The 141,872-nt window shown below is 55.4% G+C and overlaps 1 long non-coding RNA gene and 5 gene segments (V, D, J or C); all 6 read left to right on the plus strand.

Moving 5' to 3' along the window:
• Positions 1-4,282: 4,282 nt before the first annotated feature.
• Positions 4,283-13,238, plus strand: LOC147348824 (immunoglobulin heavy constant delta-like). The segment is given in 8 exon segments: positions 4,283-4,355; positions 5,168-5,491; positions 5,632-5,721; positions 7,121-7,186; positions 7,434-7,757; positions 7,862-8,182; positions 12,572-12,714; positions 12,930-13,238. Coding segments are annotated over 8 exon segments (1,350 nt in total).
• A 32,893-nt stretch (positions 13,239-46,131) lies between these two features.
• Positions 46,132-48,683, plus strand: LOC147348825 (immunoglobulin heavy constant gamma 1-like). The segment is given in 2 exon segments: positions 46,132-47,440; positions 47,604-48,683. Coding segments are annotated over 2 exon segments (330 nt in total).
• A 27,220-nt stretch (positions 48,684-75,903) lies between these two features.
• LOC147348826 (uncharacterized) lies at positions 75,904-81,229 on the plus strand. The gene is made up of 2 exons (XR_015149330.1): positions 75,904-76,079; positions 80,054-81,229. It is a non-coding gene; the product is annotated as an uncharacterized LOC147348826 (long non-coding RNA).
• A 16,053-nt stretch (positions 81,230-97,282) lies between these two features.
• LOC147348827 (immunoglobulin heavy constant gamma 2-like) lies at positions 97,283-101,936 on the plus strand. The segment is given in 7 exon segments: positions 97,283-97,313; positions 97,399-97,689; positions 98,021-98,059; positions 98,197-98,517; positions 98,732-99,052; positions 100,607-100,740; positions 100,907-101,936. Coding segments are annotated over 7 exon segments (1,221 nt in total).
• Positions 101,937-119,233: 17,297 nt separating this feature from the next.
• On the plus strand, positions 119,234-120,933 carry LOC147348828 (immunoglobulin heavy constant epsilon-like). The segment is given in 4 exon segments: positions 119,234-119,573; positions 119,692-120,015; positions 120,103-120,426; positions 120,499-120,933. Coding segments are annotated over 4 exon segments (1,329 nt in total).
• A 12,508-nt stretch (positions 120,934-133,441) lies between these two features.
• LOC147348829 (Ig alpha-1 chain C region-like) lies at positions 133,442-136,633 on the plus strand. The segment is given in 4 exon segments: positions 133,442-134,588; positions 135,169-135,474; positions 135,657-135,995; positions 136,184-136,633. Coding segments are annotated over 3 exon segments (852 nt in total).
• The last annotated feature ends 5,239 nt before the right edge of the window (positions 136,634-141,872 follow it).

A 141,872-nucleotide genomic window follows, 5' to 3' on the forward strand; every position in this document is an offset into this window, starting at 1 on the left:
CTCGGGAGAAGGGCCGGTGTGTGTGCAGCCACATCGTGCCCTGAGGGAGCGGGAGACCTCACCTGCAGGCCAGAAGACGGTGCCTGGAGGGTGAAAGGAAGTCTCAGGTGAAGCTGCAGGGAGGTGTAGGACTGGAGAGGCACGGAGGAAAGGCCTGGAAAGAGGGGGCAGCTGGCAGCGGGGCAGGGGACAGGGGCATTAGCCCTCGGAGATAGGCTGCGGGGGTCCAGGTGGGGGCCGACAGGGGCGGCGGCACGCTCGAACCCAGGGAGGTCAGGTTAGCTGTGACAGCAACGGCCAGCATAGGGTGGGCGGTGGGATGGGAGAGGAGACCCTGGGGGCCAGGGGAGGGAGCTGGGTGAGGGTGATCTGGCTCTCCAGGGAGGCAATTTCAGGGGCTGGAAGGAGACTGGGGCTTCCCAGGACGCCTCTTGTGGGGCCACCAGGGGCCTGACAGTGACTGTCCAAGGGAGTGGAGTGGACCTGGTCCCAGAGAAGGCCGCCTCCCAGCAGTAGGCTCCTGGAAGGCAGTTCTGGTTAAACGGTGTCCTTTGCGGCCCAACCCATCAGGCGGGGGAACGTTGGGTGGGGGGCTCCAAGGCAGGCAGGGTGCCTCCAGTAGGGGAGGGGGGCGGCTGCACGCACGCCGAGGGACTCAGGCCAGGACCTGTGGGCTTGTCTGAGGGCCATGACGACAAAGAACCACAGGCCAGGCATGAACAACAGGAGCTGGCTCTCTCCCAGCGTGAGGGAGGGCCCAGGGCCGAGGTATCAGCAGGGCTGGCTCCTTCTGGGGCTCCACGGGGAGTCTGTTCTCTGCTCCTGGTGGCTCTCAGCACCTGTAGGAATGTATTTCATTCAGAGCCTATCAACTGCTCACTTATATTCATTTTCAAAGTCGATGTTTAAGAAATTAATTTGTCTCAGGTGCATTTTATCAATGCATTCGTACGCTCTTTAATGAGTTACTCCTTCAAGGTAGTTAAGCTGAGACCGTGCGCACGCCGTGTGCACTGTGAGTGTGCTCACAATCGTAGCTGGCCGGCTCCCTCCCGGCGATGAAGCAGCTTTCTCAGTGCGGCTCCCTCACTGCAGAATGTTCAGGGCCGCCTTTCAGGTACCCATCTCAGGACAGACTTGGGTGAAACGGGGGCATTCGTCGTGAGTTACTCTGCTACACTACTAGCTGGGGGACTGAGAGGATGCCCGGTGGGGTGGCAGTCAGCGGGGCCTGGGACCGTCTGGAGGGACAGTCTCTGCTCTGAGTCCCCAGGCTGGCCGAGGCTGGGGGCTCTCCTGGGACTGCCCACACCTGGGGACGTGTGGGCCTGGCCTCTGCCGCCAGGCCAGTGGGCAGGTCACGAGTTAGCACAGCAAAGGGATTCAGAGGAATCCGCCCAGGTCAGAGAGCCCACGGGACATGCCAGGGACCAGGCACTGGGCTGTGAGAGGCAGGAGCCGGTGCAGCCAGACTCGCTGTCCCAGGACATCTGCACAACCCCCCTCAACTTAACATCTGTTTACGTCTTCATAAGCCCAACGTAAGTTGAAAGTGGTTTGAAATTCCATTTAATGTGCTTCGCAGGCCAAACACCAGGGCTTATCTTCACCTGCCTTAAAAGGCTCAGAACACTTACATTAACTGACACTTGAGTAAAATCATCTAACTCAAGCCGTGTTGTTGCTCCATTGCTCAGTCGTGTCCAGATTTTTGTGACCGATGGACTATAGCACAGCAGGTTTTCTTGTCCATCACCAACTCCCAGGGCTTGCTCAAACTCATGTCCATTTAGCCGGTGATGCCATCCAACCATCTAATCCTCCGTCGTCCCCTTCGCCTCCTGACCTCAATCTTTCCCAGCATCAGGCTCTTTTCAAATGAGTCAGCTCTTCACATCAGGGGGCCAAAATATTGGAGCTTCAGCATCAGTCCTTCCAGTGAATATTCAGGACTGATTTCCTTTAGGGATTGACTGGTTGGATCTCCTTGCAGTCCAAGGGACTCAAGAGTCTTCTCCAACACCACAGTTCAAAAGCATCAATTTTTCAGCACTCAGCTTTCTTCACAGTCCAACTCTCACATCCATACATGACCACTGGAAAAACCATAGCCTTGACTAGATGGACCTTAGTTGGCAAAGTAACGTCTCTGCTTTTCAATATGCTATCTAGGTTGGTCATAACTTTTCTTCCAAGGAGTAAGCATCTTTTATTTCATGGCTGCACTCACTATCTGCAGTGATTTTGGAGCCCAAAAAAATAAAGTCTGACACTGTTTCCCCATCTATTTCCCATGAAGTGGTGGAACCACATGCCATGATCTTCGTTTTCTGAATGTTGAGCTTTAAGCCAACTTGTTCACTGTCCACTTTCACTTTCCTCAAGAGGCTTTTTAGTTCTTCTTCACTTTCTGCCATAAGGGTGGTGTCATCTGCATATCTGAGGCTATTGATATTTCTCCTGGCAATCTTGATTCCAGCTTGTGCTTCTTCCAGCCAGCGTTTCTCATGATGTACTCTGCATATAAGTTAAACAAGCAGGGTGACAATCTACAGCCTTGCTCTTTAGTTCCTCTTTGCATTCTGCCATTGGAGTGGTATCATCTGCATATCTGAGTTGTCAATATTTCTCCTGGCAGTCTAGGTTCCAGTTTGTGATTTATCCAGCTGGGAATTTCATATGATGTACTCTGCATATAAGCTAAATAAGCAGGGTGACAATATATAGCCCTGACGTCCTCCTTTCCTGGTTTTGAACCCGTTCATTGTTCCATGGCCAGTTCTAACAGCTGCTTTTTGACCCGCATGCAGGTTTCTCAGGAGGCAGGTAAGGTGTCTGTCATCCCATCTCTTGAAGAACTTTCCACAGTTTCTTGTGATTCACAGGCAATGGTTTTTATGTAGTCAGTGAAGCAGAAGTCGATGTTTTTCTGAAATTCTTTTGCTTTTTTTCTCTGATCCAGTGGATGTTGGCAGTTTGATCTCTGGTTCCTCTGCCCTTTCTAAAGTCAGCTTATACATCTGGAAGTTCTCAAGCCTATTTTATTAATGGAAAGTGCAGATCGTCTGGTATAATTTACTGAATAATGAACACACACACACACACAAAAAAAAAAAAACCAGAGGGGTTGTCAGGGCCCAGGGTGGCCGTGAGTGTGAGTTGCTCACCCTCCTGAGCACCGGAGGTCTCGGCTGCAGCCGCGGCACTGCCCAGCTTCCACAGCAGAGGACAGACTGCATATCGCAGGTGGGAAAGATCGAAATTCGAAATTCAAAGTGCAGTTTCTCCTGAATATGTGTTGCTTCCACAGCATCATAAAGTCAAAGAGTAAAACATTGAGTCATGAATCAGGGACCTTCTGTATGAGGTGATTTTGTTTTTACACCAAGGGGAATCAGAGGTCTATTTGTCTGAATTCCTCAAGTGACCACTGCCCAGCCCGCTCAGCTTGACTTTCCCTAAAGACTGTTTCTAGGAGAAAGCAGCCAGGGCTGCTCCCCTTCCCTACTGTCTGGATGGCTCAGGGACTTCACACCCACAGGGACCACATCCTGCGTCCACACTTAGGTGTTCAACGCAGCTTTGGGGTTCAGATGGTTGCTGTGTGCTAGAGAGTATCCTCTTTCTCAGCAGAACTTTGTGATAAAGACAGAATTGGGAGCAGGTTCAGATACGATGCATTTCCTGTGGTTTTTAATGAGGACATTGGCCAGAGAGCAGTTAGTCACCAGGACTCTTTTAGACTCAGGGCAGGATCTCAGGCCCACGGCACGTGCCCAGGCAGCCAGGCCCCAGGAACATGTGCCCAGGCTCTCCTCTCCCAGAGAAGCAGCGCTGCCCACTCAGCAGAGACAGGGCCTCTGTCTGAGGGTGGCAAGCGTGCCTCGGCCTGTGAGATGCACTGCTGCTGCTGCTAAGTCGCTTCAGTCGTGTCCAACTCTGTGCGACCCCATAGACGGCATCTCACCAGGCTCCCCCGTCCCTGGGATTCTCCAGGCAAGAACACTGGAGTGGGGTGCCATTGCCTTCTCCAATGCATGAAAGTGAAAAGTGTAAGTGAAGTCGCTCAGTCGTGTCCGACCCTTAGCGACCCCATGGACTGCAGCCCACCAGGCTCCTCCGCCCATGGGAATTTCCCTGGCCAGAGCACTGGAGTGGGCGCCATCGCCTTCTCCAGTGAGACACACTGGGGAAACTGAAGTGGCCAGCAAGCTTTTCACCCAGAGTGGAGGGTGGTGGTGACTGATGGCTGGGAGAAGGGCCAGCTGGGCCTGGTGTGGGGATGGAGGCGTCAGGCACCCAGCGGAAGGGGCGAGCAGGCTCCCAGGAGGAGAAGCAGGAAGAGGCTGGGAGGGGTGAGCCCAGCTGGGCAGCGTCCACAGACCAGGGGCTTTAGCCAAGGCCACGGGTCCAGGATCTGACCCTTTCTCGTCAGGACCACTGGGCTTTCAGGTCTGTGAGGGCAGCCCTGGGCCGCCCACAGCAGGCTTGAGCTGCGCTGAGCTGTGCTGAGCTGGACTGAGCTGGGCTGGGCCAACTGGGTGAGCTGGGCTGAGCCGGGTTAAGCTGAGCTGAGTTGGGTTGATCGGGGCTGAGTTGAACTGGGCTGAGCCAGGTTGAGCCAGGCTGGGCTGAGCTGGGCTGAGCTGGGTTGAGCTGAGCTGAGCTGGGCTGAACTGGGTTAAGCTACGCTGAGTTGGTTGATTGCTGCTGAGCTGAACTAGGCTGGCCTGGTTTGAGCTGGGCTGTGCTGGGCTGAGTTGGATTATCCATGGGGGGCTGAGACAGGTCCGGCAGAAGTGAACTGCCTGGGCTTGACGTGAGTAAGCTGACGAGATGCTCTGGGCTTGCTTAGCCTCTGCTGAGCGTGCTGAGTCTAGCTGGGCTGAGATGGCCGTGCTGGACTGTCCTGGCCAACACTGGGCTGACCTCAGGGATCTGGTTGTGCTGAGGACTGGGGGCCTGAGTGTGTATCCGTCTTATTGATGACCCCAGAGGCCCGGGCCAGGCCCCAGGTGGCTGAGCCGCGGGCAGTGAGGGTGGGCTGGCAGGGCTGAGTGTGCCCTCCGCTCCACTGTCCCAGAGAGAAGGTGGAGCTGCCCACACCCCCGACCAGCAGGACGCCTCTCACCCCCCTCTTCTCCTGTGTCCTCTCTCGGGTCCCCAGAAGGTGAATCACACCCGAGAGTCTTCCCCCTGGTGTCCTGCGTGAGCTCCCCATCCGATGAGAGCACGGTGGCCCTGGGCTGCCTGGCCCGGGACTTCGTGCCCAATTCATTCAGCTTCTCCTGGAAGTTCAACAACAGCACAGTCAGCAGCGAGAGATTCTGGACCTTCCCCGCAGTCCTGAGGGACGGCTTGTGGTCGGCCTCCTCTCAGGTGGCCCTGCCCTCCTCGAGCGCCTTTCAAGGGCCGGATGACTACCTGGTGTGCGAAGTCCAGCACCCCAAGGGAGGAAACACCCTCGGCACCGTGAGGGTGGGCCCCAGAGGTGAGCCAGGCTCCGCCCATGGCTGGGGTTGGGGCATGGCCAGGGGAGCCCACCCCCGCCCTTCCTGTCCACCTTGCAGCCCCTCCCCTAGGGCACAGCGCATTCTGACCCTCACCTGCTCCCTGCTCCTCTGGTTTCAGCATCGACTCCAACCCCGACCACTTCAGTGCCTTCTCTGATATCCGGGTCAGAGGGCTCCATCAAGGCCGTCAGCACGCAGAGCAGCCCAGGTGAGCAGCCCCACCCACGCACACCTGTCTGCCCGTCCCTCCGCTGCCCCTTCAGGCCGCCCTCGAAGACTTCTCTGTTGAGTCCTTAAGTCACACCTTGAGCCAGGAAGTCACACCTGAACTCAGGGGCACCGACTGTGGGCCAGGCCCGGGCTGGGCACTGCCAGATGCCACCTCAGGCCCCTGTGTGGCCCTCAGCCCCTCGTGAACGGGTGAGGTGCCCAGATCACACTGGGAGCCGCATGGTGAGAGGGAGGCCCACAGGTCAGCTCTGGACTCCCCTGGTCCAGCCCACACATGGAACTGAGTGTGGAGCTGAGACCCTCACAGACACTGTGCTGCCTGCCAGGCTGCCCTGTCCCCGACCTGCACCTGGCTCCAGCTTCTCTGAGTGCCGGGCACCCAGCTGGGGCCCAGAGTCACCCCTCACCCTGGACGCACCCCTGGCCCAGACCAGGAGCTGCTGGAGGGAGCTGGGCAGTTCCCTCACCGGCCCCCAGGCCACTGGCGACCCTCCAAAGGGGACCATGGCTGTGATGTCTCCCTGGGTGGCCCCCCACCCAGCCTGTGGGCCATGATGCCCACAGTCCAGGGCAGAATCTGCCACCGATGTGCACGACCCTTGGGTGTGGGGTGACCTGGTCAGGCACACAGGGTGGGCCGAGTCAGGAGAGAGGTGGGCCCTGCAGATTACAGGGTCACCTCGGGGTCGGGGGCCCTGCGCACAGCCCAGCCCTCCCCGAGCATCAGTGGTCAGCCCTGACCAGACTGCTGCAGCCATGCTGCCCACCCAGCAGCCTTGGGGGTTGGGGATGAGCTCCGCAAGCACAGGCTGCCCCCTCCTGCCCCAGGGCTGGACTGCCCTCCCATGGGGAGTGACCCTCCTGGGGCCCAGGGCCTGCTGACTGCATGAGCCCAGCCCTCCCCTCAGGGCATGGCCCCTGACCCAGACACGGTGCAGCTCGAGCACAGCCTGAAGGCCAGATGAATCCCGAAGCCAGATCCCTGCAGCGGGGCTGGCCTGTCCAGCTTAGAGGGATGAATAGGACAGAAGTCCTGTGTGGTGGCAGCACAGCCTCAAATATCTGCTCTCTGGGCCTTTATAGAAAAAGCTGGCTGACCCCTGGCTGTCAGAGACCCGTGGCCAGTCGCTCACGAGTCCTTTCCGTCGTAAGCTGTCCTGGCGATGGTCATGAGGGCGGCCCCCAGGCACTTAGCGTAGATACTCGCAACCAGCAAGCGGGCAGCCAGGGTCCCACCGGGACCGGAGCAGAGCCACAGACACTGGCGGAGGAGACCCCCAGACGACGGCCACCCCTGGGGCTGAGGATGTGGGGATCTTCAGCCCCCGCTATCTGTGGCGCCCGGAGGAGATCCTGACTCCCCCCATTCTCCACAGCGCCGGCCACCAGCCACAGACAGACAGAAGCCCAGACACTGGCGTGTCCAAAGGAACCCTGCAGAGGTCAGTCCCTGGGGACAGAGGGGGAGAAGGGTGGAGTGCTTTCGGGGGCACCGGAAACAGCCTGCTTGCAAGCAAGACCCCAGCTCAGTGGTGGGCGGACCCCTGCCCTCTGCACTTCTGGAAGCAACAGAGTCCAGGGGTCCCTGGGGAGAGGGCCGGCCTGGGGCCAGGCGGGTGCCGCTGGCCAGCCCTCAACCCCACCGCCCCCCCACCAAGACCCCCACACCTCTCCTCCCCCTCCCCACAGAGTGTCAGAACCACACCCAGGCCCCCAGCGTCCACCTGCTGCCCCCAACCCCCCAGGGCCTCTGGCTCCTGGACAAGGCCGAGTTCACCTGCCTGGCCACAGGGGAGGCCCCGCTGGATGCCCGCTTCTCCTGGGAGGTGAATGGGCAGCCCCACGGCGGGGCCTTGGAGGAGGGACCCACCAGGCACATAAACAGCTCCTGGAGCCAGAGCAGCCGCCTGGCCCTGCCCAGGTCCCTGTGGGCCTCGGGCTCCAACGTCACCTGCACACTGAGCAGCCCTGGCCTGCAGTCGCCGGTGACCCTGACGGCTCAGAGAGAACATGGTGAGGGCAGCCGCGGGCCCCACGGCACCCCGGCCACCTCCTTCCCCCAGGGACCCACCCCCTGGAGCCCCAGCTCGAGAGCATAACGCGGCTTCTCCCCGCAGCCGCCTCAGTGCCCGGCAATCTGACCCTCCGCACTGTGACCGCGCCTGGCCCCTTCTCCCCTGCCTGGCTCCTGTGCGAGGTGTCCGGCTTCTCACCCGTGGACATCCTCCTCACGTGGCTGGAGGGCCAGCAAGAAGTCGAGCCTTCCCAGTTTGCCACGGCACACACCACGGCCCAGGCTGGGCGCGCCTCATCCCACACCTGGAGTGTCCTGCGTGTCTCCAGCCCCCTGGACCACGCGGGGGCCACCTACACCTGTGTGGTCAGCCACGAGGCCTCCCGGACGCTCCTCAATGGCAGCTGCAGGCTGGACACTGGTGGTGAGTCACACGGGCCTGGGGCTCCATCTGAGCGGCCAGGACACGGGGAGGGGAGTGAGGGGCAGCCCCAGAGGCGCCGGGCAGCGGGGACGCGGCCGCTCCATGTTGGGGTCCTGGGGCTCTGGAAGCCCGACAGCTGCCCCGCTGGACCCGGACACACGTCCACACGCTGCGCGCCAGTCCAGGAAGGGCAGGAGGTGTTGCCCGCCCCCCAGGACCAAGCAGCCATTTCCCACCAAGATGTGCCTGCCACAGGGCACAAAGCAGGGGCCTGCCCTGGGCTGGGAGTGAGGGCGGCCACCCTCAACAGCTGTCCTCTGGGGGCGTCCGAGGCTCCCCGCTCCCAAGCCGCCCACCCTTCCGGGAGCCCAGTTGGCACCTGGGAGGCCACGTATGCCCAGGACGGGGGCTGGACTGGGGCTCCCAGGGGGTCTGATTCGCACACACCCACAGCGGCCCCTGACCGTGGGCCTCCTGGAGGAACACAGGGGCAGGCGCCACGGAGGAGGGGGTCTGGGGGCCCAGGGCTCGCCCTCCCCTCTGAGGTGTCCTCCCCCGGCACTGCAGCATGCAGCCCGGCCCTGCGAGACCACGGTGGACACACCAGTCAGGGAGGCGGCAGGACGCACGGGCCGGCAGGCGTCCAGCCCACCCAGTAGGGGGGCCGGCAGGGAAGGTGTCCGCCGGGGGCCCGAGGCAGTGGGCACTGGGAGAGGAAGGCTAGGCTTGCCCACGGTCCAGGACCTAGCCTGCAGGCCTGAGCTGCTGTGGGCTCCACTCTGAGTGGGGAAGACATGCAGACCACAGCCCAGGCGCTGACACCTCGCGAGAGACGGGCCTCGCATGGTGTGCCCTGAAGGCCACGCAGGGTGCCCGGGAGGCCGCCGCAGCATGCCCACACCCACCCCCGCCACGCGCCCCCCAGCAGGCCCCCCGCCCACACCCCTGCCCCACACACCCCGTAGGGCCTCTTTCTTTAGACCCAGCCTAGCCTCACCCCGAACTGGCCGCCTGACACAGCCCGGGCACTGTGCAGCCTCGAGTCACAGGACACTCTGAACCGGCCTCCCCCAGAGGCTTGACCCAAACCTCCCACTTTCCTGTGGGAGCCAAAGCTACATCCAGCAGCCAGGGCCACCTCTGTACAGGGCGAGTGGCAGAGGCTGCGGGAGGCCTGGCCAGACCCCAGGGCCCCTGAGGGGCGGGGGGAAAGCCCCGCTCCAGGGGCCGCAGCCGGCACCAGCCCCGGCCCCAGGGCTGACCAGCCGCCGGGCCTTCCCTGGCGGGCCCTCCTCCAGACCAGAGGAGGACGGCCAGAGCCGCTCCCTGTAAGGCAGCCTGGGTCTCCACAGCCGGGACGGCAGCTCCTCCTCGCTGGGCCAGCTGCCCCCCACTTCTAGCACTGCTGCCTGGGGGTCTGCTGCTTTCCTTGAAGGACTCCCACGGCCCCCCACCCACCCCGTCCACCTGCATCTGAAGGCCACCCCTCGTCTCGGTTCCAGGCCCAGCCCACCGCCACTGCCCTCTTCTCAAAGGAGGCGACTCGCAGCTCGGCCCAGGCCTGCAGCTGTGGTGGTCATTCTCACAAAGTAGCAGCTGGAAGGCTCCCCCGGGGGCCCCTGGCCTCTGCTTCCTGGTCCTGCTCTGGGGCCCCAGGCTCCTCAACCACGGGCCGCATCTCCCGAAAGCCTGCGTCAGCCCGGCCCCCCAGACTGCAGCCGGGGCCCTCTGCCCTCTGTCATCACAGAAGCCAAGACACCCGCCCAAGTCCTGCGCCCCTCGAATCGGCCCCTTCTGTCCGAAGACCCCACCCCAGTCCTCCTGTCCCTGCCGGTCTCACGGCCCAGGGCTGTCCCCCTTCGGCCCACCCTCCTCTCAGCTGCCAAGGTGACCTTCAAACACCCATCAAAGTTCTGCTTCCACGTAGGATGTAGAAGCCAGTAGGTCAGCCACTCTGGTGGTAACAAAAGGTCAATGCCAAATAAACCGTAAAAATCATGTTTATTTAAAGTCTCAGACGAGCCGAGGGCTCAGTGTCCAACTGGCCCAAATCCTTAGGTCAGAAGAGGCTGCTGGCAGGTACCCTTATCCTCAACACAGGCAGACAGAGGCCTGGGCATCCGTAAGACGAGAGGGACGTGACGGAACCAGCCAGGGTTTAGTTCCCACACAGGCTGGCCCAGGGTGTGGGTACAGGCTAGCCCCCGAAAAATCCACTGGGCCCATGACCCTCCACCCAGGGATTCTGCTGTGAGCAGCCCCTGAGAGCAGGTGGGGCCACAGCAGGAGAGGTCCAGGCTCAGAGCCTTTCCCGCCAGGAGGAGGGGCCTCACCCCACTCCCACGCCAGGAGCCAGGAGCCAAGGAACCCGCCACCCAGCCCAACTCAACTCCTGGTGAAAACACAGCTCCTCACCCTCCCTGCCCGACAGAGGAGAGTGCGCTCACTCCACAGAAAGTATACACGGGTCATCAACTTCACGCTCACTTTCTGTCTGTGCACCATGGCCGGCGTGCAATCAAAATTCCCTCGGCGTGCAAAGAAGCAGAAAACCTTCACCGTAGTCAGTGTGAAAACAGCAAACAAAGCTAGACCGCGGGTGACCCAGACCTTGTGCTGAAAACAATTGCAATCATGCTCTCGGCTTAAGGTGTGTGGGTGGCTCCTGTTGCCTTGAGAAAAACGTCCTGCCCCACGGTTTCACGGGCTCTTCCCAAAGGGCTGCCCCAGCAGAGACGGGTGAAGGGGTGTGACCTTTCTCGCCTGCAGTTCTTCTCAACGTGGCTTCTCCAACCAGAGTTCTTTCCCGCCTTCTCACCCCGGCAGCTCCTGCCTGTCATTCACACAAGCTCTCCTGTGCGTCTGAGAAGACCTCCCTGACCTCCATGGCTGGGCCATGGGGCAGCCGGGACCCCTGGCCTTTTCCCGAACGGAGCTCATCCAGGGGGTCCTGTCATCGCATTTAGCCGCCTCACCGACCCCCAGACCACTCACCCCTGCATTCCATGTGTCTAGGACAGGTTCCTTCAGGTTCTCCATGGCAAAGGGCTGCTGCCTTTGAAAAATTTTCCGATGAATCATGGATCCATACCATTGCAGAACACAATATGAACTCATTAGCGGAAAACTGAGACAAACGGAAACCACGATGCATCGCTGTTTCATCATTAGATCCCACAGAGGGCGAGCACAGTCTCCATGCTTACTTCCTGTGCCGTGACCAGTGGTTCGTGGACGGCAGCCCTGCAGAGCCCACCTCCCACACCTCTGGTCAGGCTCAAGGCGGACCCCCAGGGAATGAATGCTCATGGAAAGAGGGACTAGGAAGTCCGGGCCGGGTGATGGGTCCCGGGACTTAGCACTTCCTCCCTGCCCCGGGCCCCCCCACTGGACTGGAGTGCGGCTCCACACGAGGGTTCTGAGCTGGCCGGCCCATCCTGCCCCGGCCCCCACCCCAGGTGCAGCAGGACTGACTTCTGAGGCACAGACTGGGCCCTGGCTTAAAGCCTCTGGTTCCCAGCCTCGACCTGCCCGGGCCTCCTGTGAACATCTCGGCCAGCTCCCCGCTGCAGTACACAAGGCTCCCGTCCACTCTCCCGACTCAGGGCCCTCGTGACGCCGTTCCTCCTGCTGGGGCACCGCCCGGCCTCACCTTTCACCCTCACACAGCAGCTGCTTCTACGAGAGGCTGTCGCTGCAGCCTGCAGGGCGGGGCCTGAGGATCCACATCGGCATCAGGGCTGCCCACCTGCCGCCCGCACTCATGCTGGCATGAAGGCCGGCTTCAGGCCATCTGCCCCACCGTGCTTGTGCCCCATCCAGCTCTGTGCCCCATCGGGCCCTGTGACCCCTCTGTGCCCTGTCGAGCCCTCTGACCCCTCTGTGCCTCATCAGGCCCTGTGACCCCTCTGTGCCCCATCGGGCCCTGTGACCCCTCTGTGCTCCGTCGGGCCCTCTGACCCCTCTGTGCCTCATCAGGCCCTGTGACCCCTCTGTGCTCCGTCGGGCCCTCTGACCCCTCTGTGCCCCATCAGGCGTGTGACCCCTCTGTGCCCCGTCGGGCCCTGTGACCCCTCTGTGCCCCATCGGGCCCTCTGACCCCTCTGTGCCCCGTCGGGCCCTCTGACCCCTCTGTGCCCCGTCAGGCCCTGTGACCCCTCTGTGCCCCATCGGGCCCTCTGACCCCTCTGTGCCCCGTCAGGCCCTGTGACCCCTCTGTGCCCCATCCGTGCCCCGCAGGGAGAAGGTTGTTCACACGGGGCCCCAACGCCACTGGAGCCGTGTGGGGGGCTGTGGCCGTGCCCCACGGGCAGACTTCTTGTGGTCAGCAGCCTGCCGTGTGCTGGGGTGGGCGTGGGTCAGCCCTCAGCAGCGCCCACTCCCCCACAGGTCTGGCCACCTGGCCACCGTGGAGCCAGGACGAGAGCAGCGACGACGGCACGGATGTGGAGGATGCCAGCCCACTCTGGCTCACCTTCCTGGCCCTCTTCCTCATCACTGTGGTCTACGGCGGCTTCGTCACCTTCATCAAGGCAGGTGGCCCGGGCAGGTGGGGCCCTATGTCCAGAGCCAGGGCCCCTAGGGTTGGCCAGGATCTCTGAGGAGCCACCCACTCAACCCTGGAGCAGGACGGGCACTAGGACCTGGTCCCCAGGGTCACGGGGACGTGGGGTCCCCAGCTCGGCTGCCCAGGGGCCCTGGGTCTCAGAGCCCCAGCCCCTTCCTGACCCCGGAGCTTTTGCTGCAGGTGAAGTAGCCCCGGAGAGCAGACGCCGGGTCCACACGGACAGAACCTGGCCTCCACACCACCCACTGCTCCCAGAGGGCAGAGGAGCCCACACTGGACCCCACCCTGCGCACAGAGGCCATGGAGCCCCACACTCGGTCCACCACAGAGCCCAGCCCCCAGACCAAGAGGAGGGCATCATGGTGCAGAGAGGGGGCCCCAGGCTGGCCCTGCAGCCCCAGAGCCGGTGGTCTTGGCTGCAGACACCCCCTCCCCGGACCCCACCGCCTCCGTGCCCACCGTCTGCTACATAAAGAGCTTTGGTCTTTCCTCCTGCCTCCCACTTCTGTGCCTCAGCCCTCAGATCTTCCAGGTGAGAGCACCCAGGAGGCCGAGGGTAAACACCCGAGCGGGTCCACCCACACAGGAGAGGCGGGCAGGGTCAGGCACACAGCAGGGGGCTGCCTCGGGAGGAAGATGCCGAGCCGACTGCGCTGAAGGGACTGGGCACGCCAGACGCGTGTGTCCACACCTGCACACACGGGTGCACACACAGGCAGCCCTCACACTTAAGCATGTGTGCACCTACAGTGGGGCCACACCCTGCACACACAAGCACACCCACACGCGTGCAGACACACAAACGCGGGGCACATGCGTGTGGGCACGCAGCGGAGGTGTGCATCCACACACACGCACACACGTGGACTCACACTCAGAGACGTGAGAGCACACGTGCCCATGCACCACTCAGGTGTGTGCACACTCACACACACAGGAGAGGGCCCTAAGTGGGGGGAGCGGGAGAGGCTGGGCACACAGAGCCCCCATCAGACCGGCAGGAGGCACCCCTCACGCCCTCACGGAGGGCAGGGTGTGGAGGAAAGTGCTGCCTGAAGGGGCTTGGACAAGACGCTGGCACTGGTCAGCTCCTGGTCACTCCTGGCCCTCCTGCCGCTGTCCAGAGTTCCTGCAGCAGGCGGGTGTGACCCTGGGCCCAGGCAGCGCCCAGGCAGGGAGGCCAGTGTGGCAGACACCCTTCCTCGGTGCTGGCCTCGGGCAGGTCCCGTCTGGCCTCCCCTCTCAGACCAGGAGGAGGGCATCCCATCTCTGGCCAGTCCCAGTTTTGGACACGGTGTCTCACTCCTCTTGTCGGCTCCAGACTCCACACCATTCGTTCCCCTGCTCGCTGGTTGGGTCCTCTGCTCACTGGTTAGTTCCCCTGCTCGCTGGTTGGGTCCCCTGCTCACTGGTTGGGTCCTCTGCTCACTGGTTAGTTCCCCTGCTCACTGGTTAGTTCCCCTGCTCTCTGGTTGGGTCTGGCTCTCCCTGCTCACTGGTTAGTTCCCCTGCTCACTGGTTAGTTCCCCTGCTCACTGGTTAGTTCCCCTGCTCTCTGGTTGGGTCTGGCTCTCTCTGCTCACTGGTTAGTTCCCCTGCTCACTGGTTAGTTCCCCTGCTCACTGGTTGGTTCCCCTGCTCTCTGGTTGGGTCTGGTTCTCCCTGCTCACTGGTTAGTTCCCCCTGGTCCTGGGCTTCCCCCTTGGCCCCCATCCGCCCCCCCACCTGGCATATGGCCAGCAGCACCTGTCCACAGCTCCTGCTCGCCTCTCATCCCAGACATGGACCTTACTGCATGTGTCAGGCCTGGAGGTCAGCAACACATCTCACTCCCAATATACCCAGCACCACAGTTCTAGACAGCAGGCGGACCCGCCCTACGGACACCAGTCCTGATCCCGCAGCCTCCGAGTGGGGGCTGAGCTTGGCTCCTGAGACGGGAGAGGGGCCTGGCACCTTGGCCTGGAGCCATCACCAGGCCCTCACAGGAGCAGCCGGGGGCCTGGCAGAGCAGAAGGCCTGAGAGGTGGACGCAGGACACAAGTCTACTGACTCTGAGGATGCAGGAGGGGCCATGAGCCGGGTTGAAGCTCTGGCAGGCAGAAGCACCAATGCAGAACCTCCCTGGGGTCTCCGGAGGACAGGCAGCCCTTACCATGCTTGCCAAGGCACAGCAAGACTGTTTCAGATTTGTAGCCTCACTGTGTAGGGAACAAATGTTTGCAGTAATTTGCTGAAGCCACAAAAACAAAGACACCAACTGTCTCTCCAGATCAGCCCTTCCCACTCGAGGCCATTATTGCTCCAGGAGAGGCTGGTGTCCTCCTGCCAAGGCCCCCCCATCCTCCCAGGGCTCAGGTGCAAACCCTGGGAACTGATTCCCTTCCTTGTGGCAGCCCATCCCAGGGGAGGCACAGACCTTGCCCTCTGCCTGTAACCTCCACCAGGAAGCTGAACTTGCCGCCATGGCAGACCTGCTGCCCTCACGGGGGCAGTCGCCATGCCTGTGGGTCCTCGGGGACTTCCTCCGGTCAACCACCCACCCACTGCCCTGTGCCCTCTACAGCCCTCTCCTTCCAGCAGCGAGCAGCCCTGTCTCAAGATCTCAGATGAGGCCTCAGCTGGTCCACAGCCAGAAAGGGCCTCACGTTTTATCGGAAATTCGTCTGCAGGTCCTGGGGTTCCTTGCAGTACCCCCTCCCTGCCCCGGCCTCCTGTCCCGCCTCCCCTGCCTGCTCCCTTCCCTGCTGAGCTCTCAGCTCCCGCCCTTCCTGCACATTCTACGGGTCACACACTCGTCACACCAGCAGGTTGTCTCTTTATCCCAGAAAGCTAACCCCAAGAGCACAGGGACTCCCGATGCTCCGTGTGAGCAGAGACCGTGTGCAGCAGATGCCAGCAAGTACGCATGGAGAGACAGACACCAAGGGCGCCCAGCACAGAACAGGCGACAAGGTCCCTGACTGACCAGAGTGTCCCCATAGTGACGGCCCTCCTAGACCGCCCCCTCGCCCACTCTTCCCATCTCAGTGAGTGACCACCTGCCAAGTGGGCCCCAAAGGATACCTCGAAGTTGTCTCCAGAGCTGGGGTGAGGCTGCTCCCGAGCCCACAGCCGGCAGGGTATTTCCAACCCTACATTCGTCTGGCAACCCCTGCTCAAACCCCATCATGGGTTCCTGTTACATCAAAAATGGAATCAGGGCTTCCCTGGTGGCCCTGCAGTTAAGAATCAGCCTTGCTTCAAAGGGGCCATGGGCCGAACCCCTGGTCGGGGAACTCATATGCCATGCAGCAACTGATCCCACAGCACAAACAGAAAGTCCGTGGGCTTCAGCGAAGACCCGAGGCAGCAAAATTAATAAAAATAAAACAAGAGAATGAAATATAAATTTTCACATCTGAAGCCCCACACTGGCCACGCACCCTGCTCTCAGCCATCCACACCTGTGGCCCACTTTCCACAGGTGTCCCCACCTCTGGGGGCCCTAGGGGCTGCCCGCCCCAGCCTGGACAGCAGGACTGGCAGTTCCAGGACCCGCAGCCCCTGAGGCCTGTGTGAAGGGAGGAAGCAACGTTCGGCCAGAGGGTTGAGGGCCTCGGAGCCTCCAAGGAAGACTCGCCCGTGGCCCCCAAGTGGCCACTCCCCTGGAGCCCCGTGCAGCCCCACGCCACCCCCCGCAGTCCCCAGACCCACGCTTCTGGCCCTGCCTCCTGGGGGCTCAAGCCCTGGAACCCCACTTGCAGGCCCTGGGAGGCTGGGAGGGCTGTGGGACCCCAAGGCCCACAGATATGACCTCCTGAGCCTGGGGCACTGTCTGAGCCAAGGAATCTGGACTTGAGCTCTTTTCTGTCCAATAAACACTTTCACAGAATGCCTCAAAGCACAGCGTGAAGTGGGCTGTCACCCACAAGCTCCTCGCACCCCTCCTAGCGCGGAGCTCCCCTGACCACAGGAAAGCGTACGAGCCGCCTGCCAGCAGACTTCCCCTTTCATCTGCCTGGAGGCCTATCTGCAGGAGGCAGGTGCCCCGGGGCCTCCACGTGGCCAGCCTTCTCCCTTCCCGGCACCACCGCGGCCCAGACTCCACTCTGCCACGAGCGTGGGGCCATTACCCCCTCACTCTGCAGCCCGCCTGCCCGCACACCCTCCTCCAGGGCCACGAACATCTGTTCCCAGCCGAGGCAGCAAACAGCACCCATCCGCCCTCCCTCACCTAAATCAAGGCCTGACAAGCCTGGTCCCAGGGTGTGGGACTCACTTCCCAGACACCTGCACGGGGTTCAACTGCCCGCCCATCCCTTGGTGTTTGGGGGGAACAGTCTCAGCCAGTCCTGCTCCCCAAGGCTTATGGACCGAGGCCTCCCCAGACCTGGGCATGAGCGTGCCTGCACACTCCAGCCAGGGCCCACGGCCAGGCCCATGTTGCTGAGTCTATTCTGGATGACTTGTGGTGGGACAAGGCCTCAAAAGAGAGCCTGGAGATGGAAGAGCAAGGAGTCGGGACCCCTGGTCTCACCATCAGCACAAAAGCAAGGTCAGGACCAGCAGCACCCATGCCAATCAAAACTCAGACCAAAGGAAACGATGGGAGACTATTTATGTTCCGCTGGGGCACACAGGCGTTTTCTCAGAATGACACCACGGCCAGGAGCTTTAAAAATAGCACTGATAAATCTGCCTACAGAGAGAGAGAATTTCAATCTATAAAGAGAAACTCACAGTAAGCAAGTTAAATGCTATGAGAGACAGACTGGCTGAAGTATGTAACCTGAAAAGCCTGTATCAGTCAGGGTTCCTCAGAGAATAAATATCTGAGATAAACAGGTGAATGTACATGTGTACGTTGATATAAAGATATAAGGGAGAGAGACGTTAAGCAACTGGCAGCCCAGAGACCACGGGAAGAGGTGGTGCTACAGTTTGAGTCCAAGGGTATAATTCCTGCTCCCTTGGGGAACCGACTGAGTAGAGGAGGCCCACCCACGTGCAACCATCTGTTTCATTCAACATCTACTGATTTAAATGTTAAGCACATTTTTCAAACACCTTCACCCTTTCCGTTAGTGTTTGATCAAATATGTGGGCCCTGCGACCTAGTCAAGTTAATCCTTAAAATTAACCATCACACAGTCCAACTAAATAAACATTGAAATAAACAAAACAAATGGGACAAACTTCAAGTAAAAGTTTTCAGTGGGAGGTAGAGAGATCATCTCCAGTAGGTTGTAAACAACAAATAACCAGTAAAACACATGAAATTGTCAAAATCCACAAATAACCACAGAAAATTGGCTTTCAACAATGGCCCACCCATGCGAATGGCAGCTATTCATGTAGACCCACTGTATGCCACACAGGCGTTAAGATGAAAACACACGCAGAGTGACCACATGTGGCACCCTGTCTGAAGGGTAGAAATGACACAGTTAGAAATCAGCCAGCGCCTACGAAGGGCATGGCAGCCAGGCAAGGATGGGCACCCCAGTGCCTGGCAAGGTCTTGGCGGAGGCAGGCTTTGTGCAGGTCTGGGTGGCACATCCAGGCACAAGGAGCAGAAGGAGTAAACGTCCGAGGGACAAACATCTTTGCAAGGTCAAGGGGCAGTGGAAGGCCAGGGGGCCAGGTGAACAGACAGGAGCCGGCAGAGGAGGGGTCAGAGCAGCCTGACCACACGGGGCAACACCAGCACTTTCGAGCTTTAGACTTTGTTCTGGGGTGACGGGAAGCCCCTGGAGGCATCTGGGTGGCTGGGGTTTTCCAACCTTTCACTGGAAAGCAGGCTGTGCAAGAGGAAGGGTGGAAGTTCAGGCGCCCTCAGGATCTGTGCAGAGGTCCTGATGGGAATGTAGGAGGAGGTGGGGCTGCGGAGGGAAGAGAAGCCCTCAGATCAGGCGTGAGCCCAGAGGCTGAGCCCAGGGTCTGCAGAGAGAGGGCTGCCCCATTGGGCCTCCTGCCTCACAGCAGGAATGCGGTGCCATTTGCTGAGGGCCAGGGTCAAAAATTCTCCTTTCAGTGATGAGGGTGTGAGCTGCCCATCAGAGGTCCAGGAAGGGATGCTGGGTGGGAGGCTGTGGGAGCCGGGACTTTGGGGCTGAAGATGAAGTGAGAGGTGGAGGAGCTGGGCTGGGGCCCTTAATTCACAGCAGAGTCAACACAAAGGGCAGCCTGGAGGTCACGGGGAGCAGGGGCAGGGGCGGAGGGGAGCCTGCAGGCTGAGGCAGCAGCCTGAGAGGGAGGGTGACAAGGCAGAGCCCCACCCCGCCCCTGCTCCCGATGGTCTGGTCAGAGGCTGTGGGGGTCCCGGTGGCTCCCAAGTGCAGTCTCTATAGAGAAGTGGCCGGGACACAGCTGGACTGGGCTCAAGACCTGAGAGCAAGGTCTGGCGGCACAGCCTAGCCGCCCCACTCTCACCAAACACAGACCTGGCCTGTAAAGTTCAACGTCTCCTGGGCACAGATAAAATGCCAAATACCAAGACCTTGGTGCCAAGTTCTCTGAAAGCACTGCAAATGAGGAAGACGTCTCAGACAAGGGGATAAAAAAAAATACCCCTACACGACTCAAGGGTTAAATCAAGAGCAAAGTAAATTACTTAGTAAATTGATATTGGCAGAAATTAAGAAGTCTGACCACACCAAGTTTTAGGATATAGATCCATGGAATCTTTCAAGCATTGCTTCTGGGAAGTCAAATTGGAAAAGTCAGTTTGGAAGAGAGCTTACCATTGACTTCAAACGTAGCATATTTTGTGTGAACCCGTGTTTCACTCCAGGAAAGACATACGATGTACAGTTTGGCCAGACAGGGCTCTTTTAGGAATCCTGGACCACCATGAGCACCACGGATAGAGAGTGTGAAGAACTAGACTCTGCACAACTGTGGGAGAACCTAGGAGATAAAAGATCTGCAGGTCCACTCTAGAGTCATGGAAGTCACCAGCAAAACACCCTGAAGGCAGTCGATGACAAGGTCTGCGGAGGGCTCTTGCCTCTGAAACAGGCAGAGGGTCTGAAGGTGCCACACTTCATCAGGGCAGGCAGTTGGAAAGGAAATCTGTCTAACGTAACCATTTGGAACTCTGGGGTCTACTGAAGGCTTCAACTTCCAGATGAAGACTTGGTGGAACACTGATGAATTTTGGTCAAGTGTAGAAGCTAACCAGTCCCTAGCTGCAGCCACATGGCAGACAGCTGGACATGGGCTCCTGGAATAACTTGCACATAGCTTAAAGGGGCCAGGCACTGGGCAAAAAGGATGCAGTCTTCCAAATATCTGAGATCTATGCTGCAGTTGCTCCTTCCAGTCACAGTGTGTGTGTGTGCCCAGTCCTGTCCAATTCTGTGTCACCCCATGCACTGTAGCCCATCAGGCATCTCTGTGCATGGGATTTCCCAGGCAAGAATACTGGAGTGGGTTGCCATTTCCTCCTCCAGGGGCTCTTCCAACCCAGGGATCAAACCTGTGGCTCCTGCATTGCAGGCGGATTCTTTACTGCTGAGTCACTGGGGAAGCACAGAGGTGCTTATAAAGACGAGGGCGGCTTCTGCTGCATCACCTTCCCCAACTGTTGTGAGTCCCTCATCCCTGGCTGAGGTGGCTTAAGGGGCTGGAGCCTTCTTTTCCCCAACCCTTACCTTTATTCTTCCTGTTTACCTTTGGGAACCATCAAAGACTAAGACATTCAAAGGCAACAATGTATTCAGGGAAAATTAGAAAGTGGACATGCATGTCCTGGGATGCCACAGGCTCAAAAAACACCCAAGACGATGGTAATTTACACCTCAGGGTAGTCATTGGCACAGAGGCAGCCTACCATAACGAAAAAGAAAAAAACCCAAAACAATAAACCGAAACACTACCAAAAATATTTCAAACCCCAGAGTGGTAATAAAGGGATCTGATTTCCAGAGTCACCACATTATTGTTTTCAATTGTCAACCTTTCAACCAAAAGATTACAAGGCATACCAAAAAACAGGAATGTATGGCAACTCAAAGGGAAAAAATTAATCAACAGAAAATGTTTCTGAAAAAGATTTGATGGCAAATCTATTAGATAAAGTCTTTAAAATGGCCATCTTAAAGATGCTCAAAGAATGAAATGAATACGTGGAGAAAGTCAAGAAAATGATGTCTAAGCAAAATGAAAATGTCAACAAGGAGCTACAAAAGCTAAAAAGAAACCAAAAAGAAACTCTGAAGAAGAAATGTGGAGAATAACTGAAACGAAAGATTCAAGACAGATATGAGCAATGATTCTTTGAGAAAAAAGAATCGTTGAGCTAGATGATAGGATACTGGAATTACCAATTTCTGTATGAGGAACAGAAAGAACAAGATTGAAGAAAAGCAGAGACTAAGAGACCTGCAGGAGACACTAAGCGGACCACACACACCATGGTAGTCCCGGAAGAAGACAGAGAGAGTATTTGAACAAAAGGACTGAAAACTTCTGAAACTTGATGGAAGACACGAATATAAATATCCAGGCAGCTCAATGAGCTCCAAGTTAAATGACCTCAGAGACTCATACCAAGACACATTATAATCAAATTTCAAAAACCAAAGGTAAACAGAGAATCTTGGAAGCAGTAAGACAGAAGCAACTTATCACATATGAGGGCTTCTCCTAAGGTTGTAAACATATTTCTCATCAAAAACATTGGAAGCCAGAAGGCAATCAGCCAATATATGTGAAGCGCTCAAAGAAAAAGCCAGGCAACCAAGAATTCTGTATCTAGCAAAACGTCCTTCAATAGTGAGTGACAAGTTAAGACATTCTCCGATAAAAACTGAGTGAGTTGATGTCCATTTGACCTGTCTGCAAAAATGTCCAAGGGAGTCCTGCAGAGTGCAGTGAAAGAACACCACACAGTAACTAGAAGCTGTGCGAGGAAATAAAGGTCCTGGAAAAGGTAAATACGTGGGCAATTGCGAAAATCTGTATTTTTATAACCGAAGTTTGTAACTCCACACAGCAGTAGTAGTGTTGGTGCTCAGTCACGTCTGACTCTTTTCGATCCCACAGACTGTAGCCCACCAGGCTCCTCTGCCCGTGGGATTCTCCAGGCAAGAATACTGGAGTGGATTGCCATGCCCTCTCCGGAGGATCTTCCTGACCCAGGGATCAAACCCTGGTCTCCTGCATTGCAGGCAGATTCTTTACTGTTTGGGCTACAGGGAAGAGTGTAACTCCACATACTGTTTTCTATTTAATACATGATTTAGGACTAGTAAGTTTTAATTAGTCTAAAAACTAATATTACTGAAACTTTGACTTATAATTCCATGTGCTCTTTATCATATAATTTAAAAGAGTAATTGTTCCTAAACTAATACAGATCATATATCAATTAGATCTCAATAAAGCAGGAAAAAGAGAGACTAATACATTTAAAAGAACTCTTACATTGTGTGTTGAAATATGTAATGCACAAAGATGTGAATTTGTGACATCGACAATCAACTGAGGGGAAGAAGGGTTTGCCTGTTATCAAGGTGGTTGTTGCTCACTGTCGTTTTTTCACTGTCGTTCAGTCATTCAGTGTATCCAGTTCTTTCAGACCCCATGGACTGCAGCATGCCATTCTTCCCTGTCTTGCACTATCTCCCAAAGATTGCTCAAACTCATGTCCATTGAGCCGCTGATGCCATCCAGCCATCTCATCCTCTGTCACCCCCTTCTCCTCCTGCCCTCAATCTTTCCCAGCATCAAGGACTTTTCCAATGAGTCAGCTCTGCACATTAGGTGGCCAAAGTATTGGAGCTTCAGCTTCAGCATCAGTCCTTCCAATGAATATTCAGGACTGATTTCCTTTAGGATTGACTGGTTTGATTTCCTTGCTGTCCAAGGGACTATTAAAAGTCTTCTCCAGCACCACTGTTCAAAAGCATCAATTCTTCACTGCTCAGCCTTCTTTATGGTCTCACATCTGTACATGAATACTATGGGAAAACCATAGCTTCGAATATACAGAACTTGTTGGCAAGGTGACATCTCTGCTTTTTAATATGCTGTTCAGGTTGGTCATAGCTTTTCTTCTGAGGTGCAAGCATCTTTTAATTTCATTGCTGCAGTCATGGTCTACAGTGATTTTGGATCCAAGAAAACAAGTCTGCCACTGTTTCTATTTTTTCCCCATCAATTTTCCAGGAAGTGACAGGACTGGATGCCATGATCTTATATTTTGGAATGTTGAGTTTGGGGCCACTTTTTTCACTCTCCTTTTAACTTCATCAAGAGGCTGTTTAGTTTCTCCACCCTTTCAGCCATTATGGTGGTGTCATCTGCATATCTGAGGTTATTGATATTTCTTCTGGCAATCCTCATTCCAGCTTGTGCTTCATCCAGTATGGCATTTTGAGTGATGTACTCTGCATAAAAGTTAATGTTCAAGGTGATAATATACAGCTTTGATGTAATTTTTTCCCAGTTTGGAACCAGTCTGTTGTTCCATGTCTGATTACAACTGTTGCTTCTTGACCTGTATACAGACTTCTCAGAAGGCAGGTAAGGTGGTCTGGTATTTCCATCTCTTGAAGAATCTTCCACAGTTTGTTGTGATCCACAGAGTCAAAGGCTTTAGCATAATCAATGAAGCAGAAATAGATGTATCTCTGGAATTCCCTTGCTTTTTCTATGATCCAGTTAATGTTGGTGATTTGATCTCTGTTTCCTCTCCTTTTCTAAATCCAACTTGGGAGGTGGTCCTAAGATGGTGGAGGAATAGGACAGGGAGACCACTTTCTCCCCCACGAATTCACCAGAAGAACATTTAAACACTAGGAAATTCCACAAAACAACTTCTGAATGCTGGCAGAGGACATCAGGCACCCAGAAAAGCAGCCCATTGTCTTTGAAAGGAGGACACTTCATTGCACTCCAGAGAGAAGAAATCCAGCTCCACCCACCAGAACACCAACACAAGCTTCCCTAACCAGGAAACCTTGACAAGCCACCTGTCCAACCCCACCCACAGTGAGGAAACTCCACAATAAAGAGAACTCTACAAATTGCCAGAATACAGAAAGGCCACCCCAAACACAGCAATATAAACAAGATGAAGAGACAGAAGAATACCCAGCAGGTAATGGAACAGGATAAATGCCCACCAAACCAAACAAAAGAGGAAGAGATAAGGAATCTACCTGATAAAGAATTCCGAATAACGATAGTGAAAATGATTCAAAATCTTGAAAACAAAATGGAATCATAGATAAATAGCCTGGAGACAAGGATTGAGAAGATGCAAGAAAGGTTTAACAAAGACCTAGAAGAAATAAAAAGGAGTCATTATATAATGAATAATGCAATAAATGGGATAAAAAACACTCTGGAGGGAACAAATAGTAGAATAACAGAGGCAGAAGATAGGATTAGTGAAGTAGAAAATAGAATGGTAGAAATAAATGAATCAGAGAGGAAAAAAGAAAAACAAACTAAAAGAAATTAGGACAATCACAGAGACCTCCAGGACAATATTAAAAGCTCCAACATTCGACATAAGAGTCCCAGAAGAAGAAGACAAAAAGAGAGACCATGAGAAAATACTTGAGGAGATAATAGTTGAAAAATTCCCTAAAATGGGGAAGGAAATAATCACCCAAGTCCAAGAAACCCAGAGAGTCCCAAACAGGATAAACCCAAGGCAAAACACCCCAAGACACATATTAATCAAATTAACAAAGATCAAACACAAAGAACAAATATTAAAAGCAGCAAGGGAAAAACAACAAATAACACACAAGGGAATCCCCATAAGGATAACAGCTGATCTTTCAATAGAAACTCTTCAGGCCAGGAGGGAATGGCAGGACATACTTAAAGTGATGAAAGAAAATACCCTACAGCCCAGATTACTATACCCAGCAAGGATCTCATTCAAATATGAAGGAGAAATCAAAAGCTTTACAGACAAGCAAAAGCTGAGAGAATTCAGCACCAACAAACCAGCTCTCCAACAAATACTAAAGGATATTCTCTAGACAGGAAACACAAAAAGGGTGTATAAACTTGAACCCAAAACAATAAAGTAAATGGCAATGGGATCATACTTATCAATAATTACCTTAAACATAAATGGGTTGAATGCCCCAATCAAAAGACAAAGACTGGTTGAATGGATACAAAAACAAGACCCCTATATATGTTGTCTACAAGAGACCCACCTTTCAAAACAAGGGACACATACAGACTGAAAGTGAAGGGCTGGAAAAAGATATACCACGCAAATAGAGACCAAAAGAAAGCAGGAGTAGCAATACACATATCAGATAAAATAGACTTTAAAACAAAGGCTGTGAAAAGAGACAAAGAAGGACACTACATAATGATCAAAGGATCAATCCAAGAAGAATATATAACAATTATAAATAGATATGCACCCAACATAGGCGCACCACAATATGTAAGGCAAACGCTAACAAGTATGAAAGGGGAAATTAACAATAACACAAAATAGTGGGAGACATTAATACCCCACTCACACCTATGGATAGATCAACTAAACAGAAAATTAACAAGGAAACACAAACTTTAAATGATACAATAGACCAGCTAGACCTAGTTGATATCTATAGAACATTTCGTGCCAAAACAATGAATTTCACCTTTTTCTCAAGTGCACACGGAACCTTCTCCAGGATAGATCACATCCTGGGCCATAACTCTAGCCTTGGTAAATTAAAAAAAAATTTGAAATCATTCCAAGCATCTTTTCTGACCACAATGCAGTAAGATAGGTCTCAATTACAGGAGAAAAACTTTAAAATTCTGACATATGGAGGCTGAACAACACGCTGCTGAATAACCAACAAATCACAGAAGAAATCAAAAAAGAAATCAAAATGTGCATAGAAATGAATGAAAATGAAAACACAACAACCCAAAACCTGTGGGACACTCCAAAAGCAGTGCTAAGGGGAAGGGTCATAGCAGTACAGGCACACCTCAGGAAACAAGAAAAAAGTCACGTAAATAACCCAACTCTACGCCTAAAGCTAGGTGGAAACTAGAAAAACTAGAAAAGGAAGAAATGAAGAACAGGCACACCTCAGGAAACAAGAAAAAAGTCACATAAATAACCCAACTCTACGCCTAAAGCTAGGTGGAAACTAGAAAAACTAGAAAAGGAAGAAATGAAGAACCCCAGGGTTAGTAGAAGGAAAGAAATCTTAAAAATTAGAGCAGAAATAAATGCAAAAGAAACAAAAGAGACCATAGCAAAAATCAACAAAGCCAAAAGCTAGTTCTTTGAGAGGATAAATAAAATTGACAAACCATTAGCCAGACTCATCAAGAAACAAAGGGAGAAAAATCAAATCAATAAAATTAGAAAAGAAAATGGAGAGATCACAACAGACAACACAGAAATACAAAGGATCATAAGAGACTACTATCAGCAGTTATATGCCAATAAAATGGACAATGTGGAAGAAATGGACAAATTCTTAGAAAAGTACAACTTTCCAAAACTGGACCAGGAAGAAATAGAAAATCTTAACAGACCCATCACAAGCACGGAAATTGAAACTGTAATCAGAAATCTTCCAGCAAAGAAAAGCCCAGGTCCAGACAGCTTCACAGCTGAATTCTACCAAAAATTTAGGGAAGAGCTAACACCTATCCTACTCAAACTCTTCCAGAAAATTGCACAGGAAGGTAAACTTCCAAATTCATTCTATGAGGCCACCATCACCCTAATACCAAAACCTGACAAAGATGCCACAAAAAAAAGAAAACTACAGGCCAATATCACTGATGAACATAGATGCAAAAATCCTTAACAAAATTCTAGCAATCAGAATCCAACAACACATTACAAAGATCATACACCATGACCAAGTGGGCTTTATCCCAGGGATGCAAGGATTCTTCAATATCCACAAATCAATCAATGTAATACACCACATTAACAAATTGAAAAATAAAAGCCATATGATTATGAAAGGTTGTTGTTGAATCACGCGAATACACCAGGATTCTTGGCCCCCGGAGGAGAAGAATTCAATCCGGGGCCAGAGACGAGGCTTGATCGCTCAGAGCTTTTGTGTAATAAAGTTTTATTAAAGTATAAAGGAGATAGAGAAAGCTTCTGACATAGGCATCAGAAGGGGGCAGAAAGAGTACCCCCCTGCTAGTCTTTAGCTGGATGTTATATAGTCACTAGCAGTCTGTTAATGAAAGAAAGGAATATCTTAAAATTCAGAATGGCACCAGGCCCCTCACCCATAAGATGCATTTTGGGATAAATGGTTTATCCTGGGCCATAAAATGATTAACTTGAATCTTGAAGAAGGGCAGACCACCATACAAATAGTTTCATTTACATAGATTAGGGGAACAATATCCATACTGGTTTGTCAAGTAGGTTCTGGGCCAAGAGGTGGAACCGACTTGGAGACAGAGTTTGGGGTAAAGGCATGGTACATTAGCATAGCTTAAGACAAACATTTCCATAAGAAAAAGGCATTGGTTATCTCTAGGCTCGAGAATAGCTAACTTCAGGCGAAACCCCGGGTGTCATTATGGCAACACAGTATTTTAAGAGAAACCTCCCTTTAAATTTGTATAGAGAAGGAAAAAATATTGCTAGTTTGTTTCCTCCTGCCGCTTAAGAGAGAGAAAAATGTCTGACATTTGCAGGCTATTTCCTCTGTTTGGAGACCCCTGGCCTTCCTGCCTGTTACCCTCTCATTCCCCCCTTTTCTTTTAGGAGAATTATGTTGCCTAGGGAAAAGGGGCGTCGTTTTCATTCCATAACTACTTCCGAGCTGACAAGGGGCGTTGTCCCTAAATTGGTGAGGCAACATATTCTCCTAATCCTCATATTGAGGATATCTGATCCAGGGGCCCCAAATAGTAGCTGGAGGAAGCTACAGTAGTAGCAGGAGTTTGAGCAACCATTTGTAACTTAGAAGCTTTCATGCGGCTAGAAACAAATCCAGTTATACAATTACAGATGTAGGGAGCAAACAGTAAAAATAAAACATTTAGAATCAAAATTAAAAGTCACATTATGTCCATAGTTAAAGTGCAAAGTGTTGCACCAGTCCATTTTAGGGTTGGTAGATGTCATCAGATGACGAAGAGGCATCGCATGTGATTGTTGTCGAAGGTATTCACAGACTTGGAGAAAGTCTTTTCCTTGAAGTGGGGATGTCCACCACGGGAAGCCTTCCACTGACGAAGAGGGGAGTGCTCCGCAGTTCAATTATCTCAATAGATGCAGAAAAAGCCTTTGACAAAATTCAACATCCATTTATGATAAAAACTCTCCAGAAAGCAGGAATAGAAGGAACATACCTCAACATAATAAAAGCTATATATGACAAACCCTCAGCAAACATTATCCTCAATGGTGAAAAATTGAAAGCATTTCCCCTAAAGTCAGGAACAAGACAAGGGTGCCCACTTTCAGCACTACTATTCAACATAGTTTTGGAAGTTTTGGCCACAGTAATCAAAGCAGAAAAAGAAATAAAAGGAATCCAAACTGGAAAAGAAGTAAAACTCTCACTGTTTTCAGATGACATGATCCTCCACATAGAAAACCCTAAAGACTCCACCAGAAAATTACTAGAGCTAATCAATGAATATAGTAAAGTTGCAGGATATAAAATCAACACACAGAAATCCCTTGCATTCCTATACACTAATAATGAGAAAACAGAAAGAGAAATTAAGGAAACAATTCCATTCACCATTGCAACGGAAAGAATAAAATACTTAGGAATATATCTACCTAAAGAAACTAAAGACCTATATATAGAAAACTATAAAACACCGGTGAAAGAAATCAAAGAGGACACTAATAGATGGAGAAATATACCATGTTCATGGATTGGAAGAATCAATATAGTGAAGATGAGTATACTACCCAAAACAATTTATAGATTCAATGCAATCCCTATCAAGCTACCAACAGTATTCTTCACAGAGCTAGAACAAATAATTTCACAATTTGTATGGAAATACAAAAAACCTCGAATAGCCAAAGCGATCTTGAGAAAGAAGAATGGAACTGGAGGAATCAACCTACCTGACTTCAGGCTCTACTACAAAGCCACAGTTATCAAGACAGTATGGTACTGGCACAAAGACAGAAATATAGATCAATGGAATAAAATAGAAAGCCCATAGATAAATCCATGCACATATGGACACCTTATCTTTGACAAAGGAGGCAAGAATATACAATGGATTAAAGACAATCTCTTTAACAAGTGGTGCTGGGAAATCTGGTCAACCACTTGTAAAAGAATGAAACTAGAACACTTTCTAACACCATACACAAAAATAAACTCAAAATGGATTAAAGATCTCAACGTAAGACCAGAAACTATAAAACTCCTAGAGGAGAACATAGGCAAAACACTCTCTGACATACATCACAGCAGGATCCTCTATGACCCACCTCCCAGAATATTGGAAATAAAAGCAAAAATAAACAAAGGGGACCTAATTAACCTTAAAATCTTCTGCACATCAAAGGAAACTATCAGCAAGGTGAAAAGACAGCCTTCAGAATGGGAGAAAATAATAGCAAATGAAGCAACTGACAAACAACTAATCTCAAAAATATACAAGCAACTCCTACAGATCAACTCCAGAAAAATAAATGACCCAATCAAAAAATGGGCCAAAGAACTAAATAGACATTTCTCCAAAGAAGACATACAGATGGCTAACAAACACATGAAAAGATGCTCAACATCACTCATTATCAGAGAAATGCAAATCAAAACCACTATGAGGTAACATTTCACGCCAGTCAGAATGGCTGTGATCCCAAAGTCTACAAATAATAAATGCTGGAGAGGGTGTGGAGAAAAGGGAACCCTCTTACACTGTTGGTGGGAATGCAAACTAGTACAGCCACTATGGAGAACAGTGTGGAGATTCCTTAAAAAACTGGAAATAGAACTGCCTTATGATCCAGCAATCCCACTGCTGGGCATACACACTGAGGAAACCAGAAGGGAAAGAGACACATGTACCCCAATGTTCATCGCAGCACAGTTTATAATAGCCAGGACATGGAAGCAACCTAGATGCCCATCAGCAGATGAATGGATAAGAAAGCTATGGTACATATATACAATGGAGTATTACTCAGCCATTAAAAAGAATTCATTTGAATCAGTTCTAATGAGGTGGATGAAACTGGAGCCTATTATACAGAGTGAAGTAAGCCAGAAGGAAAAACACCAATACAGTATACTAACGCATATATATGGAATTTAGAAAGATGATAACAATAACCCTGTGTACAAGACAGCAAAAGAGACACTGATGTATGGAACAGTCTTATGGACTCTGTGGGAGAGGGAGAGGGTGGGAAGATTTGGGAGAATGCCATTGAAACATGTAAAATATCATGTATGAAACGAGATGCCAGTCCAGGTTCGATGCACGATACTGGATGCTTGGGGCTGGTGCACTGGGACGACCCAGAGGGATGGTATGGGGAGGGAGGAGGGAGGAGGGTTCAGGATGGGGAGCACATGTATACCTGTGATGGATTCATTTTGATATTTGGCAAAACTAATACAATTATGTAAAGTTTAAAAATAAAATAAAATTTAAAAAAAATAAAAAGGAAAAAAATAAGAGTCGGACATCACTGAGCAACTTTCACTTCACTTCACATGTATATTTAATATATATATATGCAAATTTAATATCAAAATAAGAGACCATCTTATCAGTCCACCTACATTCTTGGGATCAATCCATTCTTTGTGGGGCACTCATGGTCTGTGCACACATGACTCCAAGACTTCGGGCCATAAGGTTACAAAAATGAACATGATTTATGCCCTAAAACATGAGGTCATGGGATGATGGCCCAGAATGCTTTTGCAATCTGCAAACTACTTACATAAAGTGACTTTGCTGCCCGCGATGCTTCCTTCTGCACATCAGGCAAAGGCTGTTCCGTGTTTGTGCCCAAGACTGTCGAGACTGCTGTCCGTGGAGCTCCCTTGGTCCAGCCAACTGTTTCAGCTGCTGTCCATGGTTCTGCTTTTGTTTTTCTGCACAACATAATGCTATTTTTAAACAAACAGACTTTGTTCTTTTTAAATAGTTTTAGGTAAACAGATACATTGAGCAAGAGGTATACTCCAGTTCCCCCTACATGTACCCACAGTTTCAGCTATTATTAATATTTTGAATCAGTGTTCTTCATTTGTTATAACTAAATAAATGCTTTCAAACTGTGGTGCTGGAGAAGATTCTTGAGCGTTCCTTGGACTGCAAGGAGATCAAACCAGTCAATCCTAAAGGAAATCAATCCAAATAGTCATTAAAAGGACTGATGCTGAAGCTCCAATACTTTGGCTACCTGATGCAAAGAGTTGACTTAATGGAAAATACACTGATGCTGGGGAAAATTGAAGGCAGGAAGAGAAAGGGATGACAGAGGATGAGATGGTTAAATGGCATCACTGAATCAATGGACATGGGTTTGTGCAAACTCCGGGAGAAGGTGATGGACGGGGAAGCCTGGTCTGGTGCAGTCCATGGGGTCACAAAGAGTCAGACACAACTGAGCTACTGAACAACAACAACAATTTTTTACAGCAATTAACCAAAATTAATACATCACTTAACTAAAGTCCATAGTTAACATCGTGGTGCTACAGTAGTTACCTCACGTGTAGAATTCTTTGAGTTTTGACAAATTCATGATGCCATTTGCATCCAGAAGCCTGCAGGCTGCTGTCCATGGAACGGCCTTGGTCAGATATGCTGTTTAACCTGCTGCTCCTGTGGCCGCCACTTCAGCAACACACAACACAGTCTTACTGCCCTCACGACCCCCTGCTTCACCCACTCATTTCTCACCCCTCCCTTGCAAGCCTCTGGCAACCACTGATCTCTATTCTGTCCCTATAGATGCATCTTTCTGAGTTGGAATCACAGAGCATGTAGTCTTCTCCAGCAACAGGCATGTAAGATTGCTCCATGTGTTTTTGTGGCTTGACAGCTTATTTACATTTTATTAACTTTTTTTGTGATAGCTTCATCTGTATATAACTGATACATAAAATACCTGCATATATTTAATGCATACATGACTTTGGACATGTGCACACACCGTGAAACCATCGCTGCAATCAAAGTATAGCCACATCCATCGCCTCTGGAAGTCTGCCTTTGGGCTCATTGTTTGGGAGGCCTGTGTGTGTGAAGCAGACTTAACATGAGATTGTCTCTCTGACGAATGTTGAGGCACACGGTGCAGTTATTAACTGCAGGCACCGTGTCACATGGAGGTTCCTGGAATTTAACTCATTTTGCATAACTGGAGCTACACCCATTGAAACAAAGGAATAAAAGAATGTCACTACAGAAATCAATGAAACATGGGGACTTCCCTAGTGGTCAAGTGGCTAAGACTGTGCTTCCAGTGTAGGGGGTGCGGATTCAGTTCCTTGCAAGGGAACTAATTTTATATGCTGCTTCATGAGGCCAAAAAAATCAGTGAAACTAAGATAAAAAGATAGAAAAAAGAGGAACAAAGTAACTGCAAGACAGATAGAAAACTACTGACAGTGTGCACAGTGATGAAAGGATCAGTTCACCAAAAGCAGCTTGTTCCTTTTATTGCACAATACTATTCCAGTATCTTGATGCACTACAATTGACTAATTCACTCACCTACTGAGGAAAGTGAAGAGGAACTAAAGAGCCTCTTGATGAAAGTGAAAGAGGAGAGTGAGAAAGTTGGCTTAAAGCTCAACATTCAGAAAACGAAGATCATGGCATCTGTTCCCATCACTTCATGGGAAATAGATGGGGAAACAGTGGAAACAGTGGCAGACTTTATTTTGGGGGGCTCCAAAATCACTGCAGATGGTGACTGCAGCCACGAAATTAAAAGACGCTTACCCCTTGGAAGGAAAGTTATGAACAACCTAGACAGCATATTAAAAAGCAGAGACAGTACTTTGCCAACAAAGGTCCGTCTAGTCAAGGCTATGGTTGCCATTCACGGGGTCGCAAAGGGTCAGACACGACTGAGCGACTGAACTAAACTGAACTGAACTGAAGAATATCCTGGTTCCTTCCAAGTCTGGGCAAATATGAATAAAGTATCCATAAACATTTATCACCTCTAAGTATCTGTGTGCAGGTTCTAAGGAGGACGTGAGTTTCAGCTCATTTGGATAAATATCTAGGAGTGCAATCGCTGAGTAGTGTAGTGAGGTCACATTTAGATTGTTAAGAAATTGCTAGACTATCTTCCAAACTGGCTACACTGCTTTGCATTCCCTCCAAGAGTGGATGAGAGTTCCTATTGCTCTACATCCTCACCAGCACTTGGAAATGTCAGGTTCTCGTTCTTCGTTCCCAGACTCTCACCTTTCTGAAGTTACGCGGCGGTGGCTTAATCTGCATCTAGCCATTGCGTTTAGCCATGTGTTCAGTCATTGTGGTTTAATCTGCATCTCTGATGACAGGTGAGGTGGAGCATCCTGTCACGTGCTTAGGTGTGTCTGTAAGTCTTCTTTGGGGAGAGGTCTGCGCAGATCTTCTGCTCATTTATAAGGCAGGGTGTTTGTGCCTCTGTTGTTGGGTTTTAACCATGCTCTGCCCATTTTGGAATCAAGCCCTTTATCAACCATGAGTTTTGCGTGTCTCTACCCTTTTGTGGCCCATCTTTTCATTCTCCTGACCATGTCTTTCACAGGCAGACATGTTTCTTTTTTTAATATAAATGTATTTATTTTAATTGGAGGCTAATTACTTTACAATATTGTTTTGGTTTTGCCATACATTGACATGGATCCGCCATGGGTGTACATGTGTTCCCCATCCTGAACCCCCTCCCACCTCCCTCCCCATCCCATCCCTCTGGGTCATCCCAGTGCACCGGCCCCGAGCACCCTGTCTCATGCATCAAACCTGGACTGGAGATTCATTTCACGTATGATAATATACATGTTTCAATGCCATTCTCCCCAGACACGTTTCAATTCAATCAAGTTCAACTAATGAATTTTTGTTTTTCACTAAGTGGGCATTTGGTATTGGGTCTAAAACTCACTGCCCAAACCACAGTCATCTAGGTATTCTGTTATTTGCTATAAAATTTCTAGTGTATAAAACGAAATGTAGCTTTGTCTTTTGCATGTAGGTCAATGAGTTAATTCTGTGACAGTGTTAGGTTTACATTTTGTGCAGGTGGATGGCACTATTTCAGCACTGTTTGTTTGAGAAGACTACCCCTTGAGCATTCGGCTTCCCCAGTGGCTCAGCAGCAAAGAATGTGCCTACGATGCAGTAAACACAGGAGATGCAGGTTTGATCCCTGGGTCAGGAAAATCCCCTGGAGGAGGGCATGGCAACCTGCCCCAGTATTCTTGTCTGGAGAATCCCATAGACAGAGGAGCCTGGCAGGCCACAGTCTGTAGGATCGCAAAGAGCTGGACACAACTGAAGGGACTTAGCATAGCGTGCAGCCCCATTAAACGACCTTAGCTCCGGTCCAGAGCTTGGAGGTAGACCTGGGTGGGGAGAGGTCACCCCTCACCCGGGTTCCTTAGCTGATTATATAATGTCCTGCCGCTGAAGGGGCTGTGCAATCAGATGGCTTGAATCATCCAGAGAAATATTATTTCTGAGAGAATTCTGCACACAAACTGATAAGAAGACGTAAGGGTGGAATTAAGTCACTCTGGGACATGCAAGATCTCCAAAAATTTCACCCCAGACACCCTCTCTCAGGAAGCTAAAGCAGACAGCCCTCAGAGCAGAACCCTCCTCAGAGGCTCCCCGGGGTCTGCAGTCCAAGCATTCACACACAGTGCCCGACGCACTGAGAGGCCAACCAAACTAAAACGTCGAAGTTTGGAGCAGAGAGAGGTTTATTGCAGGGCCATGCGGGCAGAAGAGGTGGCTCATGTCCTAAGAAGCCCTGACCTCCCCATTTCGGCAGCAGAGGGGAGGCGTTGTGGGGGACTGATCAGTTGTGCACAGTCCTCTGATGCGTGGGTGAGCGGCAGTGTGGAGGTGTCACGGGGTGGACACCGCTGGCCTTGGGCTCCAGGTGGCTGCAACTCTGTTCATGATCATCATGGGCATCAGGTCAGCCCTGGGCTCCAGGAGGAGACAGTGTGGAGGTGTCACGGGGTGGATACTGCTGGCCTTGGGCTCCAGGTGGCTGCAACTCTGTTCATGATCATCATGGGCATCAGGTCAGCCCTGGGCTCCAGGAGGAGACAGTGTGGAGGTGTCACGGGGTGGACACTGCTGGCCTTGGGCTCCAGGTGGCTGCAACTCTGTTCATGATCATCATGGGCATCAGGTCAGCCCTGGGCTCCAGGAGGAGACAGTGTGGAGGTGTCACGGGGTGGACACTGCTGGCCTTGGGCTCCAGGTGGCTGCAACTCTGTTCATGATCATCATGGGCATCAGGTCAGCCCTGGGCTCCAGGAGGCTGCAGTGTGGAGGTGTCACGGGGTGGACATTGTCGGCCCTGGGCTCCAGGAGGTGGCAGTGTGGAGGTGTCACGGGGTGGACCCTGTCGGCCCTGGGCTCCAGGAGGCTGCAACTCTGCTCATGATCTTCATGGTCATCAGGTTTGCTTGGTGCTCGTGCTCATGCCACTTTGAGGTAAAAATTATTTTTGAGCTGCAAGCAATTAAAAAAGCAAACATAAGAAAACTCTCCACTGCCCATCTTCTACCAGGAAGGGCAGGGCGATTCCTCAGAGTACAGCAGGGCTTTGTCAACCAGAGGCCACTGGACGGTGTGCAGGGCAAGCCTGACTCATGTGTCCCCCGCACCCCGTGCCCCACCTGCCTTCCTGAGTGCCCCGCTCCAGGAGATCAAAGTCCCCTTCCTCTGCCTTGTCACTTGTCTAGAGCTCAGGTCCTCTGTCGAGTCTGTGGAAGCCCGTGCTACCATGCTGTGGTATCAACACGAGTGCCGTGTGTGTGCGTGTCTGCACGTGTGTGCTCACGTGTGCATGTCTGTGCAAGCGTGTGTGCCTGTGTGTGTGCATGCATGCGTGCGAGCATGTTCCTAACCTTCTGGCTGCTCTCCCAGTCGATCTGTCCTGCAGAGTCACAGGGCCCAGCCAGGGAACCCCCATGTAGGTGGGGCTCTTCCCACCCCACAAGAGCAAGCCCCTCCCCAGACCTGAAGGCCACTAGCAGTCTGTGGAAGGAGGCAGCCCTGGGCCCTGAACCAAGAGAGGGAGTCAGCTTCAGCCTCCCCTGCATTTCCCTACAGCTGGTGCTTCCAACAAGCTGACCCACCCACAGCCCAGGAGGAGGGGGTCAGAGACCACCTGAGGATCGCAGCGGGCAGGTGGGGGAGGCAGGGAGGAGTCCAGAACCTGCTGCCCCCCACCCCGGGGAGATGCTGGGGTCTGGCCGGGAGCTGACCCCAGAGGGAACCATGGGCGGCCTGGTGGGATCTCCTGAGCATACCACACGGGCATCAGCTCAGGAAGATGGCCCACTCCAGCCTCAGGGGCCGACGCTGAAGGGGGCAGCCACCCCTCCCAGAGCCCCTTCAGGGCTTTTAGAACCTTCTGTTTTGTGGAGTCAGATGGACATGATTCCACATGTTGCTTCCAGGTGACCCTGGGGGTGACATGTGAGGGGACCTGCAGGCCGTCCATAAGGCCAGGACAGGCCGAGGCTGCTCTGGGATCCAAGGCTGGTGAGGACAGCCTGGAAATTGAGTCAAGAGGCACCACATCACTGGTATAGTTGCCAGGGAGATGGGGGTTCAGAAGGGAAAATACACGTTCTGTGCCCCTGGAGGTCACACCTTGGGGGGGGGGTCACATCCAGGGTCACACAGGGGTCACTCAGAGAGGGAAACCTATGTTCTCTACACCTGCAGGTCACGCCTGGCAGGGTGGGGGGCATGTTCAAGGTCACACCGGGGTCACAGCAGACAGCTGCTGGGGTTCAGATAAGTATCTCAGTTAAAGAGGAGGGCTGCCCTCATGGGGTGCCCGGGAGTTTGGTTCCTGGTTGCTGTCACATACCACAGACGCCCAGTTCCCTCATACGGAGAGGGTGGCATCGGCGTCCACCTTGGGCACACCCGCCCTCGTGTGACCCTGCAGGTCACCTCCAGGTTACCTGTAACACCCAGTGCAGCGTCACAGCTGGTAGGGTGCCAGCGTGCGGCCAGTCCAGACCTCCTTTTCGGAACTTTCTGGATTCCCTTTTCGAATATGTTTTTAATCCACAGTTGGTTGTACGAGAGAATGCAGAGGGCCTGCTGTACTGGCTTGATCAGCAGACAGCCTTTTGATGGGTCTCCACTCTTCATTGAGCGGTCCCCACCCCCACCAGCTGCAGGGCAGGGTCTCAGCTTCTGTGTGAGGACCCAGGCCCGGCCAGGGTACCATGGGGGCCGCAGATGCACAGGTCGCCCGGCGGTCACTTTTCATGTATGGATCCCGCTGAGCATCCCGGACTCCGACAAGTCATACGGTGGTCGACACGGGTCACTCCCAGAGGCGGAGGGCCGGATGCACGGGAGAATCTGTGCTCGAGGGGCGGGGAATGAGGCTGGAGGAACCACTGGAGGCCTTCCACAGGGGTCTCACGAACGTTCTCACTCACTACACTCTGGACCAGGATGTGCTGAGACATGAACTGACTGGAATCCCGGCCTGACATAAGCACGCACTCTGTCCAGGGATGCAACCACCAGCCGGGGACACCCATCACCCCCACAGGAAGCAGCCCAGGACGCAGCCCCCTCCCTGTGGGCCAGACCTGCAGGACTCAGACCTCCATCTCTAGCGACAGCCCCGGAAGCCCTGCCCCACGGTGACGTCCCCCCATGGCCCAGGCTTCATCAACACCCCATGGCTTCCTGGGCTTTGTCCTCGCTTCCCACTGAGGACCAAGCAGAGAAAGCTGGACAGGACGTGGCCCAACCTTCACACTGGGGTCCATATCTTGTCAGCTGTCCAGCTTCCCCAGCCCTGAATCCCCCATCAGGACCCCTGAGGGCCTCTTTTTCCTATAGAGAAGCTTTCCACACACAGAAAATATTTTAATCTGCTAACATACATGATTGCATGCTAAAACACTTAAGTTGTGTCAAAGTCTTTGCAACACTATGGACTGTAGCCCTCCAGTCTCATCTGTCCGTGGGACTCTCCAGGCAAGAGTACTGGAGTGGGTTGCCGTGCCCTCCTCCAGGGGACCTTCCTGACCCAGGCCTCGAGCCTGTGTCTTGCGTGTCCTGCACTGGCAGGCGGTCGTTCATTTCTAGTGCCACCTGAGAAGCCCCAACCTGCTATCGTGCACACTGTGTGCTAAGGATGCTACAGGCCCTCACACGCACACAATGCTGCTCGCACACCGTTAACAAGTCATCCAAGCACACAAAGGAAAGCCGTCGAGCAGCCACTCCCACGCAGCCCAAGCCCTGGCTGCAGCGGCTCGGAAGAAGCAGCCTCTGCTTTTCCCCTTAAAACATCCCCAGTGCTTCAGGAGACAGATCTCCTCACAGCAGCTCAGGGTCACAATGACGAACAGCCCCAGCATATCCTGAGACGTGATGCAAACAGGGACAGAGATGAAGCTGGCAGAGCAGCCTGGGCAGGGGAGGGAGTTGCCAGCAGACCAGCAGACAAGAAGGGAGATGGGGTGAGGGGGCAGCCGCCAAGCAGCCTCGTGGGCAGGCAGGGTCCTGCTTGACTGCAGCCCGGACGCTCGAGGAGGACCTCGCACGATTGGTCACACAGCCGAGGATGCAGGCAGCCCTGGAGGGCATCCACAGCACACACGAAGAAAGCCAGGCTCCCTCGGAGACTCTGAGTGGGTGCTCCCACCCCCAGGGCTGAGCAGCCTCCGGACAGATGATCCACAGCCTCCCCAGGGCCACCTCACCTGCCGGCACCCCACCTCCGCTTATTCCATCAGCCTTTGACTTCCTGAGAGGCATCAGTCCCCACTGAAGGGCCTCGAGGGGCTTCTGTTTCCTGGGTTAAACCTGGATGTGCACAAGAACGAAAAGTCCTTCCAGAAACAGAACCTGAGGGTGGGACAGGCACCGTGCTCTGTCCTGGGAACAGCGGCCATCGGGATCTGGGATGGCAGGTGTGAGGCCCGGTACCCCGCAGCCATGGGGCAGCCAGGAAGGAGGTACAGAAAAGAGGGTTCACAGGGGTCGGGTCACACAGGTGCCTTTACAGCAGGTTGAGTCAAGAATGAGCCAGGTCCCACACACGTTGGGGACTCACCACTGGGCTGAGGGACACCTGAAAGGCTGACTCCTCTGCTGTGACATCCCGGTTGGGACCCAGCCGCCAGGAACACCTCAAAGCCTCTCTCTGCTCTCAGAACCGCAAGGTGGCTTTTTCTCAAAGCAGACCCAGACTTCACCATGCAGGTTCGCAATGTTGCAACACTAAGTAAATGGCCAGCCTCACCAGCTCCCTCCAGTAAAAGGGTTTGTCTAGAAAGAATGGGACCTCGAGAACCGGGCTGTGCACACTGTGTGGATGTGATAAAGCCCAGGCCTTGAGCACCCACATCCCATTGTCACCTGTCACCAGCCACAGCAGCTTGCCCCAGCTGCTTGGAGACAGAAATGTCCTGCAGGGATTCCCAAGAGGGACAGACCCTCCTCACGAAACCCCCAGCAGCAGGGGGCCAGGAGGAGGGAAGCAGCACCGTCAGTGCCCTGGACCACGTGGCAGTTTGTCCCCCAGAAACCTGGGCGACAGGTGGGTGGACCCCACGGGCCTGACCCTCTGAGCCCAGACATTGTCAGGCCTTTTTCCAGACTCATCACTTGTGGTGAGCTGAGCAGGTCACGATTTATGTGGTTTGTGAGCAATGCAGGCGCCTGTGAGTACAGCTTGCAGGGCCAGTGACCAGAGGCCAGGATGCTGACACAGATCCAGACCCGCCTTCCACGGCCCCTCCCCACGGTGCTGGCCAGGTTGGGGGGCAGGCCCGAAGCAGCACAGGAGGCACGCTGCCCACCAAGCATGGAGGAGGGGCACCCTGCCCCCCGCACACAGCGCATCTGGGGTGGGGGCTATGGGGGCTCTGAAATTCCGTACCCCAGGCCTAACACTGAGGCCATCAGACAGCACAGCCACACTGTCCAGGGCGGCCCAGGAACCCAGAGGGCTGGGAGGCCCAGAGGTTCAGGTGCGGGGCCCAGGCCCCGGGCTGCGGTGCAGCAACAGGCGTGATGCCTGCAGACGGTGAAGGCCCGTGACACTGGGGTGCCCACCACTCCCCTGGGTCCTGGGGCCTCTCTCACCCACCTCCACACAGATACCCACACCAAGCACCTCAGCTGCATCTGGACTCCCCCAGGCCCTCTGAGGCAGAAAACACCCAGAAGAAAAGGGAACTTCAGGAAGCAAGTTGTGCCACCAGGTTTCAATCCACTTTGCAAGTTTGCAGGACTGGGGGAAGGGAGTTCACACCTCTGGGGGCCAAGTCACAAGTGCTAGGGAGCAGGGCTGCAGACACAGCGCACAGACCCCAGGAGCTACATGTGTCTGGGGCCAGACCAGGGAAGGGGCCCGGAGCCCCAGGCTGCAGGGGAGCCCCCTCCACAGTCCCCACCATGGGTGAGTGGGGACCCCGAGGACGAGCGCACAGGGACAGGAATGAGCGCCCTGGAGGGAGACCGGCCTCGGGACCCCCAGAGGTGCAGGAGCAGCCGAGCAGGCTGGGGGAGGAAGCTGCGCCCGGTCACAGTACCAGACGAGCGCAGGGACGGAACCCGGGCAGGGGGCACCACATCAAGAGTGCTGCTGCCTGGGGCTGGGGAGCTCGGGGCGGAGGTGGAGGGGGGGGACGGGAGGAGGGGGTGCTGCCGAGCCCTCAAGGAGCAAGACAGGCTGTGGACAGGAGGGGAGTGCTGCACGTGACCAGGGGCTCTGGAGGCCTGGGCTGGGCAGGCATGAGGACCAGCCAGGACAGAAGGAGGGTCTGATCTGAGGACCAGGGAAGGGAGAGGACCCCAGGGCAGTGACGGCTCCAGGACAGGCCGGTGGAGCCGGCACAGGTCTCAGGGCAGGACCACATGTGGGGACTGGGGGTCCCAAGTGGGCTGGGGCCGAGCACAGCAGCAGAGCCAGGGGCAGGGCTGCAGGGCCGGCCAGGCTCTGTGTCCACAGTGGGCAGCACAAGGCTGAGCCCACAGCTCCCCAGGACACAGGGGCCTGACCAGAGCCCAGGGCCTGAGGACCAGCAGCGGGAGCTGGAGAGAGGCAGGTGACCCGAAAAGTGGAGGCAGCAAGGGGCCAGAGGAAGATGTGGGTGGAGAGACAGAGAAGAGCAGAGAGCAAAGGCAGGACCTCCGCCAGGAGGGGCCCGGACGGACAGAGCTCCTCCGGGGGGTTGCCCGGAGGCCGTGTGGGCACCTGGCAAGTCCAGGGACCAGAGCTGAACCCAGGAAATAAAGGAGTGAGGAGTGGAGCTGGGTGGGGCTGAGGGCTCCCGGAGGGGCCAGAGGGGCAGGAGAGGCTGAGGGGGCAGCCCAGGGACAGGGGACAGTGAGGCTGCAGGTGAGCAGGGGCTGGGAGGGCAGGGGGCCCCTAGAGATCTGGGGGAGCAGGCACAGCTTGTGGGTGAGCAGGGGTTAGGAGGGCAGGGAGCCCCTGGTGTTTGGGGGAGCAGTTACAGCTTTTGGGGGTGAGCAGGGGCTGGGAGGGCAGGGGGAGCCCTGGTGTTTGGGGGAGCAGGTACATCTTTTGGGGGTGAGCAGGGGCTGGGAGGACTGGGGGATCCCCAGTGCTTTGGGGGAACAGGTACAGCTTGTGAGGGTGAGCAGGGGCTGGGAAGGCAGAGGGAGCCCCTGGTGCTTTGGGGGGAGCAGGTACAGCTTTTGGGGGTGAGCAGGGGCTGGGAGGACTGGGGGAGTCCCCAGTGCTTTGGGGGAGCAGGTACAGCTTGTGAGGGTGAGCAGGGGCTGGGAGGGCAGGCGGAGCCCCTGGTGCTTTGGGGGAGCAGGTACAGCTTTTGGGGGTGAGCAGGGGCTGGGAGGACAGGGGGGCCCCTTGTGCTTTGGGGGAGCAGGTACAGCTTGTGAGGGTGAGCAGGGGCTGGGAGGGCAGGGGTAGCCCTGGTGTTTGGGGGAGCAGGTACACCTTGTGAGGGTGAGCAGGGGCTGGGAGGGCAGGGGGCCCCTGGTGTTTGGGGGAGCAGGTACAGCTTTTGGGGGTGAGCAGGGGCTGGGAGGACTGGGGGAGTCCCCAGTGCTTTGGGGGAGCAGGTACAGCTTGTGAGGGTGAGCAGGGGTTGGAAGGGCAGGGGGAGCCCTGGTGTTTGGGGGAGCATGTACAGCTTTTGGGGGTGAGCAGGGGCTGGGAGGACAAGGGGTCCCTGGTGCTTTGGGGGAGCAGGTACAGCTTGTGAGGGTGAGCAGGGGTTGGGAGGGCAGGGGGAGCCCTGGTGTTTGGGGGAGCATGTACAACTTTTGGGGGTGAGCAGGGGCTGGGAGGACAGGGGTTCCCTGGTGCTTTGGGGGAGCAGGTACAGCTTGTGAGGGTGAGCAGGGGCTGGGAGGGCAGGGGGAGCCCCCAGTGCTTTGGGGGAACAGGTACAGGTTATGAGGGTGAGCCCGGGCTGGGAGGGCAGGGGTTATCTCAAGAGCTTTATGGGAGCAGGTAGAGCTTCCTACCTGCTACCTACCTGATGGTGGGCAGCAGCTGAGAGGACAGGGGGCAACCCAGAGTTTGGGGGCAGCAGGAATGGCTTGTGAGGGTAAGCAAGGGGCTGGGAGGACAGGGGGAGTCTCTGGTGTTTGGGGGAGCAGTTACAACTTGTCGGGGTGAGCAGGGGCTGAGAGGACAGGGTGTATCCCTGGTGCTTTGGGGGAGCAGGTACAGACTGTGAGGGTGAGCAGGGGCTGGGAAGATGGGGGAGCCCTGGTGAGTTGGGGGAGCAGGTACAGCTTATGGGTGAGCAGGCTTTGGAGGACTTGGTGTGCCCCTGGTGTTTGGGGGAGCAGGTACAGGTTATGAGGGTGATCCAGAGGCTGGGAGGGCAGGGGTTACCTCAAGAGCTTTAGGGAAGCAGGTAGAGCTTCTGAGGGTGAGCAGGGGGCTGAAAGGACAAGGGGCAACCCCAGAGCTTTGGGGGAGCAGGTATGGCTTGTGAGGGTGAGCAGGGGCTGGTGGGACAGGGAGTCCCCTGGTGCTTTGGGGGAGCAGGTACAGGTTATGAGGGTGAGCCAGGGCTGGGAGGGCAGGGGGACGCCTGGCGCTCAGGGAGCAGTAGAACTTCTAGGGGTGAAAGCTGCAGGGAGGGCAGGGGACTCTCTGGGGTGTCTCAGGGGACAAGGTGGAGATTGCACAGGTGAACCGGGCTCTGGGAACGAGCAGCTGGCCAGCTAGTGCTGAGGTCGGAGGCAGAGGGTCTGAGCTAAAGGGCGCCCTTTTGGTGGAGGGTCGGGGACAGCAAGGCCACGTGCAGAGGAAAATGAAGGATGCTCTGGCCTGAAGTGGAAGGCCTTCCCGATGAGAGCAGGCGGCCTCCATTCATAGGCCCGGGGTTCCCATCGTGTTGCAGCCATCTCTGGGGACTCAGGATGGATGGGGGTCGGCCAAGGCAAGGGGCAGCTGCCAGGACAGAGGACAAGGCTGGAGTACATGAGGCTGTTCCTCGAGGTCTCAGACGGGCAGGGCCCGGGGGGCTGACCAGGCTCTTCCTCGAGGTCTCAGATGAGGCTGCAGGCCCATGGAGCTGAGCAGGGTCTGGGGAAAGCCCGGATAGACGAGCTGCGGCCCGTGGAGCCGCCCGGTGCTGGAGGTGCAGGCAGGGCCCAAGCAAGGCCCCCACGGTGCTGAGTGCAGGGTGCGCCCAGGAAGGTCAGGGCCTAGACGGTCTGGTGAGGAGGAGCTGGGCGGCCAGGAGCGTGGAGCAGGGGCCGAGGGCCAATCAGGGGAACCAGGTGAGGGACGGGGCCAGAGACACACCTTTGGGAGCCTGGTTGAACCAGGGTTGGGAGGGGACAATCAAGGAGGAGACCTCAGGGACAGGGTCCAGGACCGGGGCAGGATGTGAGCCCAGAGCACCTGTGCACAGAGCTGGCCCGGAAGTCACGGGCCTGCAGGGCTGAGGCCAGGCCGGACGGGGGCCCGGGGCAGAGCAGGGCGAGGGGGACAGGCTCCTCCAGGCTGAGGGAACAGGAGCCAAAGGGAGGGCCAGGCGCCCACAGGAGGGAAGGGGCCCTGGGCTCTGATCCAGGAGGCCACACTCACTGACCCAAGCTGTGTCCAGACACCCCAACTGCAGTACAGAGAGCCGGGTGGCCACCATGCCGGCCAGTCATCAGACCCTGGAAGCAGGTGGTGGCTGGGCTCAGAGGTGCCCCAGGCATGGGCACCTGAGGTCCTGCTGGACCCCGCATTCACCCAGCCTCCTCTCTCACAGCCTCCACCACAGCCCCGAAAGTCTACCCTCTGGCATCCAGCTGCGGAGACACATCCAGCTCCACCGTGACCCTGGGCTGCCTGGTCTCCAGCTACATGCCCGAGCCAGTGACCGTGACCTGGAACTCGGGTGCCCTGAAGAGTGGCGTGCACACCTTCCCAGCCGTCCGGCAGTCCTCTGGGCTGTACTCTCTCAGCAGCATGGTGACCGTGCCCGCCAGCACCTCAGAAACCCAGACCTTCACCTGCAACGTAGCCCACCCGGCCAGCAGCACCAAGGTGGACAAGGCTGTCACTGCAAGGCGTCCAGTCCCGGTGACGCCAGAGACAACTATCCCTCCTGGAAAACCTACAACCCAGAGTATGTGAATCCCACACTCCTGCCTGCAGGGGCCTCAGCCCAGGGGTGCTGTGAACCAGGCCCAGCGTGTCAGGGGAGGCCCTGTCTGTCTCTCTCTCCTGAAGGTCTCACAGGCTTGGGGAGGGGAGTTGGAGTTTCCACGATGCCCAGGCTGCTGCAGGCTGGATGACGCCTCGGCCCCTGGCCCCACAGAGGCGGGCCCTCGGCTCGGACTACCAAAACCTGTCCCTGCCCTAAGCCCAGACCACAGCTTCCTGCCCCTGGTAACCCCCGGTCTGCTCTCTCTGCAGAGTCTGAAGTTGAAAAGACACCCTGCCAGTGTTCCAAATGCCCAGGTAAGTCAGCTGGCTTCATCCTCTGTCCGACACTGGCGGACAGCACTCAGGGCAGCCGGGTGGAGGACGCGGGTCCAAAGGAGGTTTCCCAGGTGCAGAACCCCCACCATGCTTTCTCACCAACCACAGAACCTCTGGGAGGACTGTCTGTCTTCATCTTCCCACCGAAACCCAAGGACACCCTCACAATCTCGGGAACGCCCGAGGTCACGTGTGTGGTGGTGGACGTGGGCCAGGATGACCCCGAGGTGCAGTTCTCCTGGTTCGTGGACGACGTGGAGGTGCACACGGCCAGGACGAAGCCGAGAGAGGAGCAGTTCAACAGCACCTACCGCGTGGTCAGCGCCCTGCGCATCCAGCACCAGGACTGGCTGCAGGGAAAGGAGTTCAAGTGCAAGGTCAACAACAAAGGCCTCCCGGCCCCCATTGTGAGGACCATCTCCAGGACCAAAGGTGGGCCAGGTGGACGGGACCGGGAGGGTCCCGTGGGCCAATCAGAGTGACCACTGGACGGGACCGGGAGGGCCCCGTGGGCCAATCAGAGTGACCGCTGTGCTAACAGCCTTCCTGTCCCCACAGGGCAGGCCCGGGAGCCGCAGGTGTATGTCCTGGCCCCACCCCGGGAAGAGCTCAGCAAAAGCACGCTCAGCCTCACCTGCCTGATCACCGGTTTCTACCCAGAAGAGATAGACGTGGAGTGGCAGAGAAATGGGCAGCCTGAGTCGGAGGATAAGTACCACACGACCGCACCCCAGCTGGATGCTGACGGCTCCTACTTCCTGTACAGCAGGCTCAGGGTGAACAAGAGCAGCTGGCAGGAAGGAGACCACTACACGTGTGCAGTGATGCATGAAGCTTTACGGAATCACTACAAAGAGAAGCCCATCTCGAGGTCTCCGGGTAAATGAGCCTCACGCCGCTGATCTAGTGAACGTTCCCTCATCCACCCACCCCTCCCCCCCAACCCCGGGCTCCAGGTCCAGCCAGGACGCCCTAGCCCCTCCCTGTGTGCATTCCTCCTGGGCCGCCGTGAATAAAGCACCCAGGCCGCCCTGGGACCCTGCAACGCTGTGCTGGTTCTTTCCGAGGCAGAGCCCTGGTGGCCGCCAGGCCTGCGGGGGTGGGCTGAGCCGACTCTGGGCCACTTTGTTCAGCATCTGTGGGGGAGCTGACCCCGCTCGGGCCAGACACACAGTGAGTGGGTCCAGCAGGCCACCTGGGGGCTGCCCGAGGCCACGGAGGGGCTTGGCCAGAGGCGCACCTCCACGGTCCCCTCCAGCCACCACCTGCTGGGCCGGCCTCTGGACAGGAACCGGGGAGGCCCCCGAGACCCTCAGGGATTGAGGCCCAATGCTTCCTGCCTCTGCTCCAGCCCACGCTGTGGGGCAGGGCCACATCCTTGTCCCCAGGCCCCTGTCCCTGGGTGTCCAGAGTCCTTGTGTCCACTCTGGGCCTGCCTGGAGCCACGCGTGGCCGGGGGGTGGCCCTGCTTCACCCTCAGGCTCCCAAGGTCAGGCCTCACCCTCCCTCGGCCAGGAGGCTCTGCCCGGCTCTCCCTGCCCAGGGCCAGGCCTGTGCGCCCGTGGGGAGGTCATCCCTGTGCCTGAAAGGGGCCTAGGCCAGGAGCCCTGAATGTCCAGGGCAGGGACCTAACTGCTCCCTGCGGACACGGAGCCCAGAGCCACAGACAACAAGCCCCAGCCCCGCATGCACACGAGACAGCCTGCACCCAGCCTCCTCCACACGCACTCAGGTGTGCATCCGCACATGAGCACACTTCACCCCGTCACACCCACACGCCTGCACACACTCAGGTCTCGCACTCGGGGACCCATGGGGTGACCCCACAGGCCCAGACCCAGAGCTGGGTCTTGTGAGCCCTCCCTGTGGACACCAGCTGGGCCCCACCCTCCAGCACCCATGGGCTGCTCAGCGGCCCTTTCCCACACTGACCACACTGACCAGGTCAGACATCTGTTCCTTGCCTCCCCTGGGGCACCCACGCCCCTCCCTAGCAGGCTGAGATCCCCCCTCAGCCCCTCGTCCTGGCACCCTCACCCCTCGGGCACAGCACCCCTCAGGCCCGGTGCTGTCAGCTCTCCCTCCCCGGGGGCAGGGCCCAGGCTCACATGCTCTGCTGACCCTCCCGGCTCCAGGCCTGGCCCCCAGGGCAGAGGAGGCCAGGAACTGAGCCTCTGTCCTGCGGGGAGGTGGGGTCAGGGCCCCAGCTCAGGGCACAGCTCAGGATGGGAGCAGGACCCCACAGGCCAGGCCCAGATAGCAGCCAGGGCTGGAGGGGTTGGGGCTGGGGCTGGGCCCCAGAGACTGACCTCAGGTGACCCCTGCCTGGCCCATGGGGAGATCACGCCACCTTCCCCCCACCCAGAGGGAGCCCTGCCCTACCCCAGTGACCCTGCCCAGCCCTCCGTGGGCAGACACAGCACTGACCACCCCTCCCTGTGCAGACGTGCTGCTGGAGGAGGAGATCTGTGCGGACGACCTGGACGGGGAGCTGGACGGGCTCTGGACGACTATCTCCATCTTCATCACACTCTTCCTGCTCAGCGTCTGCTACAGCGCCACCGTGACCCTCTTCAAGGTGGGAGGCCACCCTGCTGGCCCTCGGGCCCCCTCTGTCCCCAGAATCCCAGCAGAGTCCCTCAGTGTCCTTCACTGCCCTTCACTGTCCACTCACTCTCTACTCACAGCCCTGGGGGAGGCCCACGTGGGGTCCAGTCTCTGCTCACCCTGTCCCCCCACAGGTGAAATGGATCTTCTCCTCGGCGGTGGAGCTGAAGAGGACGATCGTCCCCGACTACAGAAACATGCTCGGGCAGGGCGCCTAGAGCTCCTGTGGGTGGAGTCCAGGGTCGCCCAGACCCAACTGGACCGCGTCCATCATCTTGTGCTGCTCAGCCTGCACCAGGTCTGCTCCTTCCCGCTCTGACCTAGCCAACCTCTAACCTCTCACCCAGCCTCACCCACATCTGCACTCTGACCTTGTGGCCATGGCAACCTGCCCCACCCCCCAAGACCCGAGTGGAAAACAGGTGGTGACCCCACTGAGCTGATGGACGCTGAAGGCCTCTGGGAAGCCTGTAAGACACCAATGGGCTGCAAGTCCCCGACCAGGAACACACAGGTCAGAGTTCAGTTCTGCCTGGAGGAGCAGGAGGCTGGGTCCAGGGCGGTCTGCACAGGGCACCCGCATCTTGTCCAGGCCTGGATTCAGACCACAGGTCGGTGGGGGAGGCCCCTGTGTCAGATCCTTGGGAACAGCTGTCTGCAGGGGCCCAGCCTCCCAGCAGGGAAGCTCCTGGGAGGACCACTAACAGTTACTCAGGCCACCTCCACCGAGGACGCTGCTGTGAGCAGGCCTGGGCCCACGGCTGCTGCAGGAGCCCTGGTGGGGGAAAGGGTGATGTCCAGCCAGACGGACCGCCTGGAGAGGGGCCTGCTGACTGGTTCCCAGTGGACAGAGCTGGAGAGGCTCCCAGAATACAGGACGGCAGGGCAGCCAGTCCATCCGGCGGCCAACAGCCTGACACGTCCCGCAGGAGCTTGGCCTGCACCGAGGGCAGGGGTGAGAGGCGAGACCAGAGACCCACAGAGGCCCAGCCCCAGGCCCCGGGGCCCCACCTCGCCTCACAGTACAGACTCTCCCGTCGTTGCAGAAACGTGCATGGGCGTCTCTGGATGGGAGGCACTGCCCCTAAGACTGGAAGGAAGGACCACAGTCTCAGAGCTTGGGAAGCTTCTTCTGCCTAATGTGGGGGCCTGTTCTTTCTCTTTGCTGTCTCTTTATCTCTTTAATGACAATAAAGCATCTTTACTTCACCTAGCTCACTGGCCAGTCTCCGTATGTTGACACACCTTCTCCCTTTGAGGAGTCCACAGCCAGGCTGCCCCACTCCCACTGGCCCCTGGGCTTCCTGCCCCCATTCATCTGCACTTAGGGTCCCTGGTCCCATCCCTACCTGACCCGTGGGTGCCTGACTCCCACCTGCTACCCACCCCTAGGGCTCCACTCCGCCTCCCAGGCAGAGGCCAGCCTGAAGCCAGGGGAGCCACAGACAAGCGCCCCGTGCTGGGTGGTCAGCACAGGAGGCTGTAACAAATACCGTGGGGGGCTGGACCACAGGCATCACCGCTCACACCCTGGAGCCTGGGACCCCGGATCCAGGAGCACAGGGCCGGCTCCTGCTGAGGCCTGTCTCCATGGGGTGCAGACGCCGTGTCCTCACGGGGACACCCCTCTGTGCCTGTCTCTGTCCTCACCTCCTCTTAGAGGGTCTCCAGTCAGACTGGACGAGGGCCCACCCTGGGACCCCAGTTCACCCTCATCACCTCTTCAGAGACGCCACCTCCAGAAGCAGTGATGCTTGAGATCTGGGGGTCAGGGCTGCAAGACTTGAATTTGGGGGTCACAATTCTGCCCCAAACAGGTGGGTTGATGCCAGAAACCCAGAGCAGGAGGGGACACCAGTGAAGGTGGGCCAGGAGGGGCAGCTGGGGGAGGGGTGTCAAACCCCTGACCTGGTTCAGTGCTCAGGACACAGTCAGTGAGAAGGACCTCAGAGGGCGCTGGGGACACCGTGCTCAGCCTGGCTGCACAGAGGTGATGGCTGTGCCACAGGAAAAGCAGGAGGGGCCCAGGGCTCCAGAGAGGGACCAGAAAGGGTGGCCGCTTGCATGAGATGAGGCCGCTGTGTCCGTCAGCCGGCCTGGGTGCAGGGTGTAGTCAGGACTCCATCCTCACAGACACCAGGGACCAAGGAGACTGGACACTCCCCGAGGGAGGAGGAGGATCGTGCTCAGGGACAGTTCCAAGTGGGGGTCCAGGCCTGGGAGGGTGCTGGCCGTGCTGGGCTCTCTTCGGAGGGCATTTTTGGGGAGTTGGGTCATCATGGGGGCATGCCAGTGTTTGCCCAAGCCTTTTGGGGGAAAGGGAGGTCCTGCTGCTGGACAGCCCAGGCCTGGGCCCAGCAACACCAGCTCCAGACAGAGAGCTGCCATCATGTCAGCATGACCGCATCACCCCAAGGCCCTCGGAGGTGCTGATCCAGGCTCCTGTGGGTAGAGGGACAGACAGAGGACTTCACACATCACTCAGAGGACCAGACGTAAGACTGGGTACTGGGAGGGGGCCAGCAGGATGGCCATGGGGTGGACACCATGGTCCAGGAAACCATCTGGCCCTGGGGGACCCAACCAGGCAGGGTGAGCCTGGGGTTCCCTCTGTCTGCTGGTTCTTGGGGTTGCCCACACTCTGCTTTTCCCACACACTAGCCATCTAACCAAGATGCTGACCATCCAATCGGCCTTCCAGCCTGCCCAGCCCTGGGTCCTGCCCCTCAAGTCCATCTCCCAGACCAACAAATGACCTCTAGCTGGCCTGTTGTAGCCATGAATTCTGGGAAACAAACTCATTCAGAAGGACACAAACCCGCCTCCCCAAGTTCACTGAAACTAGTCTGAACAAAGGAAAAAGAAAGACACAATCAAAGTTAACCCGTGATTCGCATGCCTTTAGCCTAGGTAGTTAACAGTGGATAATTATCAATAGGCCTGTGGCCATACCCCAATAAGCATAATAGAATGTATGATTCTATTCAGTTATACAGATAATTAGGGTATTCTTTTAGGCCATGGAGAGTCTAGGTACGAGCCCTGGGGCTCTTCCTTCCGGGGGCCTGGTATTCCAGTTGGTATATCGTTTCCATTGATACTGGGCATAGAGCTCAGAGTCCACAGTCCAGCTCAAGGTGGAGCCTGCTTTCAAGACGGAGCCTGTTCTGTTTCCTCCTTCAGGCCCAGCCCTCAGGAAGGCCAGGGTGGTCAAAGGGAGGGCTCTCCACAGGCCTTTTAACTGCACACAGCTCCAGCCTGGCCATATTCAGTTCCTAGGAGCACCTCTCTGTTCTTGCTTACACATTATTCAACATGGGAGGAACCTCTTCTGTACCAGAAGAAACACTTCTGGGAGGTGTCCATAAGCCAATACTGTGAGAAGCCTGCACACCACAATCAGAAAAGACTTGCTCAAGTGTGAAGACCCAGCTCAGCCAAAAATAAATACATAAATAAATAGTTTTTAAAAGAGGACTTGAAGCTTTTTAATTTAGATGGTGTAAGAAACTTTCAGGCGAGTGTAATCTCCCTGGTTCTGTCTCATCTCAACAAAATTTTGAAGCGACAGACACTAAAGCCATGGGTTCATCACAGCTCTCGGACAGACCGTGTTACAGCTCCGTGTTACAGCTCAGTTTTATTTAGAAAATAGCAGGAAAATACATCCTCGAGGCGTGAGGGCATGCCAACCCAAAGACGCGAAGAGAAGAAAGAGCCCCGGTCCTTTGGCTCCTCCTTTTACATGTTTTCCTCCCCCGGGCCTGCCCTGTGGAAACTGGCCCAGCCAGGAGTGCTGTGTTCTACCTGAGGTCCTGACTCTGGTCCTTGGACCTCCCTTTGTTCTATTTTCGCGGCTTTTCCATTCCCTGTCTTTTCAGTTCCGTTCAGTTCAGTCGCTCAGTCGTGTCCGACCCTTTGCGACCCCATGAAGTGCAGTCATTTTGGACTCCTGTTTCTTATTCTAACTACCTAACAAAATGAAACATGTAGGCTATATGTAACACCATCTGGCCTCTATGTCAGTTGGGGGACAGAGAGAAATGGCCCAAAAGTGGGTCTCAAAGTTATAGTACTGTCTTGCAACTGGATCTATATTGCCACAGTTGGGAAAATGGACTGAGGTTCCCTAGGATCAGGCCATCTTGTCTCTTTACCAGAATCCTGCACTATGCAGCTCCCTTAATCAGAGGCCTCGGAAATCAGAGAACCCTCCTAGGATCCTAGATGATCATCATTTAACCTCAGACGACCCTCAAAAAGGAAAAAGGGACGCCAAGTCTCACCCACTCTACACCCCTAATTCTGCATCCTTCACTGAGCAACTGTTACCAAGTCCAGACTTGATGTTCCCACTGCACAAGCCAATGAATCCGAGAATGACTTCATTCGGAAAGCTGGCATACCAAGAAGATGTCAGGCTAATGTCTCAAAATAATCACCTCATAGGGGTGTTGATGCCTGGTTCTTTCACAGAACAAGGGTGTGGAGGTGAGGAAGCAGAGGACATGTCAGTTCAGTCGCTCAGTCATGTCCAACTCTTTGTGACCCCATGGACTGCAGCACACCAGGCCTCCCTGTCCATCACCAACTCCCAGAGCTTACTCAAACTCATGTCTATTGAGTCAGTGATGCCATCCAACCATCTCATCCTCTATTGTCCCCTTCTCCTCCCTCCTTCACTCTTTCACAGCATCAGGGTCTTTCCCAATGAGTCAGTTCTTCACATCAGGTGGCCAAAGATGAGAGGGTAACAGGTAGGAAGGCCAGGGGTCTCCAAACGGAGGAAATAGGCTGCAAGTGTCAGACATCTTTTATCTCTGTCTTAAGTGACAGGAAGAAACAAACTAGTGTGATATTTTTTCCCTTTCTCTATGCAAAGTTAAGAAGAGGTTTCTCTCAAAATTTTGTGTTGCCATAATGACACCTGGTTCCACCTGAACTTACCTTTTCTCAAACCTTGAGCTCACCAGTGCACGTTTCTTATGGAGATGTTTGATGTAAGCTGTTAATGTGCTGTGCATTTACCCCAGGCTCTGTCTCCAAGTCTGTTCCATCTAAAGGTTCAGAACTGACTTGACAAACCAGTACGTTATATTCATACATTGTTTTCCTAATCTATATTAATGAAACTATATGTTTGTATGGGAATCTTCCTTTCTTCAAGATTCATGTCAATCGTTTTATGGCCTGGGATGACTCACCTGGTATCCAGGTTATCTCAGAATGCATGTTGTGGGTGAGAGGCCTGATGCCACTCTGAGTTTTGAGACATTTCCTTTCTTTAATTAGACTGCTAGTAGCTATATAACATCCAGCTAAAGACTAGTGGGGGCGGGGGGGCACTCTTTCTGCCCCCTTCTGATGTCTATGTCAGAAGATGTCTCTATCTCTTTTATACTTTAATAAAACTTTATTACACAAAAGCTCTGAGTGATCAAGCCTCATCTCTGGGCCTGGATTGAATTCTTCTCCTCTGGAGGCCAAGAATCCCAGTGTCTTTTGCAGTTCAGGAACAACCTTTCAAAGTATTGGAGCTTCAGCTTCAGCATCAATCTTTCCAATGAATATTCAGGACTGATTTCCTTTAGGATTGACTGGTTTGATCTCCTTGCAGTTCAAGGGGCTCTCAAGAGTCTTCTCCAACACCACAGTTCAAAACCATCAATTCTTCAGTGCTCAGCTTTCTTTGTGGTCCAACTCTCACATCCGTACATGACCACTGGAGAAGCCGTTTTGACTACATGGCCTTCTGTTGGCAAAGTGATGTCTCTGCTTTTTAATACACTGTCTAGGTTTGTCATAGCTTTTCTCCCAAGGAGAAGGTGTCTTTTAATTTCATGGCTGCAGTCACCATCTGCAGTGATTTTGGAGCCCAGAAAATAAAGTCTGACACTGTTTCCATTGTTTCCCCATCTATTTGCACAGTAAAAAGATCACAAATATCTCCTAGAATGGCCAGCCTCGGGGAAGGGATCCGTTATTTCCTTCCTTCCTATACCACCCACAGGTGGGCAGGTCAGGACATGTCCCTGACCACAGGCACTTTGGTTTAACACTCAGGCAGTGGGGTGGGGTTCCCCATGCTGTTTTAAGTCGCTTCAGTCATGATTAATTCTTTGCGACTATTTAGGTAGTTAGAATAGGGAAAAGGAGTCCAAAATGGCAGCAGCTAAAAGACAAAGGAAAAGCCCATGAAAACAGAACAAAGGAAGGTCTGAGGACTGGAGTGAGGACCTCAGGTAGAACAAACAGCACTCGTGGCTAGCCCTGTTTACAAAGGGCAGGCCTGGGGGAGGAAAAACATATAAAAAGAGGAGCCAAAGGGTCGGGGGTCTCTCCTGTGCTTGCACACACTCTCTGTCTCTCTTTCTCCCTCTCTCTCTCTCTTCTATTTGCATCTTTTGGGTCAGCATGCAAATCCCATGGACAGAGGAGCCTAGTAGGCTGCAGTCCATGGGGTCTCGAAGAGTCCGACACGACAGAGCGACTTCACTTTCACTTTTCCTTTCATGCATTGGAGAAGGAAATGGCAACCCACTCCAGTGTTCTTGCCTGGAGAATCCCAGGGATGAGGGAGCCTGGTGGGCTGCCATCTATGGGGTTGCACAGAGTCGGACACGACTGAAGCAACTGAAGCAGCAGCAGCAGCCTTCATGCCTCGAGGATGTATTCTCCCTTTATTTTCTAAATAAATTTGAGCTGCAACACGGATCTGTCAGAGAACGTAGAGTTATAGCACAGACTGTCCAAGAGCTGCGACATGCCGAGGGCTTTAACATCTGTCGCTTCAAATTTTTGTTGTGATGAGACAAAACCAGGGAAATCACACACACCTCTGACATGACCCTAGGGGCTGTAGCCCACCAGACTCCTTTGTCCATGGGATTCTCCAGGCAAGAATACTGGAGTGGGTTGCAATGTCCTCCTCCAGAGGATCTTCCTGACCTAGGGATGAAACCCATGTCTCTTACACCTCCTGCATTGGCAGGGGGGTTTCTTACCACTAGCGCCACCTGGGAAACCCAAGGTTCCCCGATTTAGACCGTTATGTGTGGACAGTATCATTTTAGTGAACAGAAGCAACAGGAAGCAAAAGTCAAAAAAAACAGATCCAACCTAGAGTCAGTTCTTCCCTGTAACACGATCCCAAAGCCCACCTCCCCATGCCCCTCTGCACCTGCCCTTTCCCCAGGATGAAAAGGAGGCCCCACTAGGCTAACGCATACTGGGACTTCCCATCACACAGCCTCGGGGAGAATGTGCCCTCTGGGAATGTGGCAGATGGCAAAGGCGCAGAGGACACGAGCTCTTCTTCCTCACTATTTAGCCCTATACAGACAAACCCTGGGCCAAATGTCTGAAGACTCTAGTAGGTTCACTGAAGTATTTCAAGTCTGATTGAACAGGAAGGATATCCAAATAGTACTATCTACTTATCTATCCAAGAGGAGGAGCAAAGGATTTGGACAGCAGCCCAGTGGCACACTGACCAGCTCACCAGGGACCACCCCAACATTTACGACAGTGGTGAGAGCACAATCCCAAACTTGGAGCCCATTTGAGATATAATTCCTGGGGATGGGGGACGAGAAAGTGCATTAGAAGGCCGCTCAACTGGGAAAAGGTCAAGGAAGTGACCCAAGAGAAAGAAAAAAGACAGCTCTTAAACCTACAGACTCCTATGCCCCAGCAGCTAGAGGTGACCTTTGGGGTATTTAATAATCAAGATCAGACTGAGGAAGAGGAAAAAACCTGACATGAGTAGAGGCAGGCCAGAGCTCAAGCTGAATTGATAGCCTGCCCACAGCCATGCCCTGCAACCCAGGAAGACCCAAAGGACAGAAGAAGTCTCACCCATCCATCCAGAGGTAAAAGCAACAGGAAGGAATGCTTCCAATGCAAGTCAACCAGCCACTGGGCCCACGAGCACCAGAAGAGGCCGCGTAGGCCATCAGCTCAGTTCAGTTCAGTCGCTCAGTCATCCGACTCTTCACAACCCCATGGACCACAGCACGCCAGGCCTCCCTGTCCATCACCAACTCCCAGAGTTTACTCAGACTCATCTCCACCGAGTCGGTGATGCCATCCAACCATATCATCCTCTGTCTTCCCCTTCTCCTCCTCCCCTCAATCTTTCCCAGGATCACGGTCTTTTCAAATGAGTCAGCCCTTCGCATGAGATGGCCAAACTATTCGAGCTTCAGCTTCAACATCAGTCCTTCCAATGAACACTCAGGACTGATCTCCTTTAGGATTCACTGCTTGGATCTCCTTGCAGTCCAAGGGACTCTCAAGAGTCTTCTCCAACACCACAGTTCAAAAGCATCAATTCTTCAGCACTCAGCTTTCATCACAGTCCAGTTCTCACATCCATACATGACCACTGGAAAAACCATGCTGCTGCTGCTGCTGCTGCTAAGTCACTTCAGTCGTGTCCGACTCTGTGTGACCCCATAGACAGCAGCCCACCAGGCTCCCCCATCCCTGGGATTCTCCAGGCAAGAACACTGGATCGGGTTTCCATTTCCTTCTCCAATGCATCAAAGTGAAAAGTGAAAGTGAAGTCGCTCAGTCGTGTCCAACTCTTAGCGACCCCATGGACTGCAGCCCACCAGGCTCCTCCATCCATGGGATTTTCCAGGCAAGAGTACTGGTCATAACTTTCCTTCCAAGGGGTAAGCATCTTTTAATTTCATGGCTGCAGTCAGCATCTGCAGTGATTTTGGAGCCCCAAAAAATAAAGTCTGACACTGTTTCCACTGTCTCCCCATCTATTTGCCATGAAGTGATGGAACCAGATGCCATGAACTTAGTTTTCTGAATGTTGAGCTTTAAGCCAACTTTTTCACTCTCCTCTTTCACTTTCATCAAGAGGCTCTTTAGTTCTTCTTCACTTTCTGCCATAAGGGTGGTGTCATCTACATATCTGAGGTTATTGATATTTCTCCCGGCAATCTTGATTCCAGCTTGTGCTTCATCCAGCCCAGCATGTCTCATAATGTACTCTGCATAGAAGTTAAATAAACAGGGTGACAAAATACAGCCTTGACATACTCCTTTTCCTATTTGGAACCAGTCTGTTGTTCCATGTCCAGTTCTAACTGTTGCTTCCTGACCTGCATACAGATTTCTCAGGAGGCAGGTCAGGTGGTCTGGTACTCTCATCTCTTTTAGAATTTTCCACAGTTTATTGTGATCCACACAGTCAAAGGCTTTGGCATAGTCAGTAAAGCAGAAGTAGATGTTTTTCTGGAACTCTCTTGCTTTTTCCATGATCCAGCAGATGGCAATTTGATCTCTGGTTCCTCTGCCTTTTCTAAAACCAGCTTGAACATCTGGAAGTTCATGACTCACGTATTGTTGAAGCCTGGATTGGAGAATTTTGAGTATTACTTTCCTAGTGTGTGAGATGAGTGCAATTGTGCAGTAATTTGAGCATTCTTTGGCATTGCCTTTCTTTGGGATTGGGGTGAAAACTGACCTTTTCCAGTCCTGTGGCCACTGCAGAGTTTTCCAAATTTGCTGGCATATTGAGTGCAGCACTTTCATAACATCATCTTTTAGGATTTGAAATAGCTAAACTTGAATTCTATTACCTCCATTAGCTTTGTTCATCATGATGCTTCCTGAGGCCCACTTGACTTCACATTCCAGGGTGTCTGACTCTAGGTGAGTAATCACACCATCGTGATTATCTGGGTCATGAAGATCTTTTTTGTACAGTTCTTCTGTGTATTCTTGCCTAAGCCATGCACGGTCTGAAAACAGACAGCGAGACATGGAACTCACTTTGACTCCAGGAGGAGGGGGATCCCTCTGCTGAGATGGCCATGCTGGATGGCTGAGGTGTTCTGTGGTTTAAGCCCAAAAGACATCCCCATCAAGGAGCCCCAGGTGTCCCCTGATGTGGCAGGTAATAAGATTGATTTACCAATCGATATACCAAAGAAATTCTCACACTGTTAAGAAAGTTCTAGGACCCACGCAAATTTCCCAACCTGGAGATCCAGCAAAGGCACTGAGAACCCCCAGGGAATTTTACTTGGGAAGCCAGTAGGAGACTGAGCCTGGAGAAGGCAATGGCAGCCCTCTCCAGTACTCTTGCCTGGAAAATCCCATAGACGGAGGAGCCTGGTAGGCTGCAGTCCATGGGGTCTCGGAGAGTCCGACACGACTGAGCAACTTCACTTTCACTTTTCACTTTCATGCATTGGAGAAGGAAATGGCAACCCACTCCAGTGTTCTTGCCTGAAGAATCCCAGGGACGGGGGATCCTGGTGGGCTGCCGTCTATGGGGTCTCGCAGAGTCGGACATGACTGAAGCGACTTAGCAGCAGCGGCAGCAGCAGCAGGAGACTGAGCCAGATTTGCCTGTCAGTGTCCACAAGTCTCAGGTGGAGGCATGGGTCAACAGTTTGGCCTCAAGCCAAACAACAGGGAGGGAACTCAGCTCATCAATAGAAAACCAGAGTAAAGATTTACTGAGCATGGCCCTGCCCATCAGAACAAGACCCAGTTTCCCTCACAGTCAGTATCTTCCAATAGAAAGCTTCCATAATCCTCTTATCCTTATTTATCAGAGGGCAGACAGAATGAAAACCATAATCACAAAATACTAACCAAACTGATCACAAGGATAACAGCCTGGTCTAACTCAATGAAACTATGAGCCATGCCATGCAGGGCCACCCAAGACGGATGGGTCACGGTGGAGAGTTCTGACTAAACATGGTCCACTGGAGAGGGGAATAGCAAACCACTTCAGTATTCTTGCCCTGAGAGCTCCATGAACAGTATGAAAAGGCAAAAAGATAGGACACTGAAAGATGAACTCCCCAGGTCGGTAGGTACCCAATATGGTCCTGAAGAAGAATGGAGAAAATAACTCCAGAAACAATGAAAAGAGGGAGCCAAAGTGAAAATAATGCCCAGTTGTGGATGTGACTGGTGAGGGACATAAACTTCGATGGTGCAGAAAACAATATTGCATAGGAACCTGGAATGTTAAGTCCATGAATCAAGGTAAATTGGAAGCGGTCAAACAGGAGATGGCAAGAGTGAACATCAACATTTTAGGGATCAACGAACTAAAATGGACTGGAATGGGCAAATTTAATTCACATGACCATTATATCTACTACTGTGGGCAAGAATCCCTTAGAAGAAATCGAGTAGCCCTCATAGTCAACAAAAGATTCTGAAATGCAGTACTTGGGTGCAATCTCAAAAATGACAGAATGATCTCTGTTCTTTTCCAAGGCAAGCCATTCAGTATCACAGTAATCCAAGTCTATGCCCCATCCACTAATGCCAAAGAAGCTGAAGTTGAACGGTTCTATGATGGCCTACAAGACCTTCTAGAATTAACACCAAAAAATGACATCTTTTCATCATAGGGGATTGGAATGCAAAAGTAGGAAGTCAAGAGATACCTGGAGTAATGGGCAAGTTTGACCTTGGAGCATAGAAATAAGCAGAGAAAAGGCTAACAATTTTCCCAAGAACGCACCAGTCATAGCAAGCACTCTCTTCCAAAAACAAAAGTGACGACTCTACACATGGACATCACCAGATGGTCAACACCAAAATCAGACTGATTATATTCTTTCCAGCTGAAGATGGAGACGCTCTACACAGTCAACAAAAACAAGACGGGGAGCTGACTCTGGCTCAGATTGTGCTCCTAACTGCAAAATTCAGACTTAAGTTGAAGAAAGTAGGGAGAACCACTAGACCATTCAGGTATGACCTAAAGCAAATCCCTTATGATTATACAGTGGAAGTGACAAATAGATTCAAGGGATTAGATCTCATAGACAGAATGCCTGAAGAACTATGGATGAAGGTTCATGACATTGTATAGGAGACAATGATCAAGACCATCCCCAAGAAAAGAAATGCAAAAACACAAAATGGTTGTGTGAGGAGGCCTTACAAATAGCTAAGAAAAGAAGAGAAGCAAAAGGCAAAAGAGAAAAGGAAAGATATACCCAGCTGAATGCAGAGTTCCAAGGAGAGATTCAGAAAGCCTTCCTCAGTGGTCAATGCAAAGAAATAGAGGAAAACAATAGAATGGGAAAGACTAGAGATCTCCTCACGAAAGTTAGAGACATCAAGGGAACATTTCATGCAAAGATGGGCCCAAGGAAGGACAGAAATGGCATGGACCTAACAGAAGCAGAAGAGATTAAGAAGAGGTGGCAAGAATACACAGAACTATACAAAAAAGACCTTCATGACCCAGATAACCACAATGGTATGACCAGTCACTTAGAGCCAGAAATCCTGGAGTCTGAAGTCAAGTGGACCTTAGGAAGCATCACTATGAACAAAGCTGGTGGAGGTGATGGAATTCCAGTTGAGCTAATTCAAGTCTTAAGGATGATGCTGTCAAAGTGCTGCCCTCAAAATTCCTGCAAATTTGGAAAACTCAGCAGTGGACACAGGACTGGAAAAGGTTAGTTTTCATTCCAATCCCAAAGAAAAGCAATGCCAAAGAATGTTCAAACTACCACACAATTGCACTCATCTCACACACTAGCAAATAATTCTCAAAATTCTCCAATCCAAGCTTCAACTGTATGTAAACCAAGAATGTCCAGATGTCCAAGCTGGATTTAGAAAAGGCAGAAGAACCAGAGATCAAATTGCCAACATCCGCTGGATCATCACAAAAGCAGGTGAGTTCCAGAAAAGCATTTATTTCTGCTTTATTGACTATGCCAAAGCCTTTGACTATGTAAATCACAACAAACTGGAAAATTCTTAAAGACCAGAATACCAGTCCACTTTACCTGCCTTCTAAGAAATCTGTATGCAGGTCAAGAAGTGACAGTTAGAACTGGACATGCAACAAAGGACTGTTTCCATATTGGGAAAGGAGAACAATAAGATTGTACGTTGTCACCCTGCTTATTTAACTTCTACGCAGAGTACATCATGTGAAATGCCTGGATGGATGAAGCATGAGCTGGAATCAAGATTTCCAGGAGAAATATCAATAACCTCAGATATGCAGATGACACCACCCTTATGGCAGAAAGCAAAGAGAAACAAAAGAGCCTCTTGATGAAAGTGAAAGAGGAGAGTGAAAAAGCTGGTTTAAAACTCAACATTAATAAAACAAAGATCATGGCATCCAGTCCCATCACTTCATGGCAAATAGATGGGGAAACAATGGAAACAATGACAGGCTGTATTTTCTTGGGCTCCAAAATCACTGCAGATGGTGACTGCAGCCATGAAATTAGAAGACACTTGCTCCTTAGAAGAAAAGCCATGGCAAACCTAGATAGCATATTAAAAAGCAGAGACATTATTTTGCCAACAGAGGTCCACACAGTTAAAACTGGTTTTCCAGTAGTCATGTATGGATGCGAGAGCTGGACCATAAAGAAAGCTGAGCACTGAATAACTGATGCTTTTGAACTGTGGTGTTGGAGAAGACTCTTGAGAGTCCCTTGGACTGCAAGATCAAACCAGTCAATCCTAAAGGAAATCAGTCTTGAATATTCATTGGAAAGACTGATGCTTATGCTGAAGCTCCAATAGTTTAGCCATCTGATGTGAAGATCTGACTCCTTGGAAAAGACCCTGATGCTGGGAAAGGCAGGAGGAGTAAAGACCCTGATTCAAGGCAGCAGGAGAAGGGGACAACAGAGGATGAGACGGTTGGATGGCATCACTGATTCAATGGACAGGAGTTTGAGGAAACTCCGGGAGTTGGTGATGGACAGGGAGGCCTGGCATGCTGCAGTCCACAGAGTCACAAAGAGTTGGACACGACTGAGTGACTGAACTGAATTGAAGGCCTATAACATTCTTAATATACAATGTGTATATTAGCAGGTTAACATATTTTCTGTGTATAGAAAGCTTCTCTATAGGAAATGTGATGTGATTTCCTATAGAGAAATCAGAGATGTGATGGGGTCTGCGAGGCTGGGGAAGCTGGATGGCTGACAAGATATGGATCACAGTGTGAAGGTTGGGCCACGTCCCGTCCAGCTTTCTCTGGTTGGTCCTCAGTGGGAAGTGATGACAAAATCCAGGAAGCCATGGGGTATTAAGGAAGACTGGGCCATGGGAGGAAGGCATAGAGTGGCGGTAGGGCTTCCTGGGCTGTCGATAGAGATCGAGGTCTGACAACTTGCAGGTCTGAGGTGGAAGGAGAGGACTGTATCCCAGTCTGGCTCCTGTGGTGGTGCTGGATGTTCTGGACTGGTGGCTGCCTCCATAGGTCATTGTTCTGAGACTGTTAATGGTCTGGCCTTGGCTCCAGTGTCTTACGAAGAGGAATGTTCATGAGGGCCCCTGGGATTTAACCTGGGCAAGTTGGCCCCTCCACCTCCTGCACAGATCTCTGGGCATCCCCCCTTCCACTGGCCAGGAAGAGATCTCCAGTGAGTGTTGATCTGTGAGGGTGGAGCAGACCAGGCTGTGGCCTTGGCCTGGTATGAGGCTCTCTCCTGGTCTCATGTTCCATGTGAACCAGACCCTTGGTGTCTCTGGACAACCTCAGAGTTGCCCAACCCTGGGTGTTCTACCCTCGATCCCTGCAGGCTGCAGGGTTGTGTCAGCATCCACGGGATGTAATCTCCCAGCATGGAAGGCAGCTGTGAGAAGGGTCTTCACTGAAAGTGGACTCTCCTGTCAACACTGTCTGGGCACTCTGTACTGGACATGAGGCCACCCTGCCCTGAAGTATGGTCTACACGCTCAACCACCCTCCAGAGGCCCAGACGGTCCCTGCCCTCAGTTTCCTCCTTATGTTCCTTTTCTAATTATTGATCATTTTCCTCCTGCTGGTGGCCACCCCGTTCTCCTTCCTGTGAAGCCCCCTTGGTCACATGTCTTTCTGCTCACTGGGTGCAGAGTGCTCTTTGTATCTAAAGGAACCCTGCCCTTGAGCACGTGTGTCCATCTCTCTGCCCTGTTTCCATGGGGCTCCAGATGCACTCACTTGCTCACCAGGCCATCTAGACTGGCTGGTGGGACAGGGCCTGAAGACCGGCTGCTTTGCCTGAGCTCAGTGGGTAGATGGGTTGGGTGGTGACTAGGTCCACCTCGATGCTGTGTAGCTGTGTTTCTGTGGCCTCAGCACCGACTGTGACTGACCCCTTAGGGTGTGCCCATTGGGGGTGGGACTGTTGTTTGACCTTTGTGTGGGGAGGGGCAGTGAGTCTGAGCTGGAGGCCAGCAGAGCAGGTGTGGTGGAGTCTGAGCTGGGGTTTCTGTGGGCATCAAAGTATTTGAAGCAGGACAAAGTGTCCTGCTTTGTCCACTTGCTCGAACTCAAGTGTCCTGGCTGGACACTTGGGTCCTCGGGGCCAGGTTCACTCCTCTGCCCCCTTCCCTCTGCCCTTTGTCCACATCCTCTGGTAGGGGCACCACCCACTTCCAAGGGACCACAAGCACCTAGCCCAGAGTTCATTCATGGGATTTTACTTTAAGGGAACTTTCCTAGAAAGAGTCAGGAGAGAGCGGTCACACTGATTCCACTCATGGGGCTATCTGTCTCCTACCTCAAATCCCCCCTGAGATACCTGGACCCCAAGGAATCTAATCAGGGGGATGAGGGTAATAGTCCTTCTGTAGCTCCTTCAGGCTGGTCTTGGACTCCTGGACTCTACCTACCTTGGGCCATGAACTCTGCCTGATGAATTCTGCTGCCACCTGGTTGAAATCTGCTGCAGGGAGTGGATGGGATGCTGCATTACCATCATCTGGACATGGAATGGCTGTGATCTGGAGGAGACAGGTCTTTCTAAGAGGATAAATAGATGTGGGCCAAAGCGGAGAAGAAGAGAGACAGAAATCAAAGACCCTACAAGGAGTAGGATCCAGGAGACCTGGACCCTCTGAGAGCCAGCCCTCTGTGAGGTGCTGCCTTAGATGAGAAGCCCCAAGTATCTCTATGGGCTTGACCTGTGCCGTTTACCCCGAACCAGCATCACTCACCTAACATGGTGGCAACTCACCCCAGGCAGCTGCTGGCACACGGAGGGCCATTCCAGGGGACCCTGTACGCAGACCACAGGGGAATAGCAGACATGGGTCCGGCTCCCTCTTCTGATCAGCCTCAGTTTGGGTCAAATAAGGGGCTATCCAGGGTCTCCTAACCACACGATGGCCCAAATAAAGCCCAGAAGTTCTCTCCCCAAAGTGGGGTGAGACCTTCAGGGACAACCAGAAAGGCATGTGGGATCAAACACTGTCAAACCAACACAAGAGAGCCCCAGTACCAGATGTGAGGCTCCCCCCAGACCCCAGTCACAGTGCAGCCTGTAGAGGGAACAGGCCCAGTCGGGAGACCAGGACCTAGAAAGTGACCCCTGTCAGTCAGTCCAGCTACTCAGTCATGTCCGACTCTTTGCAACCCCACAGACTGCAGCACACCAGGCCTCCCTGCCCATCACCAACTCCCGGAGCTTGCTCAAACTCAAATCCATTGAGTCGGCGATGCCATCCAGCCATCTCATCCTCTGTCGTCCCCTTCTCCTCCTGCCCCCAATCCCTCCCAGCATCAGAGTCTTTTCCAATGAGTCAACTCTTCACATGAGGCGGCCAAAGTATTGGAGTTTCAGCTTCAACGTCAGTCTTTCCAATGAACACCCAGGACTGATCTCCTTTACAATGGACTGATTGGATCTCATTGTAGTCCAAGGGATTCTCAAGAGTCTTTTCCAACACCACAGTTCAAAAGCATTGATTTTTTACTCAGCTTTCTTTATGGTCCAACTCTCACATCCATACATGACTACTGGAAAAACCATAGCTTTGACTAGACGGACCTTTGTCAGCAAAGTAATATCTCTGCTTTCTAATGTGCTGTCTACGTTGGTCATAGCTTTTCTTCCAAGGAACAAGTGTCTTTTAATTTCATGGCTGCAGTCACCATCTGGAGTGATTTTGGAGCCCAAGAAAATAGTCTGTCACTGTTTCCATTGTTTCCTCGTCTATTTTGCCATGAATGCCATGATCTTCATTTTTCGAATGTTGAGTTTTAAGCCAGCTTTTTCACTCTCCTCTTTCACTTTCATCAAGAGTCTCTCTAGTTCCTCTTCATTTTCTGCCATGAGAGTGGTGTCATCTGCATATCTGAAGTTATTGCTATTTCTCCTGGTAATCTTGATTCCAGCTTGTGCTTCCTCCATCCAGGTATGTCACATGATGTACTCTGCATAGAAGTTAAATAAGCAGGGTCACAAAATACAATCTTGATGTTCTCCTTTTCCAAATTTTAACCAGTCCGTTGTTCCTTATCTGGTTCTGTTACTTCTTGACCTGCATACAGGTTTCTCAGGAGGCAGTTAATGTGGTCTGGTATTCCCCTCTCTTTAAGAATGTTCCAGTCTGTTGTGATCCACCCATTCAAAGGCTTTAGTGTAGTCAATAAAGCAGAAGCAGTAAAATGCTGCCACTTTCTAGGTGGAGCTCACATATGGATACCACACCCAAACCTTGACCAAGCCAGAACCTCATGACAATCATGTGCAGTGCTATAAATGATCTCAGCTGTTACACAGTCACTATTTACAAAATGTGGGGCAAGAGAGCCTGAACATGCCATCTTGGCCAATTTTCTCTCTCCTCGTGGGTTGTTTAGCTTTTTTTCTTTTTTTTTTTTTTAATTAAGCTGTATGAGTTGCTTGCACATTTTGGAAGTTTATTCTTTAGTGGTCACGTGATTTGCAAATATCTTCTCTAATTCTGCAGGTAGTCTTGTTTTGTTGATGGTTTTCCATGGTGTACAAAAGCCTTTTAGCTTAATTAGGTCCCATTTGTTTATTTTTCTTTTTATTTCTATTACTCTAGGAGATGGATGGAGAAGGAAATGGCAGCCCACTCCAGTGTTCTTGCCTGGAGAATCCCAGGGACGGGGGAGCCTGGTGGGCTGCCGTCTATGGGGTTGCACTGAGTCGGACATGACTGAAGTGATATAGCATTAGCATTAGGAGATAAATACAAAAAGACACCACCTTGATTTATGTCAAAGAGTGTTCTGCCCATGTTTCCCTCTGTTTTATAGCCTCCCATTTCACACTTTTGTCTTTAATCCATTTTGAGTTTATTTTTGCCCATGGCACTAGAGAATTTATAATTTCATTTATTAACAGGTAGCAATCCAGTTTTTCCAGAACTTATTCAAGAGACTGTCTTTTCTGCATCTTACACTCTTGCCTCCTGGGTCATACATGAATTGATCATAGGTGGGTGGGATTGTTCCTGGGCTGTCTATCCTGTCTCACTGATCACTGATCTATAATTGTGGTTTTGTGCCAGCACCATAGTGTTTTGATGGCCGTAGCTTTGCAGTATGCTCTGAAGTCAGGGAGCCTGATGCCTCCAGCTCCACTTTTGTTTCTTGAGATTGCTTTGACTATTTGGGGTCTTTATGTCTCCCAACAAATTTTCAAAAGTTTTGTTCTGGGTCTGTGGAAATTGCCATTGGTCATTTGATAGGTGTTACACTGAACCTGTAGATTGCTTTCGGTAGAAGTGTCATTGGCACAATATTGATTCTTCTGATTTAAGAGTATCTTTTCATCTGTTTGTGTCACCTTAATTTCTTTCATCAGTGTCTTAGAGCTTTCAGAGCAGAGGAATTTTGCCTCCTAGGGAAGGTTTATTCCTAGGTATTTTATTCTTTTTGATGGGATGGTAAGTGGGATTCTTTCCTTAAATTCTCTTTATGGTATTTCATTGCTGCCATACAGAATGCAACAGATTTTTGTGTATTAATTTTGTATCCATAAATTTTATCCAATTCATTCCTGAGCTCTAGGGTTTTCTGTACCTTCTTTAGCATTTTGCATGTGTTAAATCATGTCACCTGCAAACAGCAGGTGTTTCTTACTTGGCTTCTGGATTCCCTGTGTCCCTTTCTCTCCCCTGATTCTTACACTTAGGCCTTCACTGTGCTGCACTGTGGGCCCTTGCTGGTTACCTACTATATACGCAGTCGTGTGGATGTATTAGCACCAAACTCCTAATTTATCCCTGGGATGTGGTGGGTCAACCAGGCGCAGTGCATGAGGAAGAGGAACACCGTGACGGCTAGGATTCCCACTCCTCCCCTGGGTGCAAGGGCGCCGCTTAAACCACCCCACCAACCCACAAGACGCACCTCAGTCACATCTGGACTCCCCCAGGCCCTCTGAGACAGAAAACACTCAGAAGAAAAGGGAACTTCAGGAAGCAAGTCGCGTCACCAGGTTTCATTCCTGTTCTTAGTCTTCACAGCACTGGGGGAAGGGCCCTCACGCCTCCTGGGACTGGTGACCAAGTCCCAGGGAGCAGGGCTGCAGACACAGAACACAGGGAACTTCAGGAGGCAGATGGAGTCACCAGGTTTCATTCCTGTTCTTAGTCTTCACAGCACTGGGGGAAGGGCCCTCACGCCTCCTGGGACTGGTGACCAAGTCTTAGGGAGCAGGGCTGCAGACACAGCACGCAGATCCCAGGAGCCACATGTGTCTGTGGGCCAGAGCAGGGAAGGGGCCCGGAGCCCAGGCTGTGGGGGAGCCCCCTCCATGGCCCCCACCATGGGTGAGTGGGGACCCCGAGGATGAGCGCACAGGGACAGGAATGAGAGCCCTGGAGGGAGACCGGCCTCGGGACGCCCAGAGGGGCTGGAGCAGCCGAGTGGGCCCAGGGGAGGCAGCTGCCCCTGGTCACAGTGCAGGACGAGCGTGTGGACAGAACCCAGACAGGGTGCACCACACCAAGAGCACTGCTGCCCAGGGCTGGAGAGCTCGGGGGGCTGTGGGCCGTGGAGGAGCAGGATGGGCTTGGGGGCGGGAGGGAAGGGATGTGCATGACCAGGGGCTCTGGAGGCCGGGGCTGGGCAGTCATGAGGACCAGCCAGGACGGAAAGAGGGTCTGACCTGAGGACGCAGGGAAGGGAGAGGACCCCAGAGCAGTGAAGTCTTCTGGACAGGCCAGTGGAGCCAGCGTCGGTCCCAGGGCAGGGCCACATGCAGGGACTGTGGGTCCCGACTGGGCTGGGGCCGAGGGCAGCGGCAGACTTGGGGGCAAGGCTGCAGGGCCAGCCGGGTTCTATGTCCACAGCAGGCACCACGGGGCTGAACCCACAGCCCCCCAGGACACAGGGGGCTGACCAGAGCTCAGGGCCTGAGGACCAGCAGTGGGAGCCAGAGAGAGGCAGGTGACCCGAAAACTGGAGGCAGCAAGGGGCCAGAGGAGGGTGTGGATGGAGGGATAGAGAAGAGCAGAGAGCAAAGGCAGGACCTCTGCCAGGAGGGGCCCGGGTGGACAGAGCTCCTCCAGGGGAGAGTTGCCTGGAGGCCAGTGGGCACCTGGCAAGTCCAGGGATGAGAGCTGAACCCAGGAAATAAAGGAGTGAGGAGTGGAGATGGGCAGGGGTGAGGGCTTCCAGAGGGGCCAGAGGGGCAAGAAAGGCTGAGGGGGCGGCCCAAGGACACGGGGCAGCAAGGCTGCAGGTGAGCAGAGGCTGGGAGGGCAGGGGGGTCCCTAGAGATCTGGGGGAGCAGGTACAGCTTGTGGGCGAAAAGGGGTTAGGAGGGCAGGGGGCCCCTGGTGTTTGGGGGAGCAGGTACAGGTTATCAGGTTGAGCAGGGGCTGGGAGGACAGGGGGTGTCCTGGTGTTTGGGGGAGCAGATAGAGCTTTTGTAGGTGAGCAGGGAGCTGGGAGGGCGGGGGAGGGGGTGGCCTGGTGCTTTGGGGAGCAGGTACAGCCTGTGAGGGTGAGCAGGGGCCGGGAGGACAGGGGGGCCCCTGGAGATATGGGGAAGCAGGTACAGCTTGTTGGTGAGCAGGGGCTGGGAGGACTGGGGGAGCCCCTAGTGCTTTGGGGGAGCAGGTACAGGTTATGAGGGTGAGCAGGGGGCTTAGAGTAAGGGGGTGCACCTGGTGCTTTGGGGAGCGTTACAACCTGTGAGGGTGAGCAGGGGCTGGGAGGACAGGGGGTGTTCCTGGTGTTTGGGGTAGAAGACACAGCTTATGGGTGAGCAGGGGCTGGGAGGACAGGGGGAGCCCCCGGTGCTTTGGGGGAACAGGTACAGGTTATGAGGGTGAGCAGGGGGCTGAGAGTAAGGAGGTGAGCCTAGTGCTTTGGGGGAGCATGTACAGCCTGTGAAGGTGAGCAAGGGCTAGAAGGACAGTGGGATCCCCTGGTGCTTTAGGGGAGCAGGTACAGCTTGTGAGGGTGAGCAAGGGACTGGGAGGACAAGGGGTGCCCCTGGTGCTTTGGGGGAGCAGGTACAGCTTGTGAGTGTGACCAAGGGCTGGGAGGACAGGGGGTGTCCTGGTGTTTGGGGGAGCAGATAGAGCTTTTGTAGGTGAGCAGGGAGCTGGGAGGGCGGGGGAGGGGGTGGCCTGGTGCTTTGGGGAGCAGGTACAGCCTGTGAGGGTGAGCAGGGGCTGGGAGGGCAGGGGAAGCCCCTGGTGCTTTGGGAGAACAGGTACAGCCTGAGGGTGAGCAGGGGCTGGGAGGACGGGGGTGTTCCTGGTGTTTGGGGTAGAAGGCACAGCTTATGGGTGAGCAGGGGCTGGGAGGGCAGGGGGAGCCCCCGGTGCTTTGGGGTAGAAGGCACAGCTTATGGGTGAGCAGGGGCTGGGAGGACGGGGGGGGCCCTGGTGTTTGGGGGAGCAGGTACTGGTTATGAGGGTGAGCAGGGGCTGGGAGGACGGGGGGAGCCCCCGGTGCTTTGGGGGAACAGGTACAGGTTATGAGGGTGAGCAGGGGGCTGAGAGTAAGGAGGTGAGCCTAGTGCTTTGGGGGAGCATGTACAGCCTGTGAAGGTGAGCAAGGGCTAGGAGGACAGTGGGATCCCCTGGTGCTTTAGGGGAGCAGGTACAGCTTGTGAGGGTGAGCAAGGGACTGGGAGGACAAGGGGTGCCCCTGGTGCTTTGGGGGAGCAGGTACAGCTTGTGAGTGTGACCAAGGGCTGGGAGAACTGGGGGTGTCCCTGGTGTTTGGGGGAGCAGGTACTGGTTATGAGGGTGAGCAGGGGCTGGGAGGACTGGGGGAGCCCCTAGTGCTTTGGGGGAGCAGGTACAGGTTATGAGGGTGAGCAGGGGGCTGAGAGTAAGGAGGTGAGCCTAGTGCTTTGGGGGAGCATGTACAGCCTGTGAAGGTGAGCAAGGGCTAGGAAGACAGTGGATCCCCTGGTGCTTTGGGCGAGCAGATACAGCTTGTGAGGGTGAGCAGGGGCTAGGAGGACAGTGGGATCCCCTGGTGCTTTAGGGGAGCAGGTACAGGTTATGAGGGTGAGCAAGGGACTGGGAGGACAAGGGGTGCCCCTGGTGCTTTGGGGGAGCAGGCGCAGCCTGTAAGGGTGAGCAGGGACTGGGAGGAGAGGGGATGTCCCTGATGTTTGGGGGAGCGTGTACAGCCTGTGAGGGTGAGCAGGGGCTGGGAGGACAGGGGGAACCCCTGGTGCTTTGTGGGACAGGTAGAGCTTGTGAGGTTGAGCAGGGGATAGGAGGACGGTGGGAGCCCCTGGTGCTTTGAGGGAGCAGGTACAGGTTATGAGGGTGAGCAAGGGGCTGGGAGGACAAGGGGTGCCCCTGGTGCTTTGGGGGAACAAGTACAGCCTGTGACGGTGAGCAGGGAGCTGGGAGGGCAGGGGGAGCCCCTGATGCTTTGGGGGAGCAGGTACAGCTTGTGAGTGTGAGCAAGGGCTGGGAGAACTGGGGGTGTCCCTGGTGTTTGGGGGAGCAGGTACTGGTTATGAGGGTGAGCAGGGGCTGGGAGGACTGGGGGAGCCCCTGATGCTTTGGGGAGCGTTACAACCTGTGAGGGTGAGCAGGGGCTGGGAGGGCAGGGGGAGCCCCTGGTGCTTTGGGGGAACAGGTAAAGGTTATGAGGGTGATCGGGGGCTGAGAGTAAGGGGGTGTGCCTGGTGCTTTGGGGGAGCAGGTACAGCTTGTGAGGGTGAGCAAGGGCTGGGAGGAAAGTGGGAGCCCCTGGTGCTTTGGGGGAGCAGGTACAGGTTATGAGGGTGAGGAGGGGCTGGGAGGAAAGTAGGAGCCCCTGGTGTTTGGGGGAGCGTGTACAGCCTGTGAGGGTGAGCACGGGCTGGGAGGACAGTGGGATCCCCTGGTGCTTTGGGGGAGCAGGTACAGCTTGTGAGTGTGAGCAAGGGCTGGGAGGACTGGGGGAGCCCCTGGTGCTTTGGTGGAGCAGGTACAGGTTATGAGGGTGAGCAGGGGGCTGAGAGAAAGGGGGATGTGCCTGGTGCTTTGGGGAGCATTACAATCTGTGAGGGTGAGCAGGGGCTGGGAGGGCAGGGGGAGCCCCTGGTGCTTTGGGAGAACAGGTACAGCCTGAGGGTGAGCAGGGGCTGGGAGGACAGGGGGAGCCCCTGGTGTTTGGGGGAGTGTGTACAGCCTGTGAGGGTGAGCAGGAGCTGGGAGGGCAGGGGTGCCCCTGGTGCTTTGGGAGAACAGGTACAGGTTATGAGGGTGAGCAGGGGCTGGGAGGACTGGGGGTGTGCCTGATGCTTTGGGGGAGCAGGTACAGCCTGTGAAGGTGAGCAGGGCCTGGGACGGCAGGGGGAGCCCCTGGTGCTTTGGGGGAACAAGCACAGGTTATGAGGGTGAGCAGGGGCTGAGAGTAAGGGGATGTGCCTGATGCTTTGGGGGAGCAGGTACAGCTTGTGAGGGTGAGCAGGGGGCTGGGAAAGCAGGGTGTATCTCAAAAACTTTAGCGGATCAGGTAGTGCTTCTGGGGATGAGCAGAGGTCTGGGAGGACAGGGGGTGCCCTTGGAGTTGGAGAGCAGGCACAGTCTGTGAGGGTGAGTAGAGGGCTGGGCGGGCACGGGGAGCCCCTGGTGCTTTGGGGGAACAGGTGCAGGTCGTGAGGGTGAGCAGGGGCTGGGAGGACAGGGAGTGTCCCTGGTGTTTGGGGTAGAAGGCACAGCTTATGGGTGAGCAGGGCCTGGGAGGACAGGGGGAGCCCCTGTTGCTTTGGGGGAGCAGGTACAGCTTGTGAGGGTGAGCTGGGTCTGGGAAGACAGGGGGAGCCCCTGGTGTTTGGGAGAGCAGGTACAGCCTGTTCGGGTGAGCAGGGGCTGGGAGGACAAGGGGTGTCCCTGGTGTTTGGGGGAGCAGGTACAGCTTGAGAGGGTTAGCAGGGGGCTGGGAGGGCAGGGGGTACCTCAAGAGCTTTAGGGGAGCAGGTACAGGTTATGAGGGTGAGCAGGGGGCTGGGAGGACATGGGGTGCCCCTGGAGATTTTTGGAAGCAGTAATAGCTTGTGGGTGAGCAGGAAGCTGCGAGGACAGGAGGTGCCCCTGTTGCTTTGGGTGAACAGGTACAACTTGGGTGAGCAGGGGCTGGGAGGACAGGGAGTGCCCTTGGAGATTTGGGGGAGCAGGTGCAGCTTCTGGGGATAAGCAGGGGGCTGGGAGTTCAGGGTATTAGGGGAGCAGACAAAGATCGTGCAGCTGAGCAGGCGCTGGAATGTCACGCCCCTGCCAACGACCTCAGTTGACCATGTGTGTGCTGAGCACATCGGTACGAAAGGGTCCGAGGGTGCAAGGGGCCATTTGTGCTGTGGGCCAGATGCAGGGACACAGGGCAGTGTGAGCCCTGCAGAGAAGATGGGGCCCAAGAGCGCAGCTGTCCAGAGCTGAGTCCAGAGGGCTGAGACCAGTGGTGTGGGTGCTGGATGAGGGTGAAGGGCGGGGCTGAGGGAGCAAGGGCACAGGGCTGGGAGAGCTCAGGCCACAGCTGGTGAAGCAGAGGGCTGAGACAAGGGGTGTAGGCCACCCCTCAAGACAATGGGGGTGCTGTTTGGTGGAGGGTCTGCATGAAGAACAAAGCAAGGAGGAGCGAAGACCCGAGAGGAAGGGCTCTGGGGCTGCAGGGAAGGGGCGCCCTGAGGGCACCGGGTGGGCTGCACTTCTGGGCCGAGGGTCTGCCTGTCCCAGCAGCCTGTGTGGCTCAGGAGCCAAAGTGGGGCCAGACCTGGGACGCTGTGCTTGATAGGGCGGTGCAAGGGGCCAGGAGCTACAGGGCGCCCACTGGCAGTCAGTCGGGCTGCAGGCCCAGGGAGCTGACCAGGCTGGGGGAGCAGGGGCCATGGGAAGGGCCAGGCTCCAACAGGAGGGAAGGGGCCCTGGGGCTCTGATCCAGGAGGCCACACTCACCGACCCAAGCTGTGTCCAGACACCCCAACTGCAGTACAGAGAGCCGGGTGGCCACCATGCCGGCTGGTCATCAGACCCTGGAAGCAGGTGGTGGCTGGGCTCAGAGGTGCCCCAGGCATGGGCACCTGAGGTCCTGCTGGACCCCACATTCACCCAGCCTCCTCTCTCACAGCCTCCACCACAGCCCCGAAAGTCTACCCTCTGAGTTCTTGCTGCGGGGACAAGTCCAGCTCCAAGGTGACCCTGGGCTGCCTGGTCTCCAGCTACATGCCCGAGCCGGTGACCGTGACCTGGAACTCGGGTGCCCTGAAGAGCGGCGTGCACACCTTCCCGGCCGTCCTTCAGTCCTCCGGGCTGTACTCTCTCAGCAGCATGGTGACCGTGCCCGCCAGCACCTCAGGACAGACCTTCACCTGCAACGTAGCCCACCCGGCCAGCAGCACCAAGGTGGACAAGGCTGTTGGTGAGAAGATGGTCCTCGGGGAGGGTGTCCACACCAGGAGACCAGGGTCAGCCCCACTGCCTGCAGGGGCCCCACCCCCAGGGGTGCTGTGAACCAGGCCCAGTGTGTCAGGGGAGGCCCTGTCTGTCTCTCTCCTGACAGTCTCACAGGCTTGGGGAGGGGGTTGTCTGGAGTTTCCGCCAGGTCCAGGGTGGCCGCAGGCTGGTCAACGTCCACACGCCTGGACCCACAGAGACGGGCCCTGGGCTCAGACCTGCTAAAACCCGTCCCTGCCCTAAGCCCAGCCCATGGCTTCCTGCCCCTGGTAACCCCCAGTCTGCTCTCTCTGCAGATCCCACATGCAAACCAGGAACCTGTGACTGTTGCCCACGTAAGTCACCCAGTCTCCCCATCGCACCCCAGATGTGGACAGGGCCCAGGAGGGCCACAGGTGAGGCTGTGGGGGCCCAGGAGTGAGTCTGCCCAGGGGCTGACAACTGTTATGTCTTCCCCAAAGCCCCTGAGCTCCCCGGAGGACCCTCTGTCTTCATCTTCCCACCGAAACCCAAGGACACCCTCACAATCTCTGGAACGCCCGAGGTCACGTGTGTGGTGGTGGACGTGGGCCACGATGACCCCGAGGTGAAGTTCTCCTGGTTCGTGGACGACGTGGAGGTAAACACAGCCACGACGAAGCCGAGAGAGGAGCAGTTCAACAGCACGTACCGCGTGGTCAGCGCCCTGCGCATCCAGCACCAGGACTGGACTGGAGGAAAGGAGTTCAAGTGCAAGGTCCACAACGAAGGCCTCCCGGCCCCCATCGTGAGGACCATCTCCAGGACCAAAGGTGGGCCAGGTGGACGGGACTGGGAGGGCCCCGTGGGCCAATCAGAGTGACCGCTGGGCGGGACCGGGAGGGTCCCGTGGGCCAATCAGAGTGACCGCTGGACGGGACCGGGAGGGTCCCGTGGGCCAATCAGAGTGACCGCTGTGCTAACAGCCTTCCTGTCCCCACAGGGCCGGCCCGGGAGCCGCAGGTGTATGTCCTGGCCCCACCCCAGGAAGAGCTCAGCAAAAGCACGGTCAGCCTCACCTGCATGGTCACCAGCTTCTACCCAGACTACATCGCCGTGGAGTGGCAGAGAAATGGGCAGCCTGAGTCAGAGGACAAGTACGGCACCACCCCGCCCCAGCTGGACGCCGACAGCTCCTACTTCCTGTACAGCAAGCTCAGGGTGGACAGGAACAGCTGGCAGAGAGGAGACACCTACACGTGTGTGGTGATGCACGAGGCCCTGCACAATCACTACACGCAGAAGTCCACCTCTAAGTCTGCGGGTAAATGAGCCTCACGTCCCTGCACCGGCAAGCCCTCACCCAGCCCACCCTCCCCGGGCTCCAGGTCCAGCCAGGACGCCCTAGCCCCTCCCTGTGTGCATTCCTCCTGGGCCGCCGTGAATAAAGCACCCAGGCCGCCCTGGGACCCTGCAACGCTGTGCTGGTTCTTTCCGAGGCAGAGCCCTGGTGGCCACCAGGCCTGCGGGGGTGGGCTGAGCCGACTCTGGGCCACTTTGTTCAGCATCTGTGGGGGAGCTGACCCCACTCCGGGCCAGACACACAGTGAGTGGGTCCAGCAGGCCACCTGGGGGCTGCCCAAGGCCACAGAGGGGCTTGGCCAGAGGCGCACCTCCACGGTCCCCTCCAGCCACCACCTGCTGGGCCGGCCTCTGGACAGGAACCGGGGAAGCCCCCGAGACCCTCAGGGATTGAGGCCCAATGCTTCCCGCCTCTGCTCCAGCCCACGCTGTGGGGCAGGGCCACATCCTTGTCCCCAGGCCCCTGTCCTTGGGTGTCCAGAGTCCTTGTGTCCACTCTGGGCCTGCCTGGAGCCACGCGTGGCCGGGGGGTGGCCCTGCTTCACCCTCAGGCTCCCAAGGTCAGGCCTCGCCCTCCCTCGGCCAGGAGGCTCTGCCCGGCTCTCCCTGCCCAGGGCCAGGCCTGTGCGCCCGTGGGGAGGTCATCCCTGTGCCTGAAAGGGGTCCAGGCCGGGAGCCCTGAATGTCCAGGGCAGGGACCTAGCTGCTCCCTGCGGACACGGAGCCCAGAGCCACAGACAACAAGCCCCAGCCCCGCACGCACACGAGACAGCCCGCACCCAGCCTCCTCCACACACACTCAGGTGTGCATCCGCACATGAGCACACTTCACCCCGTCACACCCACACGCCTACACACACTCAGGTCTCGCACTCGGGGACCCATGGGGTGACCCCACAGGCCCAGACCCAGAGCTGGGTCTTGTGAGCCCTCCCTGTGGACACCAGCTGGTCCCCACCCTCCAGCGCCCGTGGGCTGCTCAGTGGCCCTTTCCCACACTGACCACACTGACCAGATCAGACATCCGTTCCTTGCCTCCCCTGGGGCACCCACGCCCCTCCCTAGCAGGCTGAGATCCCCCCTCAGCCCCTCATCCTGGCACCCTCACCCCTCAGGCACAGGGACACAGCCCGGTGCTGTCTGCCCTCCCTCCCTGGGGGCAGGGCCCAGGCTCACATGCTCTGCTGACCCTCCCGGCTCCAGGCCTGGCCCCCAGGGCAGAGGAGGCCAGGAACTGAGCCTCTGTCCTGGGGGGAGGTGGGGTCAGGGCCCCAGCTCAGGGCACAGCTCAGGATGGGAGCAGGACACCACAGGCCAGGCCCAGACAGTGGCCAGGGCTGGAGGGGTGGGGTCTGGGGCTGGGGCCCAGAGACTGACCTCAGGTGATCCCTGCCCAGCCCATGGGGGGATCCTGCCACCTTCCCCCCACCCAGAGGGAGCCCTGCCCCGAGGCCCTGATGATGCCACCCAGCCCCCCGTGGGCAGACACAGCACTGACCACCCCTCCCTGTGCAGACCTGCTGCTGGAGGAGGAGATCTGTGCGGACGCCCAGGACGGGGAGCTGGACGGGCTCTGGACGACTATCTCCATCTTCATCACACTCTTCCTGCTCAGCGTCTGCTACAGCGCCACCGTGACCCTCTTCAAGGTGGGAGGCCACCCTGCTGGCCCTCAGGCCCCCTCTGTCCCCAGGATCCCCTCAGAGCCCCTCACTGCCCCTCACTGCCCCTCACTGCCCCTCACTGCCCCTCACTGTCCCTCTCTGTCTGTTCGTTTTCCCATCACTGTCACCTTGAAACAGATTGGGTCATTTCAGGGGGCGTCTGAAGAGCTTCTGTACCACACGCCACCCTTCATGTCAGCGGGGAGAATTCAGCAAGGGTAGAGTGGTAATGAGTTTTTAGACCAGGAGGCTTGTGACACTTACGAGCGGTGATGGCACACTGCTGCTCCCTGAGAACTTCGTGGACACCATTTTCCATCAAAGGAGAAGTGGGGAAGGGAAAACACCTTCTTGGTCTCTCTTGGGTAACGGTCATGTTTTGGTCATCAGTTCCTCCCCCAGGTAGGCTAGAGGAGCTTACTTTTCCTTCCCAAGATGGTCAGGTCAGGACTGTCGTAGACTCCAGAAATAGTCTAGAACTCAGTACAATGAGGGTCTTTCATTTTGAAAGTCACCTTCCCGTAAATGACTGCTCTTTGTTTGCAGAGAGCCTGCTTTAACTCAGGGGTCATTAACTCACTGAGCTCACTGGGCTGGATGGGGGTCTCACGCCATCGTCGCTTTACTGTTTTGCAGCATATCCCAGGCTTCTGCTGTAGTTTTGTTGCTAAGCAAGACTGCTTAGTCTCGTGGTTAAATCAACCTGCTTTCTTGAGTAATCGTTAATTTATAGGAGTTTCCCATATTTTTCAACTTATAATCCCCTAGTCAGATAATTATTTAATCACCTATTCTGACCCTTCATTTTCTCCCTATCAATCTCAGCATCCCATCACTGTCCTGTCACTGTCCCCTCACTGACCGTACTGTCCCCCACTGTCCCCTCAGAGTCACCTCCCTGTCCCCTCACGGCCCCTCACTGCCCCTCACGGCCCCTCACTGCCCCCCACTGCCCCTCACTGCCCCTCACTGCCCCTCACTGACCCTCACTGACCCCACTGCCCCCCACTGCCCCTCACTGCCCCTCACGGCCCCTCACGGCCCCTCACTGCCCCCCACTGCCCCTCACGGCCCCTCACTGCCCCCCACTGCCCCTCACTGCCCCCCACTGCCCCTCACTGCCCCTCACGGCCCCTCATTGACCCCACTGCCCCCCACTGCCCCTCACTGCCCCTCACGGCCCCTCACTGACCCCACTGCCCCTCTCTGCCCCTCACTGCCCCTCACTGTCCTGTCACTGTCCCCTCACTGACCATACTGTTTCCCAGTGTCCCCTCAGAGTCACCTCCCTGTCCCCTCACGGCCCCTCACTGCCCCTCACGGCCCCTCACTGACCCCACTGTCCCCTCACTGCCCCTCACGGCCCCTCACTGCCCCTCACGGCCCCTCACTGCCCCCACTGTCCCTCACTGTCCCTCACTGTCCCGTCTGTCCCCTCGCTGGCCCTCACTGTCCACTCATTGTCCATTTCTATCACTCTGTGTCCACTCCTCGTCCCCTCACTGTCCCTCACTGTCCGGTCACTGTCCCTCACTGTCCCCTCACTGTACCGTCTGTCCCCTCACGGCCCCTCACGGCCCCTCACTGCCCCCACTGTCCCTCACTGTCCCTCACTGTCCCTCACTGTACCGTCTGTCCCCTCACTGGCCCTCACTGTCCCTCACTGTCCCCTCACTGTCCCTCACTGTCCCTCACTGCCCCTCACTGCCCCTCACTGCCCCTCACTGACCCCACTGCCCCCCACTGCCCCTCACTGCCCCTCACTGCCCCTCACGGCCCCTCACTGCCCCCCACTGCCCCTCACGGCCCCTCACTGCCCCCTACTGCCCCTCACGGCCCCTCACTGCCCATCACGGCCCCTCACTGCCCCCCATTGCCCCTCACTGCCCCTCACTGCCCCCCACTGCCCCTCACTGCCCCTCACGGCCCCTCATTGACCCCACTGCCCCCCACTGCCCCTCACTGCCCCTCACGGCCCCTCACTGACCCCACTGCCCCTCTCTGCCCCTCACTGCCCCTCACTGTCCTGTCACTGTCCCCTCACTGACCATACTGTTTCCCAGTGTCCCCTCAGAGTCACCTCCCTGTCCCCTCACGGCCCCTCACTGCCCCTCACGGCCCCTCACTGCCCCCACTGTCCCTCACTGTCCCTCATTGTCCCCTCACTGTCCCGTCTGTCCCCTTGCTGGCCCTCACTGCCCACTCATTGTCCATTTCTATCACTCTGTGTCCACTCCTCGTCCCCTCACTGTCCCTCACTGTCCGGTCACTGTCCCCTCACTGTCCCTCACTGTCCCTCACTGTCCCCTCACTGTACCGTCTGTCCCCTCACTGCCCCTCACGGCCCCTCACTGCCCCCACTGTCCCCTCACTGTACCGTCTGTCCCCTCGCTGGCCCTCACTGCCCCCACTGTCCCCTCACTGACCATACTGTTTCCCAGTGTCCCCTCAGAGTCACCTCCCTGTCCCCTCACTGCCCCTCACGGCCCCTCACTGCCCCCACTGTCCCTCACTGTCCCTCCCTGTCCCCTCACTGCCCCTCACTGACCCCACTGACCCCCACTGTCCCTCACTGTCCCCTCACTGTCCCTCACTGTCCCCTCACTGTACCGTCTGTCCCCTCACTGTCCCCTCACTGTCCCTCACTGTCCCCTCACTGTACCGTCTGTCCCCTCGCTGCCCCCACTGTCCCTCACTGTCCCTCACTGTCCCTCACTGTCCCCTCACTGTACCGTCTGTCCCCTCGCTGGCCCTCACTGTCCCCTCACTGTCCCTCACTGTCCCCTCACTGTACCGTCTGTCCTCTCACTGGCCCTCACTGTCCCCTCACTGCCCTCACTGTCCCCTCACTGTCCCTCACTGTCCCCTCACTGTACCGTCTGTCCCCTCGCTGGCCCTCACTGTCCCTCACTGTCCCCTCACTGTACCGTCTGTCCCCTCACTGTCCCCTCACTGTCCCTCACTGCCCTCACTGCCCTCACTGTCCCTCACTGTCCCTCACTGTCCCCACTGTCCCCCACTGTCCCTCACTGTCCCCACTGTCCCCCACTGTCCCTCACTGTACCGTCTGTCCCCTCGCTGCCCCCACTGTCCCTCACTGTCCCTCACTGTCCCCTCACTGTACCGTCTGTCCCCTCGCTGGCCCTCACTGTCCCCTCACTGTCCCTCACTGTCCCCTCACTGTACCGTCTGTCCCCTCGCTGCCCCCACTGTCCCTCACTGTCCCTCACTGTCCCTCACTGTCCCCTCACTGTACCGTCTGTCCCCTCGCTGGCCCTCACTGTCCCCTCACTGTCCCTCACTGTCCCCTCACTGTCCCTCACTGTCCCCTCACTGTACCGTCTGTCCCCTCGCTGGCCCTCACTGTCCCCTCACTGCCCTCACTGTCCCCTCACTGTCCCTCACTGTCCCCTCACTGTACCGTCTGTCCCCTCGCTGGCCCTCACTGTCCCCTCACTGCCCTCACTGTCCCCTCACTGTCCCTCACTGTCCCCTCACTGTACCGTCTGTCCCCTCGCTGGCCCTCACTGTCCCCTCACTGCCCTCACTGTCCCCTCACTGTCCCTCACTGTCCCCTCACTGCCCTCACTGTCCCCTCACTGTCCCTCACTGTCCCCTCACTGTACCGTCTGTCCCCTCGCTGGCCCTCACTGTCCCTCACTGTCCCCTCACTGTACCGTCTGTCCCCTTGCTGGCCCTCACTGTCCCCTCACTGCCCCTCACGGCCCCTCACTGCCCCCACTGTCCCTCACTGACCCTCACTGTCCCCTCACTGTCCCGTCTGTCCCCTCGCTGGCCCTCACTGTCCACTCACTGTCCATTTATATCACTCTGTGTCCACTCCTCGTACCCTCACTGACCCTCACTGTCCACTCTCTGTTCCCTCGCTGTTTCATCACTGCCCCTGGGGGAGGCCCACAATGAGTCGTCTCTGCTCACCCTGTTCCCCCCCTACCCAGGTGAAGTGGATCTTCTCATCAGTGGTGGAGCTGAAGAGGACGATCGTCCCCGACTACAGAAATATGATCGGGCAGGGAGCCTAGAGCTCCTGTGAGCAGGTCCAGATTGGCCACAGACCCGACTGGACAGCGTCCATTATTTCGAGCATCAACCTGCACCAGGCCTGCTCCTTTGCGCTCTGACCCAGCGACCTCTGACCTCTTGGCCAGCCTCGCCCGCATCTCTACCCGCAGGCCTCACGGTCACCAAAACCTGCCCCCACCCCCGGAGACCCGAGTGGACAGCAGGCGTAGACCCCACCCGAGCTGATGAATGCCGAGGCCCTCTGGGAAGCCAGCAAGACACCAATGGGCTGCGGGTCCCCCACCAGGAACACACAGGTCAGAGTTCAGTTCTGCCTGGAGGAGCAGGAGGCTGGGTCCAGGGCGGTCTGCACAGGGCATCTCCTCCCACGCCATTCATCTTGTCCAGGCCAGGATCCAGACCACAGGGCCTCTGAAGGAGGAAGCTGGGTTCCCACACCGTATGCACAGGGCCCAGCCCCTGCATGTTGTCCAGGCCTGGATTCAGACCACAGGTCCGTGGGGGAGGCCCCTGTGTCAGATCCTTGGGAACAGCTGTCTGCAGGGGCCCAGCCTCCCAGCAGGGAAGCTCCTGGGAGGACCACCAACAGTTAGGCCACCTCCACCGAGGATGCTGCTGTGAGCAGGCCTGGGCCCACGGCTGCTGCAGGAGCCCTGGTGGGGGAAAGGGTGACGTCCAGCCAGACGGACCGCCTGGAGAGGGGCCTGCTGACCGGTTCCCAGTGCACAGAGCTGGAGAGGCTCCCAGAATACAGGACGGCAGGGCAGCCAGTCCATCCGGCGGCCAACAGCCTGACACGTCCCGCAGGAGCTCGGCCTGCACCGAGGGCAGGGGTGAGAGGCGAGACCAGAGACCCACAGAGGCCCAGCCCCAGGCCCCGGGGCCCCACCTCACCTCACAGTACAGACTCTCCCGTCGTTGCAGAAATGTGCATGGGCGTCTCTGGATGGGAGGCGCTGCCCCTAAGACTGGAAGGAAGGACCACAGTCTCAGAGCTTGGGAAGCTTCTTCTGCCTAATGTGGGGGCCTGTTCTTTCTCTTTGCTGTCTCTTTATCTCTTTAATGACAATAAAGCATCTTTACTTCACCTAGCTCACTGGCCAGTCTCCGTATATTGACACACCTTCTCCCTTTGAGGAGTCCACATCCAGGCTGCCCCACCCTCACTGGCCCCTGGGCTTCCTGCCCCCACTCACCTGCACTTAGGGTCCCTGGTCCCATCCCTACCTGACCCATGGGTGCCTGACTCCCACCTGCTACCCACCCCTAGGGCTCCACTCCGCCTCCCAGGCAGAGGCCAGCCTGAAGCCAGGGGAGCCACAGACAAGTGCCCCGTGCTGGGTGGTCAGCACAGGAGGCTGTAACAAACACCGCGGGGGGCTGGACCACAGGCGTCACCGCTCACACCCTGGAGCCTGGGACCCCGGATCCAGGAGCACAGGGCCGGCTCCTGCTGAGGCCTGTCTCCATGGGGTGCAGATGCCGTGTCCTCACGGGGGCACCCCTCTGTGCCTGTCTCTGTCCTCACCTCCTCTTAGAGGGTCTCCAGTCAGACTGGACGAGGGCCCACCCTGGGACCCCAGTTCACCCTCATCACCTCTTCAGAGATGCCACCTCCAGAAGCAGTGATGCTTGAGGTCTGGGGGTCAGGGCTGCAAGACTTGAATTTGGGGTCACAATTCTGCCCCGAACAGGCGGGTTGATGCCAGAAACCCAGAGCAGGAGGGGACACCAGTGAAGGCGGGCCAGGACGGGCAGCTGGGGGAGGGGTGTCAAAGGGAGCACCCAGACCTGGTTCAGTGCTCAGGACACACTGGTCAGTGAGAAGGACCTCAGAGGGCACTGGGGACACTGCGCTCAGCCTGGCTGCACAGAGGTGATGGCTGTGCCACAGGAGAAGCAGGAGGGGCCCAGGGCTCCAGAGAGGGACCAGGAAGGGTGGCCGCCCGCATGCAATGAGGCCGCTGTGTCCACCAGCCGGCCTGGGTGCAGGATGCAGTCAGGACTCCATCCTCACAGACACCGGGGACCGAGGAGACTGGACACTCCCTGAGGGCGGAGGAGGATCGTGCTCAGGGACAGCTCCAAGAAGGGGGCCCAGGCCTGGGAGGGTGCTGGCCATGCTGGGCTCTCTCCAGAGGGCATTTTAAGGGAGCTGGGTCATAGAGGGGAGGTGCCTTGTCAGCTGGGACCATGCTAGTGTTTTTCCAAACCTTTCAGGGGTAGGAGAGGACCTGCCGCTGGACAGCCCTGGTCCTTGCCTGCTTTGTCAAGAAAGAATTCAGACGAGGAGGCAAAAGGTAAAACTGAAAAGTATGTTGAAAAAGAAAAGTACATGTGGAAAGACACAAGAGCAAACTAGAGAGAGCCCCATGTCTGGGAAGCTTGGTGGTTTAGTCATTAAGTCATGTCCAGCGCTCGGGACCCCATGGACTCTAGCCTGCCAGGCTCCTCTGTCCATGGGCTTTCCCAGGCAAGAACACTGGAGTGGGTTGCCATTTCCTTCTCCAGGGGATCCTTCCAAGCCAGGAATCAAGCCCAGGTCTCCTGTATTGTAGGCAGAGTCTTTAAGAATTGAGCTGCAAGGGGTGGCAGTGTTCTGGGTCTTTGTCTTCCTTCGAGCCAGTCATCTTGCTTTGCCCACAGCTCTCCCCAGGCTAATTTGTCTCAGGACCCTCCCCTGGGTGTGCACCCACCCCTCACAAGCTGGATCTCAAAGTGAAGGTTTATGGGAGGAGCAAGACCCATTATGGCCTGGCATTATTCCCTGACTCTTGACCCACAAGGAAACTTTCTGCACATGTGTAGTATTTCACATGTCCCAAAAAGGAGTAAAGATCCCTTAATTCTTTACTCAAAAACAGTTTTCCCCCCTTTTTTGATTGTTGCTGTGACTATTACCTTAACATGTTTACAAGAGACAAAGACGGCCTGTTTACCCTCTTTTTACCAATGCTGTAAAGAACAGTATTGCATAGGAACCTGGAATGTTAGGTCCAAGAATCGAGTGGTCAGCAAGGAGACAGCAAGAGTGAACATCAACTTATTAGGAATCAGTGAACGAAAATGGATGGGAATGGGCAAATTTAAATCAGATGACTATTGTATCTACTACTGTGGGCAAGAATATCTTATACTAAACGGAGTAGCCCTCATACTCAACAAAAGAGTCTGAAATGCAGTACTTGTGTGCAATCTCAAAAAAAAAAAAAAAAAAAGGCAGAATGATTTCAGTTCATTTCTAAGGCAAACAATTCAATATCACAGTAATCCAAGTCTATGCCTCAACCATTAATGCCAAAAAGGCTGATGTTGAATGGCTGAAGACCTATAGGACCTTCTAGAACTAACACCCAAAAAAGATGTCCTTTTCATCATAGGGGACTAGAATGCAAAAGTAGGAAGTCAGGAGACCCCTGGAATGACAGGTAAGTTTGTCCTTGGAGCACAACAAGAAGCAGGGAAAAGAATAACAGAATTTTGCCAAGAGAACAACACACTGGTCAAGCAAACACCCTCTTCCAAGAACACAAGAGATGACTCTAAACATGAACATCACCAGGCGGTCATACCAAAATCTAATTGATTATATTCTTTGCAGCTGAAGACAGAAAAGCTCTATAAAGTCAAAAAAAAAAAAAAAAAAAACAAGACCTGGAGATGACTGTGGCTCAGATCATGAACTCTTGATTTCAAAATTCAGGCTTAAATTGAAAATAGTAAAGAAAACCACAAGACCATTCAGGTATGACCTAAATCAAAAGCCTTATGATTAAACAGTGGAGGTGACAAATACATTCAAGGGATTAGATCCGGTAGCCTGAGAACGTGAAGAACTATGGATGGAAGTTCATAACACTGTACAGGAAGTGTTGACCAAAACCATCCCAAAGAAAAAGAAATGCAAGAAGGCAAAGTGGTGGTCTGAAGAGGCCTTACAAACAACTGAGAAAAGAAGAGAAGCAAAAGGCAAAGGAGAAAAGGAAAGATATACCCACTGAATGCAGAGTTTCAGAGGGGAGATAGGAAAGCCTTCTTAAGTGAACAGTGCAAAGAAATAGAGGGAAACAATAGAATGGGACAGGCTAGAGATCTCCTCAAGAAAACTGGAGAGATCAAGGGAATATTTAATGCCAAGACGGGCACAATAAAAGACAGAAGTTGTATGGACCTAAGAGAAGCACAAGAACTACACAGAAAAGGTCTTTGCTGTTGTTCAGTATCTCAGTCATGTCCAGCCCTTTGTGACACCATAAACTGCAGCACGCCAGGCTTCCCTGTCCTTCACTATCTCCTGGACTTTGCTCAGACTCATGTCCACTGAGTGAGTAAGGCCATCCAACCGTCTCATCCTCTGTCGCCCCCTTCTCCTCCTGCCCTCAGTCTTTCCCAGCATCGAGTCCGCTCTTCGCATCAGGTGACCAAAGTATTGGAGCTTCATCATCAGTCATTCCAATGAACATTCAGGGTTGACTTCCTTTAGGATTGATTGATTTGATCTCCTTGCTGGGCAAGGGACTCTTAAGAGTCTTCTCCAGCAACACAATTCAAAAGCATCCATTCTTCAGTGCTAAACCTTCTCTATGGTCCAACTTTCATATCTGTACATGACTACTGGGGAAAAAAGTCTTAATGACCCAGATAACCATGATGGTGTGATCACTCACCTAGAGCCAGACATCCTGGAGAATGAAGTCAAGCAGGCCTTAGGAAGCATCACTATGAACAAAGCTAGTGGAGTTCCAGCTGAGCTACTTCAAATCCTAAAAGATGGCGCCATTAAACTGCTGCACTCAATATGCCGGTAAATTTAGAAAACTCAACAGTGGTCACAGGCCTGGAAAAGGTCAGTTTTCATTCCAATTTCAAAGAAAGGCAATGTCAAAGAATGTTCAATCATACAGTTGCACTCATTTCACAACTAGTTAGGTTATACCTCAAATCCTTCAAGCCAGGCTTCAATAGTAGTGAACAGAGAACTTCCAGATGTACAATCTGGATTTAGAAAAGGCAGAGGAACCAGAGATCAAATTGCCAACATCCGTTGGATCATAGAAAAAGCAAGGGAATTCCAGAAAAACATATACTTCTGCTTCATTGACTACGCTAAAGCCTTTGACTCTGTGGATCACAGCAATCTTTGGAAAATTCTTAAGGAGATGGAAATACCAGACCTCCTTACCTGCCTCCTGAGAAACCTGAATGCAGGTCAAGAGACAACAGGTAGAACTAGACATGAAACAATAGACTGATTCAAAATTGGGAAAGGAGAACATCAAAGCTGTGTATTGTCACCCTGCTTATTTAACTTCTATGCAGAGTACATCATGCAAACTGCTGGGCCGGATGAAGCACGAGCTGGAATAAAGATAGCCAGGAGATATATCAACTACCTCAGATATGCAGGTGACACCACCCTTATGGCAGAAAATGAAGAGGAACTAAAGAGCCTCTTGATGAGGGTGATAGAGGAGAGTTAAAAAGCTGGCTTCAAATTCAACATTCAAAAAACAACAGTCACAGTATCCGGTCCCATCACTTCATGGCAAATAGATGGGGAAAAAATGGAAACCAAGGCAGATTTTGTTTTGTTTTCTTGGGCTCTGAAATCACTCTGGCCAGTGACTACAGTCATGAAATTAGAAGATGCTTCCTCTTTGGAAGAAAAGCTATGACAAACCTACTTATTGTTCAGTTGCTCAGTCGTGTCTGACTCTGTAACCCCATGGACTACAGCACACCAGACTCCCCTGTCCTTCACTGTCTCCAGGACTTTGCTCAAACTCATGTCCATTGAGTCCATGATGCCATTCAATCATCTCATCCTCTGTGGCCCCATCTCCTCCTGCCCTCAATCTTTCTCAGCATCACTGTCTTTTCCAATGAGTTAGCTCTTCACATCATTTGCCCAAAGTATTGGAGCTTCAGCATAAGTCCTTCCAATGAATATTTAAGGTTGGTTTCCTTTAGGATTGACTGGTTTGATCTCCTTGCTTCCAAGGGACTCTCAAGAGTTTTCTTCAGCACCATGGTTCAAAAGCATCAATTCTTGGGCACTCAGCCTTCTGTATGGCCCAACACTCACATCCATATATGACTACTGGAAAAACTACAGCTTTGATTAGACGGATCTTTGTTGGCAAGGTGGTGTCTCTGTTTTTTAATATGCTGTATGGGCTTGTCATAGCTTTTCTTCCAAGGAGCAAGCATCTTTCATTTTCATGGCTGCGGTCACCATTCACAGTGATTTTGGAGTCCAAGAAAATAAAGTCCGTCACTGTTCCTGTTTTTTCCACATATATTTGTCATGAAGTGATGAGGTCAGATGCCATGATCTTATTTTTTTAAATGTTGACTTTTAAGCCAGGTTTTTCACTGCTCTATGACCCTCATCAAGAGGCTCTGTAGTTCCTCTTCACATTCTGCCATTAGAGTGGTGCTGTCTACATATTTGAGGTTACTGGTATATCTCCTGGTGATCTGGATTCCAGCTTGAGCTTCATTCAGCCTGCCAGTTTGCCTGATGTACTCTGCATAGACATTAAATAAACAGGGTGACAATATACACTTTTGGTGTACTCTTTTCCCCATTTTGAAGCAGTTTGTTGTTCCATGTTTGGTCCTAACTGTTGCTTCTTGGCCAGGATGTGGGTTTCCTGAGAGGCAGGTAGGGTGGTCTGGTATTTCCATATTTTTCAGAATTTTCCAGTTTGTTGTGATCCACACAGTCAAAGGCTTTGGCATAGTCGATAAAGCAGAAGTAGATGGTTTTCTGGAACTCTCTTGCTTTTTCAATGATCCAATGAATGTTGGCAATTTGATCTCTGGTTTCTCTGCCTTTTCTAAATCCAGCTTGGACATCTGGAAGTTCTCAGTTCATGTATTGTTGAAGCCTGGCTTGGAGAATTTTGAGCATTATTTTACTAGCGTGTGAGATGAGTGCAATTGTGCGGTAGTTTGAGCATTCTTTGGCATTGCCTTTCTTTGGGATTGGAATGAAAACTGACCTTTTCCAGTGCTGTGGCCACTGCTGAGTTTTCCAAATTTGCTGGCATATTGAGTGCAGCACTTTCATAGCATCATCTTTTAGGACTTGAAATAGCAAAACTGGAATTCCATCACCTCCACTAGCTTTGTTCATAGTGATGCTTTCTAAGGCTCACTTGACTACCATTCCAGGATGTCTGGCTCTAGGTGAGTGATCACAACATCATGGTTATCTGAGTCATGAAGATCTTTTTTGTAGAGTTCTTCTGTGTATTCTTGCCACCTCTCCTTAATATCTTGTGCCTCTGTTAGGTCTATACCATTTCTGTCCTTTATTGAGCCCATCTTTGCATGAAATGTTCCCTTGGTATCTCTAATTTTCTTGAGAAGGTCTCTAGTCTTTCCCATTCTATTGTTTTCTTCTATTTCTTTGCACTGATCACCGAGGCAGGCTTTCTGAACTCTCCTTGCTATTCTTTGGAACTTGTCATTCAGCTGGGTGTATCTTTCCTTTTCTCCTTTGCATTTTCCTTCTCTTCTTTTCTCATCTCTTTGTAAGGCCTCCTCAGACAACCATTTTGCCTTTTTGCTTTTCTTTTTCTTGGGGATGGTCTTGATCCCTGCCTCCTATACAATGTCATGAACCTCTGTCCATAGTTCTTCAGGCACTCTGTCTATCAGATCTAATCCCCTGAATCTATTTGTCACTTCCACTGTATAATCATCGTAAAGAATTTCCTTTAGATCATACATGAACAGTCTAGTGGTTTTCCCTACTTTCGTCAATTTAAGTCTGAATTTTTCAATAAAGAGTTCATGATTGGAGCCACAGTCGGTTCCTGGTTTTGTTTCAGCTGACTGTATACAGCTTCTCCATCTTCGGCTCTAAAGAATATAATTAATCTAATTTCAGTATTGACCATCTGATGATGTCCATGTGTATACTTGTAACTTTTGTTTTTAGAAGAGGGTGCTTGCTATGACCAGTGCGTTCTCTTGGAAAAACTCTGTTAGCCTTTGCCCTGCTTCATTTTGTACTTCAAGGCCAACCTTTCCTGTTACTCCAGGTATCTCTTGACTTCCTATTTTGCATTCCAGTCTGCTATGATGAAAAGGACATATTTTTTTGGTGTTAGTTCTAGAGGATCCTATAGGTCTTCATAGTACCTACAACATCAGCTTCTTCAGCATTAGTGGTGGGGCATAGACTTGGATTCTGTGATATTGAATGGTTTGCCTTGGGAATGAACAGAGATCATTCTGTCATTTTTGAGCTTGCACCCAAGTACTGCACCTCAGAGTCTTTTGTTGACCATGAGGCCTGCTCCATTTCTTCTGAGGGATTCTTCCACACAGTAGTGGTTGTAACGTAATGAATTAGATTCACCCATTCTGGTCCGTTTTAGTTCACTAGTTTCTAAAATATTGTTGTCATTATTTCCATCTCCTGTTTGACCACTTCTAATTTACCTTGATTTATGGACCCAATATTTCAGATTCTATGCAGTATTGTTCTTTACAGCAGCAGACTTTACGCCCATCACCAGTCACATCCACAGCTGGGTGTTGTTTTTGCTTTGGCTCAGCCTCTTCATTCTTTCCGGAGCTATTTCTCTGCTCTTCTCCTGTAGCATATTGGGCACCTTCCAACCTGGGGAGTTCATCCTTCAGTGTCAAATCTTTTTGCCTTTTCATATCGTTCATGGGATTCTCAAGGAAATAATGCTGAAGTGGTTTGCCATTCCCTTCTCCAGTGGACCATGTTCTGTCAGAACTCTCCACCATGACCCATCCATCTTGGGTGGCCCTACATGGCATGGCTCATAGTTTCATTGAGTTAGACAAGGCAGTGATCCATGTGATCAGTTTGGCTCATTTTCTGTGATTGTGGTTTTTATTCTGTCTGCCGTCTGATGTATAAGGCTAAGAGGCTTGTGGAAGCTTCTTGATGGGAGGGACTGGCTGTGGGGGAATCTGGGTCTTGTTCTCATGGCCAGGACCATGCTCAGCAAACCTTTAATCCAATTTTCTGTTGATGGCTGGGGCTGTGTTCTCTCCCTGTATTTTGGTGTGAGGCCAAACTATGGTAGGGGTACTGGTTGTAATGGCAACCTCCTTCAAGAGGACTTTTGCCAGCACCCCCCGCGGCTCCCAGGACCTTGGTATTCAGTGCTCTTGACCCTGCAGCAGGCCGCTGTTGACCCATGCCTCTGCCAGAGTCTCCTGGACACTCCTGGACACTCAGAGGCAAGTCTGGCTCAGCCTCCTGAGGGGTCACCACTCCTTTCTCCTGGGTCCTGGTGCGCACAAGGTTTGGTCTGTGCCCTACAAGAGTCTGTTTCCCCAGTCCTGAGGGAGTTCTGTAGTCAAATCCCACTGGCTTCCATAATCCAATTCCCTGGGGGTTCTCAGTCCCTTTGCTGGATCCCAAGGTTGGGGAATCTGTTGTGGGCCCTAGAACTTTTGAAACAGTGCAAGAACTTCTTTGATATAATTCTTCTCCAGTTTGTGGGTCGGCTGCTCAGTGGTTTTATGGCGGGGCTAATGGTGACCTCCTCCAAGAGGATTTATGCCACATGCAGAGCCTCCCAGATCTGCTGCACAGTGCTGCCCCCGTTGCAGCCGCTGCTGATCCGTGCCTCTGCAGGAGACAGGCAAACATTCAACGGAAGGTCTGTCTCAGTCTCTCATGGGGTCTCTGGGACCTGCTGCACACAAGGTTTTGTATGAGCCCTCTGAGCATCTCTGGCAGGTATGGGATTTGATTTTAAACACAATTTTGCCCCTCCTACTGACTTTTGGGGGTTTTTCCTTTGCCCTTGGATGCAGAGTATCTTTTTTTGGTGGGCTCCAACATTCGCCTGTCAACAGTTGTTCAGCAACCAGTTGTAATTTTGAAGTTCTCACAGGAAAGGAGGAGCGCACATCCTTCTAGACTGTCATCTTGAGACCCAGGCCATAGGAGGCTAGTAAGACAGGTGGTCCAGAGACTTCCAATTCAGTTCAGTTCAGTTGCTCAGTCGTGTCTAACTCTTTTTGACCCCATGAATCGCAGCACGCCAGGCCTCCCTGTCCATCACCAACTCCCAGAGTTCACTCAAACTCACGTGCATCGAGTCGGTGATGCCATCCACCTATCTCATCCTCTGTCGTCCCCTTCTCCTTCTCCTCCTGCCCCCAATCCCTCCCAGCATCAGGGTCTTTTCCAATGAGTCAACTCTTCGCATGAGGTGGCCAAAGTACTGGAGTTTCAGCTTCAACATCATTCCCTCCAAAGAAATCCCAGGGCTGATCTCCTTCAGAATGGACTGGTTGGATCTCCTTGCAGTCCAAGGGACTCTCAAGAGTCTTCTCCAACACCACAGTTCAAAAGCATCAATTCTTCGGCGCTCAGCCTTCTTCACAGTCCAACTCTCACATCCATACATGACCACTGGAAAAACCATAGCCTTGACTAGACGACCTTTGTTGGCAAAGTAATGTCTCTGCTTTTTAATATGCTGTCTAGGTTGGTCATAACTTTCCTTCCAAGGAGTAAACTTCTTTTAATTTCATGACTGCAATCACCATCTGCAGTGATTTTGGAGCCCAAAAAATAAAGTCTGACACTGTTTCCATTGTTTCCCCATCTATTTGCCACAAAGTGATGGAACCAGATGCCATGATCTTCGTTTTCTGAATATTGAGCTTTAAGCCAACTTTTTCACTCTCCTCTTTCACTTTCATCAAGAGGCTTTTTAGTTCCTCTTCACTTTCTGCCATAAGGGTGGTGTCATCTGCATATCTGAGGTTATTGATATTTCTCCCAGCAATCTTGATTCCAGCTTGTGCTTCTTCCAGCCCAGCATTTCTCATGATGTACTCTGCATAGAAGTTAAGTAAGCAGGGTGACAATATACAGCCTTGATGTACTCCTTTTCCTACTTGGAACCAGTCTGTTTTTCCATGTCCAGTTCTAACTGTTGCTTCCTGCCCTGAATATAGGTTTCTCAAGAGGCAGGTAATGTGGTCTGGTATTTCCATCTCTTTCAGAATTTTCCACAGTCTATTGTGATCCACACAGTCAAAGGCTTTGGCATAGTCAATAAAGCCAAAATAGATGTTTTTTCTGGAACTCTCTTGCTTTTTCAATGATCCAGCAGATGTTGGCAATTTGATCTCTGGTTTCTCTGCCTTTTCTAAAACCAGCTTGAACATCTAGAAGTTCACGGTTCACATATAGTTACTGTTAATAAGGTCCAGTCCAGTAACAATACATTGAGTGGCCTATCAGTGAAATATTTTCCAGAACCAGGAATGAGCATTCCTAGCACAGTGGGATGAAATGGCCATGAAATGCCCCCCAAACCTTGGTCAAATTCATGACCATGAAGGGACCCTGCCAACTGGAAACTGGCACTTGCCAACTATCTCTACAGGATTAATTCATGAACCACTATAGCTGCTGACCTTAAATACCCTCTGAAACGAGTTCAGGTGTCTATGAACCCATGCCAACGTGAAGAAGCTACAGGAGACAGAACTTCACCCTTCATCTTCCAAATAAACATTTCTTGGGGTTCTCATCTCTCAGAGGGATTTGAGGTAGTAGAAAGAAGAGCACCAAGGCTGAGCAGGTGGAGTTTGCCAAGCACAGTAAGTGATTCCCTGACACTCCAAAGACAAAGCTAGTGGCAGGAGCTGAGCTCAGCTGGGATAGAGACAAGAGGACCCCATCTATCAGACAGGGAAGCCTCCCCAACTGTATTTGTGCAGTAAGACTCCTTGAGGGTCATAAAGGGAGGGCGCCACCCCATAATAAATGTTATCAAACCTCCTGTTACCCATGCACTGAAATCTTTCTTGGTAAAAAGATCCACACGCATAAGGGCAGGGCCCAAGGACAGGTCAAATGTGGGGAAAGAGGTGAGATAATCAGCCAGAAGAGAACAAAACCCAGAAGAACTGCCCTATAGACATGAGTCAACACACACGAGTCAACACAGACATGAGTCAACATACACGTGATTCAACACACATGTGTGTATACATACACGAGTCAACATACATGTGAGTTTACATACACATGAGTCTACATACACAGGAGTCAACATGCACATGAGTTAGCAACCTCTTCACTGCACTCCTCCCCGTTAGGGAGGATGCCCACACCCTTTCTTTCCAGGCTGGTATCTCTGCCTTGCTCTGTCTTGAATAAATAAACCTCTTCTCTGTGTGCTTTCCACATGTTGTGCTGTGTCTTTAATCATAAACTTCACACCTGTATTTACAGTGTTTGCCTCCTTGGAACATTCGTGTTTTCAAATGAGGCAAGAGCCAGGCGATCCTTCCTTCTAGTCTCCAGCCTCTGGTGCTCTAGCTGCTAGGACTCCGGGATTTCATCCAGGCTATGCAGGTCCAATCGGAGAAGGCAATGGCACGCCACTCCAGTACTCTTGCCTGGAAAGTCCCATGGACGGAGGAGCCTGGAAGGCCGCAGTCCATGGGGTCGCTAAGAGTCGGACACGACTGAGTGACTTCACTTTCACTTTTCATTTTCATGCATTGAAGAAGGAAATGGTTACCCACTCCAGTGTTCTTGCCTGGAGAATCCCAGGGATGGGGGAGCCTGGTGGGCTACCGTCTCTGGGGTCGCACAGAGTCAGACACGACTGAAGCGACTTAGCAGCAGCATGCAGGTCCAATACAAGGGCAGGGAACTAAACTCCTGCTTCAGGACTGCTCCCTGTTGTCTCTCTAAGGAAAAGACCTCCACCCACATCACTTCTGGGGTGCGGCTATAGTGTCTCCCAATCCCAGGCCTACTGCTCTATCTATGGGACAGCCAGAGTGCACATGGGGTCTAGGGTGCCCTACAGCATTTCAAGACACTAGAAGCAGGGGGCCCCTGTCATCCACACATGGGGAGGTCACTGTGCCCCAACCAGCCGTGGAGGGGCTGCACCATGTCTCTCAGCTGGACCGTCACTTTGGGCCCCAGTGACCACCATAACTGCCAACGGCAACAGCTATGGCCAGGAGAACAGCTGCCCTCTGACCGTAGATGCTGTTCCGGCCTCTGTCAGATATCAGGGCCATAGAAGAAGGCAGGGGGAGGAGGTGGGAAGAGTCAGGACCCAGACGAAACAGTGGTCTAGAGGGAAGCCCATCCGGGCTGGAGGACCAGACACGGCCCGAGGCTGGGCCGCACACTGGGAATGACACACTCTCCAGGGTTGCAGAGGAACCCACCAGGGCTGGGAGGCCCAGAGGGCACAAGCAAGGGGCCCAGACCCTGGGCTGTGGTGGTTCAACCAGGCATAATCCCAGCGGAAGGTGGAAAGCCGTGACGGCTGGGGTTCCCACTCCTCCCTTGGGTCCCAGGGCACTGCTCAAACCACCCCACTCACCCACAAGACGCAACTCAGCTGCATCTGGACTCCCCCAGGCCTTCTGAGGCAGAAACCACCCAGAAGAAAAGGGAACTTCAGGAAGCAAGTTGTGCCACCAGGTTTCAATCCACTTCTTAGTGTTTGGAGACTTGTGGGCAGGGAGTTCACACATCAGGGGACTGGTGACCAAGTGCTAGGGAGCAGGGCTGCAGACACAGCGCACAGATCCCAGGAGCCACATGTGTCTGGGGCCAGAGCAGGGAAGGGGCCCAGAGCCCTAAGCTGCAGGGGAGCCCCCTCCACAGCCCCCACTATGGGTGAGTGGGGACCCCGAGGATGAGCACACAGGGACAGGAATGAGAGCCCTGGAGGGAGACAGGCCTCAGGATCCCCAGAGAGGCTGGAGCAGCCAAGCGGGCCGGGGGAGGCAGCTGCCCCCGGTCACGGTGCCGGACGAGAGTGGGGACAGAACCCGGGAAGGGCGCACAGCACCGAGAGTGCTGCTGCCCGGGGCTGGGGAGCTCGGGGGGCTGTGGGCCGTCGAGGAGCAGGACAGGCTGGAGACGGGAGGGGAGGGCTGTGCATGACCAGGGGCTCTGGAGGCCCGGGCTGGGCAGGCATGAGGACCAGCCAGGACAGAAGGAGGGTCTGATGTGAGGAGCAGGGAAGGGAGAGGACCCCAGGGCAGTGACGGCTCCTGGACAGGCCGGTGGAGCCGGCACAGGTCTCAGGGCAGGGCCACGTGCAGGGACTGTGGGTCCCGACTGGGCTGGAGCCGAGTGCAGAGGCAGAGCCGAGGGGCAGGGCTGCAGGGCCGGACAGGCTCCATGTCCACAGCGGGCAGCACAGGGCTGAGCCCGCAGCTCCCCAGAACGCAGGGGACTGACCAGAGCCCAGGGCCTGAGGACCAGCAGTGGGAGCTGGAGAGAGGGCAGGTGACCCGAAAAGTGGAGGCAGCAAGGAGCCACAGGAGGGCATGGGTGGAGGGACAGAGAAGAGTGGAGAGAAAGGGCCAGGACCTCCGCCAGGAGGGGCCCGGGTGGACAGAGCTCCTCCAGGGGAGAGCAGCCCGTAGGCCACGTGGACACCTGGCAAGTCCAGGGACGAGAGCTGAGCCTAGGAAATAAAGGGGTGAGGAGTGGAGCTGGGCAGGGGTGAGGGTTCCTGGAGGGGCCAGAGAGGCAGGGGAGCCTGAGGTGGCAGCCCAAGGGACAGGGTGCAGCGAGGCTGCAGGTGAGCAGGGGCTGGGAGGGCAGGGGGGCCCCTGGAGATATGGGGAAGCAGGTACAGCTTGTTGGTGAGCAGGGGGCTGGGAGGACAGGGGGAGCCCTTGGTGCTTTGGGGGAACAGGTGCAGGTCATGAGGGTGAGCAGGGGCTGGGAGGACAGGGAGTGTCCCTGGTGTTTGGGGTAGAAGGCACAGCTTATGGGTGAGCAGGGCCTGGGAGGACAGGGGGAGCCCCTGTTGCTTTGGGGGAGCAGGTACAGCTTGTGAGGGTGAGCTGGGTCTGGGAAGACAGGGGGAGCCCCTGGTGTTTGGGAGAGCAGGTACAGCCTGTTCGGGTGAGCAGGGGCTGGGAGGACAAGGGGTGTCCCTGGTGTTTGGGGGAGCAGGTACAGCTTGAGAGGGTTAGCAGGGGGCTGGGAGGGCAGGGGGTACCTCAAGAGCTTTAGGGGAGCAGGTACAGGTTATGAGGGTGAGCAGGGGCTGGGAGGACAGTGGGAGCCCCTGGTGTTTGGGGGAGCAGGTACAGCCTGTTCGGGTGAGCAGGGGCTGGGAGGACAAGGGGTGTCCCTGGTGTTTGGGGGAGCAGGTACAGCTTGAGAGGGTTAGCAGGGGGCTGGGAGGGCAGGGGGTACCTCAAGAGCTTTAGGGGAGCAGGTACAGGTTATGAGGGTGAGCAGGGGCTGGGAGGACAAGGGGTGTCCCTGGTGTTTGGGGGAGCAGGTACAGCTTGAGAGGGTTAGCAGGGGGCTGGGAGGGCAGGGGGTACCTCAAGAGCTTTAGGGGAGCAGGTACAGGTTATGAGGGTGAGCAGGGGCTGGGAGGACAGTGGGAGCCCCTGGTGTTTGGGAGAGCAGGTACAGCCTGTGAGGGTGAGCAGGGGCTGGGAGGACAGGGGGTGTCCATGGTGTTTGGGGGAGCAGGTACAGCCTGTGAGGGTGAGCAGGGGCTGGGAGGACAGGGGGAGCTCTGGTGAGTTGGGGGAGCAAGTACAGCCTGTTTGGGTGAGCAGGGGCTGGGAGGACAAGGGGTGTCCCTGGTGTTTGGGGGAGCAGGTACAGCTTGAGAGGGTTAGCAGGGGCCTGGGAGGGCAGCGGGTACCTCAAGAGCTTTAGGGGAGCAGGTACAGGTTATGAGGGTGAGCAGGGGCTGGGAGGACAGTGGGAGCCCCTGGTGTTTGGGGGAGCAGGTACAGCCTGTGAGGGTGAGCAGGGGCTGGGAGGACAGGGGGTGTCCGTGGTATTTGGGGAAGCAGGTACAGCCTGTGAGGGTGAGCAGGGGCTGGGAGGACAGGGGGAGCCCTGGTGAGTTGGGGGAGCAGGTACAGCTTATGGGTGAGCAGGCTTTGGAAGACTTGGTGTGCCCCTGGTGTTTGGGGGAGCAGGTACAGCTTGTTAGGGTGAGCAGGGGGCTGGGAGGGCAAGGGGTACCTCAAGAGCTTTAGGGGAGCACATAGAGCTCTGAGGGTGAGCAGGGGGCTGAAAGGACAAGGGGCAACCCCAAAGTTTTGGGGGAGCAGGTATGGCTTGTGAGGGTGAAAGCTGCAGGGAGGGCAGGGGACTCTCTGGGGTGTCTCAGGGGACAAGGTGGAGATTGCACAGGTGAACCGGGCTCTGGGAACGAGCAGCTGGCCAGCTAGTGCTGAGGTCGGAGGCAGAGGGTCTGAGCTAAAGGGCGCCCTTTTGGTGGAGGGTCGGGGACAGCAAGGCCACGTGCAGAGGAAAATGAAGGATGCTCTGGCCTGAAGTGGAAGGCCTTCCCGATGAGAGCAGGCGGCCTCCATTCATAGGCCCGGGGTTCCCATCGTGTTGCAGCCATCTCTGGGGACTCAGGATGGATGGGGGTCGGCCAAGGCAAGGGGCAGCTGCCAGGACAGAGGACAAGGCTGGAGTACATGAGGCTGTTCCTCGAGGTCTCAGACGGGCAGGGCCCGGGGGGCTGACCAGGCTCTTCCTCGAGGTCTCAGATGAGGCTGCAGGCCCACGGAGCTGAGCAGGGTCTGGGGAAAGCCCGGATAGACGAGCTGCGGCCCGTGGAGCCGCCCGGTGCTGGAGGTGCAGGCAGGGCCCAAGCAAGGCCCCCACGGTGCTGAGTGCAGGGTGCGCCCAGGAAGGTCAGGGCCTAGACGGTCTGGTGAGGAGGAGCCGGGCGGCCAGGAGCGTGGAGCAGGGGCCGAGGGCCAATCAGGGGAACCAGGTGAGGGACGGGGCCAGAGACACACCTTTGGGAGCCTGGTTGAACCAGGGTTGGGAGGGGACAATCAAGGAGGAGACCTCAGGGACAGGGTCCAGGACCGGGGCAGGATGTGAGCCCAGAGCACCTGTGCGCAGAGCTGGCCCGGAAGTCACGGGCCTGCAGGGCTGAGGCCAGGCCGGACGGGGGCCGGGGGCAGAGCAGGGCGAGGGGGACAGGCTCCTCCAGGCTGAGGGAACAGGGGCCAAAGGAAGGGCCAGGCGCCCACAGGAGGGAAGGGGCCCTGGGCTCTGATCCAGGAGGCCACACTCACCGACCCAAGCTGTGTCCAGACACCCCAACTGCAGTACAGAGAGCCAGGTGGCCACCATGCCGGCCGGTCATCAGACCCTGGAAGCAGGTGGTGGCTGGGCTCGGAGGTGCCCCAGGCCTGGGCTCCTGAGGTCCTGCTGGACCCAGCATTCACCCAGCCTTCTCTCTCACAGCCTCCACCACAGCCCCGAAAGTCTACCCTCTGAGTTCTTGCTGCGGGGACAAGTCCAGCTCCAGGGTGACCCTGGGCTGCCTGGTCTCCAGCTACATGCCCGAGCCAGTGACCGTGACCTGGAACTCGGGTGCCCTGAAGAGCGGCGTGCACACCTTCCCGGCTGTCCTTCAGTCCTCCGGGCTCTACTCTCTCAGCAGCATGGTGACCGTGCCCGCCAGCACCTCAGGACAGACCTTCACCTGCAACGTAGCCCACCCGGCCAGCAGCACCAAGGTGGACAAGGCTGTTGGTGAGAAGATGGTCCCCGGGGAGGGTGTCCACTCCAGGAGACCAGGGTCAGCCCCACTGCCTGCAGGGGCCCCACCCCCAGGGGTGCTGTGAACCAGGCCCAGTGTGTCAGGGGAGGCCCTGTCTGTCTCTCTCCTGACAGTCTCACAGGCTTGGGGAGGGGGTTGTCTGGAGTTTCCGCCAGGTCCAGGGTGGCCACAGGTGGGTCGACGTCCACACGCCTGGACCCACAGAGACGGGCCCTGGGCTCAGACCTGCTAAAACCCATCCCTGCCCTAATCCCAGCCCATGGCTTCCTGCCCCTGGTAACCCCCAGTCTGCTCTCTCTGCAGGGGTCTCCAGTGACTGCTCCAAGCCTCCTAACCAGCGTTGTAAGTCGGGAAACCTTTTCTCCATCCAGCAGATGTGAACAGCACCAGGAGGACTCAGGGTGTGCGGGTGGAGGGGGATGGCTGCCTTAGATGAGTGAGACCCCGATACTAATCTCCTGCCATGTCTCTGCCATCAGGCGTGAGGGAACCATCTGTCTTCATCTTCCCACCAAAACCCAAAGACACCCTGATGATCACAGGAACGCCCGAGGTCACGTGTGTGGTGGTGAACGTGGGCCACGATAACCCCGAGGTGCAGTTCTCCTGGTTCGTGGACGACGTGGAGGTGCACACAGCCAGGTCGAAGCCAAGAGAGGAGCAGTTCAACAGCACGTACCGCGTGGTCAGCGCCCTGCCCATCCAGCACCAGGACTGGACTGGAGGAAAGGAGTTCAAGTGCAAGGTCAACAACAAAGGCCTCTCGGCCCCCATCGTGAGGATCATCTCCAGGAGCAAAGGTGGGCCAGGTGGACGGGACCGGGAGGGCCCCGTGGGCCAATCAGAGTGACCGCTGGACGGGACCGGGAGGGTCCCGTGGGCCAATCAGAGTGACCGCTGGGCGGGACCGGGAGGGTCCCGTGGGCCAATCAGAGTGACCACTGGACGGGACCGGGAGGGCCCCGTGGGCCAATCAGAGTGACCGCTGTGCTAACAGCCTTCCTGTCCCCACAGGGCCGGCCCGGGAGCCGCAGGTGTATGTCCTGGCCCCACCCAAGGAAGAGCTCAGCAAAAGCACGGTCAGCGTCACCTGCATGGTCACCGGCTTCTACCCAGAAGATGTAGCCGTGGAGTGGCAGAGAGACCGGCAGACTGAGTCGGAGGACAAGTACCGCACGACCCCGCCCCAGCTGGACACCGACCGCTCCTACTTCCTGTACAGCAAGCTCAGGGTGGACAGGAACAGCTGGCAGGAAGGAGACACCTACACGTGTGTGGTGATGCACGAGGCCCTGCACAATCACTACACGCAGAAGTCCACCTCTAAGTCTGCGGGTAAATGAGCCTCACGTCCCTGCACCGGCAAGCCCTCACCCAGCCCACCCTCCCCGGGCTCCAGGTCCAGCCAGGACGCCCTAGCCCCTCCCTGTGTGCATTCCTCCTGGGCCGCCGTGAATAAAGCACCCAGGCCGCCCTGGGACCCTGCAACGCTGTGCTGGTTCTTTCCGAGGCAGAGCCCTGGTGGCCGCCAGGCCTGCGGGGGTGGGCTGAGCCGACTCTGGGCCACTTTGTTCAGCATCTGTGGGGGAGCTGACCCCACCCCGGGCCAGACACACAGTGAGTGGGTCCAGCAGGCCACCTGGGCGCTGCCCGAGGCCACAGAGGGGCTTGGCCAGAGGCACACCTCCACGGCCCCCTCCAGCCACCACCTGTAGGGCCACACTCTGGACAGGAACCGGGGAAGCCCCCGAGACCCTCAGGGATTGAGGCCCAATGCTTCCCGCCTCTGCTCCAGCCCACGCTGTGGGGCAGGGCCACATCCTTGTCCCCAGGCCCCTGTCCCTGGGTGTCCAGAGTCCTTGTGTCCACTCTGGGCCTGCCTGGAGCCACGCGTGGCCGGGGGGTGGCCCTGCTTCACCCTCAGGCTCCCAAGGTCAGGCCTCGCCCTCCCTCGGCCAGGAGGCTCTGCCCGGCTCTCCCTGCCCGGGGCCAAGCCTGTGCACCCGTGGGGAGGTCATCCCTGTGCCTGAAAGGGGTCCAGGCCGGGAGCCCTGAATGTCCAGGGCAGGGACCTAGCTGCTCCCTGCGGACACGGAGCCCAGAGCCACAGACAACAAGCCCCAGCCCCGCACGCACACGAGACAGCCCACACCAAGCCTCCTCCACACGGACTCAGGTGTCCACCCTCACATGAGCACACTTCACCCCCGGACACACCCACATGCCTGCACACACTCAGGTCTCGCACTCGGGGACCCATGGGGTGACCCCACAGGCCCAGACCAGAGCTGGGTCTTCTGAGCCCTCCCTGTGGACACCAGCTGGGCCCCACCCTCCAGCGCCCATGGGCTGCTCAGTGGCCCTTTCCCACACTGAGCACACTGACCAGGTCAGACATCTGTCCCTCGCCTCCCCTGGGGCACCCACGCCCCTCCCTAGCAGGCTTAGATCCCCACTCAGCCCCTCGTCCCGACACCCTCACCCCTCGGGCACAGCACCCCTCAGGCCCGGTGCTGTCAGCCCTCCCTCCCCGGGGGCAGGGCCCAGGAACGTGTGCTCTCCTGACCCTCCTGGCTCCAGGCCTGGCCCCTAGGGCAGAGGAGGCCCGGAACTGAGCTTCTGTCCTGCGGGGAGGTGGGGTCAGGGCCCCAGCTCAGGGCACAGCTCAGGATGGGAGCAGGACACCACAGGCCAGGCCCAGGCAGTGGCCAGGGCTGGAGGGGTTGGGGCTGGGGCTGGGCCCCAGAGACTGACCTCAGGTGACCCCTGCCTGGCCCATGGGGAGATCATGCCACCTTCCCCCCACCCAGAGGGAGCCCTGCCCTACCCCAGTGACCCTGCCCAGCCCCCCGTGGGCAGACACAGCACTGACCACCCCTCCCTGTGCAGACCTGCTGCTGGAGGAGGAGATCTGTGCGGACGCCCAGGACGGGGAGCTGGACGGGCTCTGGACGACTATCTCCATCTTCATCACACTCTTCCTGCTCAGCGTCTGCTACAGCGCCACCGTGACCCTCTTCAAGGTGGGAGGCCACCCTGCTGGCCCTCGGGCCCCCTCTGTCCCCAGGATCCCCTCAGAGCCCCTCATCAACCATTGACTGTCCCTCACTGTCCACTCGCTGTCCACTCCCTGTCCCTGGGAGCAGCCCGGTGAGATTCAGGCTGCACTCACCCCACTCTCCCCGGCAGGTGAAGTGGATCCTCTCATCCGTGGTGGAGCTGAAGCAGTCGATCACTCCCAACTACAGAAACATGATCGGACAGGGCGCCTAGAGCTCCTGTGGGCCACACCCGGACCACCTCAGACCCGACTGGACCACACCTGTCCACTCGTGACTCTCAGCCTGGGCCAGGTCTGTCCCATTGCCTTATGAACTCACTAATCCTTGAGCTCACGCCCTTCTTGGCCCGTACCTCAGAACTCTGGCATTGTGGCCACCACTGTCTGCCCCAGCCCCCGTCAAAGACCCAAGTGGACAGCAGGTGATTCCCCAACCTGAGCTGATGGACGCCAAGGGCCTCCGCACAGCCTGCAAGACACCACTGCAGCCACATGCCCTACCAAGAATGCACGGGTCCAGGGCTGTCTGCAAAGGGCACCCGCATCTTGTCCAGGCTGGGATCCAGACCCAAGATCCCTGGAGGAGGCCCCTGTTTCAGATCCTTGGGAATAGCTGTCCTGCTGTCCAAGTTCCTGGGAGGACCACTAACAGTTACTCAGGCCACCTCCACCGAGGACGCTGCTGTGAGCAGGCCTGGGCCCACGGCTGCTGCAGGAGCCCTGGTGGAGGAAGGGGTGACGTCCAGCCAGACAGACCGCCTGGACACGAGCTTGGTGATCGGTTCCCAGAGGACAGAGCTGGAGAGGCTCCCAGAATACAGAATGGCAGGGCAGCCAGTCCATCCGGCGGCCAACAGCCTGACACGTCCCGCAGGAGCTTGGCCTGCACTGAGGGCAGGGGTGAGAGGCGAGACCAGAGACCCACAGAGGCCCAGCCCCAGGCCCCGGGGCCCCACCTCACCTCACAGTACAGACTCTCCCGTGGTTGCAGAAATGTGCATGGGCGTCTCTGGATGGGAGGCGCTGCCCCTAAGACTGGAAGGAAGGACCACAGTCTCAGAGCTTGGGAAGCTTCTTCTGCCTAATGTGGGGGCCTGTTCTTTCTCTTTGCTGTCTCTTTATCTCTTTAATGACAATAAAGCATCTTTACTTCACCTAGCTCACTGGCCAGTCTCCGTATGTTGACACACCTTCTCCCTTTGAGGAGTCCACAGCCTGGCTGCCCCACCCCCACTGGCCCCTGGGCTTCCTGCCCCCACTCACCTGCACTTAGGGTCCCTGGTCCCATCCCTACCTGACCCATGGGTGCCTGACTCCCACCTGCTACCCACCCCTAGGGCTCCATTCTGCCTTCCAGGTAGAGGCCAGCCTGAAGCCAGGGGAGCCGCAGACAAGCGCCCCGTGCTGGGTGGTCAGCACAGGAGGCTGTAACAAACACCGCGGGCGGCTGGACCACGGGCGGCGCCGCTCACACCCTGGAGCCTGGGACCCCGGATCCAGGAGCACAGGGCCGGCTCCTGCTGAGGCCTGTCTCCATGGGGTGCAGACGCCGTGTCCTCACGGGGACACCCCTCTGTGCCTGTCTCTGTCCTCACCTCCTCTTAGAGGGTCTCCAGTCAGACTGGACGAGGGCCCACCCTGGGACCCCAGTTCACCCTCATCACCTCTTCAGAGATGCCACCTCCAGAAGCAGTGATGCTTGAGGTCTGGGGGTCAGGGCTGCAAGACTTGAATTTGGGGGTCACAATTCTGCCCCGAACAGGCGGGTTGATGCCAGAAACCCAGAGCAGGAGGGGACACCAGTGAAGGCGGGCCAGGAGGGGCAGCTGGGGGAGGGGTGTCAAACCCCTGACCTGGTTCAGTGCTCAGGACACAGTCAGTGAGAAGGACCTCAGAGGGCGCTGGGGACACCGTGCTCAGCCTGGCTGCACAGAGGTGATGGCTGTGCCACAGGAAAAGCAGGAGGGGCCCAGGGCTCCAGAGAGGGGCCAGGAAGGGTGGTCGCCCGCATGCGATGAGGTCGCTGTGTCCGTCAGCCGGCCTGGGTGCAGGATGTAGTCAGGACTCCATCCTCACAGACACCAGGGACCGAGGAGACTGGACACTCCCCGAGGGAGGAGGAGGATCGTGTTCAGGGACAGTTCCAAGTGGGGGCCCAGGCCTGGGAGGGTGCTGGCCGTGCTGGGCTCTCTTCGGAGGGCATTTTCGGGGAGTTGGGTCATCATGGGGGCATGCCAGTGTTTGCCCAAGCCTTTCGGGGGAAAGGGAGGTCCTGCCGCTGGACAGCCCAGGCCTGGGCCCAGCAACACCGGCTCCAGACAGAGAGCTGCCATCATGTCAGCATGACCGCATCACCCCAAGGCCCTCGGAGGTGCTGATCCAGGCTCCTGTGGGTAGAGGGACAGACAGAGGACTTCACACATCACTCAGAGGACCAGACGTAAGACTGGGTGCTGGGAGGGGGCCAGCAGGATGGCCACGGGGTGGACACCATGGTCCAGGAAACCATCTGGCCCTGGGGGACCCGGCCAGGCCACATGTACATGAGGCCTCTCTGCCAGCAGGCTCTTGGGGGTCCCCCACACTCTGCTTCTCCCACTCAGTAACCATCTAACCAAGACGCTGACCATCCTATCAGCTGTCCAGCCTGCCCAGCCCTGGGCCCTGCCCCTCACATCCATCCCCAAGACCATCAACAGCCGCTAGCTGGTCCAGCCATCAGGAAGGCTAGGGTAGCCAACTCAAGCACTGGCTCTCTGGCCTCCTAGCTGAACACAACCCCTGGCAAGGCTACCCATGGGCCCCTGGAGAACTGACCCCACCTTCCAGGACTCCCATGCTGACCTCTCAAAAGCCACGCCACAGAGCACCCCTCCTCACACTTTCCCTCTGTCTATTTAAAAGCATTCAGAACATAAAAGTCACGAGTTGTGTTTACTTGGGCAGGAATTTTTAGGACTTCAAGCCCGGGGGCAGCACCTCAAGCACACTGAGAGAACTACTATGAGGAGGGGAGGGGAGGAGCCAGCATGTAGAAGTTTGCAACAAAGGGCAGGCAATCTGAATGTCAAAAGGTTACTGTTAATTAAATAAAATCAGAAGCCCAAGCTCAGGGACTTAGCACTTTTCTGTACACCTGAAGATACAAGAGTCTGAGTTCGCTGACATGGTTCCTTTCATATGCACCTCAGCTATCCTGGGGCCAGCATCCTGCATCTTCACATCCTGAGTTCCCTAGGACTCACCATAGGGAGTGGCTGCAGCCTGCGGGCTTCTAGGAGGCAAGTGCTCTTCTGAGTCCTGAGTGCCCTCAGGGCCACTGGCTCACACTGGAGGGACGCAGTCACTGACGGCTGCGGCAGGCTCATTCACTGATGTGGCAGGAAATACTCCGTTTCTCAAGCCAACCTCTGCACATTCCCCATGCCCCCTGAAGCCCAGTGGGGCTGCCTGCCCTTGAGCCACTCCAGCTGTGCCCACATGAGCCTGAGGTCAGCCTCCAGCTGCCTCCTCACCCCAAGAGAGTCCCGGCTCACGCCTGTCACTGTGCCACCTGGTGTGCACGCACCTCCATCTGAGTCTACACACAGAGACACACACACATCTACACACATACACACACACACACGCCCCTCAGTGTGTCACCTGGTGTACACACACCTCCGAGTCTACACACAGAGACACACACACAACATTAGCATGTTACCACATGTACACACACCTCCATCTGCATCTACGCACACACACACACAATGTCAGTGTGTTACCACGTGTACACACATTTCCCTCTGCATACACACACACACACACACCTGTCAGTGTATCAACTCCTGTACACACACCTCCACCTTCACTGACACACGCACATCTGTCAGTGTGTCTCCTGTACACACACCTCCATCTGTGTCTAAGCACACACACAGGAGTCCTGACACACGTCTGTCAGTGTCTCACCTCATGTACACACACCTCCATATGCATCTTACACACACATACACACACACACACATCCCCCTCCACAATGAGACCCCCTGTCCCAGCCTCCTGCCTTATCCCATGGGAATCATCTGAATTCTGAAACCTGATATAGCCTCAGTGGTGTGGTATCCCTGGGGGGCCCAGGCTATAGAGGGGTCAGTGTGAGTGGGACAGGGAAAGAGGAGGTGCATTGGACTGAATGTTTCCCCCGAGATCCCTGTGTTGAAGCCCTCAGCCCTAATGTGATGCCACTCAGAGGTGGGGCTTCGGGAGATGACGTGGTCATGATGGTGGAGCCCTCGGGAAATGGATTGGAGTCCCTGTCAGGACCCCCAGAGCTCTCAGCTCTCCTGTGTCAGGGCACAGCAGGGAGATGCCACCTATGAACCAGGAAGCAGCCCCCACAAAACACTGAGTCTGCCAGCACTGTGACCTTGAACTTCCTGCCCCAAGAACGGTGAGAGCGTGTCTGCCATCCACACGTCTGTGGTGCCCAGTCAGAGCAGCCAGACCCACTGAGACAGGAAACTCCTGGCCAGATGCCCCCACCCCCAGGACCCAGTTGGGTTGGCAGAGCAACACTTGGGCTACTGAGATGGGGGAGGGACCCACCACAGTCAGGGTGTGGGCACACGAGACCCCACACACTTGCTACCAAAGCCCTACCATGAGCTCAGCCTGCGTGGGCGGGCGCAGGGACTGGCCAGGCCAGGGAGTGAGGTTCCTGCGGAGTCCTGGTCCACAGGCTCCTGGCACTGCAGTTGCCAGGGCACCAGGCAGCCCAAAGTCACAGGGTCAGTCAGCCTGTGGGGGAGGGGTGGGGAGAGCAGATGGGCCACCCCCAAGAGGTTCTTACAGGCATCCCCAGATGTGTCTGAACCCCTGACAAGTGAGGGAGCCAGGATGGACACCCATCTGCCCACTGCCCCTGTGGACTCGTCAGACTGCTCTGCAGGCTGGGGTCACTGTGGCCAAGGCCTGCCCAGACCCACCCAGAATGGCCTGGTTGTGGGCTGTGGCTAGGGGCCAGTAAGTGAGGTGTGGGTCACAGCATTAGCATGGCTTCAGGTTGGGTGTTAGTGCCCACCACCGCTACCCCCGGGCTCCCTTCAAATGTAGGCTGCAGAGGACAAGCCAGAGGAGAGGCCAAGGGGGACTGTAGAGCTTCCCGGTGGGGAATCAAGCCAGGTGAGGAGCCAACAGCGTCAGAGACACAGACAATCCAGCGCAGTCACAGGACACGGCTGACACACCAGCTCTCAGGCAGCTGGCTTCAGGCTCCTTGAGTGTGTCCTCATCCTGGGAGTACGCTGGTGACCGTCCCCACGGTTCACCATGCACCCCCCATGGCTCTGTCCCTCAGTACGACGGTGCTCCCCTCCCACTGGCCTTGCCTCGGCTGCAGGAGCATGCATGGCAGCATCCACACCTGCTCCGTCCCTCCACCCTGACAATGGCAAGTTCCAGAAACACCTGCTCCTTTGGCCTGGATCCCAGAACTGAGAAGCCCAGACAGCCTGGAAGAGACACGGCCGCAAAAGAGAAATATGGCCTGACACCGCAGCCTGTTCACCTGGGGCTGGTACCATGGCATCCTGGTGAGAGCTGGCGACACAGTCATCCTCAGACACCACTGCGCAACGTGAGCTCAGCAACGAGTATAAACGTAATAACACGTCTGATGTGTGCAGAGTCCTGACTGTTCCAGAGTTTTCAGAGACTATTGTCAAGAGAAACAGAACCAACAGGACAAAGATGACGCATGCACTGCATATATGCATACAATACAGCTACACGTGTACACATGTACTACTAGGGACAGCTGTAAATACAGCAGAAGATGGATCCAGACGTAGGTGACACACGCACATCGACATACAGAGACCACAAGCTTTCTTACAAAGAGCTGGCTCTCTGCTAGCACAGGGCTGGCAGGCAGGGCTCACACACGCGGGGCAGGCCAGTGGGCTGGAGGCTCAGCCAGGAGAGACCTGCTGCTGTCTTGAGGAAGAACTCCTTCCCCCAAGGAAGCCTCAGTTCTGTTTTCAGATCCTTCACTGGTCGGATGAGGCTTGCCCACGTAGCAGAGGGTCAGCTCCTCTACTCGAAGCCCTTTGGTTGTAGGCAAGTACAAAATACCTTCACAGCAACACCCAGACTAGTGTTGGAGTGAATGGGCCCACTGAGTGGGCATATGGGACTGACGCTCACAAGGGCCTCACCTCCCTTTGTGCCCATGACACCCCATGAGGCCGGGTCACTGCCACCACCTTACCACTGAAGAAAGCAAGTGCCTGCAGCCCCTGCCCGTGGGAACCCCCTGCCTCTGGCGGGAGGGAGGTGCCAGGGCTTCATCTATGTCTTCTGAGCCCAAAGCTCCTGTTGTCTCCACTGTCCAGGCTGCCTCTTACAGAGACCCTGGGAGGCCCTCCTGGTCAGTTTCCTGCCCTCAGGACAGGCTGCCTGAGGGCATCCATCCAGCCGGGAGGCTTTCAGAGAGAAAGAAGCCCTGGGAGGTCTGTGCAGGTGCGTCCGTTTATCTGCTGGACAGCTCCTCACCAGAGGGCAACTCTGCCATCAAGCCAGCCACCGAGTGTCCCTGATGAATGACACAGGCGTGGCCTCTGACCTCAGGAAAGACAAAGCAGGGCAAAGGCAGGTGCCGAGTGAGTCGTCCCACAAGCAGTGATGTGAGGGCTGCCACAACCAGGGCTGTGAATGGGGAGCTGGGGCAGGAGGCCCTACAGCAGGGAAACAGCCCCTTCTGCGGGGTCAGGGCAAGCTTCCCGGGGCACTCCCTGAAGCAGAGCCCCAGGGCAATGGTGTGGCTGCCTTGGGTCTGCTTGTCAACGCCTGGTCTCCCGCCCTCCAGGCCACAGGACTTCCTGGACTCGGGCTGCGTGAGGCCGCGTGGGAGCACATGGCAGTGACCTGCTGAAAAGCAGGTTTCGAAACACAATCTGAGGACGAGCACACACGCAAAGGACACTCCTCACAGTGCAACTCACTCACTAGTGGGCCACACCCAGTGCAAAGGAGAGTTCAAAGTGTCACATGCATACAGTTGAATCAAGGGTGCAGAAATGAGTTCATAGGGACGTGCTTGGTGATCCAGGGGTTAAGATTCTGCCTTGCAATGCAGGGGACACAGGCTAGCTCCTTGGCTGGGGAACTAAGAGCACACATGCCATGGGTCAACTTTGCCCACACACCACAACTGCTGAGCCCGCATGCCACAATGAAAGATCCCACGCCAAGACGAAGAACAACACAACCAAACAAATGAATGCCTTCTGGAGGGGCTTTCCTCACAGCTCAGTAGTAAAGACTCCACCTGCTCCTGCAGGAGATGCAAGTTCCCTCCCTGATCCAGGAAGATCCCACTGCCCCAGACAACTAAGCCGGGAGCCACAACTATCAAGCCTGCTCTCTGGAGCCCAGGAGCCACGCCTACTGAAGCCCACACACCCCAGAGCCTGCGCTGCACAAGAGAAGCCTCCGCAGCGAGAAGCCTGCGCACCGCCTCGAGGAAGTAGCACCCGCTCACCGCAACAGCAGAGGCCAAGCACAGCCAAAGTTAAATAAATAAAGTGTTTTAAAAGAAATGAGTTTATAAATGAGAGGCAGGGAAGAAACAATTGTCCTTCCAAAACAGAGAATTTGCATTGCCATCAATTATCCATGGCTTATGGAGTTATGAAGTAGCTCAAAGACAGTGAAGATCGTAGAGCCCTCTAGGATCAGACAACCCTGAAGGGCATTCAAGACAGCACCTTGTTTTCCACAGAAAATACAAGAAGTAGCCTTTGGACCCACTGCCAAGACTTTCACAGTTTCTCCTACTAACATATACAACAGAAACAGATCCAAAATATAGAGAGAGCTCCTGCAAACCAATCAGAAAAATCAAACAGTTTGGCAGAGAAGTGGTAAAGAGAATTAAACAGATGTTTCACAAAAGATGTCCAAACAGCCCTCAAACGTTTGAAAGGAAACATGCTGGTTACCAGGGAAATGAAAGTGAAAAACCACATCAGAGAAAGTAGTTCTGATTCCAGCACAGGTGGGGCAGCCTGGCCCAGACTAACCCTTTGCAAATAATAATTATAAGCCGTGGGAGAAAAAAAAAAAACTACCTAAAAAAGGATCTGAAGGCACTGGGGAATGCCCAAAAGACACTGGAGACCCTTTGAAAGGTTAGTCTGAGAAGGTACCTGTGGCCAGGCGCCGGGTGTAGCTAGGACACGAGCAGGAACTGCAGTCGGCACGAGCATCGCATCACAGGACGCAGGGCTGCATGCAAGGGCAGCTGGGACTTAAGCTGGGACAAGCCCAGAAAAGGACAGGGCCACAGAAGGGGGCCCCCAAGTGCCGCATGCGCACTCTGCACGGACCCTCAGCTGCCCCTTCCCTGTGCCCCCCAAGTGCCGCATGCGCACTCTGCACGGACCCTCAGCTGCCCCTTCCCTGTGCCCCCCAAGTGCCGCATGCGCACTCTGCACGGACCCTCAACTGCCCCTTCCCTGTGCCCCCCAAGTGCCGCATGCGCACTCTGCACGGACCCTCAGCTGCCCCTTCCCTGTGCCCCCCAAGTGCCGCATGCGCACTCTGCACGGACCCTCAACTGCCCCCTTCCCTGTGCATGTGTAGGGAAAACTCCAAAGGGCCTGGAAGAGGCACCAACAGGAGGTCAGAAGAACTGAGGCGACCTGAGCTACCGCCAGATACAGGAATGGTGTCACAGCAGACAGACTGGAGCCAACTGCCTCCCAACAGAAAATCAATCCTTGTCTGAGGAAGAGCACACAACCCATCGCCTTTCTTACATTTAATCTGCAACACCCAGCACACACTCAAAAATCACTACTTGTGCAAAGAAAAAAGAAAATGTGACCCACAGTCAAAATACAAAGTTGTCAATGGAGTAGATAATCTCTACAGAAAATTTTTAAACTATTTACAAGAACCAAATAAAAATTCTAGAACTAGAACTACAATTCTGAATTTTTAAAGTTACTTGATGAGCTTAACAGCAGATTGAAGAAGCTAAAAGAAGGGTCAGAAAACTGCATTTCAATATAGAGATATTCTATATTTATTCTAGATATTCTAATGTGTTACATATGTAAAATACATTTTAAATAATATATAGATACACATTAAATCTGTGTTTTATATATCAATAAAATGTTTTTAATCCAATTCAAAGAACACAGAGAAAAATATTGGAGAAAATAAAGAAAAGAGACTCAATGTCCTGCAGGACACTACAAAACACTTGGAAATACGTAAAACCAGAGTCCTAGAAAGGGATGAGAAATAGAATGGGGCAGAAAAAGTCTTTGAAGAGATAAAAGCCAAAAGTTCCCAATGTGGCCAAAAGATCAATTCACAGATTTAGGAAGCTCAGCCAGTTCTAACAGTAAGTAGGATATGATACACCATGTGGAGGCATATTGCAGAAACTGATGAAAGCAAAGGTAAAGAGGATGCCTTGAGAGCAGTCAGAGAGCTGACACAAATGCGCAGTGAGCACATCACACCTGGCCTCTCAGAGGGAAAAGCAGTGCCCAGGAAACAGTAGAACGGGGAGTTTCCGCCAGAGCTCTATATCCAGAGAAAATATCATCCCAAAGTGAGTATGAACATATAATAGACATTTACAGACACACAAAGCCTGAGGGAGTGCATTTCCAAGAGACCTGCAGTAAAGGAAAGGCTAACAGAGCACCTTGTGCTAAAAGGAAATGACACCAACTGAAGACTCAGATCTACAGGATGGAAAAAGGAGCTGCAGAGACAGTAAATAAGCAAGTGCAAAAATTATCTTTCTTCTCTTAGTTTCTTGAAAAGATAATTGATTGTTTAAAAATTACCAACAGTATGTTGTGGGGGTTCTAATATGTATGGATGCAATGTACATGATAACAGCACAAAGGATGAGTTCATAAATGAAATTAAAGGTTTCAGAGTTCTAATGACCTATGTGAGGTAGCAAAATATTTAACCTAAGTTCATTGTGGTGACTTCAGGATGCACATTATAATCATGAAAACCATAATGCAAAGAGACTCATCTAAAAAGTCGACAGGGGAATTAGAATGGAATGCTAAGAAGTACTTATTAACCCACAAGAATGTAGGAAAGAAGGAATAAAGCTATAGGGAACACATTTGACAGACAAACTTTAGAGGCATTCCCACAAGATTGGAGATGTGTAGTGGGAATCCCTAATAATGTACTTTCACAGCCTTGAGAGATCCCACAGAAATAGAATCTGGAAAAACAGCATATATTAAGAAACTGCATTAATGATTAACTTTCAAACCCCAAGGCCAGACCCAGAAGGGAGTATGACTGGGATCATGAAAACATGGACCTTGGAACACTGGGTCAGCGCCAGGCGTGAACGCTGCCTATGAACTTGCTAACTGTTCCTGAGACTAGACCAGAAGAGAATGGCCTAGGGTATAAACAAGGAGATCTGGACTATGTCAGTGTCGTCCGGGACATTTAGCAGTACATGATTAACACCGCGTGTGTCTTGAGAAAGATGAGACCTGAGAAAGTCTTGCAGTCTGCAATTAGGAATAAAAGCTGGACTCGGAGTGCTCTACATGCCAGTCCAATAGAGGCTGCAGGTCCCCGACCCATTGCACCAGGTTTCGTGTTCTGTCTGCATCCTCGTCACTCGCCCCTGGACCATTGCGGCAACAGAGAGGAAGCAAGTATGCCTGTCCCTTCTGTCATGCTATGTTGCGGTGCTTTTCACACATGTGACCTGACTATTTGTGGACTGTGAAATCAAATCAGAGAGTTACCTTTTTAATAAAGAAAGAATAAAAAGCCTTTATATGGTTTAATAATAAAGGTTTTTAAATAAAAAACCTTTAATAAAAAACCTTTTCTAACAAATAAAAAAATGAGAAAAATCTATGCATTGTATATAACAAGACTAAATATTTTCATGAAACTTTTGTTTCAGTTACATAAATAAATATACGTAATATATGTTATATATAAACAATGGTGGGCTTCTCTGGTGACTCAAACAGTAAAGAAGCTAGCTGCAATGCGGGAGACCCAGGTTCAATCCCTGGGTGGGGAAGATCCCCTGGAGAAGGAAATGGCAACCCACTCCAGTATTATTGCCTGGAGAATTCCACGGACAGAGGAACCTGGCAGGCTACAGCCAACAGGGTTGCAAAGAGTTGGACACAACTGAGCAACTAAGACTTTCACTGTTCTTTCATAAATAATGTACGTATATGAACGAAATTATAACGTAAAACAAGGACTGTTTTAGAGTTATAATACAGTTATAATACAGTTTTACTGTTATAATGTCAAAACAGTTTGAAAGATGATCATTTAATAGATTATTGGAGGTCCTGGCCAATGGAATGTGACAAGGAAAAAGAAACAGGGCTGTTACAATTGAAAGGAAAGATGTGAAATAGGTATTATTTGCAGATGATATGATCATTCCCAAGGAAAAGCCAACACAATCAGCAAACTGTTAGAACTAACAAGAAAACCAGCACAATTTCTATGCAAGACCAATTTACCAAAAGTAGTCGTGTTCTTCCATGTCAGCAAAAACCTATTAGAAACTGCAACAGAAAAGACAGCACAAGCAACAGCAGTACAAAGAATAACCTGGAAAAGAATGTCCCAGGCCTTTGGAGAAAAAAAAACAAATTCCATTCAAGGGCATAAAAGAAATCTGAATGGCTGGAGAGATACACTAGTCAAGAAAGGGATGGCTTATTAAAGTATCATTTGTTTCCCAGACTAAGAGATACAGTGTATGCCAAATCAAAATCCCAGCTGCATTGGTTGGTTGGTTGGTTGGTTGGTTGGTTGTTGAGATCCATTTACAGCTTAGACCATTTTGAAAAATAAAGCAAAGAATGAAGGGTTTTGGGGAGACTGTCCCCCTCGGTGTTAACACATCCCCTAACCATCACTGAAAAGGGTGGTCTCATGCACAAATCAGCAGGCCCAAGGATTGGAGAGCACTCAGAACAGCCTGGTCGCTCCTAGGAGCTTGGACTACAGTGAGCACGGCACTGTCAGGCAGCAGGAAAGCTTCTGAGGTGAGCGGGGAAACTGGCTTCTTCCATGGAGAAATTCAACCTGCGTTTCTACTCCACAGCAGTTGCGAGGTGAATGGGTGGTGGGGGAGCCTGCTGGAATCCAACACTTACATCAGAAAGGCCAACTTTAAAGCTGAAAGAAAGGGACTGGCCGAGGCTGGCAAAGAAGAGCATCTCCCTGGTGCCGTGTGCGTCCTCCCAGAACTCCAGAATGTGACCTTGTCTGGGCATGAGGTCTCTGCAAATGTCATTTGCTTAAGGCCCTTGAGATTAGGTCACACTAGATTTCAGAGGCATGGTAAGTCCAATGACTTAAAACAGGAGGAGCTGATACACAGGGCAGATGACCACGTGAAGATGGAGGCAAAGACTGGTCGCCACCAGGCACTGAGAGAGGCAGGAGGGCTGCTCCCCTGGAGCCTTCTGGAGAGTTCAGACTCCCAGAATGTGAGGGTCCATTTCTTTGGTTTTAAGCCACCAACTACGTGGCCTTTGCTATGGCAGGCCCAGGAAGTCCACACAGCAGCCCCGAATGTGCAGGCTGGAGGGTAAATAACCGATGAATCCATCATGTGGAAATCAAGAATTTCTGTTCAATGAACAGGATTCAATAAGCAGCATTAACAGCCAAGGGATGAACCAGGAGAAGCTTATCACAAGTTGAAAGCTAGCAAGGGGGAACTTTGCTGCTGGTCCACCAGTTAAGACTCCATGCTCCCAATTCAGGGGGCCTGGGTTCGATCCCTGGTCAGAGAACTAGCTTCCACATGCCACAGCTAAAGATCTCGTGTGCCACAGCTAAGACCCAGCACAGCCAAATGAACATACATGCTGGCTGGGCACCAAGGCCTCTGCCCTGAGTGCCCGAAGCAGGAGAGAATGAGCAAAGGGGTGCCGGGGTGGGCCCAGGCGGACAGGCCAAGCCCCAGACCCACTCACACAGTGAAGGCTGCAGGGCCTGACACCACCTGGCAGGAGGCTCCCCGGTGGGGCTCTGCCCTCCCTGTGGTTTCTCTGAGAACCCTGGGTCTTTCCAGGGAACTCGGTGTTCTCCCATCCACCTCCCATGCACCATCTGTCCCTGGGCCCAAGGGGGGAAGGGTGGCACAGACCAGGACAATCTGTTCTGGGGTCCTCGGGGCCCCAACTCTGTGCACTGGGTCCACCCCCAGGCATCCAGCTGTCCCTCTGGGGTCTTCGGCCCTCCAAGGGGACCAGGCCTGACAAGGCCTCTGGCATGCGGACCTCCAGCCCAGGACGTCTTGGGTCCAGGAGACAGGGTCCTGCAGCCCAGGTCCACAACACAGAGGCAAGGCCGACACTCAGCCATCACTGGCTGAGCCACATCGGTGAGCATCTGCGGGGGACCAGCTGCCCCACAGGTCCAAGGTCATGCTGTCCTCACACCCTGGATGGACAATGGCAGCCCAGGTGGCACGGTCCACCCCAGGCTCCAGGGAAGCTCGTGTCCAGCCTTCCCCAGGCCCTCACTAGCCTGATGGGAACCTGGCTGCAGGACAGTGATAGGGCAGCGGGCACACAGACAGAGGATGAGCCTGCGGGCGGGCGGGCTGTTGCTCCCCTACCTACATCCAGCTGGACTCATGGCCCCGCACACACAGCCAAGGCCACCCCAGTGGGCCAGACCCCAGCCTGCTCCTCCTGCCAGTGTGCCCTCGGGTAGCCCAGGATCCACCGCAGGCTCTGAGGCCACCAGGCCTCGACCTCTCCCTGGAAGGGTGGCCTCAGGGACAGTGGTGGTTGTGCCCGTTGCCCTGTCCCTTCCTGGCCATCACACGACCACAGTGCACGCCAAGGGCTTACCAAGGCAGCTCGTGGCATTGAGGAGAGAGGCCATGACCCAGCAGCAGAGGCTGGGGGGTGAGGCCACAGAGAGGAGCCTGGCCTGGGACCTGCCATCACTCTGTCAACTTCCCAAGAACAGAGAGAGAAGGGAAGTTCCAGGGCTGCTGAGGCCTCCGGGGGTTCCCACCCCATTTTTAGCAAGAGCAGTGAGGCAGAGCTCCCCCAATCCCCGCCCAGGCCCTACCATCTGGATGTAAAAATAACAGCAATGGGTATTAACGACTCACCTCACCCGGGAGCCTATCCAGGGATCCTGCAGATGGCCACCACTGGCCAGACGGGCCACATCAGCCATAGACACATGACGGAGGACCCAGCACCTCGGGCGTCCCAGTTCCTGGAGCCGCCCAGACCCTGGTGGGAGAAGATACCTGAACTGCCTGCCATGGGAACACAGCCTGCAGGTCACTGCTTGTCTCTCCACTGTCCACTCCCCACATGGGGACACGGGAAAGGGAGAAAATGCTCGAAGCCGACCTGGAGGAGACAAAGGGGTCAAGATTCTCAGACAGGTCAGGGCCAGGGCAGGGACCACACACAGGGCCTGGAAAGTGGGCTGAGCATGGATCTGCCCACAGCCAGCCAGGACAGTGGCGGCCAGCCCAGGGTCAGGGGAGAAAGCTGCAGGGGTCAGTCTACATGCCAGCCAACACAGCAAGAGTGCTGCACCCATATCATCTGGCCTGAGCCACCCTGACTCAGGTAGGCCAGGCAAGACTCCTCTGGGCCAAGTGTGGCTTAGTGGACGGAGCTATGAGGAGGGAGACGAACCATCCCAGCCTCAGCTGGGCCTCACTGGCCATATGGGCTGTCTTCAGCCACATGGGACTGTGCACTGAGCTGAAGTGAGCTGGGCTGCTTGGAGTCAAGGTGATTTGGCATTAAACTGGGTGGACTGAGCCAGGTGGCTTGGAGAGATGCCGTCCTCAGGGGGCCGGGGTAGCCTGTCTTGGCTGTCCTAGACCAGGCTGGTCCAGCTGAGCAGAGCTCAGTAGTCAACTGTCCTGGGTTGGCTGAACCAGGCTGTGCTAAGCTGAACTAGGTGGACATGGACTTGACTGGACTCAGCTGGATTGAGGTGGGCTGAGTCAGAAGAAACTGGGCTCAGCTGAGTACAGCCAAACTAGAATGGCTAGATGGGATAAAATGGCAACCCAAACCTATCTGGGCTGGATGGGCTGGGCTGGGCTAGAATTTTCTCTAGTGAGCTTGCCTATCCTGGAGGGGTGGGGCTGAGTGGGGATTGGCTGAGTTGAGCTGTATCAAACTGGGTTGAGCTAGGTTGAGCTGCACTGTGCTGGGCTGAACAGGGCTGAACTGGGCTGACCTGGGTTTAGCTGGGCTGAACTGGGCTGAGCTGGGCTGAAAAGGGTTGAGTTGGGCTGAACTAGGCTAAGCTGAGTTGAATAGGGTTGATCTGGGCTTAACTGGGCTGAACTGGGTTGAAGTTGGCTGAATTGGGCTGAACTGCGTTGAGCTTGGTTGAACTGGCTTGAACAGGGCTGAACTAGGCTGAACCGGGCTGAGCTGAGCTGAACAGGGCTGAGCTGGGCTGAACTGGATTGAACTGGCTTGAACAGAGCTGAACTAGGCTGAGCAGGGCTGAACCGGGTTGAGCTGGGCTGAAAGGGTTGAGCTGGGCTGAACTGGCTTGAATAGGGCTAAACTAGGCTGAGCAGGGCTGAACCGGGTTGAGCTGGGCTGAAAGGGTTGAGCTGGGCTGAACTGGCTTGAACTGGCTTGAACAGAGCTGAACTAGGCTGAGCAGGGCTGAACCGGGTTGAGCTGGGCTGAAAGGGTTGAGCTGGGCTGAACTGGCTTGAACTGGCTTGAACAGAGCTGAACTAGGCTGGGCGGGACTGAACCGGGTTTAGCTGGGCTGAAAAGGGTTGAGCTGGGCTGAACTGGGTTGAACTGGCTTGAATAGGGCTAAACTAGGCTGAGCAGGGCTGAACCGGGCTGAGCTGGGCTGAACCGGGCTGAGCTGGACTGAACTGGGTTGAGCTTGTTTGAACTGGCTTGAACAGGGCTGAACTAAGCTGAGCGGGGCTGAACCAGGCTGAGCTGGGCTGAACAGGGCTGGGCTGAGCTGAGCGTTTAGCTCAAGCTGAGCTGGGTTGAACTGGGTTGAGCTGAGCTGAATAGAGCTGACCTAGGATGAACAGGGCTGAATAAGGCTGAGGAAGGCTGAACTAGGCTGAGCCAAGCTGAACAGACTGAGCTGGGATGAGCTGGCCTGAGCTGCGCTGGTCTAAACTGACTGAATTGGACTGAACTGTGCTGAGCTGGGCTTGGTTGAGTTGCACTCAGCTTGACTGAGTTGAGCTGGGCTGACCTGAGCTAAGCTGAGCTGGGCTGAACTGAGCTTAGCTGGATTGAGCCGGGCTGAACTTGGCTAAGCTGGGCTGAGCTGAACTGAACTGGGCTAAGTCGGGCTTATCTGGGCTGAACTGGGCTGAATAGGGCTGAGTTGAACTGAACTGAGTTGAGCTGGGCTTAGCTGGGCTGAACTAGACTGAGTTGGGCTTATCTGAGCTGAACTGAGCTGAACAGGGCTGAACTGGGATGAACAGGGCTGAGCTGGGGTGAACATGGCTGAGCTGGGCTTGGTTGAGTTGAGTTGAGCTGAGCTGAGCTGGGCTGAAATGGCCTGAACGGGGCTGAACTGGACTGAGTTGAGCTGAGCTGGGCTGAACTGGGCTGCGCTGAGCTGAACTGGGCTGAACAGGAATCAACAGGGCTTAGCTGGGCTGAAATGGGTTGCGCTGGGCTGAACTGGACTGAGTTAAGCTGGGCTGAAATGGGATGAACAGGGTTGAATTGGGCTGAACTGGGCTGAACAGGGCTGAATAGGCTGAGCTGAATGAACTGGGCTGAGCCTGAGGGGGGGGTCTGCAGAGGGGGCTGAGGAAGGCCTTGAGGGGTCTTAATCCTCTCTCGATGGGGCTGTAGTTGGAATTCCCTGGGGGTCCACAGGCAGAGAACCAGGGGGCCTGGGCTGTTCAGGGGAAGAATGGGGTGGAGGGGCAGCCGTGATGGAACAGCTCAGGGACCTGAAGGGCTAATCCACTGGCCACAGGGAGCAGGGCCCAGAGGGCAGCAGGTGGATCCACCCACAGGATGCCCACAAGGCCTGGGGTGATTTCTGGGAAGTGGGGGCTTTTGGATCCCCAGGGAGGTCTGAGTTAAGGTTGGGAGTGGGGAAGCAGCCTGGTGATTCCTGGGGGTCTCTGACCCAGGCCAAGGCTATGGGTTGGCAGAGGGGACAGACTCGTGGTTGCTGGGGTTCTCAGAGTCCCTGATCTCCAACGGGGGTCTGAGTAGGGACAGAAGAACATCCTGGTATCTCCTGGAGGTCTCTCTGGTCCCCAGGCACTGACAGGGGTCATGGGCTCTGAGCACCCACCTCCAGGACGTGGGTTGGCACCTCCATTCAAGTGTCCTGTGTCCAGGCACTCAGGCCAAGGGCAGTGACTGTCACTGCTCACTTGTGGGGTTCCTGGTGGGTTCAGGAGGTGGAACACAGCTGCTCACTGGAGGGGTCGCTGGAGGGGTCAGGAGGTGGAGCACAGCTGCTAGCTAGAGGGGTCCCTGGAGGGGTCAGGAGGTGGAGCACAGCTGCTCGCTGGAGGGGTCAGGAGGTGGAGCACAGCTGCTCACTGGAGGGGTCACTGGAGGGGTCAGGAGGTGGAGCACAGCTGCCCACTGGAGGGGTCACTGGAGGGGTCAGGAGGTGGAGCACAGCTGCTCGCTGGAGGGGTCAGGAGGTGGAACACAGCTGCTCGCTGGAGGGGCCCCTGGAGGGGTCAGGAGGTGGAGCACAGCTGCTAGCTAGAGGGGTCCCTGGAGGGGTCAGGAGGTGGAGCACAGCTGCTCGCTGGAGGGGTCACTGGAGGGGTCAGGAGGTGGAGCACAGCTGCTCGCTGGAGGGGTCAGGAGGTGGAACACAGCTGCTCGCTGGAGGGGCCCCTGGAGGGGTCAGGAGGTGGAGCACAGCTGCTAGCTAGAGGGGTCCCTGGAGGGGTCAGGAGGTGGAGCACAGCTGCTCGCTGGAGGGGTCAGGAGGTGGAGCACAGCTGCTAGCTAGAGGGGGTCCCTGGAGGGGTCAGGAGGTGGAGCACAGCTGCTCACTGGAGAGGTCAGGAGGTAGAGCACAGCTGCTCGCTGGAGGGATCAGGAGGTGAAGCACAGCTGCTTGCTGGAGAGGTTCCTGAGGGATCAGAAGGTGGAGCAGAGCTGCGCTCTGGAGAGGTCAGGAGGTGGAGCACAGCTGTTTGCTGGAGGGGTCCCTGGTGGGGCCAGGAGGTGGAGAACAGCTGCTCACTGGAGAGGTCAGGAGGTGGAGCACAGCTGCTCGCTGGAGGGGTCCCTGGAAGGGTCAGGAGGTGAGAAAAGGACCCAGAAGAAACCATCTATCCCTCAAGGCTGGAGCAGAGCCCCAGTGTTCCCTGAGCCAGACCACCCCACCTCAGCTCCACAGCCCACCCCAGGTGAGCAGTCAGCCTGGCACATATGGGTGAGAGTCCTGAGACCAGCGCTGACCCTGGTCCTGTCCCCACAGCCTCCATCCAGGCTCCATCCATCTACCCCTTGAGGCTCTGTTGCACAGAAGAAGCCCGTGTAAGGCTGGGCTGCCTGGTCAAGGACTACTTGCCAGGGTCAGTGACTGTGACCTGGGACACAGTGCCCCTGGATGGAAGCACCCTGACCTTCCCTAGCATCCAAATGGCGAGCTCCAGTCTCTACATTACCACCAGCCAGCTGACCATCTCGGGCGAGCAGCCCAAGGAGTTCACCTGCAGAGTTTTACATGCTGAGACCAACTCCAACTTGAATAAGACCATCAGCACTGGTGAGCCAGGGCTGGGGTAGCTGGGAGTAGGGGGCGGGCCAGCCAGGCTGGAGGAACAGGGAGGAGAGGCTTGGGGTCTCCAGGAGCCCAGCCCCACGCCTGCCACCTCTGCCCCCAGAGTGCGCCAAGAACTTCAGCGACCCCTCAGTGAAGCTCTTCTACTCCTCCTGCAACCCCAATGGCGACACCCAGACCACCATCCACCTCCTGTGCCGGATCTCCGGCTACACCCCAGGCAAAATCAAGGTCACCTGGCTGGTGGATGGGCTCGAGTCCGAAGAGCTGTATGCACGATCCGGCCCCGAGATACAGGAGGGCAATCTGACCTCCACCTACAGTGAAGTCAACATCACACAGGGCCAGTGGGTGTCCGAGAAAACCTACACCTGCCGGGTCAACTATTACGGCTACAACTTCGAAAGCCACGCCCACAGGTGCACAGGTACAGCCCTCACCTACGCCAACACTCAGACACCAGGGGCTCAGGGAGGAGGGCGGCCAGCCTCACACAGGCCCCTCTCGCACACAGCCGAGTCCGAGCCCCGTGGCGTGAGCGCCTACCTGAGCCCACCCACCCCCCTCGAGCTGTACGTCAACAAGTCACCCAAGATCACCTGCCTGGTTGTGGACCTGGCCAACGAGAAGAACTTAAGCCTGACCTGGTCGAGGGCAAACGGGAAGCCTGTGCACGCAGGCCCCCCTGAGATCAAGCGTCAGTTCAACGGGACGGTCACCGTCACGTCCACCCTGCCGGTGGACGTCACTGACTGGGTAGAAGGCGAGACCTACTACTGCAAAGTGAGCCACAGCGACCTGCCCACGGACATCCAGCGATCCATCTCCAAGGATGTTGGTGAGCGGCAGGCTGAGGGGAGGTAGGCGGGCCTCCTGAGAGAAGCCTGACTAACCACACACCTGTCTGCAGGCAAGCGTCTGGCCCCCAAGGCCTACGTGTTCTTGCCAGACGGAAAGGAGCTGGAGAACGAGGAGGAGCTCACCCTCACCTGCATGATCCAGAAATTCTTCCCCAGGGACATCTTTGTGCGGTGGCTGCATAACAAGGAACTGATGCGGGCAGACCAGCACACCACCACACAGCCCCACAGGGCCGACAACAACACCCCAGCCTTCTTCGCCTACAGCCGCCTGGCGGTCCCTAGGGCCAACTGGAAGAGGGGCGATGAGTTCACCTGCCAAGTGATCCACGAGGCACTGCCCAGGACTAGGACCCTGGAGAAATCGGTGTTCATTAACAGCGGTAAATAACGCCCAGCCTCCCGCCTGCCCCTCTCCAGGGGCAGGGGAGGGGCCAGTGGGACCTTCTGTCCACTGTCAATAAACACTCTGGTGCCTGCTCAGAGCCCTGGGCATGCCTGTTCTTGGGGCTCGTGGGCTGTGGGTCAGGGTGGTGGGGGGGGATGGCCCGGCACAGAAGAAGGGAAGGCTCGGCAGGCAGACAGGGCTGAGGCAGGGCTCTGTCCAGCATCACTCTCCATGTCGAGGCCCTCCCCCTACCCGACCATGAATTCTGCCCACTCAGCAAGTTCTAAGAGCCAGAGGGTGGTCCTAGGGGAGGGACCACAGAGACCTCAGCCTTTTCTGGGGGTCTCAGACCCCTGGGTGGGGGGCCTCCACCAGAGGCTCCTGCCAGCCCCTCTGGACACAGATAAGCCCCCAAGCGCCCAAGTCCAACAGCTCACACAGAGGCCCTCCAGACAGAAACGGGTCAAGTTAGACCCGCACACAGGCGCCAGCATGCGGGTCCCTCCACTGTCACCTCCGAGGCACAAACAGGCCAGCTGCACACGTGGGCTAGTGTGGGGTCTGCTCCTCCGGCCTCCACCTCTGAACTCCCCGCTACCCACGCGGCCCTGCTGGGCCGGGCTCAGTGCCCAGTGCCCCATCTTGCTGCTTAGCCTCACTCCACTCTGAATCGGTCTGGGACACACCCATCACTCTCAAGCACCCTCAGGCCACCATGTGCACTGGTGCCAAGGCCCCACACCCATCCACTGCCAGGCACAGGCAGCGTCCCACACACTCACAGGAGGCCCGCCTCTCAGCCAGGACACAGCCTCACACCCTCTCAGCCAGGCCACACCCTCTCACCCTCTCAGCCAGGCCATATCCTCTCAGCCAGGCCACACCCTCTCACCCAGGCCATATCCTCACACCTTCTCATCCAGGTCATATCCTCACACCCTCTCACCCAGGCCACACCCTCTCACCCAGGCCATATCCTCACACCTTCTCATCCAGGTCATATCCTCACACCCTCTCACCCAGGCCACACCCTCTCACCCAGGCCATATCCTCACACCCTCTCACCCAGGCCATATCCTCACACCCTCTCATCCAGGCCATATCCTCTCACCCTCTCACCCAGGCCACACCCTCTCACCCTCTCACCCAGGCCACACCCTCTCACCCAGGCCACACCCTCTCACCCTCTCACCCTCTCACCCAGGCCACACCCTCTCACCCTCTCACCCTCTCACCCAGGCCATATCCTCACACCCTCTCAGCCAGGCCATATCCTCACACCTTCTCATCCAGGCCACACCCTCTCACCCAGGCCACACCCTCTCACCCTCTCACCCTCTCACCCAGGCCATATCTTCACACCCTCTCACCCAGGCCACACCCTCTCATCCAGGTCATATCCTCACACCCTCTCAGCCAGGCCACACCCTCACACCCTCTCACCCAGGCCACACCCTCTCACCCAGGCCACACCCTCTCACTCTCTCAGCCAGGCCACACCCTCACACTCGTATCACCCCAGTCACACCCTGGACCCTGGACCCTGGACCCTCCCTTGCCCCATGTGGTTTCCTGCTGTGGCCCCAGCCTCCCTAGGCCAATCCCACAGATGACCAGTTGGATGCACAGACACATGGACACACACAGACACGTGGACAGACACACGTGGACACACACCTGAGTGCACACAGACATGGACACAAGCACACAGACATGTATGTGGATGCACGTGTGGACAGCACACAGGCCCCACCGCACGCACGCAGGAAGCACCACATGCACAGCCCACACCCTGAAAGGAGCCCAGAGTGGAGGCTGTGCTGGGAGAGGAGAGGCCCAGCCCCAGGACAGGAGGGGCAGAGGGCTGGGGCAGCTCTGCATTCCCACAGGTTGGGCAAGGTCCACATGTCTGGGCACAGCCCCCAGGCGCCCCTTGTGATGATCTGTTGACTCCAGGGGCCGTCCGGGTCCAGGCTTCTCCTGAGGGCTCCAGGCAGGGAGGCCCAGCCCCGTGCTTTTCGAGGGGCCCCCAGGCTGAGGAGAGTGAAGCTGAGCAGGAATGGGACCCAGGGGCCTGGGCTAGGAGGCCACGGGCCTTGCAGGTGATGGAAGAGGGCACTCCCTGGGCTGGGGGACCACCACCTGCCATGGAGCAGGGAGTTGGGGTGGGACAGAGGTGAGGAGACCACAGAGTTGAGTGCAAGTGACCAGCAGTTCCCAGAAAAGCTGTGCAAAATGGTGGGAGACAAAACACCAACCACCTGGGGGTAGAAGGATGGACAACAGAGGGCAGGGGCCCGGAGTCCCCCACACAGCTGCCTGCCAGCTCAGGGGCCTCCTGTCCCCGTGGCCAGGGCCGGCTGGAGGGGCCAGAAGCGGGGGCCACCCAGGACCAGGGCACTAGGCCCAGCTCCCTCCACTCCCTAAGGGTGGCCAGGCCTGTCCTCCTCACCTTGACCCCAGGCCAGGGGGCTGACCACCCGGTGCCCACAGAGCTGGCCCTCGAGGACCTGTGTGCAGAGGAAGCTGAGAGCGAGGAGCTGGAGGAGACCTGGACCAGCCTCCTTGTCTTCATCGTGCTCTTCCTGCTCAGCATGAGCTATGGCACCGCCGTCAGCCTCTGCAAGGTGGGCATGGATGCCCCACTTCCGGGCAGGGCGCCCCGAGAAGGGGAGCCCCAGCTGGGCTCAGAACCCGCCTCACACGTGCCTTCCCCCAGGTGAAGTGGATCCTGGCCGCCATCCTCCAGGGGCAGCCCCAGGGCTCCCAAGACTACACCAACGTCACACAGCGCCCACTGCCTGCTGGTGTCTGAGCATCTCTGCGGCTGCCCAGCTGCCCTGGGAGGAGGAAGGAGCAGACAACCACTGAGGGGCTCAACAACCAGCATGCAGGTGTCCAGACAGTCCAGCTCAGCCTCAAGGTCAAAGACAACAAGGAGGCCCACCATTCACAGCCCCACACCCACCCTACTTAGGGAAAAGCCCCAGGAGAGCATCTGTCCCCTCCAGAGACCTGGGCTGGGCGTGGACACTGACCACCCTAGGCTCCTCCCAGGCCCCTGGGGTGGGGGCCATATCCTGACTAACAGAACCGCCCCCAAAACACAGGGAGGGCCTAGAGCTCACAGCCCACCCCATGCTCAGAGTCCAGAGCCCAACTAAGACTCAAGAGCCCCAGTCCAGCCCAACCAGCGTCTGAGTCCAGCCCAAGCAAGCCAAGAGCTCCCTCCCCAGCCTCCGTCCTGCCTCCTTGCCCCAGGTCCAAGAGCCCTGCCCCCCACCCCCTGCCCTGTTCCCATGTCTACCCTCCCTGCTGTCCACGCCCAGACCTTGGGCCTGCAGGATAAGGGGGCAGGGAAGCCCTTCTGGGGAGAGCTGTGGGGGTTTTCAGGGCTGCAGGCAGGGCCTCCAGAGTGGGAAGCAGGTCCCACAGAACAGGGGGATTACAACAGGGCCTGTCCCGCAGCTGGCTCAGCCCAGGCCCACCCCAAACACCCCATTCAGCCTAGCAGCCCATCCCAAACTCCCCCCACTGTGGCCTTGTCTGACCTCTCTCTCCACAGGGCCTGTACTGCAGCCCACTCAGCCCAGCGGCCCACCCAAACCCCCTCCCCACTCAGCCCAGGCCCACCTCAAATGCTCCCCCCCACACACACACTGTGGCCTTGTCTGACCTCTCTCTCCTAACTTTCCAAGTAAAGTTCTTTAAAGTAAAAAATCCCATGAACATACTTTAGGGGAGGTACCTGTGGTCCCATGGAAGTGGGAGGTACCTCCACCCAAGGAAGTGGACAAGGAGCAGAGGGAAGCAGGCAGAAGACAGCTCTGGGTCCTGAGCACCCAATTATCCAGCCAGGCCTGATTGAAGCATCCTTCGATGCCCACAGAGACCCTGCCTCAGCCTCCACCACACCTGCTCCCCTGGCCTCCAGCCCAGACTCACACACGGAGTGTATGCCCTTCCCCACACAACAGTGTGTTTGACTGTTGTCAAACAACAGTCCCACTCCCAGCAGGCAAACCCTAGGGGGTCAGTCATGGTTAGCGCTGACAGGAGAGACCATTCATGGTGAAGACCCTTCTGAGAGCCACCACCCATGCTAGGAGACCACACCCCATGGACACCAACATGGACCAAGAAGCCTGCAGGGATCGAGGGTGGACCACCCAGGGTTGGGCAACTCTGAGGTTGTCCAGAGACACCCAGAGTCTGATCCAAATAGAACATGAGACCAGGAGAGAGCCTCATACAAGGCCAAGGCCATGGCCCTGCATGCTGCACCCTCACAGGTGAACACGACACACTTGCCCAGACCTGTACCGTCTCAGGCAACCAGGCCTGAGACCAGACCCCACCTGTAGGGTGCTCTCAAGCCGGGGCCAGGCACCCTCCTCCCTGTCCCCTGAGCTGGGGCTCCTGAGGGCACAGTGGGGTGTCTTCTCTCTCTGACTTGCACCCCAGACCATGAGATCCACTGGGGACCCCAGAACGAGGGCCACGAGGGCTCAGCCCTGTGAGCTGGGCCTCATCACACACAGACCACACACATCTTCCCAGAGTCAGGAGGGAAAGGGGTGAGGTAGGAGAGAGAGGGCCCTGGGCTGAGCAGGTGGAGTTTGCCAAGTGCAGTAAGTGATTCCCTGAAACTCCAAGGGCAAAACTAGTGGCAGGAGCTGAGCTCTGCTCAGGTAGAGACAAGAGGACGCCATCTACCACTCCTCAGGTCAGGGGATCCTCCCCAGCTGCACCTGTGAAGGAAGGCTCCTCCGGGGTCACAAAGGGAGGGTGTAACCCATAATAAGTGTGGTCAAACCTCCAGTGAGTCTGTGCTAGAATCTTTCTCAGTAGAAAAACGCATATGGGGAGGGCCTGAGGACAGGTCAAGTGTGGGAAAAGACGTGAGATAATCGGCCAGAGGAGAACAAAACCCAGAAGAACTGCCCCATAGACATGAGTCAACACACACATGAGTCTACGTACACATGGGCCAATGTACAGATGAGTCAACATACACAGGAGTCGACACACACGAGTCAACACACACATGCATCAACACACATGAGTCAACACACACGAGTCTACACACACATGAGTCTACGTACACATGGGCCAATGTACAGATGAGTCTACATACACATGAGTTGACACACATGAGTCAACACATATGAGTCTACACACACATGAGTCTACACACACATGCATCAACACACATGAGTCTATACACACATGAGTCAACATACACAGGAGTCGACACACATGAGTCAACACACACATGCATCAACACACATGAGTCAACACACACGAGTCTACACACACATGAGTCTACGTACACATGGGCCAATGTACAGATGAGTCTACATACACATGAGTTGACACACATGAGTCAACACACATGAGTCTACACACACATGAGTCTACACACACATGCATCAACACACATGAGTCTATACACACATGAGTCAACATACACAGGAGTCGACACACATGAGTCAACACACACATGCATCAACACACATGAGTCGACACACATGAGTCAACACACACATGAGTCTAGGTACACATGGGCCAATGTACAGATGAGTCTATGTACACATGAGTCGACACACATGAGTCTACACACACATGAGTCAACACACACATGAGTCAATACACATGAGTCAACACACATGAGTCTACACACACATGAGTCAACATACACAGGAGTCAACACACACATGAGTCTACGTACACATGGGCCAATGTACAGATGAGTCTACATACACATGAGTCGACACACATGAGTCTACACACACATGAGTCAATACACATGAGTCAACACACATGAGTCTACACACACATGAGTCAATGTACACGAGTCTATGTACACAGGAGTCTACATACACATGAATCTACATACACGAGTCAACATACATGTGAGTCTACATACACGTGAGTCAACACACACATGATTCAACACACACGAGTCAACGTACATGAGTCTACATATACATGAGACTTCGTACACATGGGTCAACACACACATGAGTCAACACACACATGAGTCTATGTACGTATGAGTCTACATACACGTGAGTCAGCGTACATGTGAGTCTATGTACATGTGAGTCTACTTACATGTGAGTCAACACACATGTGAGTCTACGTACACGTGAGTCAACACACACATGAGTCTATGTATGTGTGAGTCTACATACACGAGTCAGCGTACATGTGAGTCTACTTACATGTGAGTCAACACAGACATGAGTCAACATAGACATGGGTCAACATGCACATGAGTTAGCAACCTCTTCACTGCACTCCTCCCCGTTAGGGAGGATGCCCACACCCTTTCTTTCCAGGCCAGTATCTCTGCCTTGCTCTGTCTTGAATAAATAAACCTCTTCCCTGTGTGCTTTCCACATGTTGTGCTGTGTCTCTAATCATAAACTTCACACCTGTATTTACAGTGTTTGCCTCCTTGGGAGGCAAACTCCTTGGAACATATGTGTTTTCAAATGAGGCAAGAGCCAGGCAATCCTTCCTTCTAGTCTCCAGTCCCTGGTGCTCTAGCAGCTAGGACTCTGGGATTTCATCCAGGCTATACAGGTCCAATTCCAGGACAGGGAAATAAGCTCCTGCTTCAGGACCTCTCCCTGCTGTTTCCCTGAGGACAGTGGCAGGCAACCCCTCTAGTGGGGCTGGATGGTGAGTGCTCGGCCAAGAGCAGGGTCGCAGAGGACAAGAGGAAGGGTTATGCCAGCCAGCTGGGTTCTGAATGAGTGACCCTGCTGCATGTGCCCTCCCAGCAGCAAGATGCCAGCTTCTCAGGGTCCCCTTTGTCCCTCCTCCTCTTCCTTCTCCATTAACCCACCATTGAATGGTGTCCCCCAGAAATTATGTCCACATCCTAAGCCCTGGAACCCATGAGTGTGACCTTATTCAGTCTTTGCAGATACGATTAAAGGATTTTAGAATGAGATTGTCCAGGTGGGCCCTAAATCTAATGACAAGAGTCCTTACAAGGGACAGAGGAGGGGAGGTCAGACTCGGGGTGGGAGGTCATATGAGGACAGAGGCAGAGATCGGGGCGATGCCTGGGATGCCTGGGCAGTCAGAAGCTGGAAGAGGTAGGAAGGCAGGGGAGAGCACGGCCCTGCCCACACCTTGATCTTAGGCATCTGGCTCCAAGTGAAAGTCACTCAGTCGTATCCAACTCTTTGTGACCCCATGGACTATACAGTCCATGGAATTCTCCAGGCCAGAATACTTGAGTGGGTAACTTTTCCTTCTCCAGGGGCTCTTCCAAACCCAGGGATCAAACCCAAGTCTCCCTCTGGCTCTAAAGCATGAGATTAAATTTCTGTTGTTTTGAGCCCTGCAGTGAGGTCTTTGTCATGGCCCCAGGACCCTCACTGCCAGCCAGCAGGCCTTGGCCATGCTGAGGCCCCTCCTGCTTCTGAAGAAGCCCAGGAGGACTCGTCCAGTCCTAGCTCTTTCCTCTCCAGCCTGGACTCACGTTGAACAAGTCCCAGGCTCCAGAAGATGCTCAGTGAATCTTACCAACAGTGCCCAGTAGGGCTCAGACCCTTCCCCCAAACTCTGCGGCTCTCAGTCCTATAGACCCCATGTCCATCCATCTCAAGTCCAAGCTCTTCTTTCTGCCCAAAGCTCCATGCCCATCTGTGACCTTGGTAGGGTAGTGTTGTCTGTATGGGGGCACAGGATGCTGGAGAGGGTGGCCCCCAAAACACCCACCACCTTCCTCTGTTTCCTGCATGCCCGCCAGGCTACATGTGACCACACATCCTGAGTCCCGTTCCTCCAGCTCTCTCAGGGACAGCACCAGAGGACATGAGGGACACAGGACCCCCACAAGGCACAGAGCCCTGGGCACCGGAGGACAGGCAAGAAGAAGGATTCTTGGAGCCAGCCATCTGCGATGCAGACACCACTGATACAGTGGGCATGGAGTGGACCAAAGGCCAGCCGGCAGCCTGGGAGGAAATGTCCCTTGTGGGTGGCACTATGGGTGACCCAGGGTTCATGATAGACCCCAGAGGTCCTTAAACTAAGCCAGGGTGTATGTGCCCACCTGGCATGCTGCCCTGGGCTCCCTTTCCTCCATCCATCTCCTCCCACCCTCCCGGCCCCACCCCTGCCCCAGGGAAAAGCCAGTCTCCCTCTGAGGCCCAACATCTCCACCTGCCAGCCACTCTCCCCACAACAGTATTCTTTCCAGGAGGGGACTGTTGGTCCCTGTATTGCTCCAGAACCTTCTGTGTGTGAAGAAATGAAGGAACAGAGCTTCCCTGGTGGTCCAGTGGTTAAAATTCACCTTGCAATGCAGGGGACACCAGTTTGATCCCTGGTCCAGGAAGATCCCTCCTGCCGCAGAGCAACTCAGCCCGTGAGCCACAACTACTGGGCTCTAGAGCCCACAAGCTGCGCCTGCTGAGCTCACCCAGAGCCCGCGCTCCACGTGAGAGAGGCCGCCGCAGCGAGAGCCTGCACGCCGCAGTCAGAGCAGCGCCTGCTGTCTGCAACCAGAGAAAGCCCGCGCATCACAACCGAAGACCAGCACAGCCAAAAGTAAAAATAAACAAATAAATTTTATATGAACACAGATGCAAACCAAGCCCCTCAGCCCCGTTGTGTGCCCAGGCAGGGGTCACCTCCTGAGGGTCACCAGGGAGTCCAAGCACCTGGGCAGCTGGAAGGGCAGCTGGTGGGAGAATCCTGGGCAGGAAATAGGGCGGAGGCAGCAGGGGCAGGAGGTCAGCCACCCCCACCACACAGGACTCCAGACTCCAGACAAGGGTGACCCCCACACCCCAGCTCCAGTCAAGGACCCCGCCACTCCTGGAGGAAGAGGAAGCGTTGTGGCCAGGCTGGAGAGGCCCCACCCCCACAAGCCACCCTGCACCCTGACGGTCTAGGAGGCCTGCTCGCTGGGGCCACCCTGAAGTGCCTGTGCCTCGGGGCTCCAGCCTCTGCTGACCCGTGCAGCCTCCTCTCCCTCCAGCCTCACTTCTTCTCCGCTCTGGGACCACGTCTGCCTCGGTGATCCTAGGCCCCTGCCTCTGGCTACTGTGGCCTCCTCAGCTTCTTTTCACCTCGGCCCCCAACACATCCTATGGACAGCCCCCTGGAGCCATGACCCCCCCACCCATGGCACCTGCCTCTGCACCACAAGGACTCAGTCCAGGGTCAAGTTCCTGGGGGTCCCACAGTCCAGGCCACACACACCTGGCCCCACCACAGCCAGACCACAGACCAGACATGACGTGAAGGCAAGCGGCCGCAACTGGCGGGACAGGAAGTGGGTGAGTGACCCCATCTATGGGGTCACGCAGCCGATCCCAGCCTGCCCCTCACAGCATCAGCCTCACCAACAGCCCAAATGGCCCAGAGCGGGGCAGGGTCAGCTGAGACTACACAGCCATCAGGAGGGCCTGGACAAGGCCTAGGCCTCCACCCACTCCAGCACCTCTGGGGCAGGCAAGCAGAGGGACCTGCAGGGCGGGGCCACATGGCCAGAAGGCAAGGGCCCCGCCCAGCCACACTGGACCCTTGGGCAGCCACGAGCAGGTGGGTCCCAGAAGCTGTTGAGGGTCGTCTTCTCTGTAGTTGGGCATACTATGGCCTCCTGGGGTGGGAGGACAGAGGACAGGCTCCAAAAAGAAAGGCAGACTGCCACCCACCAGACACAGAGCAGGGTGCTATACACAGCAGGCTGAGCTGGGCTGGGAGCTGAGAGCTGGACTGGCCTGAATTGGGCTTGGCTAGGCGAGCTGGGCTGGGAGCTGAGAGCTGGACTGGCCTGAATTGGGCTTGGCTAGGCGAGCTGGGCTGAACTGGGCTGGGCTAGGCAAGCTGAGCTCAATTAGGCTAAAATGGACTGAGCTGGGCTGCACTGGGCTGAGCTAGGTGAGCAGAACTGAACTAGGCTGAACTGGGCTGAGCTAGGTGAGCTGAACTGAACTAGGCTGAACTGGGCTGAACTGGGCTGAGCTAGGTGAGTGGAAATGAACTAGGCTGAACTAGGCTGAACTGGGCTGAGCTAGGTGAGTGGAAATGAACTAGGCTGAACTAGGCTGAACTGGGCTGAGCTAGGTGAGCTGAACTGAACTAGGCTGAACTGGGCTGAGCTAGGTGAGCTGAACTGAACTAGGCTGAATTGGGCTGAACTGGGCTGAGCTAGGTGAGCGGAACTGAACTAGGCTGAACTGGGCTGAGTTGGGCTAGCCTGAGATGAACTGGGCTGAGTTGGATGAGCTGAGCTGAACTGGGCTGAGCTGGGCTCAATTAGGCTAAAATGGACTGAGCTGGGCTGAACTGGGCTGAGCTAAGTGAGCTGAACTGAACTAGGCTGAATTGGGCTGAACTGGGCTGAATTGGGCTAGCCTGGGATGAACTGGGCTGAGTTGGGTGAGCTGGGCTGAGCTGGGCTGAACTGGCCTGAACTAGGCTGAACTGGGCTGAGCAGGGCTAAGCTGGGCTGAGATGGGTGAACTGGGCTGAAATGGGCTGAAATGGGCTGAACTGGGCTGAACTAGCCTAGGCTGGGTTGAGCAGGGTTGAGCTGGCCTGAGTTGGGTGAGCTGGGATGAACTGGGTGGAACTGGACTGAACTGGACTGGGCTAGACAAGTTGAGCTGAACTGGGCTGAGCTGGGTGAACTGAGCTGAAATGGGCTGAACTGGCCTAAGCTGGGCTGAGCAGGGTTGAGATGGCCTGAGCTAGGTGAGCCGGGTGAACTGGGCTGGACTGAGCTGAACCGGACTAAACTGGGCTGGGCTAGGCAAGCTGAGCTGAACTGGGTAGAGCTGAGCTGAACTAGGCTGAGCTGGGTTCAATTAGATTAAAATGGACTGAGCTGGGCTGAACTGGGCTGAGCTAGGTGAGCTGGGCTGAGCTGAGCTGAACTGAGCAGAGCTGGGCTAGGCTGGGCTGAGCTGGGCTGAACCAGGCTTAGATGAGCTGAGCTGAACTGGGCTGAGATGAGCTGAGCTGGGCTGAGCTGCGTGAACTGAGCTGAACTGGGCTGAAATGGGCTGAACTGACCTAGGCTGGGCTGAGCAGGGTTGAGCTGGCCTGAGCTAGGTCAGCTGGGTGAACTGGGCTGGACTGGGCTGAACCAGACTGAACTGGGCTGGGCTAGGCAAGATGAGGTGAACTGGGTACAGCTGAGTTGAACTAGGCTGAGCTGGGTTCAATTAGATTAAAATGGACTGAGCTGGGCTGAACTGGGCTGAGCTAGGTGAGCTGGGCTGAGCTGAGCTGAACTGGGCTGAGCTGGGCTAGGCTTAGGCTGAGCTGGGCTGAACCAGGCTTAGATGAGCTGAGCTGAGCTGAGCTGGGCTGAGCTGGGTGAACTGAGCTGAAATGGGCTGAAATGGGCTGAACTGACCTAGGCTGGGCTGAGCAGGGTTGAGCTGGCCTGAGCTAGGTCAGCTGGGTGAACTGGGCTGGACTGGGCTGAACCGGACTGAACTGGGCTGGGCTAGGCAAGCTGAGCTGAACTGGGTAGCGCTGACCTGAACTAGGCTGAGCTGGGTTCAATTAGGCTAAAATGGACTGAGCTGGGCTGAGCTGAGCTGAACTGGGCTGAGCTGGGCTGAACCAGGCTGAGCTGAGCTGAGCTGAACTGGGCTGAGATGAGCTGAGCTGGGCTGAGCTTGGTGAACTGAGCTGAACTGGGCTGAAATGGGCTGAACTGAGTTGAACTGGCCTAGGCTGGGCTGAGCAGGGTTGAGCTGGCCTGAGCTGGGTGAGCTGGGCTGAACTGGGCTGAACTGGGCTGGTCTAGGCAAGCTGAGCTGAACTAGGTAGAGCTAAGCTGAAGTAGGCTGAGCTGGGTTCAATTAAGCTAAAATGGACTGAGCTGGGCTGAACTGGGCTGAGCTAGGTGAACTGGGCTGAGCTAGGTGAGCTGAGCTGAGCTAGGCTGAACGGAGCTGAGCTGGGCTAGGTTGGGTGAACTGAGCTGAACTGGACTGAGATAGGTAAGCTGAGCTGAACTAAGCTGAACTGGGCTAGGCTGGACTGAACTGGGCTGAGCTGAGCTGAACTGGGCTGAGATGAGATGAGCTTGGCTGAGCTGAGCTGAACTGGTCTGAGATGAGCTGAGCTGGGCTGAGCTGGGTGAACTGAGCTGAACTGGGCTGAAATGGGTTGAACTGGCCTAGGCTGGCTGAGCAGGGCTGAGCTGGCCTGATTTGCGTGAGCTGGGCTGAACTGGGCTGAGATATGTGAGCTGAGCTGAACTAGGCTGAACTGGGCTAAGCTAGGCTAGGCTGGGCTGAGCCGGGATAAACTGGGCTGAGCTGGGTGAAGTGAGCTGAAATGGGCTGAACTGGGTTGAACTGGCCTAGGTTGGGCTGAGCAGGGTTGAGCTGGCCTGAGCTGGGTGAGCTGGGCTGAACTGGGCTGAACTGGACTGAGCTGGGCTGAACTGGGCTGAGGTAGGTAAGCTGAGCCGAACTAGGCTGAACTGGGCTGAACTAGACTGAGCTTGAAAGGTTGTTGCTGAGCCATGAATGATGCTGGGATTCTTGGCCTCCAGAGTAGAGGAATTCAATCCAGGGCCAGTGACGAGGCTTGATCTCTCAGAGCTTTTGTGTGATAAAGATTTATTAAAGTATGAAAGAGACAGAGACAGCTTTTGACATAGACATCAGAAGGGGGCAGAAAGAGGGCTCCCCTGCTAGTCTTTACGAATAAGTTATATGCCTATCAGGAGGCTGTTAATTAGAGAAAGGAAATGTCTCAAAACTCAGAGACTGGCACCAGGCCCCTCACCCACAGCATGCATTTTGAGACAATGTTGACACAAAGCAAGTCATCCCAGGCCATAAAACGATTGACATGAATCAAAGAAAGGCAGGTTTCCAAGCAGATACACGGTCTCATTAACATAGTTTAAGACAGTATTTGCATGGGTAAAATATACTGGTTTGTCAAGTTGGTTCTGAGTCTTGGGTGGAACCGACTTGCAGAGTCTAGAGTAAATACATAGCTCATTAGCACAGCTTAAGGAAAACATTTCCATAAGGAAAATGCGTTGGTGAGCTCAAGGTTTGAGAAAAGCTAAGTTCAGGTGGAACCAGGTGTCGTCATGGCAACACAGAATTTTGAAAGAAACCTCCTTTTAAATTTGTACAGAGAAGGGAAAAATCTGACGCTTGTAGTCTGTTTCCTCCTGCCGCTTGAGAGAGAGAAAAAATGCCTGACCCTTGCAGCCTATTTCCTCTGGAGACTCCTAGCCCTCCTGCCTGTTCCCCCCTCAGTTGGTCTAAACTGGGCTCTCCTTGGCTGAGCTAAGATTAACTGGGCTGTACTGAACTGGGCTGAACTGGGTTGAAATGGTTTTAACTGCATTGACCTGGGCCGAGTTGGGTTGAGCTGGGTTAAAATGCACTAATCTAGGCTGGGCTGGGCTGGGCTGAATGTGGCTGCCTGGGCTAGTGCCCGAGTTGACCTGGAGGCGTGGGTTGAGCAGGGATCGCTCCCAGAGCCCTGCTGTCCAGCCAGATAGCACCCCGTGTTTCCTGGGGGCACACAAGGGCCACGCAGCCCCAGGTGCACCTCTGCTCTGCCCTCTGCCTTCACCTGTTGACAGGAAGGGGACTGTGAAAACACAGGTGTAGCCCGCACCCTCTGTAGGGGCCATCCAGGGGGCAGCCCTGAAGGACTGATTTGTTACTGGGCTTCCAGCCTCAAAACCCTCGTAGTCCACGGAAGACAACTGCTGGTTTAGGAGAACAGGTGGGGGGATTCGTCGGGGTGGGGGCGAGGGCGGGCGGGGAGTGTGACTGAGACATTACCCAGGGAGTGGGAGGGGACACAGAAGGCAGGCTTCCCCCTCCCCACCGGAGCCCCAGGACAGCCAAACTAAGCCCCCACAGACTCAGCTTCAAGCCCAGGCTGCTGTCTCTGCTTAGCCCGCTCTCTACTTCTCACGATCCCCCACAGCCTGGGGGAGGGCAAGCTGGGCCCACCACACAGAGGGCAGCTGAGGCTCCTACAGTGCCCACAGCCTCAGCTGGTCAGTGAGAGTCCTGTGTCAGCCAGGACCCCCACCCGGGAGTGGCCTGACGCAGAGGCCCCATCTGAAGAGCGTGTGTGGTCCCCATGCTTAGAGCCTTGAGGGGCATGCTCAGAAATGGCTCGCCTGGACTCAAGTGGGCACTGCTGACCCCAGGGGCACCTCGTACAAGCTGAGCGACCTTGGGCCAGTCACTCACCCTCTGTGTGAAGGAAAGGTGGGCGCCGCCCTGTGTTCGCGGGGCTGTGAGGGGTCCGGTCAGCAGAGGGCTGCTGTCTCACAGTGCACCCTGTGTTTCAGAGAGTGAAACCAGCCCCAGCATCTTCCCACTGAGCCTTGGGAACGAGGACCCAGCCGGGCAGGTGGTCATCGGCTGCCTGGTCCAGGGCTTCTTCCCGTCGGCACCCCTGAGCGTGACCTGGAACCAGAATGGCGACAGCGTGACCGTCAGGAACTTCCCTGCCGTGCTGGCCGGGAACCTGTACACCATGAGCAGCCAGCTGACCTTGCCGGCCAGCCTGTGCCCAAAAGACCAGTCCGTGACCTGCCAAGTGCAGCACCTCTCCAAAGCCAGCAAGACCGTGGCCGTGCCCTGCATAATTCAAGGTCAGAGGGCAGGCTGGGGTGAGGCCCCGTCCTCCCACCCCGACCCAGCATGGACCATTTTCCTCTACTCAGACAAGAGGGGGTTGAGCCCCCAGTGGGGGTGCCATGAGGGGCCCGGGCTGGTGCTGGAGGCCAGGGGAGGCGGGCAGAGGGCCCACTGACCTGCCCCGCCTCTCTTTCAGGGACTGACTGTCCTGAGGAGTGTCTCCCATTGAACTGCGAGCCCAGCCTGTCCGTGCAGCCACCAGCCCTCGAGGACCTGCTCCTGGGCTCCAACGCCAGCCTCACGTGCACACTGAGTGGCCTGAAAAGCGCCAAGGGCGCCAGCTTCACCTGGAACCCGACAGGTGGGAAGACCGCCGTCCAGGGGTCGCCCAAGCGTGACTCCTGCGGCTGCTACAGCGTGTCCAGCGTCCTGCCGGGCTGTGCCGATCCCTGGAACAGTGGACAGACTTTCTCCTGCTCTGCCACTCACCCCGAGTCCAAGAGTTCACTGACCGCCACCATCAAGAAAGACTTAGGTGGGCCTGGACCACTGCGTGTGGGCAGCTGGGCACTCCACACACAAGGCCCCCTCCCAAGCCTGCCCCTCCCTCTCCAGCCCTGCCCACTCCTCACAGAGGGAGACTGAGGCATGGGGGGCCCAGGGGACAGGGGTGCTCTCCTCCCTGTGAGACCCCTGACCCCTGACCCCCCCTCTGCCCTGCAGGGAACACGTTCCGGCCTCAGGTCCACCTGCTGCCGCCGCCGTCGGAGGAGCTGGCCCTCAACGAGCTGGTGACGCTGACGTGCCTGGTGCGGGGATTCAGCCCCAAGGAGGTGCTGGTGCGTTGGCTGCAGGGCAATCAAGAGCTGCCCCGCGAGAAGTATCTGACCTGGGGCCCCCTGCCCGAGGCTGGCCAGAGCGTCGCCACCTTCGCCGTGACCAGCGTGCTACGCGTGGACGCCGAGGTCTGGAAGCAGGGGGACACCTTCTCCTGCATGGTGGGCCACGAGGCCCTGCCCCTGGCCTTCACCCAGAAGACCATCGACCGCCTGGCGGGTAAACCCACCCACGTGAACGTGTCCGTGGTCATGTCAGAGGTGGATGGGGTCTGCTACTGAGTGCCCCACCCCCAGCTCTTGAATAAACTCCGTGCTCGCCTGAAGCAGCTCCGCACTTCCCTGTGGCCGCCTGTCTGTCCGTACTCCTCAGGGTCTGTGCACACTGGGAGGGGGCAGGTCCCACGAGGAAAGCCACAGCGCCAACCCTCTCCAGGCCTCAGCGTCCCCTCAGCCTGGCGCTGGACATGCCTTCATGGCTGTGCATGTGTGTGTGTGTGTGTGTGCGCGCGCACACATGGGTGTGAGCACAGCAGTGAGGGCTGAGCTAGGGCCAACCTTGCGAAGCAGACACAGCCTGGTGGGTTCCCGAGGTGGGGAAGGGGTGACTCGGTCACTTGTAGTTCAGGAAGCTGCCTCTAGGGGCAGCCGGCAGGCACGAGCCAGTCAGAGCGGGGAGCCAGAGCCCGCCCAGGACGGGGCTGGAGGAGGAGAGGCTTAGAGAGGGCTGGACACCAGGGGCCCTGCACCACCCTCTGCACAGGAGAACTCCTGACAGAACAGAAAGGGGCCACCCCAGCCCCAGGCACAGCTCTCCCCACCCCACACCCCACTGCTCTGCATGTGTACTCAGGGGTGCATGCACACACACACACAGGCTCTCAGGTATGCACATGTTCTCTCTCTCACACTTCTGTGTACATACACGCACACATGCACGCCTGAGCCCTGCAGGTGCAGGAAGCTGGCAGCCCAGACCCAGCTCCAGGAAGGCTAGGGGAGTCCCCGCCCAAGCGCCCAGAAGTTCCCCAGGCCCAGCTCCACTGCCCCAGGCCCCTCCTGGCCTCAGGCCCCTCTGTGTGTCCAGCTGGGCACAGCTCAGGGACCCACTGCGTAAGCCCAGCACCTGCTCCCTGCTTGGCCCCCAGATTCAAGTCTCCCATCCCTTCCTGAGCCCAAGTGTGGCCCACACCATGGACAGTATGGTGGGCAGAGGGAGGGGTCAGAAGACAGCACCTCCACCCAGGGACCCTCGATAGCTTCTGCTCAGAGCTCTGGGCAGGAGGGAAGCCTGGGGAGATGGAGCCCAGGAGGACAGGCCATGACTGCTGTGGGGCACCTGCTCCAGGGCCCCACAAGGGGGCAGCTGGGCCCCTGCTCTTGTCTAGACACCTTCTGGGCCCCCCCAGGGGACATGGCCTTCTGGCTGCCTCTCTCTTCTCCCAGGGCCAAGGTGGGCTGGAGACCCCTGCCAATGCTGGCCATTGCCCCCCTCTCAAGAGTCAGTCCCCAAGGGTAATGGATGAAGCAATGGGGAAGTGCTGCCACAGAGAAGGTGGACCAGCTGCCTAGAGCCAGGACCTGACCACAGGAGGAGCTTTCTAGAGAGACGGGGAGGAGGAAGGGTCAGCAGATGAGGGTAGAGCCAGCAGACAGCACAGAGAGAACATGTAACGGATGGAAGGGTGGACATACAGGTGGACAGGAGGACGGATGGAGGGACAAACGGACCAACAGGTGGGAGGGTGAGTGATGGTCAGACAGACAGATGGGCGAGCAGATGGACAAACGGACAGACAGACAGCTGGGTGTGTGGAGGCTGGATGGGTAGATGGATGGATGGACAGGTGGGAGGGTGAGTGAGTCGACGGGTGAATGGGTGGGCATAGTGGACGGATGCAGAGGTGGATGGATGAATGGATGGATGACTGGATGGTCAGCTATGACACGCAGGTCCAGATCCCACCTGACAGGCAAGGCCTGGGCCTGGGACCTGACCTGGGGCTTCACCTGGGCCTTCCTTGTGTCCCAGGAGAGCAACAGAGCCCCTTGGTCTTGTCCACCCAGCCCTCGGCACACTGAGCGACAGACCGAGACCCATGTCCCCAGCTGGAGCACCTGCAGGCGGGCGTGGCTGGTCTTCTCTGGCCCCCCAGGGCCCAGGCCAAGAAGGCCCAAGAACAAGGGCTTGCTGAGGAAGCAGGCAGGGCTGGGAGTCGGGAGACCGTGGTCTTTAACTCTCCTTGGGGCAGCAGAGCTGTGCCCACCCTCCTGCCCTACCACGTCTCTTCCTAAGGTGTCCTGAGACCCCAGAGGCGGGAGTTCTGCGGGTGTCTTCAGGGCTGCAGGGTCCTGGCCCCTCCCCTGGGCATCTGCAGCCTCAGTCCTGAGACCGGGCACTGGCTGCTAGTGCACCCTCCTGAGACTCAGGGCAGGGAGGGCGCTGGCCTGGCAAAGCCTCTGTGTCTTACAGAACATCAGCCCTGGCTGGTGCTGGACCTGATGCAGAGCAGCCCCGAGGAGGACAGCCCAGAGGCCAGCCTGTGGCCCACGACCGTCACCCTGCTCACCCTCTTCCTGCTGAGCCTCTTCTACAGCACAGCACTGACCGTGACGAGCATCCGGACCACGCCGGACAGCCGGGAGGTCCCCCAGTACTGAGCAGGAGCCAGCCGGGCAGGTGGGCAAGGAGGCAGAGCCGTGGGCTGAGGGGTGGGAGTGCCCAGCCTCACCAGAGCTTGACTGTCCCTCCCCCGTGGGGGACTGGCCTCAGAGGGGGATGGTGCCTGCACGGACACTAGGGGCTTGTGCAGGCCGGGGGCAGGCCCTGTGTGCCCCTCCAGGGCAGGCCATCCCTGGACTCGGCCACAGGGCATTGGCAAGGACCCTGCCCACCTTGGGAGCTCACCAGGCCCTGATCCCTCTTGTGTTGGCAGGAAGAAACTTGAGGAGCCTCCAGAGAGCCCAGCTGGATAACAGACATCAGTTCCGGTCAGAAGTCACAGGCCCACCCACAAAGGCCTTCCTTTCTGGTGCAATAAATTATCCCAAAGGCAGAAGTTTTCAGACTCTGAATGAGGGGAAGGGAAGAAGAGGGGCAGAGGCTCTGGAGACACAAATGTCTGCCTCATGGATGAAGGAGGGTCTCAGATGCATGGATGGATCATGAGCTGATTCTGCCCTCCAAATATTAGGCAAAGACTAGAGCTATGCTTCATCAAACAGAGTATAAAGTAAAAGCCCTACAATAACTGAATTCAAGTTCCTGGCCCTGAACACTGAGTCGTGGTCCTGATCACTGGGCCTTGGTCCTGATTACTGGGCCCTGGTCCTGATCACTGAGCCCTGGTCCTGATCACTGGGCCCTGGTCCTGAACACTGAGTCGTGGTCCTGATCACTGAGCCCTGGTCCTGATCACTGGGTCCTGGTCCTGATCACTGGGCCCTGGTCCTGATCACTGACTCCTGGTCCTGATCACTGACTCCTGGTCCTGATCACTGGGCCCTGGTCCTGATCACTGAGCCCTGGTCCTGATCACTGGGCCCTGGTCCTGATCACTGAGCCCTGGTCCTGATCACTGAGTCTTGGTTCTGATTCTGAGTCCTGGTTCAAATCACTGAATCCTGGTCCTGATCACTGAGCCCTGGTCCTGATCATTGGGTCCTGGTCCTGATCACTGAGCCCTGGTCCTGATCACTGGGTCCTGGTCCTGATCACTGAGCCCTGGTCCTGATCACTGAGCCCTGGTCCTGATCATTGGGTCCTGGTCCTGATCACTGAGCCCTGGTCCTGATCATTGGGCCCTAGTCCTGATCACTGAGCCCTGGTCCTGATCACTGGGTCCTGGTCCTGATCACTGACTCCTGGTCCTGATCACTGACTCCTGGTCCTGATCACTGAGCCCTGGTCCTGATCACTGAGTCCTGGTCCTGATCACTGACTCCTGGTCCTGATCACTGAGCCCTGGTCCTGATCACTGAGTCTTGGTTCTGATTCTGAGTTCTGGTTCAAATCACTGAATCCTGGTCCTGATCACTGAGCCCTGGTCCTGATCATTGGGTCCTGGTCCTGATCATTGAGCCCTGGTCCTGATCACTGGGTCCTGGTCCTGATTACTGGGCCCTGGTCCTGATCACTGAGCCCTGGTCCTGATCACTGGGCCCTGGTCCTGATCACTGAGCCCTGGTCCTGATCACTGGGCCCTGGTCCTGATCACTGAGCCCTGGTCCTGATCACTGGGCCCTGGTCCTGATCACTGGGTCCTGGTCCTGATCACTGGGCCCTGACCCTGATCACTGGGTCCTGGTCCTGATCACCGGGTCCTGGTCCTGGTCACCAAGCCCTGGTCCTGATCACTGAGTCCTGGTCCTGATCACTGGGTCCTGGTCCTGATCACTGAGTCCTGGGCCTGATCACTGGGTCCTGGGCCTGATCACTGAGTCCTGGTCCTGATCACTGAGTCCTGGCCCTGATCATGAGCCCTGGCCCTGATCACTAAGCCCTGGTCCTCATCGCTGGGCCCTGGTCCTCATTGCTGGGCCCTGGTCCTCATCCCTGGGTTCTAGCCTCATATGCTGTCCATTCATCAGGAAGCCCCTGTTCTTTGGCTTCATCACTTGATCTTAGATCCTGAGCCGTGGTCTCACCGGGTGGGTCCTGGATCTTGTACTTTATAAAAAGTGACTCACATGGAGGAAAAGAACCTCCCAGGGACCCTGAGGCTCCTGGAGATCCTCTTGGTCTGAACACAGAATGGAAATGAGGTGATGCTCCATCACTGACTTCACCCCTTCCAGGGTCCAGAGGTGTTTGTAGATGCTAGGCCACCCTGATGGAAAGAAAATTGGCCCAGGGCCCAGGCTCCAGGAACCGGAACCCTGTCCACTAGGGTGGCCAGGCACAGTCACCAGAGGGGGAGGGCTCGGGTGCAGGGGTGCGGGAGGGTGGGGGAGGCAGCGGTGTTTGTGTCCTCTTGTTTTTCTCTTTCTTCTCAAGCCCCCTGCACCTCATCACCTGCTGAAACATCCAAAATAGCTCTAGGTGGCTACTGAGTCATTGCGAGCACAGCCCAACCCAGGTGTCCCAGCCAGGCTGCTCTTCTGAGAATCGGGCCCCAAAACCGAGACCCGGCCAGGTGGGTCTGGGGCCTGGGCCCGGGGCCAAAGCCCAGGGGAGTCCTACGGGGGCAGTGAGTTCCCCAAGGCCTGGAGAGGGCCCTGTCCCCTCCCCCACCAGCCCCCACGGGCCTAGGATCAGCCAGGATCTTCCCAAGGTCAGCTGGGGGATAGCCTGTTATCTGTTAACAGGGGATATCCTGGCTATCAGCCATCACTGGCTAATAGCCAACATCAGCCTAGGATCAGACAGGATAACTAAGGTCCGTCTAGGGTCAGTCAGGATCAGCCAGGGTCAACCAGGGTCAGGTCAGTTAGCTCTAGGTCAGTCAGAGTCAGCTAGGGTCAACTCAAGGTCAGTCAGGGTCAGCCCTCAGTCGGACAGTGCCAGGCCAGGGTCAGGCAGGGTTCCACCAGGATTTGCAGGTTATTCTGGCATCCACCCAGGCTGGGCCAGGTCA

Source organism: Bos grunniens, chromosome 21 (assembly GCF_055505025.1).
Source record: "Bos grunniens cultivar Pamir isolate PY7600 chromosome 21, Bosgru_T2T1.0, whole genome shotgun sequence".
NCBI lineage: Eukaryota > Metazoa > Chordata > Mammalia > Artiodactyla > Bovidae > Bos > Bos grunniens.